Below are 144,179 nucleotides of genomic sequence, written 5' to 3'. Positions count from 1 at the left end.
TAAATTATTAGTATTTATTATATAAAACTATAAAAATCAAACTAATTGTGCAATCTTGTTATATGTATCAATCAAAATATTTCAGATTGATGATCTTGTCTGTAAAAATATTACTGAACGAATCTCACTCCATAAACAAGACAAAATCCGTGAGTGTTGATTTCAACTTTAATTTTTTTTATTATTTTCGTACTGAGGGAATATATTGTGACGACCAAATCAAATTACAAAACAAGGGTAAAATGAGTTAATTATGTTATAATAATATCTGTTAACTGTTATATATTACACTAGCAATGCAATTCGAGATATAGGGTGATGAATCAAATTTAAATTGAAGAACCCGGTTAAAACTGCTCTGTTCGTCCAAGATTTTGTCTAAAACTCGAATTTAATTTTTTTTTAAAATATATTAATGCAATCATGTTAGAATTATTTAGTTTAATCTTTCTGCAAATCTTGAATCTTCAATTTTATATAACGAATTCGAATTTACTGAGTCAAAGTTGTTTTCAAAAAGTTAAAGGTTTTGTTCTTGGCAAAATTAAAGATCATATTGATGTTTCAAGTTAAAGTAATGATCCAGAAAGTTTCTAATAATGTTTTATTACCTATTTCATGTGATGTTATGCGAGGTGTATATAAAATAGCTATTAAATTTTACAAGAAATACTATTAAATACGATACAATTTTACACAAGATATTTATTTATTTAGAGAATGGATATACTTAAACCTTGCTACAACACTTATAGGCAGTGTACCTAATCGTACAGTAGTGTAGTTTTTAGTAAGTCCGGTTCGTTCCACAGGGAAAATCTTTAAACAAAGCTTAACGCTATATTAGTTTACTTTTGTAAAAATACAAATATATATATAAGTAATATTATTATTATAAAGGGGGGTTTTTACCGTTTAATGACCGGTTTGTCGATTTTAAAACTTTAGTAGAAGTTAAAACCAAATGTAAAATAATAAATACAAGACTTAATTTAAAGCGTAAAGTAAATAACGATAATGAAATTGCGATTAATAAAAATGCGATAAAATAAACTTGCGATAATTAAAAAGTACGATAATTAAAAGTGCAATTAAATATAATAACAATAAATAAAAGTGCTATAATTAGAAGTGCAATTAAATATAAAATAAAGGAAATTAAATATGAAATAAAAGAATTATGCTTATTTAAACTTCCGTAATCATGATGTTTGACGTGTTGATTTTTAGTTTATTCCCATGGGTTAATTGTCCTTTGTCCTGGATTATTTAATATGTCTGTCTGGTTTTTGTCCATAACAGTCCATCAGTCATAAATATAAAGTGCGAGTGTCCTCGTCAGATTATCCTTATACCCGAAGTTAAATATTCCAACTAATTGGGGACTTAAACTGTAACAAGATTTTAATACTTTGTTTAATAATTACACCAGGATGTCGACTGAGTGTAACCCAAGGTTTTAATATTTTGTTATCAATTATACCAAGTGTCCTTGTACATAATTTCACCCCTGTTTTAATTATTCTAGTGGCTATTAATCCATTCCCGTGTCCGGTTAAATGAACGATTATTCGTACATATAAATACCCCGCCCATCGTGTCCGATCGAGTGTATATGGTAATTTATAGGGACGCCCAATTGTAAATCTTTATATTAACATTAACAAACTATCATTTAGTTAAACAAATATAAAGCCCATTAATAGCCCATAGTCTAATTTCGACAAGTGTCGTTCTTTTGTCCAAACCCCAATTATGGTACAAAGCCCAATTACCCAATTTTAGTAATTAGCCCAACATCATGATTAATTCGGATTAAATAAGCATAATAATAACTTAGCTACGAGACATTAAATTAAAAAGGTTGAACATAACTTACAATGATTAAAAATAGCGTAGCGTTACACGGACAGAATTTCGACTTACACCCTTACAACATTTGCTAACATACCCTTATAATTAGGATTAAAATTAAAATTAAAATTAAAATTAAAATTAAAATATAAATATAAATATTTACGTATAGATATAGAGAGGATGGATATATGTTGGTTTTTTGCGATCAGAATTCGTTTGCTTTTATAGGGAGTTTCAGAATTTGGGGCTCCGCGACTCGCGGCCCTTTTTGCCTTCAAATTCCGCGAGTCGCGGAGTTTGTAAATACAGCTCACTCCATTTTGGCTCTTTGTTTACCGACGGTTTATTATATAAATATAATATATATATAATTTATATAATTAATTATATATTATATTATATTTATATACATAGTTAACTTTTAATTTTTAGTCCGTTGCGTCGAGCGTTGAGAGTTGACTCTGGTCCCGGTTCCGGATTTTCGAACGTCCTTGCGTACAATTTAATATCTTGTACTTTGCGTTTTGAATCTTGTACTCTTGTAATTTCGAGACGTTTCTTATCAATAATTGGAACCTCTTTGATTGTCTTTTGTACTTTTGAGCTTTTTGGTCGTTTACGTCTTCAATTCGTCGAATCTGTCTTTTGTCTTCACCTTTTATTATTTAAACGAATATCACTTGTAAATAGAACAATTGCAACTAAAAGCTTGTCTTTCTTGAGGAATAATGCTATGAAATATATGTTCATTTTTAGCATTATCAAATATTCCCACACTTAAGCGTTGCTTGTCCTCAAGCAATATCGTCTTGAAATACTAGAATCACTTCTTTATTCTTCACACTTTGTACATCAGTGATTTCTATACGGCGGTATAAACAATGGTAGTAACGATATGGTTTACAGTCCCACATGACTACAAAAATTTAGATCCATTAAGGAAATTGGATCTTTATGAAAACATTTGATCTTTTGAAAATTAAATCTAGTTTTTACCCTAGATAAGTTTTTCGGAATAACCCTTCACCGGTGTTTGCAAATTCTTTTTGTGGGTTTGGTGGATTTAAGATTTGAAAATTTTAGCTCAAAACTTATGGTTTTGTGTCACCCACTCGCTAACCTTGTATTTGGAAAGCAACACGTCCAGTTTACTTGTCCCGTATATTACCTTTCGGTAAACTACCGTCCGGTTATAAAGGAAAGCGTTGAACAAGCAACTGTTAAGGCAATGTCCCCTGACATGCTTTTAATTATGGTCTATAACGTGTCGGACGCAATTACTATCCTTGGTAGGAGCAATAGTAAAGCTCACCCTTATATTTTTCCGGTCTGGCACAAGGTCCTGTCTTCGACCATGCTATGCAACCACCGTTCTTACGGTTGACACCTGATTTGGTTCAGGTGACCTAATGAATTCCAGGTGAATTCCTAGGATTTTACGTTCAATGGTAATGAACGCATTGAAAATGGGTTTTCAGAAAACAAATCGGTTTATAATTTGATCAAAATATTTTCTCGTTCAAGCTCGAGTTTAGATATCATTGAATTCCATGAGTTTGAATTCTCAATCTTTAAGGTCAATCTCTAGGATTGAGTAATATCAGGCTTAAAAGCTGATTTTTGATCTTTTAAGGAGATTATCCTTTCTGGGGATCTGATTCATTAGTCTTATCCAGCTAATTTGCATGGTGCCCCCCATTGTACGAGATAAATCCTTCTCATGGTTAGGATAAATCTGACCACTTGGCGACCCTGTTTAATGCTGAGGTCCGTGGATTTCCTGCTGATTTTAGTGATGACTTTTCTAGATTTTTCGTCAACCTACAGCTGGTCTGGACGACAACTTCCTGACTTAAATCAAGAAGCGCGTTTCTTTTTCGGAAGACTTTACTTCCTTTTAATGATGGAATTGATTCATCGTGTAGATCCATCTCTTCTTTTCTTTCATCGGGTAAAACAGTTTAGTTTAGTCCAAAGCAAAAGTATTTTCAGTTATTTGTTACAGATATATGTGACATATGTTTAAGATAACTTGGTAAATTTTCCCACACTTGGCTTTTATTTTCCTTTTTATCGTCCTCTATTCCATTTTAAATGAATTTTAACATTTTGGTTTGTTTCTCAATTTATGTCCTTTCCGAGGTAACAATAATTTCGGTGTTAACACCTAGTTTTATTGTTCATAAATATGCATAAACATGATTTTGAGTTCATTTAGTTGAAAATTTTGAAAAATTTTACTAGAATTGGGTAGTCAGTATATAAGACTAGGGCTGTTCTTTATTATCAGAGAGCACTAGATTCTAATACAACTACTACTTTACTAGTATTTCTAATGGTAACCAAGTGTATAAAGTAAAAATTTTTTAAATCCGAAAGAATTTAACCCCTTCCCACACTTAAGATCTTGCAATGCCCTCATTTGCAAGAAATCAGTAACAATTTAAATTATTGAGGGTGATTTGTGTGAAAATGATTAAATTTTACCAAAGTTTCCAAACATATTTGTGTTTGCTTGCTGAATGATATATGGTGCACATCATTTGTTCATTCCGTCTTGTTGTTATTTCACATATATTTTGCATCTTGTCATCAAAATTAGTTGCTTTTGCTGAACTTAATGCCAGTATTTGAAAATGCATTATTTTACCCTGTTTTGTACATAAGATAAACTGCAAACATATATACATATTTTTGAAGTTTGGTATATTACCCCACATTCAAAAATTATTAAAATCTAAGAATAAAAGTTAGAAAATTATAACAACTATTACAATATTAAATAAGTATTAAACGTATCAATATTACAAATTACAAAATAAATAAAACTAAGTAGACTAGGGATGATACTGATACCAATAGGGGTTCCATGCATAACCATAGGTGCTATAAAATGCTTCGGCAGGGTTATACGTAGGATACGGTGGTTGCATCTCTATAGACCAGGGAGGGAATATGGGTTTTGGAGTAGGAATATAGTTTCTACCTATATGTTGGCAATGAGCTATGATTTGATTTTGATGAACTTGCCAATCTTCAAATGCTCTCTGTCTAGCATTTTCGTACTCCTGTGAAGCTATAAACCTTTGCATTTCTTGCATTTCATTTCCCCTCCTACATTACCTTGCTGTTGGTTTCTCTCAACCTGTGGATGTCTACCATGGTATTGTACTGCGGCGTTATTTCGCCTCTTCAAAACTTTCGCACCATGGTATACATTTAAACCTATTGTATCGCGGGGTTCTGGTTCTTCGACTAATAATCCCCCCCGACTTATATCCACACCGATATATTCAGCAATCAAAGTAATAAAAATACCACCTCCTATTATGCTATGCGGTCTCATCCCCCTAACCATAGTTGATAAATAATAACCCACACAATAAGGTATACTTACAGCGCTTTGTGGGTCTCGAATACACATATGGTAAAACAAATCCTGTTCATTTACCTTTTCCTTGTTCTTACCTCTTTGTGTAATTGAATTAGCTAAAAACCTATGAATCACTCTTAATTCAGCTCTATCTATATCCAAATAAGAGTAATTTTCCCCTTTGAATCGGGGATGGCTTGTCATTTGACTCCATACACCATGTGTATCAAAATTTTCATCTATCTTTCTACCATTTAGTATCAACCCTCTACAATCGGCAGATGCTAACTCCTCAGGCGTATATATACGTAAAGCCTGAGCCATGTCTAGTAAAGACATGTGGCGCATCGAACCTCCTAACAAAAATCTAATAAAAGATCGATCGGTTAAACTAGCTACCCGATCATTTAATTCTATACTACACAACAATTCTTCACACCATACTTTATATACAAGTCTACGCATGGTGAATAAACGTACCCAGTCGTTAAAAGTAGAATTACCATACCTCTGTGCAAGTAATTCCCTAATTGGCCCGGCCAATTCTACAGCTTCTAATGGTCCCCATTCTATGACCCTAGGTACCTCAACAACTTTAGAATGAAGAGTATGCAAACCCCTTTGGTATTTTGGATAATCTATCCAAAGTCTGTCAAATCTCAGGTTCGGGTGCAAATCTTCCAAGTGCATATCAGAAAATGTCATGACTGGATGAGGTATATCTTGCTTGTAGTAGTTATCCACCTCCTGTTGTTCCGCATTCTCAACAGGAGCATTGCGAGTTTGGGATGAAGATTCACCCCTTTCAGTCTGCAAAACACATCAAACACAATTTTTGTGCATCCAAATATGCATTAGTGTTAGCAAAATCATCAATCAAAATAATTACAATGACATGATCAATTTATATCAAACTTAAGCTCATTTTCATATTTTCATCAAATCTACACTTTTTCAAATAAGCATATACGAAAATGTTCGCCAAGTTCATAAGCATTCAACTCAAATAACATGTCAAAATAATCATTACTAGCAATTAAACAAGTTTCAAATGGCATTATCTCTCAAAAATCAAGTTCATGAATTTTTAGACTTGAAAAAGTCCACTTTAATTCTCAAAATCATGTTTAGGCTCAAAGTTTGGATCATTTAACTACCTAAACATGTTACACTACTTAATTTAGCAACAATTCATGACAAAAATCAGCCATAACCTGTTTATATCAAAAAGCCCCAAATTTGCTCAAGAACACAAACCCTAGATTACTCAAAATTTGAAGTTTAACGCTTCTAATCATGTTAAATAGCATCAATCTAGGTTATACAAGCATAATACATAAACAATTTAAGCATAATTACACTAAAAAGCATCAAAATCAAATTGAGGAAAAAATTGCTCAAGAACACTAATTTTCGGATTAAATGGTGTTTAGGTGTAGAAATTTACCGTTTTTCTTGAGTAATTCCTTGATAGCATCCTTCTCAACATGATTTTAGTAAAAGATTTGATGATTAACGGTTAAAAATTGTGATTTTGGGGGTGTTTTTTCGAGTTTTTGCGGCTTTATTTTCGCAGTTTTTTTTCTGTGTTGTGGGTTGGGACTGATCAGTTCGATCAGTATATATTTTTTTCTGGATTTTTCATCCTCCGCGAGTCGCGGTGGATTTCCCTTTCAAACTCCGCGACTCGCGGAGTTTGTATTTTTTTTTTTTTTTATATATCTTATATCTTATACTAATTAAAACAATTAAGTAATTAATTTTAAAATTTTGTTTCCCTTGTTATTTAGGACGAGGTCGTTTTGGATCGATGTCCTAGTCCGTCCTTCGACAAAATTTTAAAATTTGTCTTTTTGTAGCGATTGTTTTAAAAGCTAAGATTTTTGGGTTTTTTAATGTTTTTGGCATACTTTAATTCAATAAGATTAAAAATAATGATAATAAAAGTTCTCGTCCCTCCCTTGGGTAAAGCAATTTCGGTTTAAAGACCTAGTCTTCAACTTACGATGAATTTTAAAAATCATATTTTTAACTTAATGAGATAAAGTAAATTTTTGTTTTTAAATTCACACAACTTAAATATAAAATTCAAAATTTAAAAATTCACACCAAACTTAAAATTTGAAATGCATAAAATTAAAAATTCATATTTTAAAAATTAAAAATTCACACCAAACTTAATTTAAAAATTCATATTATAAATTCACACCAAACTTATATTAATTTTCCAAATATTTACAATTTTAAATATATTGATTTTACAAAGTTTATAATTTTAATTTAAGATTTAAATATTAATTTTAAAAACATGGTAAAAATAAAATTAAAAATCTTTTTGGCTTTTTTATCCCACTTTAATCAATCGAATATTATCAAAAATATGCGCCCCTCTTTTCGGTAAAGTAATTTCGGTTCCAAGACCTAATTTAACTCATGACGAATTTTTGAAATATTTTGGGTTGATTGATTAAAGATATTTATACCTTAAGAATAAACGTTAAATTTCGCAGTGATGTAATAAATTTTTGAATGATATCAATAATTTCGGTCGCCAAACCTAATTTTATTCAATACCAATTTAATACTTTATAGCGAACAAATTAGCGTTTATTATCAAAAGGTTAAAAATAAAAATAAAAATAAATAAAAAAAACTGTACAAACATACCTGTGAAATAGATTTCTTAGTTATATGATCTATCCCATTCATAAGATAGTCGGTTTAATTGGTTTTCCATGGCTACATAGGCGTAACCTCGAGCATTCAGTGTCTTTTCTTCTAAACATATGAACGGTCCATCTCTGCATAAAGTAACAAATTCGGTATTTGAATAGGTTTGATTATTTGAACATTTACCTCCATGTGACCATTTTCCGCATTTGTGACATCTTTCTAGGTGTCGTGCTCTTCTTTTCGCTGCGGATTTTGATTTTCCTTTACCAAATTGTAACTTATTATCTTCGCATCTGGATTCTTTTCTAACTCCGTCCAATCTTTCTCTGATTACTGATACTATTTCACTCGGTAGTGTGTCATTATTACGTTTAGTGATCAAAGCGTGTAGCATTAGACTATGGTTTAGTTCACAGGCAGTCTTCATTTTGTAAAAACCTAAAAAAAATAAAAATTCAGAATGGGGGGAGAAGACTAGTTCTTTAGGGTCTGCTAGGGAAAGATCATTCGGGTTCCATTTTCGAGAACTACACGAAAACAGACAATCTAACTCTAACAGAAATACATATTATCCTTTAAAGACTTGATTCTCCCCACACTTAGTTAGCTGTGGTGTCGAAATTGTGATTAACTTCGTTGTCGACTTCCATCGGACTATCTATGTAGTGTTTAACTCTGTGACCATTAACTTTAAATTCAATCCCATTTGAATTTATTAATTCTATCATTCCGTATGGGAAAACTCTTTTGACTATGAATGGTCCAGACCATCTTGATTTCAATTTTCCGGGAAATAGCTTGAATCGTGAATTGAAAAGAAGAACTCTGTCTCCTTCCTTAAATTCTTTTGAACTTCTGATTCTTTTATCATGCCATTTCTTCGTTCTTTCTTTATAGATTAACGAATTATAGTATGCTTCATGTCTTAATTCTTCTAATTCGTTTAGTTGACTTAACCGTAGACGTCCGGCTTCATGTAAATCAAGATTACATGTCTTCAAAGCCCAAAATACTTTGTGTTCAATTTCTACTGGAAGATGACATGCTTTTCCATAAACAAGTCTAAAAGGTGTGGTTCCAATTGGAGTTTTGTAGGCTGTTCTAAAAGCCCAGAGTGCATCCTCCAATTTAATGGACCATTCCTTCGGATTTGATCCTACGGTTTTCTCTAGAATACGTTTTAAAGCTCGGTTGGTATTTTCAACTTGTCCACTTGTTTGTGGATGATATGCGGTGGAGATTTTATGAGTTACTCCATATCTTTTAAGAACTTTCTCAAGTTGATTATTACAAAAATGAGTACCCCGATCACTTATTAAAGCTTTCGGTGTTCAAACCTTGCAAAAAGACGTTTTAAAAAGTTGACTACAACTCGTGCATCGTTAGTTGGGAGAGCTTGTGCTTCCACCCATTTAGATACATAATCAATGGCTACGAGAATATAGAGATTATTATGAGATTTTGGAAATGGACCCATAAAGTCAATACCCCAAATGTCAAATACTTCACATACTTGGATGACATTTTGTGGCATTTCATTACGTTGACTTATTTTTCCGGCCCTTTGACAAGCATCACAGGATTTGCAAAGAAGGTGTGCGTCTTTTTAAATTGTAGGCCAATAGAATCCAGCATCATAAACTTTTCTTGCTGTTAGTTGAGGCCCATAATGCCCTCCTGTTGGTCCTGTGTGACAATGGTTTAATATTTTACTAGCTTCATCTCCAAATACACATCGGCGTATTATTCCATCGGGACAACTTTTAAACAGATGTGGATCTTCCCAAAAATAGTGTTTTATATCACTGAAGAATTTCTTTCGTCTTTGGTACGATAATCCTTTTTCAAGGAATCTATATACTAAATAGTTTGCATAGTCTGCAAACCATGGAATTTCTTTATAATCTATCTTCAATAGATATTCATCAGGAAAGTTGTCTTGTATGGCCGATTCATTTAGAACTTCTAATTCGGGATTTTCAAGACGAGAAAGATGATCAGCGGCGAGATTTTTTGCTCCTCTTTTATCTCGAATTTCAATATCAAACTCTTGTAAGAGTAAGATCCAACGGATTAATCTTGGTTTAGCATCTTGTTTCGAAAATAGGTATCTAAGAGCAGAATGGTCGGTATAGACCACCATTTTTGCTAGAACGAGATATGATCGAAATTTGTCAAAAGCAAAGACAATAGCAAGGAGTTCTTTTTCAGTAGTTGTATAGTTCGTTTGTGCTCCTTGTAACGTCTTACTAGCATAATATATAGGTTGAAATCGTTTTTCAATCCTTTGTCCTAAAACGGCTCCCATTGCAAAATCACTTGCATCGCTCATTAGTTCAAATGGTAGATTCCAATTTGGTGTTATCATGATCGGCCCATTAGTGAGTTTCTCTTTAAGAATATTAAAATATTTGATACACTCATCTGAAAAGATGAATGGAGCATCCTTTTCTAGGAGTTTATTCATAGGAGTGGCAATTTTAGAAAAATCTTTTATGAAACGTCGGTAAAAACCGGCATGCCCTAGAAAACTCCTAACTCCTCTAACATTGGTGGGATGTGGAAGTTTAGCAATTACATCTACTTTAGCTCTATCCACTTCAATTCCTTCTTTTGAAATTTTATGACCAAGAACGATGCCTTCTTTAACCATAAAATGGCATTTCTCCCAATTAAGTACTAGATTTGATTGTTCGCATCTAATGAGCATTCGTTCAAGATTAGCTAGACATGTTTCAAATGTATCACCGAAGACTGAAAAGTCATCCATGAAAACTTCCATGCATTCTTCTATCATGTCATGAAAAATCGCCATCATACACCTTTGAAAGGTTGCAGGGGTGTTACAAAGTCCAAATGGCATTCGTTTGTAAGCAAAAGTACCATAAGGGCACGTGAATGTGGTTTTATCTTGGTCCTCGGGTGCTATTGGAATTTGAAAATATCCGGAAAATCCATCTAGAAAACAATAGTAACTATTTCCGGCTAATCTTTTCAACATTTGATCTATGAAAGGTAAGGGAAAGTGATCTTTTCTGGTGGCGTCATTTAATTTTCTATAATCAATACACACATGCCATCCTGTTACGGTTCTAGTAGGAATAAGCTCATTTTTTTCATTTGTAATGACAGTCATGCCACCCTTCTTAGGCACGCATTGAACTGGGCTTACCCATGGACTATCAGAGATTGGATAAATTAGACCTGCATCTAGCAGTTTAATAATATCTTTCTTAACTACATCTTGCATATTAGGATTTAGTCTTCGTTGGCGTTGCACATACGTTTTATGACCTTCTTCCATAAGGATTTTATGTGTGCAATACGAAGGACTTATTCCTTTAATATCATGAATCTTCCATGCAATGGCTGGTTTATGGGCTTTCAACACAGAAATGAGTTGTGATTTCTCATTTTTAGTAAGAGAAGACGATATTATTACAGGTAATTCAGATTCACCATGTAAATAAGCGTATTCCAAATGGTTTGGAAGTGGCTTTAACTCTAATTTCGGTGGTTCTTCTATCGATGATTTGTATCGATATCTGTCTTCTTCTTTTAGCATTTGAATTTCTTCTGCTGTTGGTTCATATCCATTAGCTATAAGTGTAGCTAACATTTCAGCTTCATCAATTGGTTCATTACCTTCTCCTAAAGAACATTCTCCCGTTCCTTGTAATTCTGGAAATTCTTCTAATAATTCTGCATGTGCATCTATAGTTTGAATATAATAACATGTATCATCTGCAGATTGCGGTTGTTGCATTGCTCTATCAACTGAAAAGGTAACACTCTCATCCTCTATACTTAGGGTCAATTTCTTACCGAACACGTCTATCATTGCTTTAGCCGTGTTTAAGAATGGTCTTCCTAATATGAGAGGAACTTGAGAATCCTCTTCCATGTCCAGAACAACAAAATCTACTGGAAATACTAAAGTACCAACTTTAACTAGCATGTTCTCCATTATCCCTCTAGGATATTTTATTGATCTATCGGCTAGTTGTATGCTTATTCTGGTTGGTTTCAATTCTCCAAGGTCTAGTTTAGCGTATAGTGAATACGGCATTAGATTTATACTAGCACCTAAGTCTGCCAATGCTTCTATTGAACTAAGACTACCCAGAAAACATGAAATTGTGAAACTTCCTGGATCAGATAGTTTTTCTGGTATCTTATTCAACAGCACTGCTGAACAATTAGCATTCATGGTAACAGCCGAGAGTTCTTCCATTTTCTTTCTATTTGAGATTAGATCTTTCAAAAATTTAGCATATCTAGGCATTCCTGAAATCACATCAATGAAAGGAAGATTTACATTTATCTATTTAAACATATCCAAGAATTTGGATTGCTCGGCTTCAAGTTTCTATTTCTTCATTTTACTCGGGTAAGGAAGTGGTGGTTGGTATGGTTTAACATAAGGTTTATCCTTAGCTGTGTTATCTTCATTAGCCTTTTCAACTACCGATTCTTTTTCCTTATCTTGATCAAGTTGTGGTTCTTGTGGAGTAGGAATAGCTTCATCAGAAGTTACAGGTATTTCAGGTGGTTTAAGTGTTGTACCACTTCTTGTGGTAATGGCTTTAGCTGTTTCATTCCGGGGGTTAGCATTTGTATCACTAGGTAGACTTCCCGATTTTCTTTCACCTATTAACCTTGCTAGGTTACTTACTCTAACGACCCGTCCTAATCCACAAGGACGAATACATTACATTTGGTTACATTGCGAGGTACTAGACCTCTATATGATACATTTTACAAACATTGCATTCGTTTTTGAAAAGACAATCTTTCATTACATCGAAAGTTGACGGCATGCATACCATTTTATAATATATCTAACTATAATTGACTTAATAATAATCTTGATGAACTCAAAGACTCGAATGCAACGTCTTTTGAAATATGTCCTGAATGACTCCAAGTAATGTCTCTAAAATGAGCAAGTGCACAGCGGAAGATTTCTTTCATACCTGAGAATAAACATGCTTTAAAGTGTCAACCAAAAGGTTGGTGAGTTCATTAGTTTAACATAAATAATCCTTTCATAATTTTAATAGACCACAAGATTTCATACTTCCATTTCTCATAATCATACGTCCCATGCATAGAGACAAAAATATCATTCATATGGATTGAACACCTGGTAACCGACATTCACAATATGTATATAAGAATATCCCCATCATTCCGGGATCCTCCTTCGGACATGATATAAATTTCGAAGTACTAAAGCATCCGGTACTTTGGATGGGGCTCGTTGGGCCCGATAGATCTATCTTAAGAGTTCGCGTCAATTAGGTTGTCTGTTCCCTAATTCTTAGATTACCAGACTTAATAAAAAGGGGCATATTCGATTTCGAAAATTCAACCATAGAACGTAATTTCGATTACTCGTGTCTATTTCGTAAAACAGTTATAAAAGTTGCGCATGTATTCTCAGCCCAAAAATAAAAAGGGTAAAAAGGTAAATGAAAACTCAAAATAATGTATTTTGTAGTATAAATACATATGACGACATTGAACAATGCAGGGTTGGCCTCGGATTCACGAACCTATATCAAGTATTAACACATTATAGTATAAATCAATTAAGTTTATATATTTGTTATGTATTAATTATTCTTATAATATATTATGATACTTATTTGATATTTAATTAATGTTATATCAATAATATTAGTTGAAACATAATTTTTATGTAATATTAGTATATTTTATGTTATAATATATTTACATATATATCTTTTGTTTTGCAAAATTAATAATCGTAGAAATACCTGACTAAGGGTAATAATAATAATACTAATAGTATGATACTAGTAATAATAATGATAATAATGATTATCATACTTATATGGTGATAATAATATTTATAATACTAATAATAACAATCATAATAACAATACTATTAAATGATCATAAATTCTTATTTTAGTAATAATAATAGTAATAATTATATTACTACTAATAATAACAATAATAATAATAATATTAATTTTAGAAATGAGAACTACCTTCAAAGAGCTTTTCTAAAAAAAAACTGTCCCAAACAGGGCTCGAACTCGAGACCTCTCGCCCACCCGCAAACACCCTTAACCATTCTGCCATCCATGTTTTTCTGACTTATAAGGCAACCCAAACATATATATCTAGTATTTCTTTCATCTTAGTTCATCATCTTCTTCACCAAGTTTAAAATCAAACGGGGGGCAAAAACTCAACAACAATCGAACGGGTTTTCATTTATGACTTGTAAACAACATGAAACAAAAAAAAATGTGTTCATGATATAAAAAAAATGAGAAAAAAAAACACAAAAAATTCTACTGCTTGCTCGTAGCTAGAAAAAAAAAATTTTGTTTTCAATTTTGAGTTCGTTTTGGACAATCTTTACAACATTAAACATGTTTCAAATCATTCCTAAAATCTATCAAAATCATCAATTTAACTTAAAACATCAAAACAAGCTCTAATTTCTCCAAGAACAAAACAGTTGACTTTTGACAATTTAACTTTGACTCGCAAATTCGAATTCGTTATTAAGAATTGGAACTTGAGATTTTGCAGGAAGTTTAAGTAAATGATTCCTAACAACTCTGCATTTTTAGTTTTTGAAATTTGTTTCAAATTTACGTTAGTGTATATTACTGTGAAGAACTCAAGAACTCAAAAATTGATTTTTAGATTAAGAGTGTTATAGGTTATAATTACAACATGAATTGTGTTGCAAATCATTCCTATAAACTTTATGGATCATCAAATTAACTGGAGATATCAAAACAAACTCGAATTTGATTCAAGAACACTTAGTTGACTTTGAAAACCAAAACTTTGACTCTCAAATTAGAAATTGATAGAAAGAATTGAAGATTGAAAACTTACAGATAGTTTAGATAGATGATTCCTAACAAGACTGCATTATTACATTTTGGAAATTCATTCGAAATCAAAATATGGTGAAAAAGATGAATGTACAGAGTGTCGAGCTTATTTTTAGTTTTCTAACTTTCTCAAATGCATATATCTATATAAGGAATAAATTTTATTCTGTAATGTACCTTGAAATTGACAGATAACAAATTGTAGACAAGAAACAAAAATTGATAAAAGTTGAGAGTGATCTGCAACTGATTTTGGAAACTGTCTGTGTACTATCCAGTTTTTATATATCATTAATATTAATATTAATAATTAATAAATATAAATATATATTAATAATAATAACTCTTTTAATATTATTAATACAAATAATAATAGTATTATAAATAACAAGAATGATGATATTTATTAATCATAATGTTTATAATAATAATACTAATATTAATAATAACATTAATGATAATAATAATACTAATAATACTAATATTAATATTAGTATTGAAAATAACAATAATATTACTAATACAACTAATTCTTAACTTGTAATTACATTTAATATACTAACCTTGCATATTATTAATTATGTAATACTTATTTTATATAATAACACATTTGAAAATTTAATATATATATATATTTACATATTTATTTACACACAATCGTTCGTGAATCATCGGACATAGTCGAAGGGTAAATGTTATCCATGTAAATAGTTCAAAAATTCTGATACTCACATTACAGACTTTGCTTATCGTGTCGAAATCATATAAAGATTAAGTTTAAATTTAGTCGGAAATTCCCGGGTCATCACAGTACCTACCCGTTAAAGAAATTTCGTCCCGAAATTTGAGTGAGGTGGTCATGGCTAACAATAAAAATGTTTTCATGACCAATATGAGTGGATAATTAGAGGTTTATCATCATTGAATAATAAGGATAAAATAATTCGATTATTCTAAGGATACGAATGAAGCTATCGCAAAAGAGTGAATTGAAGAAAAATAAGATTTTCCTTAGCTTTTGACGTAAACAGGGCTAAATTTAGAAAATAAGGTGCGCCTTAACTTTTGACGTAGTCAAGGTTGAATTCCGAAATTCAAGGGATTTAAAGAAAATCTTCGAAATCTAAAAGATTTGCTTCTTCAGCTAGTAAGGAAATTAAGATCTCTATAATTAAATACGGTGATCTGCCTCGATTACTCTGTATGATATTTCCACTATAAATTAAGCTCTTACGTTCCATTATCCTCACCATTCCTATACTTTCTTTCTTAGTTCATACATCCAAAAGATTGTGAAAATGCTTAATCCAGTTCTGATCCTTATCCTTATCATGACTATCACCACAATCATTCTCCTTTTCCAACTTTCACCGGAGGAATCTGTTTTCTTCTACTTCGCCCTTGGGGTTATAGTGTTTTTGATTCTCCCGTGTCTTTATGTGGCGATAAACATTGATATACACGGTTTGTAATTCCTATGTTTGTGATCGGCTTTATATTTTCCTTTATTTTTCAGAGCTCCATGCTCTTGTTTTCTCTTCCCGACTCCAAGTCAAACGAATAATGGTCCAGAATTTGTAGATATAGAGTTTTGAATGATTATAATGTTCTAAGCAGGGTGGAACGTGATAGAACGATTTGCTTTTCAAATTTATCAAAAATACAGACGATAGAACTATAAAGAATATATTCTTCTTGATATGTTTGGAGGTTATGTAGAATGAAAGAGTTATGTAACATGACACATGATGATGGTATAATCTACTATGAACCGTCATCACGTTTCATTAGAAACTCAGCATGACTTACTGTAATATAATCACGTTGATCAAGTGTCATTATATTATACTAACTCATGCATCAGTTCCCAACACTACTTCAAAAACATTCATATTTTAAGCTCGAAGGTTTACAGAATATAGAAACTAACAGTTTCTATATGATGTAACATTGATAGCACGAATAGATTATTGATTTCAGATAAGAATAATTATGAAAATATCTTCATAAATATGGAGGATATTTATAATGAAAGATACGATGTTATCTTGGAATTTCTAACATCGATGGATGATGAAGAAGATTTATCCGTAAGGGTTTAGATTCGGAAGCAAGGTATTCGCTAAAGATTTCATCAGAAACAGAATCATTTGGATTCTTTGAAGTCAAACTTATTCTTTGTGATTTATCCACGGCTTTCTTCATAGTTTCACATAATCTGCTTTTCGGTACTATATTTTCTATTGAATGTTTCCAATATATTGATACACAGGAAGCACGAAGAGGTATATAATTTCGGACGAGAATATTTATGAAAATATCCTCAGAAATATCAAAGATATTGATGATGATATTTTGGAATTTCTAAGTTCGACGGTTGATGGAGAAAGATTTTCCGCAAGATTTTAACATGACTTCGGAGCAAGATATTCTCTAAAGATTTTAACGGATTCAGAATTACCTGTATCATTTGAATATAGGGTTTGGTCCTTGTATTTGTCCTTGGTCTCCTTCATGGGTAGCTCAATTTGTGTTTCAATACCCAATTTTCTATCGAGCGTTCCTAACACTCCTTTCTTTATCATCAACCTTTTGGCCGTTTAGACCATCTATCATTTTTATGTTTCCTCTGCATTTAATGCTATGATATCTGAATCATCGGTTATTAATCCGAGGTGGTTTCAGGAGAATTGTGTTTTTAGGTGATTAAACGCTGATGGTATTATGGTGGAATATGAAAGGTTCCCTGGTAACAATAAAAGAGCACGCGTATATATCAACGTTATAATAAGGTTGTTTCGTACAAAAAGTCGAAGTTGTCTTGCTGGAGCTGTGACAAAATTGGCTATTTTGAAAGGAATTGTAAAGTTATTTTCGGTAATAATAACGTCAAAGGAGCTAGCACAGATATGTGTTAAATGTTTGCTCAGGTTTCGAGTGTTTTCAGGTGCATAACTATATGTATCAATCTTTTCTTCCATAGATGCAGTGCGGTTGGTTCATCGTCTCGATTGAGGTATTTTCAAGAATCATGAAAGGTTTGAACGTAGAATGTAATCGTGAAGATACAAATGATGTTTAAGACGAATTCAAGTGGCAACTTGAAGAATTGTTTAGTTTCATATGTTATAATCAATATTTTAATTCATTTTAATTGTCCAATGTTATTAGTCCACAGTCGATAGTCCACAGTTAACAGTCCAATAATTTATATATAGTTTAATATATAATATTCGAATTAATTAATATGTATCGTGACCCGTGTACATGTCTCAGACTCGATCACAACTCAAAGTATATATATTATTGTAGAATCAACCTCAACCCTGTATAGAGAACTCGATCATTACTGCATATAGAGTGTCTATGGTGATTCCAAATAATATATATAGATGCGTCGATATGATATGTCAAAACCTTGTATACGTGTCCCGATATTTAAAGTGTGTAAAAATAAATACAGATTTTAAATGATGATAAATAAAATTGCGAGAATGTAAATTGCGATAAATAAAGTGTAATCAGTTAGCTGGGAACAATTAGCTAGGAACAGTTAGCGTGGATTCTTAACAAAATTTCTCATAGTTAATTTGTTTGTTTCTACAAATTTTATTTTGTTCAATGTTTTCTTCATTATGCCACTTGTCGGATTCTGATAGGTCAAAATCCAAATATGAAATTGAATGAAAATGGTTATTCTGTGATGAACAGATTCGTATAGCTGTGGTTGTAAGTAGGATAGTAAATGACTGTTGAATCAGATTCGAAGAATGTACAGTGTAACTTATTAATGCGAAATCTAAATATTCTTCGGGTATTACCTACCCGTTAAAATACTTTCACCATTAACAGTTTGTACAATAAAAATTTTAATTACAATCTTTATGAAAACATATATACATATATATTTTCTTCAGACGTAATTATGGATTTAATGAGTCAATATGATATTAAACTCATCAGATTTACGGCTAGAACTAGAGTACATAATCTCTAAAATATTAGAGATTACATAATCACCATGAAGGACGAAGATAGTTTATGTAGAACGATTCGTAAAACGATTCGTAGAACGATGATTATGCTTGAGGTATATATTGCGAGGTTGAGACGTGTGATGATGTTGTTGTTGTTGTTGGTACTCCTTGGTATCCATGGTGCGTATGACGTTGATGTTCGAGGTATAGATTAAGATGTTAAGGTGTGGGATGCGGATGTTGATGTTGGTGGTGGTGATGGTACTGTTGGCATTGATGGTGGTACTGGTTATGCTGCTGGTGCTGCTGCTGGTGTTTGTAACCTTCGCACCATATTCTCTAAAGCCACTACCCGAGCGCGAAGCTCGTTGACTTCTTCTATTACACCGGAGTGATTTTCGGTTCGGACTAGCGGATAAATATAATCTAGAATTTGGTATAGTATATAATCGTGGCGAGATACTCTGGAAATGAGAGAAAAAATGGTGTTTCGAACAGGTTCACCGGTAAGTGCTTCAGATTCTTCGCCAATAGGGCAATGTGGCGGATGGAAAGGATCACCTTCTTCTTGTCTCCAATGATTGAGGAGGCTACGAACCCATCTCCAATTCACCCAGAATAGATGATGACTGATTGGTTGATCCATTCCGGTCACACTGCTTTCGGAGCTTGAGTGGGATTCCATTTCGGAATCCGAGTGACTTGAACTAATGACGAATTCCATTTCATACGATTGAATAAAGAATTTTTAGATATGAAATGATTTTCTGGCTAACGGATGGTATTCTTAATTACATAGAATATCCATATATATAGAACAAAATGTTTCGTAGATTACGAAGGAATTTACGGAATACGCCAGGTAAGGTTTACAGTAACAGATACGCTAAGATATAAACCTTGTCTATACACTATTCATGCAATCATTGCAGTAAGATGTGTCTAGACTAAGAATGATAAGCAGGTAAATTCCTAAGGATGATAAATAGATGATTTTCGACAAAAAATGATAAGCAAAACTTTTGACATGCAGACACGGTCGAAGTCCAGACTCACTAATGCATCCTAACGACTATCAGTTAGACTCACTAATGCAAGACCTGGTTCGCTAAGACCACCGCTCTGATACCAACTCTAACGACCCGTCCTAATCCACAAGGACGAATACATTACATTTGGTTACATTGCGAGGTACTAGACCTCTATATGATACATTTTACAAACATTGCATTCGTTTTTGAAAAGACAATCTTTCATTACATCGAAAGTTGACGGCATGCATACCATTTTATAATATATCTAACTATAATTGACTTAATAATAATCTTGATGAACTCAACGACTCGAATGCAACGTCTTTTGAAATATGTCCTGAATGACTCCAAGTAATGTCTCTAAAATGAGCAAGTGCACAGCGGAAGATTTCTTTCATACCTGAGAATAAACATGCTTTAAAGTGTCAACCAAAAGGTTGGTGAGTTCATTAGTTTAACATAAATAATCCTTTCATAATTTTAATAGACCACAAGATTTCATACTTCCATTTCTCATAATCATACGTCCCATGCATAGAGACAAAAATATCATTCATATGGATTGAACACCTGGTAACCGACATTCACAATATGTATATAAGAATATCCCCATCATTCCGGGATCCTCCTTCGGACATGATATAAATTTCGAAGTACTAAAGCATCCGGTACTTTGGATGGGGCTCGTTGGGCCCGATAGATCTATCTTTAGAGTTCGCGTCAATTAGGTTGTCTGTTCCCTAATTCTTAGATTACCAGACTTAATAAAAAGGGGCATATTCGATTTCGATAATTCAACCATAGAACGTAATTTCGATTACTCGTGTCTATTTCGTAAAACAGTTATAAAAGTTGCGCATGTATTCTCAGCCCAAAAATAAAAAGGGTAAAAAGGTAAATGAAAACTCACAATAATGTATTTTGTAGTAAAAATACATATGACGACATTGAACAATGCAGGGTTGGCCTCGGATTCACGAACCTATATCAAGTATTAACACATTATAGTATAAATCAATTAAGTTTATATATTTGTTATGTATTAATTATTCTTATAATATATTATGATACTTATTTGATATTTAATTAATGTTATATCAATAATATTAGTTGAAACATAATTTTTATGTAATATTAGTATATTTTATGTTATAATATATTTACATATATATCTTTTGTTTTGCAAAATTAATAATCGTAGAAATACCTGACTAAGGGTAATAATAATAATACTAATAGTATGATACTAGTAATAATAATGATAATAATGATTATCATACTTATATGGTGATAATAATATTTATAATACTAATAATAACAATCATAATAACAATACTATTAAATGATCATAAATTCTTATTTTAGTAATAATAATAGTAATAATTATATTACTACTAATAATAACAATAATAATAATAATATTAATTTTAGAAATGAGAACTACCTTCAAAGAGCTTTTCTAAAAAAAAACTGTCCCAAACAGGGCTCGAACTCGAGACCTCTCGCCCACCCGCAAACACCCTTAACCATTCTGCCATCCATGTTTTTCTGACTTATAAGGCAACCCAAACATATATATCTAGTATTTCTTTCATCTTAGTTCATCATCTTCTTCACCAAGTTTAAAATCAAACAGGGGGCAAAAACTCAACAACAATCGAACGGGTTTTCATTTATGACTTGTAAACAACATGAAACAAAAAAAAAAATGTGTTCATGATATAAAAAAATGAGAAAAAAAAACACAAAAAATTCTACTGCTTGCTCGTAGCTAGAAAAAAAAAATTTTGTTTTCAATTTTGAGTTCGTTTTGGACAATCTTTACAACATGAAACATGTTTCAAATCATTCCTAAAATCTATCAAAATCATCAATTTAACTTAAAACATCAAAACAAGCTCTAATTTCTCCAAGAACAAAACAGTTGACTTTTGACAATTTAACTTTGACTCGCAAATTCGAATTCGTTATTAAGAATTGGAACTTGAGATTTTGCAGGAAGTTTAAGTAAATGATTCCTAACAACTCTGCATTTTTAGTTTTTGAAATTTGTTTGAAATTTACGTTAGTGTATATTACTGTGAAGAACTCAAGAACTCAAAAATTGATTTTTAGATTAAGAGTGTTATAGGTTATAATTACAACATGAATTGTGTTGCAAATCATTCCTATAAACTTTATGGATCATCAAATTAACTGGAGATATCAAAACAAACTCGAATTTGATTCAAGAACACTTAGTTGACTTTGAAAACCAAAACTTTGACTCTCAAATTAGAAATTGATAGAAAGAATTGAAGATTGAAAACTTACAGATAGTTTAGATAGATGATTCCTAACAAGACTGCATTATTACATTTTGGAAATTCATTCGAAATCAAAATATGGTGAAAAAGATGAATGTACAGAGTGTCGAGCTTATTTTTAGTTTTCTAACTTTCTCAAATGCATATATCTATATAAGGAATAAATTTTATTCTGTAATGTACCTTGAAATTGACAGATAACAAATTGTAGACAAGAAACAAAAATTGATAAAAGTTGAGAGTGATCTGCAACTGATTTTGGAAACTGTCTGTGTACTATCCAGTTTTTATATATCATTAATATTAATATTAATAATTAATAAATATAAATATATATTAATAATAATAACTCTTTTAATATTATTAATACAAATAATAATAGTATTATAAATAACAAGAATGATGATATTTATTAATCATAATGTTTATAATAATAATACTAATATTAATAATAACATTAATGATAATAATAATACTAATAATACTAATATTAATATTAGTATTGAAAATAACAATAATATTACTAATACAACTAATTCTTAACTTGTAATTACATTTAATATACTAACCTTGCATATTATTAATTATGTAATACTTATTTTATATAATAACACATTTGAAAATTTAATATATATATATATATATTTACATATTTATTTACACACAATCGTTCGTGAATCATCGGACATAGTCGAAGGGTAAATGTTATCCATGTAAATAGTTCAAAAATTCTGATACTCACATTACAGACTTTGCTTATCGTGTCGAAATCATATAAAGATTAAGTTTAAATTTAGTCGGAAATTCCCGGGTCATCACACTTACTTCTTGTTCCAGATTTTGAATAGAAGCTTGTTGATTTCTAAATGCTTGAGCATTTTGTTCATTAGTTTGTTTCTGAGATGTGAAAAACTGCGTTTGAGTTTCAACTAGCTTCGTCATCATATCTTCTAAATTCAGCTTTTTATCATCGGTTTGTTGTGGTGGTTTGTTTTGAAAATTAGGTCTTTGCTGATTGTAAGTATTACTGGATACTTGTTGATTGCTAGGACCTTGTTGGTTGTTGTATGGAATATTTTGGTTATAATTCTGGTTTTGATTGTAAATCTGTCTTGGCGGTTGATAATTATTCTGATAATTATTTCCAGGCCTTTGGTTTATGTATGAAATATTCTCTCTTTGTTCTATTGTTAATTCAATACTGAGACAATCTTTTGTCAAATGTGGTCCTCCACACTGCTCACAACTAATTCGTATTGAGTGAATATCTTTAGTCATCTTTTCCATTCGTCTCTCGACAGCATCTATCTTTGCGGAAATGGAATCTAAGTCATGGCTAGAATCGGCTCTAGCTGCTTTAGATGATCTAACGATATCTTTTTCTTGGTGCCACTCATGTGAGTGGGAAGCAGTGTTATCAATAATTTTGTAAGCATCAGTTTCGGTTTTCTTCATAATAGAACCACCAGTTGCTATATCTATGTCTTTCCTTGTAGTGATGTCGCATCCTTGGTAGAATATTTGTACTATTTGACAGGTGTCTAAACCATGTTGCGGACATCCTCTTAACAACTTTCCAAATCTAGTCCATGCCTCATATAGAGTTTCATTCGGCTTCTGTGTGAACGTAACAATTTCTCCTTGAAGTCTTACGGCTTTAGATGCCGGAAAGAATTGTTTAAGAAATTTTTCAACTAAAACGTCCCATGTATCAATCGCCCCTTCAGGTAACGATTCCAACCAATCTTTGGCTTCTCCCTTTAAAGTCCAGGGAAATAACATGAGATATATTTGTTCATCCTCCACTTCTCGAATTTTAAATAGTGTGCAGATCTTATTAAAGGTACGTAGATGTTCATTTGGATCTTCCTTCGGCGCACCACTAAATTGGCATTGATTAGTCACCATGTATAGAATTTGTCCTTTGATTTCATAATCTGGCGCATTAATGTCTGGATGAGTAATTGCGTAACCTTGGCCAGTGCGTTTAGCTCTCATTCGGTCTTCCATACTTAAAGGTTCCAGATTCTCCATAATTGAATTTGTTGAATCGGAATCACTAGAGGATTCTGATTTTATGGTTCATTCCTCAACAATCTCTGTTTGAATGATTGGTGGTTCCGGAGGAAAATTTAATGGTTCAGGATCTACGAATCATTCCTGAATATTCTCCGGATTCTCAATTGTGAGGTCGGGTTCAAAAAATGGATTATCGGGAATTTGAACTGGAGTACTTGGTCGACTGGATGACGATTCTAAAGAAAAATCAACGGTGGTAATATTTGCTAAATGTCTTGATCTAGTTACAGGTGGTGAACGTACAAAAGGTGGTGAACGTCTTGCTCGGTGCATTCACTGAATATCCTATTAGTTTTTAAAAGGAAAAAAAAATTATAATAAGTTATCCAATCACTAGACTTTTCTGATTTTGCCCATGTTTCGAATAGCCAAAAGATGCAGCAGAGGGGTAGGATTCGTTTGGTCTCAATATAATTGAGGACTGTTTGGCTCCAATAACCCGGTCCACGTACAAATCCAACTATTACTACGAACCAGAAAATTTTGATGTCTATTAATTTAACCACTTAAAATAAATTTTCGTAATTTTAAGAAATTTAGATAAGAAGTAGAATAAAAATCTATGTCCTAAAACTAGAATAGCGAGAAATAAGAAAGAAAAAGAGCGTGTCGAAAAAGGTCGAAAAAGAAAAATGGTTGAAAAATAAAAGGTGACGGAAAAATAAAAGAAACTTATAAAACTTAAAAACACTTGACTAACCTAACCTTATTACTACAACTAACTTAAAATTATAATCGCAAATTGAGATTACTAATTGGAATGATAATTGATACATAGGTAAAAGTCGTCTAAAAATATTAAAGCTTACAGGAAAAACTAAATCCCAAATGGAAATAACTTAAAAAGGCGTCGCAAAATTCTAAAGCACCTAAATCTTAGTCTAAAGAAAAAGCACTTAAGGAATTCTACGGCAAAGCCTAAAAATCTAGAAGTAAAAATAACTATGGCAAAAACTAAGTTTAAAACTAAATATGAGCGAAAAATACAAATATTACGCTAAAACAATTAAAAAGGGACAAAATATAAAAATATATAAAAAGTTGTAAAAAGTACAAATTTTATAAAAATATTATTTTTATATTATTTATTTATTAAAACTATTAATTTTACAATTTAATAAAACTAATTTAACTAAATAAAACAAATTAAATAAAAAGAAACTTTAAAATAAAACTAATTATAATAATAATAATTATTTAGGGTTAATAATAATAATAATTAATAATTACTCCGTAATTAAATGCAGATTAGGGTTTCTGTCGGTGTCAGGGTAGCTCCGCGAGTTGCGGTACCCGAAGCAGAAAACTCCGCGAGTCGCGGGGTTCCAGAATTCAACTCAGGTACAGTTTTTAATTCGACGTTTTTTTTTTATTTTTATGTTTTAAATAAAAACAAAATACTTAAATAAAACTTATATAAAAATAAAGAAACTTTATAAAACTTAAATATTTAACAAAATCTTAAAAATACTTATATTTTTGTTTTTCTTTTTATATTTTCGAATATTTAAAACGTATTTTTATAAAAACGAATTTTAATAAAAGTAAACTAAAAATATATTTTTTTTATATTAGCGTTGCTTCCGGCTTTTAAGCTAGATTGTTCCCCGGCAGCAGCGCCAAAAATAACTTGATGTTATGCGAGGTGTATATAAAATAGCTATTAAATTTTACAAGAAATACTATTAAATACGATACAATTTTATACAAGATATTTATTTATTTAGAGAATGGATATACTTAAACCTTGCTACAACACTTATAGGCAGTGTACCTAATCGTACAGTAGTGTAGTTTTTAGTAAGTCCGGTTCGTTCCACAGGGAAAATCTTTAAACAAAGCTTAACGCTATATTAGTTTACTTTTGTAAAAATACAAATATATATATATAAATAATATTATTATTATAAAGGGGGGTTTTTACCGTTTAATGACCGGTTTGTCGATTTTAAAACTTTAGTCGCAGTTAAAACCAAATGTAAAATAATAAATACAAGACTTAATTTAAAGCGTAAAGTAAATAACGATAATGAAATTGCGATTAATAAAAATGCGATAAAATAAACTTGCGATAATTAAAAAGTACGATAATTAAAAGTGCAATTAAATATAATAACAATAAATAAAAGTGCTATAATTAGAAGTGCAATTAAATATAAAATAAAGGAAATTAAATATGAAATAAAAGAATTATGCTTATTTAAACTTCCGTAATCATGATGTTTGACGTGTTGATTTTTAGTTTATTCCCATGGGTTAATTGTCCTTTGTCCTGGATTATTTAATATGTCTGTCTGGTTTTTGTCCATAACAGTCCATCAGTCATAAATATAAAGTGCGAGTGTCCTCGTTAGATTATCCTTATACCCGAAGTTAAATATTCCAACTAATTGGGGACTTAAACTGTAACAAGATTTTAATACTTTGTTTAATAATTACACCAGGATGTCGACTGAGTGTAACCCAAGGTTTTAATATTTTGTTATCAATTATACCAAGTGTCCTTGTACATAATTTCACCCCTGTTTTAATTATTCTAGTGGCTATTAATCCATTCCCGTGTCCGGTTAAATGAACGATTATTCGTACATATAAATACCCCGCCCATCGTGTCCGATCGAGTGTATATGGTAATTTATAGGGACGCCCAATTGTAAATCTTTATATTAACATTAACAAACTATCATTTACTTAAACAAATATAAAGCCCATTAATAGCCCATAGTCTAATTTCGACAAGTGTCGTTCTTTTGTCCAAACCCCAATTATGGTACAAAGCCCAATTACCCAATTTTAGTAATTAGCCCAACATCATGATTACTTCGGATTAAATAAGCATAATAATAACTTATTAAATTAAAAAGGTTGAACATAACTTACAATGATTAAAAATAGCGTAGCGTTACACGGACAGAATTTTGACTTACACCCTTACAACATTTGCTAACATACCCTTATTATTAGGGTTAAAATTAAAATTAAAATTAAAATTAAAATATAAATATAAATATTTACGTATAGATATAGAGAGGATGGATATATGTTGGTTTTTTGCGATCAGAATTCGTTTGCTTTTATAGGGAGTTTCAGAATTTGGGGCTCCGCGACTCGCGGCCCTTTTTTCCTTCAAACTCCGCGAGTCGCGGAGTTTGTAAATACAGCTCACTCTATTTTGGCTCTTTGTTTACCGACGGTTTATTATATAAATATAATATATATATAATTTATATAATTAATTATATATTATATTATATTTATATACATAGTTAACTTTTAATTTTTAGTCCGTTGCGTCGAGCGTTGATAGTTGACTCTGGTCCCGGTTCCGGATTTTCGAACGTCCTTGCGTACAATTTAATATCTTGTACTTTGCGTTTTGAATCTTGTACTCTTGTAATTTCGAGACGTTTCTTATCAATAATTGGAACCTCTTTGATTGTCTTTTCTACTTTTGAGGTTTTTGGTCGTTTGCGTCTTCAATTCGTCGAATCTGTCTTTTGTCTTCACCTTTTATTATTTAAACGAATATCACTTGTAAATTGAACAATTGCAACTAAAAGCTTGTCTTTCTTGAGGAATAATGCTATGAAATATATGTTCGTTTTTAGCATTATCATCATGTTATGAATTTGTGCTAAAATGATCTAGAATTTGAAGTTTGATTTTGGGTTAATCGTGTTCTTCATGGATCAGGTTCAGTTTCTTTTTCTTTGATTCTTTTGTTGTAATTAATTCCAGTCGATCACTAAACAATTTTGTATACACTTGGAATCATAAAATTTATTTAGAAGATCATTGTTACATGAATTTGAGTTTGGTCGAATTAATTCATGAAGAAGAAGGAGAATCAAAGTAATCAGGATAAATAAAATTGGTTTCTGATATAATCAGAGAATCAGAAACAGACGAGTGGTTAAGTAATGGTGTCGGGTATTGAGAGGTCTCGGGTTCGAGCCTCTCCATGGGTAATTCTTTTTAGGAAAGCATTTCTAGATGGTATATATTTTATTTCCTTTCCATTATCATTATAAATATTATTATTATGATTATTGTTATTATAATTATTATTGTTATTGTTATTATTATTGTTATTACTATTATTATTATTGTTAGGGTTATTAATATTATATTAGATAATAACATTTTAATTATCATTATAATTAAAATTATTATTTGAATTACTACTATTATCATCGTTATTATTATTAACAAGTATTATTATTATTATCATTATAATTACTAATATAAGTATTAATATTATTATTATTGTTAATATTATTGAAATTACAAGGGTTATTAATATCATTATGATTATTAACATGTAACATTTTTATTCATTTTTATTTGTATTATCATTATTATTAGTATTATCATTTCTTAAAATTATTATTTTTAACAAAGGTATTTTATTAAAATTATCGTTTTCATTACTATTATAAGTATTATTATCATCAAAACTATTATTATTATTATTATCAATATTTCTATTAATATTATTATAATTTTATAAGTGTTAAAGATATTATCATTAACATAAGTACTATTAATAAGGAATATCATTATTAGTATTAACATTAAAAAATTATTATAATTATAATCAAATACAACTTTTATTCACTATTATTAATATTATATATTATCATGTATATAAAATATACGTAAAAGCAACATTACATATAAGTATGAATTAATGATATTAAAAATCTTTATATAGATATCCATATATAACAAATTAAGTATTTTTAGCTCTATAAATAATAACCATTTTTAAATATATACAAATCAAATATCTAGTATATAAATGTTATAATATATGAAATTGTTCGATTACGAATATATGTATTAATGAATATACAAATGATATAGGTTCATGAATCCGAGGCCAACCCTGCATTGTTCACTTGTTTAATGTCGTCATATGTATTTTTACTACAAAATACAGTATGGTGAGTTTCATTACTCCCTTTTTAAATGCTTTTGCAATATATATTTTTGGGACTGAGAATACATGCGCTGCTTTTATAAATGTTTTACGAAATAGACACAATTAATTGAAACTACATTATATGGGTGAATGATCGAAGCCAAATATGCCCCTTTTGCTTGGTAACCTAAGAATTAGTAAACCAATCTACTAATTGACGCGAATCCTAAAGAAAGATCTATTGGGCCTAACGAACCCCATCCAAAGTACCAGATGTTTTAGTACTTCGAATTCGTTTTTATCATGTCCGAAGGATTTCCCAGAATGATAGGGGATATTCTTATATGCATTTTGTTAATGTCGGTTACCATGTGTTCAATCCATATGAATGATTTTTGTCTCTATGCCTGGGACGTATGTTATGAGAAATGAAAATATGAAATCTTGTGGTCTATTAAAATTATGAAATGATTATTTATGATAAACTAATGAACTCACCAACCTTTTGGTTGACACTTTAAAGCATGTTTATTCTCAGGTATGAAAGAAATCTTCCGCTGTGTATTTGCTCATTTTAGATATATTACTTGGAGTCGCTCATGACATATTTCAAAAGACGTTGCATTCGAGTCATTGAGTTCATCAAGATTATTATTAAGTCAATTATAGTTAGATATATTATGAAATGGTATGCATACCATCAACTTTTGATGTAATGAAAGATTGTCTTTTCAAAAACTAATGCAATGTTTGTAAAATGTATCATATAGAGGTCAAGTACCTCGCGATGTAATCAATTGTTGTGTATCGTTTATAATCGATATAGACTTCGTCCGGATGGATTAGGACGGGTCTCTACAGTTGGTATCAGAGCGGTGGTCTTAGCGAACCAGGTCTTGCATTAGTGTGTCTAACTGGTAGGTATTAAGATGCATTAATGAGTCTGGACTTCGACCGTGTCTGCATGTCAAAAGTTTTGCTTATCATTTCTAGTCAGAAATCATCTGCTTATCATTCTTAGTCTAGACACTTTACTGCATTGACTGCATGAATAGTGTATAGACAAAATTCATATCTTAACGTATCTGCTAATTCATATCTTAGCGTATCTGTTACTGTTACCTTTGCCTGACAGATTCCGTAGATTCCTCCGTAACTTATGGGATTTTAGTATTATATATGCATATGTAAATTATATATTGCAGGGTACTAATCTACATCCTAAAATCTATTTCTTATCGAAAATACTTCATCTGATCGTACGGGATGAATCCCTCAACCAGTTCGAGTCCTCAGATTTCGATAGCTATTCCGATATGGAGTTGCACTCGAGCTCCGAAAGCAGCGTCACTAGAATGAATCAACCAACCAGCCATCATCAATTCATCTGATGGGTTCGTAGTCGACTTAATCAATGGAGATGCGAAGAAGGAGATCCTTTCCATTCACCACATTGCCCTCTTGGTGAAAAACCCGAAACACTTACCGGCGAACCTATTCGAAACACCATTTTCAGCCTCATTTCCAGAATAGCTCGACACGATTATATTCTATCCACAATTCTAAACCTTATTCATCAGCTCGTCCCGACCGACAATCATCCCGGAATAATAGATGAAGTCAACGAACTTCGCGCTCGAGTAATCAATTTGGAGAATATGGTGCAAAATTTACCAGCTTCAGCAACATCACCGGCACCAACAGTACCATCAGTAACAACACAGTACCATCAACAATCCATGCCTCAACATCTCATTCTGTACCTCGAGTATAATTATCGTTCTACGAATTGTTCTATATCATTTATCTTCATTCTACATGACGATTACGTAATCTCTGATGTTTTAGAGATTATGTACTCTAGTTCTAACTATATACCAAATGAGTTTAATATCACATTAACTCATTAAATCCATGATTACATCTGAAGAAAATATATACGTATAAATGTTTTCATAAAGATTGTAATTAAAAATTCTTTTGTACAAACTGTTAATGGTGAAAATATTTTAACGGGTAGGTAATACCCGAGGAATATTTAGATTTCACATTAATAAGTTACACTGTACATTCTTCGAATCTGATTCAACGGTCATTTACTATTCTACTTACATCCAACGATATACGTATCCGTTCACCACAGAATAACCATTTTCATTCAATTTCATATTTGGATTTTGACCTATCAGAATCCGACAAGTGGCATAATGAAGAAAACGTTGGACAAAATAAAATTTGTTAGAAACAAACATCTTAACTATGAAAAATTGTGTTAAGAATCCATGCTAACAAAATCCTAGCTAACTGTTCCTATTTAACTGTTAATTCCCTATTACATTATCGCAATTTAATTCTCGCAATTTTATTTATTGTCATTTAATTTCTGTTATTTACTTTACGCACTTTATTTATCGTCATTTAATTTCTGTTATTTATTTTACGCACTTTAAATATCGGGACACGTATACAAGGTTTTGACATATCATATCGACGCATCTATATATATTATTTGGAATAACCATAGACACTCTATATGCAGTAATGCTGGAGTTAGCTATACAGGGTTGAGGTTGATTCTACAATAATATATATAGTTTGAGTTGTGATCGAGTCTGAGACATGTACACGGGTCACGATACGTATTAATTAATTCGAATATTATATATTGCTAACTGTGGACTATCAACTGAGGATTACCAATATTGGACAATTAAAATAAATTAAAATATTGATTATAACATATGAAACTAAAATATTTCTTCAAGTTTGCCACTTGATTTCATCTTAAACCTCATTTGTATCTTCATGAATACATTCTGCTTTCAAACCTTTCATGATTTTGAAAACACCTCAATCGAGAGGAGGAACCAACCGCACTTCATCTACGGAAGAAAAGATTGATGCATATAGTTATGCACCTGAAAACTCTCGGAAACTGAGTAAACGTTTAACACATAGATGTGTTAATTCCTTTGGTGTTATTATTACACAAAATAACTTTGCAATCCCTTTCCAAATTAGTCAATTTTGTCACAGCTCCAACAAGTTAATTTCGACTTTTCACTCAGATTAGCTTATTATAACTCTGATATATAAGTTACCATTCATCATCGATACCGAAGAACCATTTATATCTCACCACATTAGCAGTAAATTTACCAACAACTTCGCTGTAACGACCCAACCCGTTATCCTTCCAAAAACGTGCCAAAAAAAAAATTCCTGGGACAGTTCATCTGGACGGCGTCCAGTTATCTGGACGGCATCCAGTTGTGAAGACCAGGATGGCGTCCAGCCATCTGGGACGGCATCCAAATATACTAAAATATTCTGATAAGTTTTTCTTATACGCGCGGGCGAAAAACCCGCTTCCCGACACTTTTAAACCAAAACACTTTCACAATATGTTATAATAATTAAAACTAAGGGTTTTCCATAATAAAACCGAGTTTTACAACCTCGGGCCCACATCGACCCAAATTACAACCAAGTGACCATTTCGACCCATTTAGTTAAATTCAAAACATAGACCGAGCATGGGATTGGGGATACACTACCCAATCCTAATCAAATCCAAAAACAAATCTTCTAAAGCGACTACGCAAGTCCACTAGTTCCCGCGCTTACCCGAGCCACCGCATCCATGCAATCTATAAAAAATGTCAACAACGATGTAACAACCCAACCCGTTAACCAACCAATAACGCGGGAATTTTTTTTTTTTGCTGGAACAGCATATGGCGCGGCGCGCCAAACTGGCCTGTCCAAAAAGTCATGAAATGCGAAAATGTTTGACCACTTCCCGACGTATTTGGACAAAACGCTTTTAACCATACATTAATATATGTAGAACTAACACGTTCCATTAATAAAATTAGTTTTACGAAGACCGGGCCCACATCGGCTGTTTTACAACTTTCGTACGAAAATACAAGTTTTCAACCACATGATTTGTAATACAAAATAAAGCCGAGCATGACGATTGGGGATACGCTACCGAATCCTAATCAATCCAAAAGCAAGCCTTCTAAAGCAACTACGCGAGTCCACTAGTCCCACGCTTACCCGAGCCACCGTATCCATGCAAATCTATAAAAAAGTAAACAACGAGAGGGTAAGCTAACGCTTAGTGAGTGATAACATACTACATACATATATATGCATAAAATGGACACACCACACAAAACCAAATACCGCATACCGGAGCATCCAAGCATAAAGGCAAGCTAGTCTAAGCATACCGTAAGATCACTAAGCAACGAGCTAAACATACATCAACAAAATATAAGTTCACCAACAACGATGTGAACAATGGCAATAAGCTACACCCGGAGGGTTAGCTACATCACGACAATACAACATTATATGTATATATATATATATATATATATATATATATATATATATATATATATATATATATATATATATATATATATATATATATATATATATCTCGAATAACATAATTTGCTTACGCTTACAACACAATAACCATGGTTAACCAATCGCACAAGGGAATGGCGCTCGTGAAAACGCCATCGGTGTTCATAACATCCGTTAGGGTACTTAACACCTCGTATCACTAACCCCTAGGGTGGCACCTTAACACCTCGGCACTTCACCCTGAGTGGCATCTTAACACCTCGATGCTTCACTCATTATTTTACGGAGTGGTGTCTTAACACCTCGACACTACACCCCTAGGTGGCATCTTAACACCTCGATGCTTCACCCCGAGTGGCATCTTAACACCTCGATGCTTCACTCATCACGTGAAACGTGGTGTCTTAGCACCTCGACACTACACATTTCACGCTACAACAAATAGATACATTATATACCTACACATATAATTATTCCACTCCCTATATTAACCCTTCGTCATTGGGGTTATATAAGTCCACATCACACGCTCATGTGATAACTTATATAAGTCCACATCACACGCTCATGTGATAACGTACACACAAAGTGTGTACCTCGCCAACGTGGTCAACCGTGCCAATTGGACCTATACATAAGTCAAACAATTCCATCTATACGAGAAGCGAGCTCTACAAGCGAGAACCCCTTCTCCTGACCCGCACCCATCTTACACATACATATGCATATAGGATATTAACACTCACCTTGTCGCCTTGAATAATGCTACCGAATAATCCGCAATCGCCGATGGAATGTACCTAATCCATTTATCACATAACAAGTAACACAATTACGATGGATATACAAATCAACCCAAATTGACAACTAGTGCAATTTCGACCCAAATGCACTTCCAAGCACAAACCGCGCCCAAACTAACCAATAATCACTAACACAAGTGAGAATGGTCCTAATATGCCAATCAAACCCAATCATAGGTGTTAAACACCTATCTTGTCCAAAATGACACTTAAACCCTAATTTGACCCATAAGAAGTCAATATCAAGCCATTAGCAAGTTTTGACACAAAACATATTTAACTCGGTTCTATGCTTCAACTTAATCCATTTTAAGTTTATAAACCTTATTAAATCGGCAATTAAATCATAATCATCAACAAACCCTAATTTTAACTCTAGTCAAAGTTAGTCAACCATAAGAACCCTAATGGTTTCTAAAACACCAATAATCACTAACACTAGTGATTATACACCATTTACAAGTCTTAAACATGGTTAAATCATTAACCAACCCAAAACCCGCCAAATATCAAAATAGCAAGTTTCCATAAACCCTCTTCATCAACCAAATGAGTTTTACAACTAACAATCTCAAACCCTAACTTGAATATCAAATCTAACAAATGAAATTCGGAGTTAGAACTTACCAATACTACCAAAACATACCTAGGAGCGAGATGAACAACTTTAAAACCCGAGCTTTGGTGAGAATCCAACTCCTTCTTCTCCAATTCAAGCTCTCTCACTCTAGAACCCTTCCTCTCTCTCTAGATATGGATGAGAGTGTTTGTGTGGGTGAGAAATAAGCTCAAATGGAGTTCTAGATCAGTTTTGGTGACCCTAAACCGACCGTAAATGAAAAGACCAAAGTACCCCTCATTTAAACCTTTTAAAAAGGCTGAAAATTGCATCAGACGGGATCGGCGCGCCACGCCAAAAGGTGGAGCGCCGCTCCAACCTACAAGTCAGTTTTCATAAACTTGTTTTGGCCATAACTTTTTGACCGTAGCTCCGTTTTCGATGAATCAAATATCGTTAGAAACGTAATAAGATTTTCTTTCCAATGGTAAGGCTTTGAAACATCAACACAAACTTTATTTGGGGTTGAAAAGATATGTACACCCCTTGTCACCTCAGACACATCCTGGTTCCCTCGACGTTCGATCAAGCAACACGTACATGCGTCGTACACTTCATACACGCATCGTACACCATAAATACATTATGTACAATAAATATTTGGGTCTTACAACTCTCCCCCACTTAAACTCGATCACGTCCTCGTGATCTTCTCCACTTAACCAATCCGGAACTACTCGACGGCCCTCAATCATAAGTTCCAATCCGAACTTTCCTAGACAATTCTTCCCAATGAATCACCTTTAACAACTAAAATCATCACCCGCGATATCAAAACCACCATCCGAGCACTAAAACCTGCTCAATTCTCCATATCTGGAAAAACTCAACCAATCTCGTACCGAGATATCAATTCCTTAGCGTACCTTTACCAAGGACAACGCTAAAAGCGACCAAGACTCAACCTAAAGTCAACAATCCGAACGTTGAAGATCGAACCGCACGAATCCTTACGGATTACACTTACTACTAAACATCCTTTGTAGTGCGCAATATAACCAATATGCCACTATCCTAACATCATAAGCAATGACTAAAAACAAAAACGCCCAAAATGACTATGGCAACGCTAATCCTAAGGTGTACAAAATTGACTATTGTCACACCTGTAAAAACATGTGAGCGAAACACGGCTATCGCATCACTAATCACACAACATGGTCCTCACTATCCCACCATCGGTGTATAAAATAGCCGATAGATCACACCACACGGTCCTTACGACCCCACCATCGGTGTATAAAATAACTGATAGATCCCTCAACACCGGATGAAGTCAGCGGACCCAGTCAACGGTCATGCTTCACCGATATAACACTACACCCATGATGAAGTCAGCGGACCCCGAAGGTCATGCTTCACTAATCAACGATCTCATGATGAAGTCAGCGGACCCCGAAGGTCATGCTCCACCAATTAACGATCCCATGATGAAGTCAGCGGACCCTGAAGGTCATGCTTCATCAATCACCAATACCATGATGAAGTCAGCGGACCCCGAAGGTCATACTTCATCAATCAACGCCCTTTTGGCCTCGAACGACGAGTAGCGTAACATCGCGCTCTGCTACGCCATAGTGAATCCTAACGGATACCACTAACCATTCACACAATCGAGCAAGAACCACCTATATCAAACATAGGCACAAAACATTAATTCTCTAAAAGAGGATCCGATACGCACATCCCTTAACTGAGGGATTTCACCTTACTCGCAATACCCGTCCATTATCTCTCAACGAGATTTACCACATTACCACCTTGGTGATAATTCAAATCCAAAATCATAGGTACAATTTAACCGAAATTGTACTCTACCACAAATCGACCAAAACTAGGTCTCGACCAAATTTTCGGATCTACCAAAAGCATCATCCGAAAAATCACACCAAAACCTCCTCGTGCGGGAGTGTAACTCCCCCACTTGGAACTACGTCCCATAACCGCATCTCGTACAACCGTACAATGCTACCGAAGGTAGACTTTACCAACAATTGGGTTCACACGACCCATCACCACATCTTGTTCCAACCTTGAGCATACGAAGGATTTCAACCAATCCTTAAACACTTCGAATGAAAAGTGTACCACAAATTACACGAACTATACACTCGCAATCATCCAATTTCTTTAGTTTGCCGAATTTCACCCGATCACTCTTGTACCTAAGGGTTTCACTTCGGTACCCTAAGTACAATGTAACCGCAACACAATCGGAGTCGAACACCACGCTAGTAGGTATAAAAAGGCACCTAATGTCGCGTCACGTAGACTCCTTTACCAACATACATCGATATCAACACTCGATTTCAAGAGTTTCAATCCACCCGACGAACCTCATGGTTCATCAACTTCAACACGAAAGCGAACACGCGCTTAACGACCAAACACCAAAACCCATTTCCATGGTTTGGTAGAAACATTTCCCAAATACTAAGGAATGCTTGGTTGCACCAAGTCTTACGCCCTTCGCCCGACAATCCAAAGTCACCATAAGGTACTTCCATTAGGAACGTCACCCATATCAATAATATGCACAACACAATTGAGACCCTAAGGGTCTCACTAGAATGAGCTTAACGACCCGATACCAACCAAAATGCCTAAGCACCCAAGGATTCGCATCATAGGATCAAGGCACAACACACCACTTATACACTCTACTGAGAGTAAACCGGAACCATAAACGTAAACCGCCCGCTTGCTACGAATTATCTCCAACGGAGAATAAAGTTTAGCTAAGACTTACGCACATACCGCATGTTATAACAAACGAACAACATATAATTTCGTACTAAAAGTACGTGATGTAGAACTGTTGGGCTTCCGTGCTCCACTTCCCATCATGTATTCGCGCTCTAACCTCCTAACCCGATCGTCATGCAATTCGGAACACTCTGACTTTCAGTGTCCCTCCATTCGGCAAATGAAACACCTGATTGAGCCTAAAGGCACCACCATACAATCTTGTGCCAAATGACCCCGTTCCCCACACTTAAAGCACGTGAGCTTGTAACCCTTCTTACTCTTCTTCTTCACATTCCCGATGCCTTCAGGCGTACTTCGTGCCCCCTTACCATGAGCACCATGTAATCCTAACCTTGCAAGTACATCTTCATCATCACTACCTCGAGGTTTGGGAAACCTCTTTTCAAACTCTTCCTTTACAACTTTAGTCACTTGGTCTCGGACCATTTCCGTCATTTGTCCTTCGACCAACTCCTTGGTTACTTCCCTAACTTTGCATTTGAAAACCGAGACATAATGTTTAAACACGGCCTCAATCTTTAACGTTAACTCATCCTTCCCTTCGTGAATAGGCTCACTCATTCCGCATCCGTCTTCCGTTTTCATTCTAAGGGATGCAAACGATTAGATCACGAACGTATAGACCACACGCACAATACCGTCCCATATTGCTAAACACTTGTCGTACATCACTTGTTAGACATGATTTGCACCCATAATAAGGTTTGCAAGTCCTTATTACGCACACACACCGTATCAACTCATTAGTACAACAACCGCCTCGCTCGATGATATAAACAAACACAAACAAAATTCTACGCGATATGCACATACGCGAGAATTATTATCACAACACAATTAATATATTAATAATATCCGCATTACTAATATAAACGTTAGTCCACCTACAAACAAGGCACTAATTATAACCTATTTCGACCGTAATCCTACAAGTCCCGCAACAAATAAGTACACACAACAGTCTAAGTCTAGGCACCTATATCAAGTCACCTAAATCCCTTAGACCATGCTCTGATACCACTTGTAACAACCCAACCCGTTAACCAACCAATAACGCGGAATAATTTTTTTTTTGCTGGAACAGCATATGGCGCAGCGCGCCATATGGCTGCACGGCGCGCCATATGGCTGCGTGGCGCACCAAACTGGCCTGTCCAAAAAGTCATGAAATGCGAAAATGTTTGACCACTTCCCGACGTATTTAGACAAAACGCTTTTAACCATACATTAATATATGTAGAACTAACACGTTCCATTAATAAAATTAGTTTTACGAAGACCGGGCCCACATTTGCCGTTTTACGACTTTGGTACGAAAATACAAGTTTTCAACCACATGATTTGTAATACAAAATAAAGCCTAGCATGGCGATTGGGGATACGCTACCCAATCCTAATCAATCCAAAAGCAAGCCTTCTAAAGCAACTACGCGAGTCCACTAGTCCCTCGCTTACCCGAGCCACCGCATCCATGAAAATCTATAAAAAGATAAACAACGAGAGGGTAAGCTAACGCTTAGTGAGTGATAACATACTACATACATATATATGCATAAAATGGACACGCCACACAAAACCAAATACCACATACCGGAGCATCCGAGCATAAAGGCAAGCTAGTCTAAGCATACCGTAAGATCACTAAGCAACGAGCTAAAGATACATCAACAAAATATAAGTTCACCAATAACGATGTGAACAATGCCAATAAGCTACACCTGGAGGGTTAGCTACATCACGACAATACAACATTATATGTATACAATATATTTATATATATATATATTTATATATATATATATATATATATATATATATATATATATATATATATATATATATATATATATATATATATATATATATATATATATTTTGAATAACATAATTTGCTTACGCTTACAACACAATAACCATGGTTAACCAATCACACAAGGGAATGGCGCTCGCGAAAACGCCATCGGTGTTCATAACATCCATTAGGGTACTTAACACCTCGTATCACTAACCCCTAGGGTGGCACCTTAACACCTTGGCACTTCACACCGAGTGGCATCTTAACACCTCGATGCTTCACTCATTAATTTACGGAGTGGTGTCTTAACACCTCGACACTACACCCCTAGGTGGCATCTTAACACCTCGATGCATCACCCCCCGAGTGGCATCTTAACATCTCGATGCTTCACTCATCACGTGAAACGTGGTGTCTTAGCACCTTGACACTACACATTTCACGCTACAACAAATAGATACATTATATATCTACACATATAATTATTCCACTCACTATATTAACCCTTCGTCATTGGAGTTATATAAGTCCACATCACACGCCCATGTGATAACATACACACAAAGTGTGCACCTCGCCAACGTGGTCAAAAAAAACGCACAACCATGCCAATTGGACCTATACACAAGTCCAACAATTCCACCTATACGAGAAGCGAGCTCTACAAGCGAGAACCCCTTCTCCCGACCCGCACCCATCCTACACATACATATGCATATAGGATATTAACACTCACCTTGTCGCCTTGAAGAATGCTACCGAATAATCCGCAATCGCCGATGGAATGTACCTAATCCATTTATCACATAACAAGTAACACAATTAGGGTGGATATACAAATCAACCCAAATTGACAACTAGTGCAATTTCGACCCAAATGCACTTCCATGCACAAACCGCGCACAAACTAACCAATAATCACTAACACAAGTGAGAATGGTCCTAATATGCCAATCAAACCCAATCATAGGTGTTAAACACCTATCTTTCCCAAAATGACACTTAAACCCTAATTTGACCCATAAGAAGTCAATATCACGCCATTAGCAAGTTTTGACACCATAACATATTTAACTCGGTTCTATGCTTCAACTTAATCCATTTTAAGTTTATAAACCTTATTAAATCGGCAATTGAGTCATAATCATCAACAAACCCTAATTTTGAATCTAGTCAAAGTTAGTCAACCATAAGAACCCTAATGGTTTCCAAAACACCAATAATCACTAACACTAGTGATTATACACCATTTACAAGTCTTAAACATGGTTAAATCATTAACCAACCCAAAACCTGCCAAATATCAAAATAGCAAGTTTCCATAAACCCTCTTCATCAACCAAATGGGTTTTACAACTAACAAAATCAAACCCTAACTTGAATATCAAATCTAACAAATGAAATTCGGAGTTAGAACTTACCAATAATACTACCAAAACATAGCTAGGAACGAGATGAACAACTTTAAAACCCGAGCTTTGGTGAGAATCCAACTCCTTCTTCTCCAATTCAAGCTCTCTCACTCTAGAACCCTTCCTCTATCTCTCTCTCTAGATATGGATGAGAGTGTTTGTGTGGGTGAGAAATGAGCTCCAATGGAGTTCTAGATCAGTTTTGGTGACCCTAAACCGACCCTAAATGAAAAGACCAAAGTACCCCTCATTTAAACCATTTAAAAAGGCTGAAAATTGCATCAGACGGGATCGGCGCGTCGCGCCAAAAGGTGGAGCGCCGCTCCAACCTACAGGTCAGTTTTCAGAAACTTGTTTTGGCCATAACTTTTTGACCGTTGCTCCGTTTTTGATGAATCAAATATCGTTAGAAATGTAATAAGATGTCCTTTCCAATGGTAAGGCTTTGAAACATCAACACAAACTTTATTTGGGGTTGAAAAGATACGTACACCCCTTGTCACCTCAGACACGTCCAGTTTCCCTCGACGTTCGATCAAGCAACACGTACATGCGTCGTACACTTCATACACGCATCGTACACCATAAATACATTATGTACAATAAATATTTGGGTCTTACAAACGAGAGGGTAAGCTAACACTTAGTGAGTGAAAATATACTACATACATATATATGCATAAAATGGACACGCCACAATTAAACAAATACCGCATACCGGAGCATCCAAATGTAAGGGCAAGCTAAGCTAAGCATACCGTACGATCACTAAGGGACAAGCTAATAACATCAACAAATATAAGTTCACCAACGACGATGTGAACAACACCAAAGAGCTACACCCGGAGGGTTAGCCACATCACAACAATGCATTAATATATAACAATATATAAACGCCCAAAGTTAACCCCTTAACCCAATACCGAAAACCAATTACCACAATGAAGATTGGCCCAACTACACGAGCCTTAGTAAATCCGCATACATACGAGACTACTATCATCAACAACGCAACATCGAGGTTGGCCGAACTACACGAGCCTTATTAATCCGAAACCACACGAGATTACTACCTCAATAAGATGACTGAACTACACGCGTCACCGTGAATCCGAACTACACGAGACTCACTTTCTCAATAAGATGACCGAAACTACACGCGTCATCGTGAATCCGAATCCACACGTGAATCACTTCTCAAATACCAAAACGCACGGTCACGGGATTATAAAATCCACCACATCGGGGTTATCCACATCCCAACAATATCAACCCTTCACCATTGGGGTTATATAATTAACATCACACACGCGTGTGATAACGTACACACAAAATGTGCACCTCGCCAAAGGTGGTCAACCAAAATGCACAACCGTGCCAATAGGACCTATACACAAGTCCATCATAATCCACCTATATGTGAAGTGAGCTCTATAACCGAGAACCACTTCACCCGACCCGCACCCATCCTACACATACATATGCACATAGGATATTAACACTCACCTTGTCGCCTTGATGAATGCAATCGAGAAATCCAAAATTGCCAATGGAAAGTACATATTCCATTTATCACATAACAACAACACAATTAGGTTGGATATACAAATCAACCCAAATTGACAACTAGTGCACTTTCTACCCAAAAGCACTTCCAAACACAAACCGCGCCCAAACTAACCAATATTCACTAACACAAGTGAAAATGGTCCTAACAAACCGATTAAACCCGAACACAAGTGTTAAACACGTGTCTTACCCATTTAGACACCGAAACCCTAATTTTGACCCATTTCAAAATTAGTCAACCAAACACACCCAAAAGTGTTCCTACACTTCCATAATCACTAAACCTAGTGATTAGACTCAAGATCAGAGCCTAATCAAGGCCAAATCGTCAACCAACCCAAAACCCGCCAAGTGACAAGAATAACTAGTCACCATAAACCCATTTCATCATCTAAGAGGGTTTCACAACAAATCAAGCTCAAACCCTAACTTGAATATCAAATCTAACAAATGAAATTTGGAGTTTGAACTTACCAATACTACCACAACGTAGCTAGGAGCGATATGAACAACTTTAGAACCCGAGCTTTGGTGGGAATCCGACTCCTTCTTCTCCAAATCAAGTCCTCTCTCTCTAGATATGGATGAGAGTGTTTGTGAGGATGAAATGTGATCCACAAATGGCCAATGGATCAGTTTTGAGGGGTTCAAACCGACACCCAAGTGAAATTACCAATTTACCCCTTTTTAAAATCTAAAATATCACAGCTGGCCCGACAGACCAACTGGACGGCGTCCAACATTCTGGACGGCGTCCAGTCCTTCACTACTGGACGGCGTCCCACATATCTGGATGGCGTCCCACATAACTGAAAAGGCAGAAACAGAAACAGGGTGTTACAACTCTCCCCCACTTAGACATGATCGCGTCCTCGCGATCTGCGCCACTTGACCGAACGGCCACACTCAACGGTCCTCAACATATGTCCCAATCCGACTTTCTTAGGCAACACTTCCCAACGAATCACCCTTAACAACTATATCGTCACTCGCGATTTATCAAATCACCATTTGAGCACTAAAACCTTACTCATTCCCTCACATCGGGAAAAACTCAACCAATCTCGAACCGAGATATCAACCCTCTAGGGTACCATTACCGAGTACAATGCTAAAGCATACACATACCAAAATAAGGTCAACCATCTAAATCGAATGAAGACCAAACGAAAGTGAATCCTCACGGATAATATTTACCACTTAACATCCCTTGTAGTGCGCAACACAACCAATACGCAACTACCGTAACATCATAATCCAACGGCTAAAACCGATTGCGCCCAACGACCATGGCAACACAAATCCCAAGGTGTACAAAATCGACTATCGTCACACCCGTAACATCATGTGAGTGAAACACGGCTATCGCATCAATAATCAAACAACATGGTCCTTACGACCCCACCATCGGTGTATAAAACAACCGATAGATCAAACAACATGGTCCTTACGACCCCACCATCGGTGTATAAAACAACTGATAGCTCAAACAACATGGTCCTTACGACCCCACCGTCGGTGTATAAAACAACCGATAGATCACACATCTAACAACATGAAGGCTGGCAGAAAACTACACGTGCCTTACACATATGGAGGATGGTCGAAACAACCCGAACCTTAGTGAATTCGCAACAACCCGAGATTCACCAGCCCAAAATCTCAACAGAGGAATGGTACTCCCATTCCCCATCGGTACTCGCATTTCCCGATAACGTTATACCATACCGATATAACACTACTCCAATACAAATATCCGTTAGTGTACAAAGACATATATCACTAACCCTTGGACAACACATATCCGTTCATAATTCGTTAGAGTACAACACATATATCACTAAATCGGACAACACATATCCATACATAAAACCGCTAGTGTACAACAACATATATTACTAACTCGGACAACGTATATCCGTTCACAATTCGTTAGAGTACAACACATATATCACTAAATTGGACAACACATATCCATACATAAAACCGTTAGTGTACAACAACATATATCACTAACTCGGAAAACGCATATCCATTCATAATTCGTTAGAGTACAACACATATATCACTAACTCGGACAACACATATCCATACATAAAACCGTTAGTGTACAACAACATATATCACTAACTCGGACAACGCATATCCATTCACAATTCGTTAGAGTACAACACATATATAACTAACTCGGATAACACATATCCATACATAAAACCGTTAGTGTACAACAACATATATCACTAACTCGAACAACGCATATCCGTTCACAATTCACAATTCGTTAGAGTACAACACATATATCACTAACTCGGACAACACATATCCATACATAAAACCGTTAGTGTACAACAACTTATATCACTAACTCGGACAATGCATATTCGTTCACAATTCGTTAGAGTACAACACATATATCACTAACTCGGACAACACATATCCATACAAAAAACCGTTAGTGTACAACAACATATATCACTAACTCGGACAACGCATATCCGTTCACAATTCGTTAGAGTACAACACATATATCACTAACTCGGACAACACATATCCATACATAAAACCGTTAGTGTACAACAACATATATCACTAACTCGGACAACGCATATCCATTCCTACAAATAAATACATTATGTACATTCATGTACACTTATTCCACTCACCTGGAAATCCTTGCACACGCATCACACGTACGTGTACACATCGCCACCACAATCGAGCAAGAACCACCTATATCGCACATAGCCACAAACAATAATTCTCTAAAAGAGAATCCGACACGTACATCACTTAACCGAGGGGTTTCACCTTGCTCGTCAAACACGTCCATTATCTCTCAACGAGATTTACCTCATTACCACCTCGGTGGTAATTCAAATCCAAATCATAAGTACAATTTAACCGAAATTGTACTCTACCACAATTCGACCAAATCTAGGTCCCGTCACAAATTCTGGATCTACCAGAAGCATCATCCGAAATCTCACACCAAAACCTCCTCGTGCGGGAGTGTAACTCCCCCACTTGGAACTACTTTTCATAACCGCATCTTGTACAACCGTACAATGCTACCAAAGGTAGACTTTACTAATAATTGGGTTCACACGACCCATCACTACATTTGCTCCAATCTTGAGCACACAAAGGATTTCAACCCATCCTTAAAACACTTCGAACGAAGGGTTCACCACAAATTACACAAACTTTACTCTCGCAATCATCCAATTGCTATAGCTTGTCAACTTCCACCCGGTCAATCATGTACCTAAGGGTTTCTCTCCGGTACCCTAAGTACAATGTAACCGCAACACCATCGGAGTCGAACACCACGCTAGTAGGTATAAAAGAGGCACCTAATGTCGCGTCACGTAGACTCCTTTACCAACATACATCGATATCAACACTCAATTTCAAGGATTTCATCCACCCGACGAACCTCAAGGTTCATCAATTTTAACACGAGAGCGAACACGCTCTTACATCCGAACACCAAAGCCCACACCCATGGCTTGGTAGAAACATTTCTCCACACTAAGGAATGCTTGGTTGCACCAAGTCTTACGCCCTTCGCCCGACAATCATAACGTCACCAATAACAATAACATGCACATCACAATGCATTTAACAAACCCAAACTCAAACGGCGTAATTCCATCAAATCGGCCCCAGTCCGGAACTCCTCGAAGAATTCCTCCTTAAAATCGTCCCACGATAACGCCATGAACGGTTCACCACCGACAAGATCAATCTTACCATCCAACCAATCCATCACCCTACCACACAACAAGCTAATCGCGAGTCTTGTCCTCTTCTCGGGAGGGCATTCAATAGTGCGTAAACACCCTTCGACATCTGAGATCCATGTGGTGCTTACCAAAGGATCCGGTTTCCCGTCATACATTGGGGGTTTAGTCCTCATGAAGCTCTTAAGACAACGCTCCATTTCACCACTACATTGAAGTTCGGAATACTTCCTATCCATTTCTTCTCGAAACGTACTCATTTGCTCTACAACAGCGGCCGCAACTCTAGCGTTAACTTCGCGTCGTTCGTCTCGATCCCATTTCCCGTCGCCATTCAAAGGAATGCAAAATGATTAGATCACAAACGTATAAAACCACACATAACACCGCCCCATCTTGCAAATCACTCGTTGTACATCACTTGCTAGACACGATTTGCACCCGTAATAAGGTTTGCAAGTCCTTATTACGCACACACGCCGTATCAACTCGTTAGTACAACGACCGCCTCGCTCGATGATATAAACAAACACAAACAAAATTCTACGCGATATAAGCACACGCAAGAATTATTATCACAACACAATAATATATTAATAATATCCGCATTACTAATATAAACGTTAGTCCACCTACAAACAAGGTACTAACTATAACCCATTCCGACCCGTAATCCTACAAGTCCCGCAACAAATAAGCACACACAAAAGTCTAAGTCTAGGCACCTATCTCAAGTCACCTAAATCCCTTAGACTATGCTCTGATATCACTTGTAACAACCCAACCCGTTATCCTTCTAAAAACGTGCCAAAAAAAAATTCCTGGGACAGTTCATCTGAACGGCATCCAGCTATCTGGACGACGTCTAGTTGTGAAGACCAGGACGGTGTCCAGCCATCTGGGACGGCATCCAAATGTACTAAAATATTCTGATCAGTTTTTCTTATACGCGAGGGCAAAAAACCCGCTTCCCGACACTTTTAAACCAAAACACTTTCACAATATGTTATAATAATTAAAACAAAGGGTTTTCCTTAATAAAACAGAGTTTTACAACCCCGAGCCCACATCGACCCAAATTACAACCAAGTGACCATTTCGACTCATTTATTTAAATTCAAAACATAGACCGAGCATGGGATTGGGGATACGCTACCCAATCCTAATCAAATCCAAAAGCAAGTCTTCTAAAGCGACTACGCAAGTCCACTAGTTCCCGCGCTTACCCGAGCTACCGCATCCATGCAATCTATAAAAAATGTCAACAACGAGAGGGTAAGCTAACGCTTAGTGAGTGAAAATAAACTACATACATATATAAGCATAAAATGGAAACGCCACAATTAAACAAATACCGCATACCGGAGCATCCAAATGTAAGGGCAAGCTAAGCTAAGCATACCGTACGATCACTAAGCAACAAGCTAATAACATCAACAAATATAAGTTCACCAACAACGATGTGAACAACGCCAATGAGCTACACCCGGAGGGTTAGCTACATCACAACAATGCATTAATATATAACAATATATAAACGCCCAAGGTTAACCCCTTAACACAATACCGAAAACCAATTACCACAATGAAGATTGGCCGAACTACACGAGCCTTAGTAAATCAGCATACACACGAGACTACTATCTTCAACAACGCAACATCGAGGTTGGCCGAACTACACGAGCCTTAGTAATCCGAAACCACATGAGATTACTACCTCAATAAGATGACCGAACTACACGCGTCACCGTGAATCCGAACTACACGATACTCACTTTTTCAATAAGATGACCGAAACTACATGCGTCATTATGAATCCGCATCCACACGTGACTCACTTCTCAAATACCAAAACCCACGGTCATGGGATTATAAAATCCACCACATCGGGGTTATCCACATCCCAACAATATCAACCCTTCACCATTGGGGTTATATAATCAACATCACATACGCGTGTGATAACGTACACACAAAATGTGCACCTCGCCAAAGGTGGTCAACCAAAATGCACAACCGTGCCAATTGGACCTATACACAAGTCCATCATAATCCACATATATGTGAAGTGAGCTCTATAACCGAGAACTACTTCACCCGACACGCACCCATCCTACACATACATATGCACATAGGATATTAACACTCACCTTGTCGCCTTGATGAATGCAAACGAGAAATCCGAAATTGCCAATGGAAAGTACCTATTCCATTTATCACATAATAACAACACAATTAGGGTGGATATACAAATCAACCCAAATTGACAACTAGTGCACTTTCGACCCAAAAGCACTTCCAAGCACAAACCGCGCCCAAACTAACCAATATTCACTAACACGAGTGAAAATGGTCCTAACAAACCGATTAAACCCGAACACAAGTGTTAAACACGTGTCTTACCCATTTAGACACCGAAACCCTAATTTTGACCCATTTCAAAAGTAGTCAACCAAACACACCCAAAAGTGTTCCCACACTTCCATAATCACTAAACCTAGTGATTAGACTCAAGATCAAAGCCTAATCAAGGCCAAATCGTCAACCAACCCAAAACCCGCCAAGTGACAAGAATAACTAGTCACCATAAACCCATTTCATCATCTAAGAGGGTTTCACAACAAATCAAGCTCAAACCCTAACTTGAATATCAAATCTAACAAATGAAATTCGGAGTTTGAACTTACCAATACTACCACAACGTAGCTAGGAGCGAGATGAACAACTTTAGAACCCGAGCTTTGGTGAGAATCTGACTCCTTCTTCTCCAAATCAAGTCCTCTCTCTCTAAAACTCTCCTCTCTCTCTAGATATGGATGAGAGTGTTTGTGAGGATGAAATGTGATCCACAAATGGCCAATGGATCAGTTTTGAGGGCTCCAAACTGATACCCAAGTGAAATTACCAATTTGCCCCTTTTTAAAATCTAAAATATCACAGCTGGCCCGACAGACCAACTGGACGGCGTCCAACATTCTGGACGGCGTCCAGTCCTTTACTACTGGACGGCGTCCCACATATCTGGACGGCATCCCACATAACTGAAAAGGCAGAAACAGAAACAGGGTGTTACATTCGCTGATCCTTGACTTTTCGAAAGATCATTATATTTATCGAAACCCTATCTGCATTTGATAACGAGAATTTCCGTACCCAATACCGAGAATCAGCAATCAGTATTTTGAAATCTCACAGCATGTCTACATCAACAGTTATATGTATACGTATAATATTTATCCCTTAGAAGTACGATCTTCAATTCTGAAATTTTGAAAAGCACCCAGCCTACGAATCAATACACTGAACTTTGAAAAAGCTGAAAGAAGTAGCAGAAACTGTAGACAACCGTAAATGACCTTAATAGTCAAAATTTTGATGAAAAGCTCAGAAAAGTTGGAACTGGAAAACGGATTGAGGTAACCACGAAGGAGACCAAGAACAAATACAAGGACCATACCCTATATTCAAAGAATCCAAGTAATTCTGGATCCGTTGAAATCTTTAGAGAATATCTTGCTCCGAAGTCATGTTAAAATCTTGCGAAAAATCTTTCTTCATCAACCATCGAACTTAGAAATTCTAAAATATCATCATAAATATCTTCGATATTTTTGAGGATATTTTCATAAATATTCTCGTCCGAAATTATTTATTTCTTCGTGTTATCTGTATAATATCATAAACGAAACTATTTTAGTTTCTAAATTCTTAAACCTTCGAATTTAAAATATGAACGTTTTTGAAGTAGTGTTGGGAACTGATGTATGAGTTAGTATAATATAATGACACTTGATCAAGGTGATTATATTACAGTAAGTCATGCTGAGTTTCTAAACAAAACGTGATGATTCACAAATCATAACGTCATTATGTGCCATGTTACACGACTCTTACGTCCTGTCTAATCTATAAATATATCAAGAACATATTTTTTTTGATAGTCTTGTCTTTTTCCTTGAATTTTGGTAATTTGACAAGTCAAATTGTGCTAAAACCGTTTCTTTCTTAAAACATTAACAATGTTCATTCTGAAACTTATATCGGCGAATTCTGGACCATTACAAGAGATGCCCAATCGCAAGAAGAAGAAACGAAGAGACAAAGCTCCGAAATAGAAATTGGAGTATAAATCGCAGCAAATAGGAGGGAGTATTAACTGTAGATGACAGTGATTATTGGAGACAGGAATAGGGACATTGAAATATAAAGGAAAATATAAATCCCGATAACAACACATAAATTACAAACCGTGTATATCAATATTTATCACAACATAAAGACACGGGAGAAATATAAGTACTATAACCCCAAGGGCAAAGTAGAAGTAAGTAGATTTCTCTGGTGAAAGTTGGAAAAGGAGAATAACTGTTATGATAGTAAGGATAAGGACAAGGATTAGAACTGGATTAAGTATTTTCATAATCTTTTGAATTTGGGAATTGAGTATAGGAATGGTAAAAGTAACGGAATGGAAGAAGTTAATTTATAATGAAATATTTGATTGTAAAATCAAGATAGATCTCCGCATTTAATTAGAAAGATTCTAATATCCTTATTCGCCGAAGAAACAAATCTTTTAGATTTCGAAAATTTTCTTCAAATCCCTTGAATTCCGGAATTCAACCAAGACAATGTCAAAAGTTAAGACGCACCTTATTTTCTAAATTCATCCAAGACTAGTGAAAAGTTATGATAAAACTTGTCTATCTCATTTCACTATTTAATGATAGCATCACTCGTACTCTTCGAGTAGTCGAATTATCTTATCCATGTTACTCAACAGTAATATAACTTTATTTATCAACTTGTATTCATCATGAAAACATTTTTATTGTTAGCCACGACCACCTCACTCAAATTTCGGGACGAAATTTCTTTAACGGGTAGGTATTGTGATGACCCGGAAATTTCCAACCAAATTTAAACTTAATCTTTATATAATTTCGACACGATGAGCAAAGTCTATAATGTTGAGTCTCATAAATTTTGAACTGTTTACATGGATTCATTCAACCCGTGACCAATTCCAACGATTCACGAACCAATAAATAATAAATAGAGATAACTATACATGTAAATGTAAAATATATATATATATATATATATATATATATATATATATATATATATATATATATATATATATATATATATATATATATAATTTGAAGTTATAAAATATAATTTAAATATTAGAATTAAAAATGTAAAAATATGATATAAAATAATTAAGTGTAATTTAAAATGAATCTATATATAAATAAATATGATTCTAGGTATAATTATTATTAAATGTATAGTGTAATACTTATAAAATTTATAAATGCCAAATATTCAATAAAAGATATTATGTATTATATGTAATTACAAATTAAAGTATAAATGTTATATTAATAGTATGATCATTATTTTCATAGTAACATTAATAGTTGTATTATTAATAATATGTCAAAAATAAAGTAGATATATATTTATATATATGAAAGTTGTAATGTATAGGTTGATATATTATTAAAATTATTAATATTATTATTATTATCATTAATATTATTATAAGTAGTATCATTATTAGTATTATTAAAAGTATTAATGTTATCATTTTATTGTTATTAGAAAAATTATTAAAATTATCAATCTTATGATTTTTTGTATTACTACTATTTATTATTATTATTAATACAATTATTGATATTATTATCAGTATTACTATTTCTATTATTATTATTATTAGTTCATTCTATTGGTATTTAATATTAGAAATTTATACAATCTATTATCAGTATCAATATAATTGTTATAATTATTAGTATTATTATAAATTAATATCACTAATATAATTATTATTATGGATTTATAAATTATTAGTATTTATTATATAAAACTATAAAAATCAAACTAATTGTACAATCTTGTTATATGTATCAATCAAACTATTCCAGATTGATGATCTTGTCTGTAAAAATATTACTGAACTAATCTCACTCCATAAACAAGACAAAATCCGTGAGTGTTGATTTCAACTTTAAATTTTTTTATTATTTTCGTACTGAGGGAATATATTGTGACGACGAAATCAAACTACAAAACAAGGGTAAAATGAGTTAATTATGTTATAATAATATCTGTTAACTGTTATATATTACACTAGCAATGCAATTCGAGATATAGAGTGTTGAATCAAATTTAAATTGAAGAACCCGGTTAAAACTGCTCTGTTCATCCAAGATTTTGTCTAAAACTCGAATTCAAATTTTTTTCAAAATGTTTTAATGCAATCATGTTAGAATTATTTAGTTTAATCTTTCTGCAAATCCTGAATCTTCAATTTTATATAACGAATTCAAATTTGCTGAGTCAAAGTTGTTTTCAAAAAGTCAAAGGTTTTGTTCTTGGCAAAATTAAAGATCATATTGATGTTTCAAGTTAAAGTAATGATCCAGAAAGTTTCTAATAGTGTTTTATTACCTATTTCATGTTATGAATTTGTGCTAAAACGATCTAGAATTTGAAGTTTGATTTTGGGTTAATCGTGTTCTTCATGGATCAGGTTCAGTTTCTTTTTCTTTGATTCTTTTGTTGTAATTAATTCCAGTCGATCACTAAATGATTTTGTATACACTTGGAATCATAAAATTTATTTAGAAGATCATTGTTACATGAATTTGAATTTGGTCGAATTAATTCATGAAGAAGAAGGAGAAGCAAAGTAATCAGGATAAATAAAACTGGTTTCTGATATAATCAGAGAATCAGAAACAGACGAGTGGTTAAGTAATGGTGTCGGGTATTGAGAGGTCTCGGGTTCGAGCCTCTCCATGGGCAATTCTTTTTAGGAAAGCATTTCTAGATGGTATATATTTTATTTCCTTTCCATTATCATTATAATTATTATTATTATTATGATTATTGTTATTATAATTATTATTGTTATTATTATTATTATTGTTATTACTATTATTATTATTATTATTATTATTATTATTAGGGTTATTAATATTATATTAGATAATAACATTTTAATTATCATTATAATTAAAATTATTATTTGAATTACTACTAATATCATCGTTATTATTATTAACAAGTATTATTATTATTATTATCATTATAATTACTAATATAAGTATTAATATTATTATTATTGTTAATATTATTGACTTTACAAGAATATTAATATCATTATGATTATTAACATGTAACATTTTTATTCATTTTTATTTGTATTATCATTATTATTAGTATTATCATATCTTAAAATTATTATTTTTAACAAAGGTATTTTATTAAAATTATCATTTTCATTACTATTATAAGTATTATTATCATCAAAACTATTATTATTATTATTATTATTATCAATATTTCTATTAATATTATTATAATTTTATAAGTGTTAAAGATATAATCATTAACATAAGTACTATTAATAAGGAATATCATTATTAGTATTAACATTAAAAAATTATTATAATTATAATCAAATACAACTTTTATTCACTATTATTAATATTATATATTATCATGTATATAAAATATACTTAAAAGTAACATTACATATAAGTATGAATTAATGATATTAACAATCTTTATATAGATATCCATATATAACAAATTAAGTATTTATAGCTATATAAATAATAACCATTTTTAAATATATACAAATCAAATATCTAGTATATAAATGTTATAGTATATGAAATTGTTCGATTACGAATATATGTATTAATGAATATACAAATGATATAGGTTCGTGAATCTGAGGCCAACCCTGCATTGTTCACTTGTTAAATGTCGTCATATGTATTTTTACTACAAAATATAGTATGGTGAGTTTCATTACTCCCTTTTTAAATGCTTTTGAAATATATATTTTTGGGACTGAGAATACATGCACTGCTTTTATAAATGTTTTACGAATATGCCCCTTTTATACAAGTAATTGAAACTACATTATATGGGTGAATGATTGAAGCCGAATATGCCCCTTTTGCTTGGTAACCTAAGAATTAGTAAACCGATCTACTAATTGACGCGAATCCTAAAGATAGATCTATTGGGCCTAACGAACCCCATCCAAAGTACCAGATGCTTTAGTACTTCGAATTCGTTTTTATCATGTTCGAAGGATTTTCTGGAATGATAGGGGATATTCTTATATGCATCTTGTTAATGTCGGTTACCAGGTGTTCAATCCATTTGAATGATTTTTGTCTCTATGCATGGGACGTATGTTATGAGAAATGGAAATATGAAATCTTGTGGTCTATTAAATTTATGAAATGATTATTTATGATAAACTAATGAACTCACCAACCTTTTGGTTGAAACTTTAAAGCATGTTTATTCTCAGGTATGAAAGAAATCTTCAGCTGTGCATTTGCTCATTTTAGAAATATTACTTGGAGCCGTTCATGACATGTTTCAAAAAAAGTTGCATTCGAGTCGTTGAGTTCATCTAGATTATTATTAAGTCAATTATAGTTAGATATATTATGAAATGGTATGCATACTGTCAACTTTCAATGTAATGAAAGATTGTCTTTTCAAAAACGAATGCAATGTTTGTAAAATGTATCATATAGAGGTCAAGTACCTCGCGATGTAATCAACTGTTGTGAATTGTTTATAATCGATATGGACTTTGTCCAGATGGATTAGGACGGGTCTCTACAATATACGACCACCATTTACTCTATACGACCCCAACCAAGCCTATCAGCACACCTATAACCAACCGTGGAACTCGACTGACGACATGAACTGGAACCCCTATCCAGATTGATACAGTTCCCGTTGGTGATTTTTATCTTTTATTATTTTTATTTACTTATGTTTAAAACATATAATATTGTGATACTTTTATGTAATTTTTAACATTTTTTTTATTTTGTTACTAATATTTCGTATTTATAATTTGAAAGTGGGATGTTAAGTCCCATTTCAAATTACCATGCATGTTATTATTTGTATGTATGTATATTGTCAATTGTACACAACAGGGTAAAACAGCAAACTTTCAAAGACTGTCATTAAGTTCAGCAAAAGCTACTAATTTTGACGACAAAACAAAAAACAAATATGATGTAACAACAAGACGGAATGAACAAATGATGTGCACCATTTATTATTCAATAAACAAACGCCAATATGTTTGGAAATTTTGGTAAAATTTAATCATTTTTCTACGCTAATCACCCTCAATAATTTAAATTGTACTGATTTCTTGCAAATGAGGGCATTGCAAGATCTTAAGTGTGGGAAGAGGTTAAATTCTTTCGGATTTTTAAAATTTTAAATTTAAACACTTGGTTACCATTAAAAATACTAGTAACGCAGTAGTTGTATTAGAATCTAGTGCTCTCTGATAATAAAGAACAACCCTAGTCTTATATACTGACTACCCAATTCTAGTAAAATATTTCAAAATTTTCAACTAAATGAACTCAAAATTATGTTTATACATATTTATGAACGATAAAACTAGGTGTTAACACCGAAGTTATTGTTACCTCGGAAAGGACATAAATTGATAAACCACTCAAAACGCTTGAATTCATTTAAAATGGAATAGAGTAGAATAAAAAGGCAAAGAAAGGAAAATAAAAGCCAAGTGTGGGAAAAATTTACCAAGTTATATAGAACATATATCACATATTTTTGTACAAATAATATAAAATACTTTTGTTTTGGACGATATTAATCAGTTTTACCCAGTTTATTGTAATATAAATGGAATTTAAAAGAAAGTAAAGTCTTCCGAGAAAAAGACACACGCTTCTTGATTTAGGTCAGGAAGTTGTCGTCCAGACCAGTTATAGAGTCTACGAAAAACCTTGAAAAGTTTTCTCGAAAATTAGCTGGAAATCCACGGACCTCAGCATCAAACAGGGTCGCCAAGTGGTCAGACTTATCCTAACCATGAGATGATCTATCTCGTACAATGGGGGCACCGTGCAAATTAGCTTATAAGACTAATGAATCAGACCCCCAGAAAAGGATAATCTCCTTAAAGATCAAAAATCAGCTTTTAAGCCTGATATTACTTGAAAGGACCCGTTCATATACATTATAAACGATTCACAATAGTTGATTACATCGCGAGGTATTTGACCTCTATATGATACATTTTATAAACATTGCATTCGTTTTTAAAAGACAAACTTTCTTTACAATGAAAGTTGACGGCATGCACACCATTTCATAATACATCCAACTATAATTGACATAATAATAATCTTGATGAACTCAATGACTCGAATGCAACGTCTTTTAAAATATGCCATGAATGACTCCAAGTAATATCCTTAAAATGAGCTTAAAGTGTCAACTAAAAGGTTGGTGAGTTCATAGGTTTATCATAAAAATCATTTCAATATATTAATAGACTACAAGATTTCCGTTTATAAATATATGTACACTCGCAAGTGTATAAAAGTATTCTATAAGTTATAGGCACCCGGTAACAAGCCTTAACGTTCATGTTTTACCCTCTGAAGTACACCAGATCAGGTGTGTTTAAAATAACCTCGAAGTACTAAAGCATCCCATAGTCAGGATGGGGTTTGTCAGGCCCAATAGATCTATCTTTAGGATTCGCACCTACCGTACATAGAAAAGTAGTTTAATGTTACCAAGCTAAGGGTATATTTCTGGTTTAAACCCACGTAGAATTAGTTTTAGTACTTGTGCCTATTTCGTAAAACATTTATAAAAACAGCGCATATATTCTCAGTCCCAAAAATATATATAAAAGGGAGCAAATGAAACTCACAATACTGTATTTTGTAGTAAAAATACATATGACGTCATTGAACAAGTGCAATGTTGGCCTTGGATTCACGAACGTATCAATATTGAGATTCAATATTGCAGAAAAAGTACGTAGACGCAACGGAGATGATAAACACTAGTTTGACTCACGAGCAATACTCCCGAACCATACCCATAACCTCCATAGCTTTAACCCATAATTTCCTTAGCTCTATCCCGCTCGAAAAACAATTTCGAAATCACTCGGACAGCACTCCGTCGTAATATTTTATGTATACTGATAATTTCTTGAAATAATACGGAGTAAATATATATATGTAAATCGATTGAGAGAGTTTAGAGAAAATATTTTCAAGTTTCTATCAAATAATGAAACCTATTGAATTCTATTTATAATAGATTTTTGAATTATTAAAGTGAATTATTAAAGTATGAATTATTAAAGTGAATTATTAAAGTATAAATTATTAAAGTAAATTATTAAAGTATGAATTATTAAAATGAATTATTAAAGTATGAATTATTAAAGTGAATTATTAAAGTATGAATTATTAAAGTGAATTATTAAAGTATGAATTATTAAAGTGAATTATTAAAGTATGAATTATTAAAGTGAATTATTAAAGTATGAATTATTAAAGTATGAATTATTAAAGTGAATTATTTAAGTATGAATTATTAAAGTGAATTATTAAAGTATGAATTATTAAAGTGAATTATTAAAGTGAATTATTAAAGTATGAATTATTAAAGTGAATTATTAAAGTATGAATTATTAAAGTGAATTATTAAAGTATGAATTATTAAAGTATAAATTATTAAAGTGAATTATTAAAGTATGAATTATTAAAGTGTGAATTATTAAAGTAAATTATTAAAGTATGAATTATTAAAGTATGAATTATTAAAGTGAATTATTAAAGTAAAGGTAAAGTAAAAATAAAGTAAATGTAAAGTTAAAGTATAGTAAAAGTATAAAAACTATGTATGTATAATACGCGTATAAATATATATAATATTAATTTAAATCGTTATATATATTTAATGAAACAAAATATAAATATCGTTATATTTATTATACTGGTTAAGTAATGAGTTGTCAAAAGTGATTCTAGATATTTATAAGAGTTATATATGTTTTAATAATAAAGTTCTTTTTAAACTGAAAACGTTTTTGTACGTTTAAAAATAGATTAATAGAATATTATGGAAACCAATTCTCCACTAGCTTTTGTCTAACTTTCGTAAATGACACTTTTTATTTTTATTTATAAATAGCTTTACAAATTATTCCGAATATCGTTAAGATGAATAGATTTTCTCAAATCATAGTGGACCTCTCAACAGAGACTTGTAATCATAATTCAATGTTTCTAATAATTCAATCATTTAATATATTTTTTTTAATTTCGTCAATAATCATATTGAAACAAATACGTTCATATAAAGCATTATACATTTAAATACTTTGTTGACATTTTCAATTTATAACATATACACATATACATACATATTCATATATGTTTATTTAATGGTTCGTGAATCATTGGAATTTGGTCGAGGTTTAAATGAATGTACAAACATAGTTTAAAATCCTTGAGATTTAACTTAACAAACATTGCTTATCGTGTGAGAATAATATAAAGATAAAGTTTAAATTTAGTCGGAAATTTCCGGGTCGTCACAGTACCTACCCGTTAAAGAAATTTCGTCCCTGAAATTTGATAGAGGTCGTTATGGCTAACAATGAGAATGTTATTATGACGATTATGAAGTTTTATCATGTCTAAGAAGTATGGATAAAATAATTCGATTACTCAAAGCGTATGAGGGAAGTTATCGTAAATGAAGAAAATAAGATTATAGTAATTCGTCATATCTTTTGACGTCATCACAATTGATCTCCGAATTTAAAGAAAATCTTTGTAATCTATGTTGGATTTGATGCTTCGGTGATTAAGGAGATTATGATTCTCTTCGAATTAATACGATAATCCATCTTAATTTCTCTGTCGGGTATTTCACTATAAATCCACCTCCTTCTTTTCCTTACAACTCACACCTTCTATTCTTTCTCCCTCAACTCATATTTTAAAGTATTTGTCAATATGCTTCATCCAGTACTGATTCTCGATATACTCCTCACTTTCATATCTGTCGTTCTTCTTTTTCATCTGCCTCCGGAAAAATCTATTTACTTCTACTATACTCTCGGTTTTATAGTGTTTTTAGTTCTTCCGTGTCTTTATATTGCTATATGCATTGATATATACGGTTTATAATTTTTGGTTGGTTGTTGGGTTTTATATCTTCCCTTATATTTCAAAGCCCCTGCTTTTGTCTTCTATAACCATTGACATCCACAGTTAATGCTCCCTTCTATTTGCTGCGATTTATACTCCAATTTCTATTTTGAAGTTTTGTCCTTTCGTTTCTTCTTCTTGCGATTAAGCAACGTTTGTAATGGTCCAGTATTCGCAGATATGAATTTAAGAATGAACATAGTTAATGTTCTAAGAAGGAAATGGTAATGGCACGATCTTGATTTGTTAATTTACCAGAATACTCTGAAAAGACCGAATCATCAAGAAAATATATTCTTGATATTTTTAGAGATTAAATAGAATACAAGATTCGTGTAACATGGAACATGATGACAGCATGGTCTGTGAATCGTCATGTCCCATTAGAAACTCAGCATGACTTACTGTAATATAATCACGTTGATCAAGTGTCATTATATTATACTAACTCATGCTTTAGTTCCCAACACTACTTCAAAACATTCATAATTTAAACTCGAAAGTTTATAGAATATAGAAAATAATAGTTTCTTATATGCTGTAACACTGATAGCGCAAAGAGATAAATGACTTCAGATAAGATTAGTTGTGAAAATATCTTCAGAAATATCGCGGATATTTATAATGAAAGATATGATAATAACTTAGAATTTCTAATATTGATGGATGATGATGAAGATTTGTCTGTAAAGGTTTAGAATAAAGAGTAAGGTATTCGTTAATGACTTTAGCAGGCACTGAATCATTTGGATTCTTTGAAGGCAGATTTCGTCTTTGTGATTTGTCCACAGCCTCCTTCATAGTCTGTTCAATCCGTTTTCCAGTTCCAAACCTTCTCTTTTTCTCAGCTTTACCACCTTACTATTCTTTGTCATCAAACTTTTTACTGTTAAGATCGTTTATAGTTTTTGATGCTTCGTCAGCATTTCAAGAACTAGTTTGCAGTTCAAAATATTTTTCAGAACTTCACATTCAAAGTATGTAAGTCCAGGAGATAGACGTTTTACGTACACATATAACTGTTGGCGTAGACATGCTGCGAGATTTCAAAATACTGGTTACTGTTTTTCGATGATTCGTATGACAATTCTCGTTACAAGATGCGAATGAGTAAATGATGTGATTTCAATAAATATAATGATTTTTCGAAAAGTCAAAGATAATTGAAGTTGTTGGTAAGTTTATTGCTAAGGTGGCGAGATATAAAAGGTCCCCAGTAATGATGACAAAAGGGTAACGTATGTATCGAGGTTATAATAAGACTAGTCCGACTGAAAAGTCGAAGTTGACTTGCTGGAGCTGTGACAAAACTGTCTACTTTGAAAAGGAATTGAAAAGTCATTTTAGCTAATAAATGCCAAAGGGTCTGACACAGATATGCGTCGAACTATGACTTTGGCTTCGAGAGCTTTTTAGGTACATAAATGTGGGTAATATGTGGTTGGATCATCATCTCAATTGTTCATTGTTTGAAGTGTCTTCAAAAACTTCGGAGAGTTTGAACACTGTTTGTAATCGTTAATATACATATGATGTTCTAACACAGTTTTGAAGTCAAAGTATAGCTTTGAAAGATGTAGGAATCTAAGAGTGATGTCTTCTGTTAAATCATGACTTGGATTTTGATTTGTCAAAATCAGAATGCGTAATCAAATTTGGGTGAGAATGGTTGTTTTGATTTCTATACAAGAATGTATATTGTTGTGAGATTTTGGGAGTATAGTTGATGATTTGCTTAATCAGATTCGAAAAATGTAACATATTAATTGTGAATTTATATATCTCTCGAGTATTACTACCCGTTAAAAAAATTTCACAATTAATATTTTGTACAACAGAATTTTATTACAGTCTTTATGAAAATATATATGTGCATATTTTCTTCAGATGTAACATAGATTTAATGAGTTAATATTAAATTAAACTCATTTGATTTACGGTTGAAACTAAAACTGAATAATCCCTAAAGACTTTAGAAATTACATAACTTTTACGGAGTATTTATTCAATAAAATTGAAATTATGAATTAATACTTCGTTATTTGTTGGTGTTTGTGGAATTCTTGTGAATTTCGCAAGGTACGAATAATGTTATTTGAAAAGTTTCGAGTACATCGACGATGAAAGTGAAAAATCAAACTTATATTTGAATAATTCATTTGATTTATTATGAATTGGGATTTATTGAATTGAGGCAGAGATTGTAGTTAATGATGGTTAAGTTGTGGACGAAGGACGTACATTATTGCATATTAGTAACATGAATTAACCGAGTAGTTAAGATTCACACATAATAGCTTAGTACGGAAATATTTATTATGGTCTAAAAATTTATATATATATATATATATATATATATATATATATATATATATATATATATATATATATATATATATATATATATATATATATATATATATATATAAGATATACATATAAATCCTTCAGTGGAAATGAGTTAATACTTCATAACTCATTGATATGACATACTTGTTGATTTATAATGATGTCCACGGTGATTCTTGAACTGACGGAGTTTGTGATGTTATAGGTGCTGCTGATTCTGACAACGCTGATGGCACTGACTGTACTGGTGATGTTCATGGTACTGTTGGTGTTGCTGATGGTGGTACTGGTTATGCTGCTGGTGCTGCTGTTGGTGTTTGTAACCCTTGCACCATATTCTCTAAAGCCACTACTCGGGCGCGAAGCTCGTTGACTTCTTCTATTACACCGGGGTGATTGTCGGTTCGGACGAGCGGATAAATAAAATCTAGAATTTGATGTAGTATATAATCGTGACGAGATACTCTGGAAATGAGAGAGAAAATGGTGTTTCGGACCGGTTCGCCGGTAAGTGCTTCAGGTTCATCGCCAAGAGGGCAATGTGGTGGATGGAAGGGATCACCTTCTTCTTGTCTCCAGTTATTGAGGAGTCTACGAACCTATCCCCAATTCATCCAGAATAGATGATGGCTAATTGGTTGATCCATTCCGGTCACACTGCTTTTGGAGCTTGAGTGGGATTCCATATCGGAATTCGAGGGACTTGAACTAATGACGAATTCCATTTCGTTCGATTGAATAAAGGATTTTTCGATATGAAATGATTTTTCGGCTATCGGGTGGTATTCTAATTACATAGAATATCTATATATATAGCGCAAAAGATTTCGTAGATTACGAAGGAATTTACGGGATATGTCAGGCAAAGTTTACAGTAACAGATACGCTAAGATATGAATTAGCAGATACACTAAGATATGAATTTTGTCTATACACTATTCATGCAATCAATGCAGTAAGACGTGTCTAGACTAAGAATGATAAGCAGGCAATTTCCGACAAAAATGATAAGCAAAACTTTTGACATGCAGACACGGTCGAAGTCCAGGCTTACTAATGCATCCTAGCGACTATCAGTTAGACACACTAATGCAGACCAGGTTCGCTAAGACCACCTCTCTGATACCAACTGAAAGGACCCGTTCATATACATTATAAACGATTCACAATAGTTGATTACATCGCGAGGTATTTGACCTCTATATGATACATTTTATAAACATTGCATTCGTTTTTAAAAGACAAACTTTCTTTACAATGAAAGTTGACGGCATGCACACCATTTCATAATACATCCAACTATAATTGACATAATAATAATCTTGATGAACTCAATGACTCGAATGCAACGTCTTTCAAAATATGCCATGAATGACTCCAAGTAATATCCTTAAAATGAGCTAATGCACAGCGAAAGATTTCTTTAATACCTGAGAATAAACATACTTTAAAGTGTCAACCAAAAGGTTGGTGAGTTCATAGGTTTATCATAACAATCATTTCAATATATTAATAGACCACAAGATTTCCGTTTATAAATATATGTACACTCGCAAGTGTATAAAAGTATTCTATAAGTTGTAGGCACCCGGTAACAAGCCTTAACGTTCATGTTTTACCCTCTGAAGTACACCAGATCAGGTGTGTTTAAAATAACCTCGAAGTACTAAAGCATCCCATAGTCAGGATGGGGTTTGTCAGGCCCAATATATCTATCTTTAGGATTCGCGCCTACCGTACATAGACAAGTAGTTTAATGTTACCAAGCTAAGGGTATATTTCTGGTTTAAACCCACGTAGAATTAGTTTTAGTACTTGTGCCTATTTCGTAAAACATTTATAAAAACAGCGCATGTATTCTCAGTCCCAAAAATATATATAAAAGGGAGCAAATGAAACTCACAATACTGTATTTTGTAGTAAAAATACATATGACGTCATTGAACAAGTGCAATGTTGGCCTTGGATTCACGAACGTATCAATATTGAGATTCAATATTGCAGAAAAAGTACGTAGACGCAACGGAGATGATAAACACTAGTTTGACTCACGAGCAATACTCACGAACCATACCCATAACCTCCATAGCTTTAACCCATAATTTCCTTAGCTCTATCCCGCTCAAAAAACAATTTCGAAATCACTCGGACAGCACTCCGTCGTAATATTTTATGTATACTGATAATTTCTTGAAATAATACGGAGTAAATATATATATGTAAATCGATTGAGAGAGTTTAGAGAAAATATTTTCAAGTTTCTATCAAATAATGAAACCTATTGAATTCTATTTATAATAGATTTTTGAATTATTAAAGTGAATTATTAAAGTATGAATTATTAAAGTGAATTATTAAAGTATGAATTATTAAAGTGAATTATTAAAGTATGAATTATTAAAGTGAATTATTAAAGTATGAATTATTAAAGTGAATTATTAAAGTATGAATTATTAAAGTGAATTATTAAAGTATGAATTATTAAAGTGAATTATTAAAGTATAAATTATTAAAGTGAATTATTAAAGTATGAATTATTAAAGTGAATTATTAAAGTATGAATTATTAAAGTGAATTATTAAAGTATGAATTATTAAAGTATGAATTATTAAAGTGAATTATTAAAGTATGAATTATTAAAGTGTGAATTATTAAAGTGAATTATTAAAGTATGAATTATTAAAGTGAATTATTAAAGTAAAGGTAAAGTAAAAATAAAGTAAAGGTAAAGTTAAAGTATAGTAAAAGTATAAAAACTATGTATGTATAATACGCGTATAAATATATATAATATTAATTTAAATCGTTATATATATTTAATGAAATAAAATATAAATATCGTTATATTTATTATACTGGTTAAGTAATGAGTTGTCAAAAGTGATTCTAGATATTTATAAAAGTTATATACGTTTTAATAATAAAGTTCTTTTTAAACTGAAAACGTTTTTGTACGTTTGAAAATAGATTAATAGAATATTATGGAAACCAATTCTCCACTAGCTTTTGTCTAACTTTCGTAAATGACACTTTTTATTTTTATTTATAAATAGCTTTACAAATTATTCCGAATATCGTTAAGATGAATAGATTTTCTCAAATCATAGTGGACCTCTCAATAGAGACTTGTAATCATAATTCAATGTTTCTGATAATTCAATCATTTAATATATTTTTTTTAATTTCGTCGATAATCATATTGAAACAAATACGTTCATATAAAGCATTATACGTTTAAATACTTTGTTGACATTTTCAATTTATAACATATACACATATACATACATATTCATATATGTTCATTTAATGGTTCGTGAATCATTGGAATTTGGTCGAGGTTTAAATGAATGTATAAACATAGTTTAAAATCCTTGAGATTTAACTTAACAAACATTGCTTATCGTGTCAGAATATTATAAAGATAAAGTTTAAATTTAGTCGGAAATTTTCGGGTCGTCACATTACTCAATCCTTGAGATTGACCTTAAAGATTGAGAATTCAAACTCATGGAATTCGATGATATCTAAACTCGAGCTTGAACGAGAAAATATTTTGATCAAATTAAAACCGATTTGTTTTCTGAAAACCCTATTTTCAATGCGTTCATTACCATTGAACATAAAATCCTAGGAATTCACCCGGAATTCATTAGGTCACCTGAACCAAATCGGGTGTCAACCGTAAGAACGGTGGTTGCATAGCATGGTCGAAGACAGGACCTTGTGCCAGACCAAAAAACTATAGGGTGATCTTTACTATTGCTCCTACAAAGGATAGTAATTGCATCCGACACGATATACACCATAATCAAAAGCATGTCACGGGACATTGCCTTAACAGTTGCTTGTTTAACGCTTTCCTTTACAATCGGAAGGTAGTTTACCTAAAGGTAATATACGGAGCAAGTAAACTGGACGTGTTGCTTTCCTAATACAAGGTTAGCAACTGGGTGACACAAAAACACAAGTTTTGAGCTAAAATTTTCAAATTTGAAACCCACAAAACCCACAAAAACATTTTGCAAACACCGGTGAAGGGTTATTCTAGAAAACTTATCTAGGGTAAAAGCTAGATTGAATTTTCAAAAGATCAAAAGTTTTCATAAAGATCCAATTTCTTAAAGGATCTAAATTTTTATAGTCATATGGTACTGTAAACCACAACGTTACTATCATTGTTCATACCGCCGTATTAAAATCACTGATGTACAAAGTGTGAAGAATAAAGAAGTGATTCTAGTAAAGTTATATTCAAGTTCTATATTGCTTAAGGACAAGCAACACTCAAGTGTGGGAATATTTGATAATGCTAAAAATGAACATATATTTCATAGCATTATCCCTCAAGAAAGACAAGCTTTTAGTTGCAATTGTTCTATTTACAAGTGATATTCGTTTAAATAATAAAAGGTGAAGACAAAAGACAGATTCTAACCATGAGAAGATGCAAACGACTAAAAAGCTAAAAAGTACAAAGTACAATCAAAGTGGTTCAATTTATTGATGAGAAACGTCTAAAAGTTACAAGAGTACAAGCCGCAAAATGCAAAGTACAAGATATTAAATAGTACGCAAGGACGTTCGAAAATCCGGAACCGGGACATGAACCAACTATCAACGCGCGACGCAAAGGAGCTAAAATGACAAGTCAACTATGCATATAAATATAATATAATATATATATAATTATATAAAATTATATATATTATATATATATATATATTTAATAAGTGTCGGCAAGCTTGCAAACAAAAGTACCTGAGCTGTAAAAGAAGTCCATGCGATCGCATGGCCAGGAAGACCAAAATCCATGTGATCGCATGGAGTCCTGTAGCTGCCCACATTCTATAAAATGCACGAGTTCTGGTCGAATTTATTACACAATATATCAATCTCTCTCACTCTCAATATATATATATATATATATATATATATATATATATATATATATATATATATATATATATATATATATATATATATATTTATTTATATTTATAATTTTAATTTTAATTTAAAGTTAATAATAATAAGGTTATAGTGGTGATTGTTTTAAGTTTGTAAGTCGAAATTCTGTCCGTGTAACACTACGTGATTAATACTCATTGTAAGTTATGTTCAACCTTTTTAAATTAATGTCTCGTTGCTAAGTTATTATTATGCTTATTTAAGCCGAAGTAATTGTGATGTTGGGCTAAATATTAAAGACGGGGTAATTGGGTTTTGGACCATAATTGGGGTTTGGACAAAAGAACGACACTTGTGGAAAGTAGACTATATATATATATATATATATATATATATATATATATATATATATATATATATATATATATATATATATATATATATATATATATATATATATATATATATATATATATACAAATATAGTTTTAAAAATATAGCGTTAAACTTGGCTAGTGAAATGTCCCGTTCTTATTGACTAAAAACGTTCCATATTAATTGATTTCGTTGCGAGGTTTTGACCTCTATATGAGACGTTTTTCAAAGACTGCATTCATTTTTAAAACAAACCATAACCTTTATTTCATAGATAAAGGTTTTAAAAAGCTTTACGTAGATTATCAAATAATGATAATCTAAAATATCCTGTTTACACACGACCATTACATAATGGTTTACAATACAAATATGTTACAACAAAATAAGTTTCTTGAATGCAGTTTTTACACAATATCATACAAGCATGGACTCCAAATCTCGTCCTTATTTAAGTATGCGACAGCGGAAGCTCTTAATAATCACCTGAGAATAAACATGCTTAAAACGTCAACAAAAATGTTGGTGAGTTATAGGTTTAACCTATATATATCAAATCATAATAATAGACCACAAGATTTCATATTTCAATACACATCCCATACATAGAGATAAAAATCATTCATATGGTGAACACCTGGTAACCGACATTAACAAGATGCATATATAAGAATATCCCCATCATTCCGGGACACCCTTCGGATATGATATAAATTTTGAAGTACTAAAGCATCTAGTACTTTGGATGGGGTTTGTTAGGCCCAATAGATCTATCTTTAGGATTCGCGTCAATTAGGGTGTCTGTTCCCTAATTCATAGATTACCAGACTTAATAAAAAGGGGCATATTCGATTTCGATAATTCAACCATAGAATGTAGTTTCACGTACTTGTGTCTATTTTGTAAATCATTTATAAAACCTGCATGTATTCTCATCCCAAAAATATTAAATTTTAAAAGTGGGACTATAACTCACTTTCACAGATTTTTACTTCGTCGGGAAGTAAGACTTGGCCACTGGTTGATTCACGAACCTATAACAATATATACATATATATCAAAGTATGTTCAAAATATATTTACAACACTTTTAATATATTTTGATGTTTTAAGTTTATTAAGTCAGCTGTCCTCGTTAGTAACCTACAACTAGTTGTCCACAGTTAGATGTACAGAAATAAATCGATAAATATTATCTTGAATCAATCCACGACCCAGTGTATACGTATCTCAGTATTGATCACAACTCAAACTATATATATTTTGGAATCAACCTCAACCCTGTATAGCTAACTCCAACATTCACATATAGAGTGTCTATGGTTGTTCCGAAATATATATAGATGTGTCGACATGATAGGTCGAAACATTGTATACGTGTCTATGGTATCTCAAGATTACATAATATACAATACAAGTTGATTAAGTTATGGTTGGAATAGATTTGTTACCAATTTTCACGTAGCTAAAATGAGAAAAATTATCCAATCTTGTTTTACCCATAACTTCTTCATTTTAAATCCGTTTTGAGTGAATCAAATTGCTATGGTTTCATATTGAACTCTATTTTATGAATCTAAACAGAAAAGTATAGGTTTATAGTCGGAAAAATAAGTTACAAGTCGTTTTTGTAAAGGTAGTCATTTCAGTCGAAAGAACGACGTCTAGATGACCATTTTAGAAAACATACTTCCACTTTGAGTTTAACCATAATTTTTGGATATAGTTTCATGTTCATAATAAAAATCATTTTCCCAGAATAACAACTTTTAAATCAAAGTTTATCATAGTTTTTAATTAACTAACCCAAAACAGCCCGCAGTGTTACTACAACGGCGTAAATCCGGTTTTACGGTGTTTTTCGTGTTTCCAGGTTTTAAATCATTAAGTTAGCATATCATATAGATATAGAACATGTGTTTAGTTGATTTTAAATGTCAAGTTAGAAGGATTAACTTTTATTTGCGAACAAGTTTAGAATTAACTAAACTATGTTCTAGTGATTACAAGTTTAAACCTTCGAATAAGATAGCTTTATATGTATGAATCGAATGATGTTATGAACATAATTACTACCTTAAGTTCCTTGGATAAACCTACTAGAAAAGAGAAAAGTGGATCTAGCTTCAATGGATCCTTGGATGGCTCGAAGTTCTTGAAGCAGAATCATGACACGAAAACAAGTTCAAGTAAGATCATCACTTGAAATAAGATTGTTATAGTTATAGAAATTGAACCAAAGTTTGAATATGATTATTACCTTGTATTAGAATGATAACCTACTGTAAGAAACAAAGATTTCTTGAGGTTGGATGATCACCTTACAAGATTGGAAGTGAGCTAGCAAACTTGAAAGTATTCTTGATTTTATGAAACTAGAACTTTTGGAATTTATGAAGAACACTTAGACCGTGAAGATAGAACTTGAGAGAGATCAATTAGATGAAGAAAATTGAAGAATGAAAGTGTTTGTAGGTGTTTTTGGTCGTTGGTGTATGGATTAGATATAAAGGATATGTAATTTTGTTTTCATGTAAATAAGTCATGAATGATTACTCATATTTTTGTAATTTTATGAGATATTTCATGCTAGTTGCCAAATGATGGTTCCCACATGTGTTAGGTGACTCACATGGGCTGCTAAGAGCTGATCATTGGAGTGTATATACCAATAGTACATACATCTAAAAGCTGTGTATTGTACGAGTACGAATACGGGTGCATACGAGTAGAATTGTTGATGAAACTGAACGAGGATGTAATGGTAAGCATTTTTGTTAAGTAGAAGTATTTTGATAAGTGTCTTGAAGTCTTTCAAAAGTGTATGAATACATATTAAAACACTACATGTATATACATTTTAACTGAGTCGTTAAGTCATCGTTAGTCGTTACATGTAAATGTTGTTTTGAAACCTTTAGGTTAACGATCTTGTTGAATGTTGTTAACCCATTGTTTATTATAACAAATGAGATATTAAATTGTTATATTATCATGATATTATGATATATAATATATCTCAGTATGATGTATATACAGTTAAATGTCGTTACAACGATAATCGTTACATATATGTCTCGTTTCGAAATCATTAAGTTAGTAGTCTTATTTTTACATATGTATTTCATTGTTAATACACTTAATAATATATTTACTTATCATTTAACATAATTAACCAAGTGTATCAATATCTTAATATGATTCATATGTACCTAGTAAGACGTTGTTATAACGATAATCGTTATATATATCGTTTTCGAGTTTCTTAAATTAATAGTCTCATTTTTATGTATATAACTCATTGTTAAAATACCTAATGAGATACATACTTATAATAAAAACATGTTAACTATATATATAACCATATATATGTCATCGTATAGTTTTTACAAGTTTTAACGTTCGTGAATCACCGGTCAACTTGGGTGGTCAATTGTCTATATGAAACATATTTCAATTAATCAAGTCTTAACAAGTTTGATTGCTTAACATGTTGGAAACATTTAATCATGTAAATATCAATCTCAATTAATATATATAAACATGGAAAAGTTCGGGTCACTACAGTACCTACCCGTTAAATAAATTTCGTCCCGAAATTTTAAGCTGTTGAAGGTGTTGACGAATCTTCTGGAAATAGATGCGGGTATTTCTTCTTCATCTGATCTTCATGCTCCCAGGTGAACTCGGGTCCTCTACGAGCATTCCATCGAACCTTAACAATTGGTATCTTGTTTTGCTTAAGTCTTTTAACCTCACGATCCATTATTTCGACGGGTTCTTCGATGAATTGAAGTTTTTTGTTGATTTGGATTTCATCTAACGGAATAGTGAGATCTTCTTTAGCAAAACATTTCTTCAAATTCGAGACGTGGAAAGTGTTATGTACAGCCGCGAGTTGTTGAGGTAACTCAAGTCTGTAAGCTACTGGTCCGACACGATCAATAATCTTGAATGGTCCAATATACCTTGGATTTAATTTCCCTCGTTTACCAAATCGAACAACGCCTTTCCAAGGTGCAACTTTAAGCATGACCATCTCTCCAATTTCAAATTCTATATCTTTTCTTTTAATGTCAGCGTAGCTCTTTTGTCGACTTTGGGCGGTTTTCAACCGTTGTTGAATTTGGATGATCTTCTCGGTAGTTTCTTGTATAATCTCCGGACCCGTAATCTGTCTATCCCCCACTTCACTCCAACAAATTGGAGACCTGCACTTTCTACCATAAAGTGCTTCAAACGGCGCCATCTCAATGCTTGAATGGTAGCTGTTGTTGTAGGAAAATTCTGCTAACGGTAGATGTCGATCCCAACTGTTTCCGAAATCAATAACACATGCTCGTAGCATGTCTTCAAGCGTTTGTATCATCCTTTCGCTCTGCCCATCAGTTTGTGGATGATAGGCAGTACTCATGTCTAGACGAGTTCCTAATGCTTGCTGTAATGTCTGCCAGAATCTTGAAATAAATCTGCCATCCCTATCAGAGATAATAGAGATTGGTATTCCATGTCTGGAGACGACTTCCTTCAAATACAGTCGTGCTAACTTCTCCATCTTGTCATCTTCTCTTATTGGCAGGAAGTGTGCTGATTTGGTGAGACGATCAACTATTACCCAAATAGTATCAAAACCACTTGCAGTCCTTGGCAATTTAGCGATGAAATCCATGGTAATGTTTTCCCATTTCCATTCCGGGATTTCGTGTTGTTGAAGTAGACCCGATGGTTTCTGATGCTCAGCTTTGACCTTAGAACACGTCAAACATTCTCCTACGTATTTAGCAACATCGGCTTTCATACCCGGCCACCAAAAATGTTTCTTGAGATCCTTGTACATCTTCCCCGTTCCAGGATGTATTGAGTATCTGGTTTTATGAGCTTCTCTAAGTACCATTTCTCTCATATCTCCAAATTTTGGTACCCAAATCCTTTCAGCCCTATACCGGGTTCCGTCTTCCCGAATATTAAGATGCTTCTCCGATCCTTTGGGTATTTCATCCTTTAAATTTCCCTCTTTTAAAACTCCTTACTGTGCCTCCTTTATTTGAGTAGTAAGGTTATTATGAATCATTATATTCATAGATTTTACTCGAATGGGTTCTCTGTCCTTCCTGCTCAAGGCATCGGCTACCACATTTGCCTTCCCCGGGTGGTAACGAATCTCAAAGTCGTAATCATTCAATAATTCAATCCACCTACGCTGCCTCATATTCAGTTGTTTCTGATTAAATATGTGTTGAAGACTTTTGTGGTCGGTATATATAATACTTTTGACCCCATATAAGTAGTGCCTCCAAGTCTTTAATGCAAAAACAACCGCGCCTAATTCCAAATCATGCGTCGTATAATTTTGTTCGTGAATCTTCAATTGTCTAGACGCATAAGCAATCACCTTCGTTCGTTGCATTAATACACAACCGAGACCTTGCTTTGATGCATCACAATAAATCACAAAATCATCATTCCCTTCAGGCAATGACAATATAGGTGCCGTAGTTAGCTTTTTCTTCAATAACTGAAACGCTTTCTCTTGTTCATCATTCCATTCAAATTTCTTCCCTTTATGCGTTAATGCAGTCAAGGGTTTTGCTATTCTGGAAAAGTCTTGGATGAACCTTCTGTAGTAACCAGCTAGTCCTAAAAACTGGCGTATGTGTTTCTGAGTTTTTGGGGTTTCCCACTTTTCAACAGTTTCTATCTTTGCCGGATCCACCTTAATACCTTCTTTGTTCACTATGTGACCGAGGAATTGAACTTCTTCCAACCAAAATGCACACTTTGAAAACTTAGCGTACAATTCTTCCTTCCTCAATACTTCTAACACCTTTCTCAAATGTTCACCGTGTTCTTGGTCATTCTTTGAGTAAATAAGTATGTCATCAATGAAAACAATGACAAACTTGTCAAGGTATGGTCCACACACTCGGTTCATAAGGTCCATGAACACAGCTGGTGCATTAGTTAAACCAAACGGCATGACCATAAACTCGTAATGACCGTAACGTGTTCTGAAAGCAGTCTTTGGAATATCATCTTCTTTCACCCGCATTTGATGATACCCGGAACGTAAGTCAATCTTTGAATAAACAGACGAGCCTTGTAGTTGATCAAATAAGTCATCGATTCTCGGTAGTGGGTAGCGGTTCTTGATGGTAAGTTTGTTCAACTCTCGGTAGTCGATACACAACCTGAATGTACCATCTTTCTTCTTGACAAACAAAACAGGAGCTCCCCACGGTGATGTGCTTGGTCGAATGAAACCACGCTCTAAAATTTCTTGTAATTGGCTTTGTAGTTCTTTCATCTCGCTGGGTGCGAGTCTGTAAGGAGCACGAGCTATTGGTGCAGCTCCTGGTACAAGATCTATTTGAAATTCAACGGATCGATGTGGGGGTAATCCCGGTAATTCTTTCGGAAATACATCAGGAAATTCTTTTGCGACGGGAACATCATTGATGCTCTTTTCTTCAGTTTGTACTTTCTCGACGTGTGCTAGAACAGCATAGCAACCTTTTCTTATTAGTTTTTGTGCTTTCAAATTACTAATAAGATGTAGCTTCGTGTTGCCCTTTTCTCCGTACACCATTAAGGGTTTTCCTTTTTCTCGTATAATGCGAATTGCATTTTTGTAACAAACGATCTCTGCTTTCACTTCTTTCAACTAGTCCATACCGATTATCACATCAAAACTCCCTAACTCTACTGGTATCAAATCAATCTTAAATGTTTCGCTAACCAGTTTAATTTCTCGATTCCGACATATATTATTTGCTGAAATTAATTTACCATTTGCTAATTCGAGTAAAAATTTACTATCCAAAGGCGTCAATGGACAACTTAATTTAGCACAAAAATCTCTACTCATATAACTTCTATCCGCACCCGAATCAAATAAAACGTAAGCAGATTTATTGTCAATAAGAAACGTACCCGTAACAAGCTCCGGGTCTTCCTGTGCCTCTGCCGCATTAATATTGAAAACTCTTCCACGGCCTTGTCCATTCGTGTTCTCCTAGTTCGGGCAATTTCTAATAATGTGGCCCGGTTTTCCACATTTATAACAAACTACATTGGCATAACTTGCTCCGACACTAATTGCTCCGCCATTACTCGTTCCGACACCATTTGTTCCTTTCGTTCTATTAACCCCTGGTCCATAGACCTCACACTTCGCCGCGCTATGACCATTTCTTTTACACTTGTTGCAAAATTTGGTGCAGAACCCCGAGTGATTCTTTTCACACCTTTGGCATAGCTGCTTCTGATTGTTGTTGTTGTTGCGGTTATTATTGTTGTTGGGATGATTGTTGTAGTTGCTGTTGTTGTTGTTGTTGTTGTTGGGCCGTTTGTTGTAGTTGCGATTGATGTTGCGATTGTTGGGATAATTGTTGCGATTATTGTTGTAATTGCTGTTGTTGTTGTATTGGTGATTCTTATCACCGTTTTCCTCCCACTTTCTTTTGACTTGCTTCACATTGGCCTCTTCAGCAGTCTGTTCTTTAATTCTTTCTTCAATTTGGTTCACGAGTTTGTGAGCCATTCTACATGCCTGTTGTATGGAGGCGGGCTCGTGTGAACTTATATCTTCTTGGATTCTTTCTGGTAATCCTTTCACAAACGCGTCGATCTTCTCTTCCTCATCTTCGAATGCTCCCGGAAACAATAGGCACAATTCTGTGAATCGTCTTTCGTACGTGGTAATATCAAATCCTTGGGTTCGTAACCCTCTAAGTTCTGTCTTGAGCTTATTGACCTCGGTTCTGGGACGGTACTTCTCGTTCATCAAGTGCTTGAATGCTGACCACGGTAGTGCGTACGCATCGTCTTGTCCCACTTTCTCTAGATAGGTATTCCACCATGTTAACGCAGAACCTGTGAAGGTATGCGTAGCGTACTTTACTTTGTCCTCTTCGATACACTTACTTATGGCAAACACCGATTCAACCTTCTCAGTCCACCGTTTCAATCCGATCGGTCCTTCGGTTCCATCAAATTCCAAAGGTTTGCAGGCAGTGAATTCTTTGTAGGTGCATCCTACACGATTTCCTGTACTGCTAGATCCAAGGTTATTGTTGGTATGTAGCGCAGCCTGTACTGCGGCTATGTTTGAAGCTAGAAAAGTACGGAATTCCTCTTCATTCCTATTCACGGTGTGTCGAGTAGTCGGTGCCATTTCCTTCAAAATAGTTAAATGGAACAAGTTAATCATACAGAATATTAAGAGTAGTTAATAGTATTTCGTAGCATAATATGAACTCATTTATAAAAGCTTTTTCTTCATATTAGCGTTTTATAAGTTTAAATTCGGGTAGTACCTACCCGTTAAGTTCATACTTAGTAGCTAATATACAATTCAACTACTACAATTCTATATGAAAAACTGATTATAATAATATTTCGCGTTCAAACTTTTATACAATATTTTACAAACTTACAATACCGCTTATTTTACATAAAGCATGAAATATAGCACACAATAACTTTGATACAAGATAGTTGTGAAGATAATTCTAGCTAGTACACAAGTCGTTCAGCAAAGGCAATAAAGACACGTAATTCATACGTCCAGAAACAAGTCATGCATTCTGGTTTTACTAGGACTACTTCCCATCCTTGGTCTTGAACAACATAACCGTTATGGCCGTTGATAAGACAGCGTGTTGTAGCGTCGTCAAAGGGACGAGGGTTACGTAATGTCCAACAGTCCCGTAATAATCTAAAAACCTCATTTCTTACCCCAATTACTGACTCCGTCACTTGTGGAAACGTTTTGTTTAATAGTTGTAGCCCGATGTTCTTGTTCTCACTTTGGTGAGAAGCGAACATTACTAATCCGTAAGCATAACATGCTTCTTTATGTTGCATGTTAGCCGCTTTTTCTAAATCACGAAGTCCAATATTCGGATATATTGAGTCAAAATAATTTCTTAACCCGTTGCGTAAAATAGCATTTGGGTTCCCCGCAATATATGCGTCAAAGTAAACACATCGTAACTTATGGGTTTCCCAATGTGATATCCCCCATCTTTCAAACGAAAGTCTCTTATAAACCAAGACATTCTTGGAACGTTCTTCGAATGTCTTACAAACTGATCTCGCCTTAAATAGTTGTGCCGAGGAATTCTGGCCGACTCTAGACAAGATTTCATCAATCATGTCTCCGGGTAGGTCTCTTAAAATATTGGGTTGTCTATCCATTTTGTGTTTTTAAACTGTAAAATAGACAAGAGTTAGATTCATAAAAAAATACTTATTAATACAAGCAATTTTTACATATATCATAAAGCATACGAACACTATATTACATATATTACACCACACGAATACAACTATCTTATTCCGACTCGCTCGTTTCTTCTTCTTTGGTTTTGGTTCGTTTTGCCAAGTTTCTAGGGATATATGATGTTCCCCTAATACGAGCCATCGTGATCCACATTGGTTTAGAAAAACCTGGTGGTTTAGAGGTTCCCGGGTCATTGTTACAACTTAAGGACTTCGGGGGTTGACGATACATATAAAGTTCATCGGGGTTGGAATTAGATTTCTCTATTTTTATGCCCTTTCCCTTATTATTTTCTTTTGCCTTTTTAAATTCAGTTGGGGTAATTTCTATAACATCATCGGAATTTTCGTCGGAATCCGATTCATCGGAGAATTGGTAATCCTCCCAATATTTTGCTTCCTTGGCGGAAACACCATTGACCATAATTAACCTTGGTCGGTTGGTTGAGGATTTTCTTTTACTTAACCGTTTTATTATTTCCCTCACCGGTTCTATTTCTTCATCCGGTTCCGATTCTTCTTCCGGTTCCGATTCTTCTTCCGGTTCCGACTCTTCTTCCGGTTCCTCTTCGGGAACTTGTGAATCAGTCCACAAATCATTCCAATTTACATTTGACTCTTCATTATTATTAGGTGAGTCAATGGGACTTGTTCTAGAGGTAGACATCTATCACATAATATCAAACGCGTTAAGAGATTAATATATCACATAATATTCACATGTTAAAAATATATAGTTTCCAACAAAATTTATTAAGCAATCATTTTTCAAGTAAACACGGTCGAAGTCCAGACTCACTAATGCATCCTAACAAACTCGATAAGACACACTAATGCAAAATTCTGGTTCTCTAAGACCAACGCTCGGATACCAACTGAAATGTCCCGTTCTTATTGACTAAAAACGTTCCATATTAATTGATTTCGTTGCGAGGTTTTGACCTCTATATGAGACGTTTTTCAAAGACTGCATTCATTTTTAAAACAAACCATAACCTTTATTTCATAGATAAAGGTTTTAAAAAGCTTTACGTAGATTATCAAATAATGATAATCTAAAATATCCTGTTTACACACGACCATTACATAATGGTTTACAATACAAATATACAAAATAAGTTTCTTGAATGCAGTTTTTACACAATATCATACAAGCATGGACTCCAAATCTCGTCCTTATTTAAGTATGCGACAGCGGAAGCTCTTAATAATCACCTGAGAATAAACATGCTTAAAACGTCAACAAAAATGTTGGTGAGTTATAGGTTTAACCTATATATATCAAATCATAATAATAGACCACAAGATTTCATATTTCAATACACATCCCATACATAGAGATAAAAATCATTCATATGGTGAACACCTGGTAACCGACATTAACAAGATGCATATATAAGAATATCCCCATCATTCCGGGACACCCTTCGGATATGATATAAATTTCCAAGTACTAAAGCATCCAGTACTTTGGATGGGGTTTGTTAATCCCAATAGATCTATCTTTAGGATTCGCGTCAATTAGGGTGTCTGTTCCCTAATTCATAGATTACCAGACTTAATAAAAAGGGGCATATTCGATTTCGATAATTCAACCATAGAATGTAGTTTCACGTACTTGTGTCTATTTTGTAAATCATTTATAAAACCTGCATGTATTCTCATCCCAAAAATATTAGATTTTAAAAGTGGGACTATAACTCACTTTCACAGATTTTTACTTCGTCGGGAAGTAAGACTTGGCCACTGGTTGATTCACGAACCTATAACAATATATACATATATATCAAAGTATGTTCAAAATATATTTACAACACTTTTAATATATTTTGATGTTTTAAGTTTATTAAGTCAGCTGTCCTCGTTAGTAACCTACAACTAGTTGTCCACAGTTAGATGTACAGAAATAAATCGATAAATATTATCTTGAATCAATCCACGACCCAGTGTATACGTATCTCAGTATTGATCACAACTCAAACTATATATATTTTGGAATCAACCTCAACCCTGTATAGCTAACTCCAACATTCACATATAGAGTGTCTATGGTTGTTCCGAAATATATATAGATGTGTCGACATGATAGGTCGAAACATTGTATACGTGTCTATGGTATCTCAAGATTACATAATATACAATACAAGTTGATTAAGTTATGGTTGGAATAGATTTGTTACCAATTTTCACGTAGCTAAAATGAGAAAAATTATCCAATCTTGTTTTACCCATAACTTCTTCATTTTAAATCCGTTTTGAGTGAATCAAATTGCTATGGTTTCATATTGAACTCTATTTTATGAATCTAAACAGAAAAGTATAGGTTTATAGTCGGAAAAATAAGTTACAAGTCGTTTTTGTAAAGGTAGTCATTTCAGTCGAAAGAACGACGTCTAGATGACCATTTTAGAAAACATACTTCCACTTTGAGTTTAACCATAATTTTTGGATATAGTTTCATGTTCATAATAAAAATCATTTTCCCAGAATAACAACTTTTAAATCAAAGTTTATCATAGTTTTTAATTAACTAACCCAAAACAGCCCGCAGTGTTACTACAACGGCGTAAATCCGGTTTTACGGTGTTTTTCGTGTTTCCAGGTTTTAAATCATTAAGTTAGCATATCATATAGATATAGAACATGTGTTTAGTTGATTTTAAAAGTCAAGTTAGAAGGATTAACTTTTATTTGCGAACAAGTTTAGAATTAACTAAACTATGTTCTAGTGATTACAAGTTTAAACCTTCGAATAAGATAGCTTTATATGTATGAATCGAATGATGTTATGAACATCATTACTACCTTAAGTTCCTTGGATAAACCTACTGGAAAAGAGAAAAGTGGATCTAGCTTCAATGGATCCTTGGATGGCTCGAAGTTCTTGAAGCAGAATCATGACACGAAAACAAGTTCAAGTAAGATCATCACTTGAAATAAGATTGTTATAGTTATAGAAATTGAACCAAAGTTTGAATATGATTATTACCTTGTATTAGAATGATAAGCTACTGTAAGAAACAAAGATTTCTTGAGGTTGGATGATCACCTTACAAGATTGGAAGTGAGCTAGCAAACTTGAAAGTATTCTTGATTTTATGAAACTAGAACTTTTGGAATTTACGAAGAACACTTAGAACTTGAAGATAGAACTTGAGAGAGATCAATTAGATGAAGAAAATTGAAGAATGAAAGTGTTTGTAGGTGTTTTTGGTCGTTGGTGTATGGATTAGATATAAAGGATATGTAATTTTGTTTTCATGTAAATAAGTCATGAATGATTACTCATATTTTTGTAATTTTATGAGATATTTCATGCTAGTTGACAAATGATGGTTCCCACATGTGTTGGGTGACTCACATGGGCTGCTAAGAGCTGATCATTGGAGTGTATATACCAATAGTACATACATCTAAAAGCTGTGTATTGTACGAGTACGAATACGGGTGCATACGAGTAGAATTGTTGATGAAACTGAACGAGGATGTAATGGTAAGCATTTTTGTTAAGTAGAAGTATTTTGATAAGTGTCTTGAAGTCTTTCAAAAGTGTATGAATACATATTAAAACACTACATGTATATACATTTTAACTGAGTCGTTAAGTCATCGTTAGTCGTTACATGTAAATGTTGTTTTGAAACCTTTAGGTTAACGATCTTGTTGAATGTTGTTAACCCATTGTTTATTATAACAAATGAGATATTAAATTGTTATATTATCATGATATTATGATATATAATATATCTCAGTATGATGTATATACAGTTAAATGTCGTTACAACGATAATCGTTACATATATGTCTCGTTTCGAAATCATTAAGTTAGTAGTCTTATTTTTACATATGTATTTCATTGTTAATACACTTAATAATATATTTACTTATCATTTAACATAATTAACCAAGTGTATCAATATCTTAATATGATTCATATGTACCTAGTAAGACGTTGTTATAACGATAATCGTTATATATATCGTTTTCGAGTTTCTTAAATTAATAGTCTCATTTTTATGTATATAACTCATTGTTAAAATACCTAATGAGATACATACTTATAATAAAAACATGTTAACTATATATATAACCATATATATGTCATCGTATAGTTTTTACAAGTTTTAACGTTCGTGAATCACCGGTCAACTTGGGTGGTCAATTGTCTATATGAAACATATTTCAATTAATCAAGTCTTAACAAGTTTGATTGCTTAACATGTTGGAAACATTTAATCATGTAAATATCAATCTCAATTAATATATATAAACATGGAAAAGTTCGGGTCACTACAGCTAGCTCCCTGCGGAACAAACCGGACTTACTAAAAACTACACTACTGTACGATTAGGTACACTGCCTATAGTGTTGTAGCAAGTTTTAGGTATATCCACTCTAATAATAAATAAATAACTTGTGTAAAATTGTAACGTATTTAATAGTATTTCGCAATAAAAATATAACTATTTCGTATACACCTCGCATAACATCAATTATCAAATTAGTTTAAATTACAAATCAAATCATGAGCTTGTTTCATAAATCACAATGAACATTAGTTACCATTCAACCTTTATGCACCGAGGTTCCTTCACCTTCACAATGAATCATCGAGTTGCGTGATTTTTCCTTCAAAACATGCCTTTGCTTGTACTCCTTGACACCAAATCGTGTCATTGGAAGTTTCTCAAACCCACTTAAGTCAATCCTTAAGTACTTGGTAATGTGAGTTACATAGTGACCACCAACACTTGGGAGCTTAGATTTATCTCCAGTTGCATCAAAGAGGTAGCTTGCAATGAGGTTAGGAACATGAACATGCTTCCGCTTGTGAATCTTATGAATCAACCAAATATCGAACAATGTCATCGTATCCTTATCCTCCATGCGGTGAAAAACCGTATTTGCAAAGAACCCTTGAACACATCTAAGCATAGGACTTGAAAGTGCTTGAGGCACTTGGTTGGAGGGTGTGAACTCGACTTTACTAATCTTATGCCACACCTTCTTTGGATCAAACTCATTTGGATTGATAGTTAAACAATCGTCCAAGTACATGAAAGTGCTATTAGGGGAGGCATCATCATAAAGATTTGCGCCATACTTAATTGCCATTCTTCACCATTCTAACCTAAACGTGAGGTAGTCTTCTAGCCATGGTGAACGGACTCTGAAGTGAACACTCAAGGTTGTTAGAAATTCTTAAGTTAACAAGGGGTAGATATCCTTACGGATATCAAGCAAGGGTCCCCATGGATTCATGCTTTGGCGGTATTTCTCAACCTTAAATGCATCCCGAATTTCACTAACCATCCCCGCGTGCTCTAGTGGAGCCCAATCAATGTACTTAGTCGGGCACACCGGCATTTGAATTCTATTAAGCATTCAAGACTTTAGAGCCTCATTTTGAAGAACCTCTTGTAACCATTCATCGGCGTTGGATGCTTACTTCTTTCCTTTCCCTTTGTAAATCACCTAGAACACAAACACAAAATCACAACAAACACATCCACAACTTCATAGCATTAGCAAACAACAAATTTCTCACAATTAAACAACAATGGGGCCATAAGCCCCCTACATTTAATCCATTAGCAAAAGCTTCACAATTGTTATGTTTAGGCTAAAATGATCAATATGCAACGATGGTACAATGGTCAACTCGGGTCAAACTAGATAAGTGCTATTCTAGAAAACCTAAATAACCTTGCAAGCATACCAAAAGCACATATTAAAATCACAAGCCAGAGTGTTTCATGCTTTAAATCTCAATTTTGATGCCCAAAAAGTCAATATCGGTCAAACCCTAAAGTCATTAACCCTAATCTCAATTTTATAATGAAAGAAACACTAAATTCAAGGCTACATGACAATATCATGCTGGTTAACTAGCAAATAAAATTAGACAACATCCAATTTCATCCCTTACATCCAAACTTAAAAAGTCCCAATTTTGAAGAACCCTAGAATCACAAAGTTGAAATTTTTGCAATTAAACATGGCAAACATGTAAATAAACAACATTGCACCCTAGAATCAACAATAATATCATCATAATCAACTTAGATCTAGCATAATTAAGTGAAATAAGTGCAAGATCATACTTGAAACATGTTTAATGTTGACAAATTAGCAAGATCCTTGAAGAAAATTGATGAATTTGATGAAAGAAATCAGGTTTTTAAGTGTGTAAGTCGGAGGTAAGAAAATTATATGAGTGAGAAAAAGTGATTTAAATAAACCCCCAAAACACATTCAAAACAGGACCTGGAACGTCGTTCGAGATTACCAGAAACAGGAACGTAGTTCCTTAAACAATAACATCGTTCTTCAAAAATTAGGAATGTCGTTCCATATGTGACAAACGTCGTTCCTCAAACGGCCTAAAAAGTGTCTCTATTCAAAATTACCCCCAAGAACGTCGTTCCACATATCAGGAACATCGTTCCTCTACAAAAATCAGTTTTGTCAGCATTTTAACTCAAACAAGCACAATCCTTTTCAAATCACAAACTATTTTTGGTCTTTGCAGATTTTCCAAATGCATAAAATTCAACTACATGCCAATACAAGCTAACAAAAAAGCAAAAGCAAACAATTCTACATGAAATGCAAACTATCATGAACAAATATACACAAGTGTGATCATTTTTGGTCTAGGGTCTATTACTTGACCCGTTTAAGCATAATGGTGTTACTTTGGGTAGAGCTTGATGTCATAAAGATCGAAAGCCTTGACTTCATCAAAATAAGGTCTCAATCGGTGCCCATTTACCTTAAAAATATTGTTATCCCCATACAACTCAACATAGCCCATTGGGTAAGCTCTTTTGACTATGTAAGGACCCGTCCATCTAGATTTTAGCTTACCGAGCGAAAACTTAAATCAGGAGTTGAACACTAGAACTTTTTCGTTTGGGTAAAATTCCTTAGGTCCCTTAAGTCGGGCGTCATGCCATCGTTTAATTTTCTCTTTGTATGACAAAGAGTTTTCGTGTGCCTCCAACCTAAGTTCCTCTAATTCATGTATTTGCATGACCCATTTTTCGTTGGCTTTGCTTAAGTCTAGGTTCACTTCCTTCAATGCCCAAGGAGGTGACATGCTTTCCCATAGACTAAACGAAATGGTGTGGTACCTATTGTTGTCTTAAACGTGGTCCTAAATGCCCATAAAGAATCGTCAAGTTTGGTTGACCATACTTTAGGGTTGTTTTTGACCGTCTATTCCAAAATTCTTTTCAACGCATGATTAGTATTCTCGACTTGAGCACGCGTTTGGGGGTTGTAAGGGGTCGAGAAATGATGCGTTACACCATACTTTTCCATCACTTTTTCCATAAGATGGTTCGCAAAGTGCGTGCCTCGATCCGAGATCAACGCCTTTGGAACTCCAAACCTATCAAACAAACTTTTCAAAAACTTTATCACAACCCTAGCGTCATTGGTTGGCAAGGCTTTAGCTTCTGCCCATTTCAAAACATAATCAATCGCGACCAAAATGTAGATACACTTATTCAAGTTTGGAAAAGGGCCCATAAAATCTAGGCCCCACACATCAAATATCTTACATATTTGGATCCCTGTTTGGGACATTTTGTACCTCTTTGAAATGGATCCAGACCTTTGGCAAGAATCACACCGTTTCACTAACTCGTGGGCATCTTTAAATATAATGGGCCAATAAAAGCCGGGATCAAACACCTTTTTGGCAGTGTGATTCGGTCCGAAATGACCTCATGTGGGCCCAATATGACAACTTTTCAAAATCTCTTGGGCCTCTTGCCTGTATACACACCTCCTGATTACTTGATCTGCCCTGATGCGGAACAAGTCCGGGTCTTCCCAAAAATAGTACCTTAGGTCATTGAAAAACTTTTTCTTTTGTTGGTACGAGAATCCTTTTTGTAAAACATTCGAGGCCAAATAGCTCGCAAAATTGTCAAACCATCAAACTTCATCGACTAGATTGATGTGCGTAGAGGTGTATATGAAATAGCTTATATTTTACTAGGAAAAACTATTAAATACGATACAATTTTACACAAGATATTTATTTATTTATAGAATGGATATACCTAAACCTTGCTACAACACTTATAGGCAGTGTACCTAATCGTACAGTAGTGTAGTTTTTAGTAAGTCCGGTTCATTCCACAGGGATACACTTAAACAAGCTTAACGCTATATTAGTTTTAATTTATAAAAATACAAATATATATATAAGTAATATTATTATTATAAAAAGGGGGTTTTTACCGTTTAATGACCGGTTTTGTCGATTTTTAAAACTTTAGTCGCAGTTAAAACCTAATGTAAAATATTAAATAAATAAAAGACTTAATTTAAAGCGTAAAGTAAATAACGATAATGAAATTGCGATAAATAAAAGTGCGATAAAATTACGATAATTAAAGAGTACGAAAATTAAAAGTGCAATTAAATACAATGACAATAAATAAAAGTGCAATTAAATACAATAACAATAAATAAAAGTGCAATAATTAGAAGTGCAATTAAATATGAAAATAAAGGAATTATGCTTATTTAAACTACCGTAATCATGATGTTTGACGTGTTGATTTTAATTTATTCACATGGGTTAATTGTTCTTTGTTCTGGATTATTCAATATGTCCGTCTGGTTTTTGTCCATAACAGTCCATCAGTCATAAATATAAAGTGCGAGTGTCCTCGTCAAATTATCCTTATATCCGAAGTTAAATATTCCAACTAATTGGGGACTTAAACTGTAACGAGGTTTTAATACTTTGTTTAATAATTACAACAGGATATCGACTGCGTGTAACCCAAGGTTTTAATACTTTGTTATCAATTATGCCAAGTGTCCTTGTACATAATTTTACCCATGTTTTAATAATTCCATAGACTATTAATCCATTCCCGTGTCCGGTTAAATGAACGATTATTCATACATATAAATATCCCGCCCATCATGTCCGATCGAGTGTATATGGTTATTTATAGGTACGTCCAATTGTAAACCTTTATATTAAAATTAACAAACTATCATTTAGTTAAACAAATATAAAGCCCATTAATAGCCCATAGTCTAATTTCCACAAGTATCATTCTTTTGTCCAAACCCCAATTATGGTACAAAGCCCAATTACCCAATTTTAGTAATTAGCCCAACATCATGATTACTTTGTTTTAAATAAGCATAATAATAACTTAGCTACGAGACATTAAATTAAAAAGGTTGAACATAACTTACAATGATTAAAAATAGCGTAGCGTTACACGGACAGAATTTCGACTTACACCCTTACAACATTCGCTAACATACCCTTATTATTAGAAATTAAAATTAAAATATAATATATATATATATATATATATATATATATATATATATATATATATATATATATATATATATATATATATATATATATCGTATGATAGAGAGAAAGAAAAAGATGTGTTTGATGTTCACCAAAAACGCGATTTTTATAGGCATGTCAGCTGCTACAGGGGCTCATGCGATCGCATGAGCTTTGCTCCTCTAGGCCATGCGATCGCATGGCCAGCTGGAGAGGCTCACATGTCTTTATTTTTTCTGCCGACGGTTTTTATAATATAATATAATATAATATATATATTAATTTTAAGAATTAATTATATATTATATTATATTCATGTGCATAGTTGACTTGTAATTTTTAGTCCGTTGCGTCGAGCGTTGAGAGTTGACTCTGGTCCCGGTTCCGGATTTTTGAACGTCCTTTCGTACAATTTAATATCTTGTACTTTGTGTTTCGTGTCTTGTACTCTTGTAATTTTGAAACGTTTCTTATCAATAATTGGAACCTCTTTGATTGTACTTTGTACTTTTGAGCTTTTTGGTCGTTTGCGTCTTTAATTCGTCAAATCTGTCTTTTGTCTTCACCTTTTATTATTTAAATGAATATCACTCGTAAATAGAACAATTGCAACTAAAAGCTTGTCTTTCTTGAGGGATAATGCTATGAAATATACGTTCGCTTTTAGCATTATCAAATATTCCCACACTTGAGCGTTGCTTGTCCTCAAGCAATATAGTCTTGAAATATACTAGAATCACTTCTTTATTCTTCACACTTTGTACATCAATGATTTCTATAAGGCGGTATGAACAATGGTAGTAACATTGTGGTTTACAGTCCCACATGACTATAAAAATTTAGATCCTTTAAGGAAATTGGATCTTTATGAAAACATTTGATCTTTTTGAAAATTCAATCTAGCTTTTACCCTAGATAAGTTTTCCGGAATAACCCTTCACCGGTGTTTGCAAATTCTTTTTATGGGTTTGGTGGGTTTCATATTTGAAATTTTTAGCTCAGAACTTAAGGTTTTGTGTCACCCACTTGCTATCCTTGTATTAGGAAAGCAACACGTCCAGTATACTTGCTCCGTATATTACCTTTCTGTAAACTACCGTCCGGTTGTAAAGGAAAACTTTGAACAAGCAACTGTTAAGGCAATGTCCCCTGACATGCTTTTAATTATGGTCTATAACGTATCGGATGCAATTACTATCCTTTGTAGGAACAATAGTAAAGCTCACCCTTATAATTTTCCGGTCTGGCACAAGGTCCTGTCTTTGACCATGCTATGCAACCACCGTTCTTACGGTTGAGACCCGATTTGATTTAGGTGACCTAATGAATTCCAGGTGAATTCCTAGGATTTTACGTTCAATGTTAATGAACGCATTGAAAATGGGTTTTCAGAAAAAAAAATCGGTTTGTAATTTTGATCAAAATATTTTCTCGTTCAAGCTCGAGTTTAGATATCATCGAATTCCATGAGTTTGTAATTCTCAATCTTTAAGGTCAATCTCTAGGATTGAGTAATATCAGGCTTAAAAGCTGATTTTTGATCTTTAAGGAGATTATCCTTTTCTGGGGATCTGATTCATTAGTCTTATCCAGCTAATTTGCACGGCGTCCTCCCTATTTTACGAGACAGATCATCTCATGGTTAGGATAAGTCTGACCACTTGGCGACCTTGTTTTATGCTGAGGTCCGTGGATTTCCTGCTGATTTTAGTGATGACTTTTCTAGATTTTTCGTCAACCTACAGCTGGTATGGACGACAACTTCATGACCTAAATCAAGAAGCGCGTTTCTTTTTCGGAAGACTTTACTTCCTTTTAATGATGGAATTGATTCATCGTGCAGATCCATCTTTCTTTCAAATATATTACAGTAAATCGGGTAAAACTGTTTAGTTTAGTCCAAAGCAAAAGTATCTTCATTTATTTGTTGCAAAAATATGTGACTTATGTTTTAACTAACTTGGTAAGTTTTCCCACACTTGGCTTTTATTTTCTTTTATTTGCCTTTTTATTGTCCTCTATTCCATTTTAAATGAATTCTAACATTTTAGTTTGTTTCTCAATTTATGTCCTTTCCGAGGTAACAATAATTTCGGTGTTAACACCTAGTTTTATCGTTCATAAATATGTATAAACATGATTTTGAATTCATTTAATTGAAAATTTTGAAAAATTTTACTAGAATTGGGTAGTCAGTATATAAGACTAGGGATGTTCTTTATTATCAGAGAGCACTAGATTCTAATACAACTACTGCGTTACTAGTATTTCTAATGGTAACCAAGTGTATAAGTTAAAAATTTTAAAAATCTGAAAGAATTTAACCCCTTCCCACACTTAAGATCTTGCAATGCCCTCATTTGCAAGAAATCAGTAACAATTTAAATTATTGAGGGTGATTAGCGTAGAAAAATAATTAAATTTTACCAAAGTTTCCAAACATATTGGCGTTTGTTTGCTGAATGATAAATGGTGCACATCATTTGTTCATTCCGTCTTGTTGTTACATCACATTTATTTTTCATCTTATCGTCAAAATTAGTAGTTTTTACTGAACTTAATGCCAATCTTTGAAAATGCGCTGTTTTACCCTGTTTTGTACAATTGAAAATATATATACAATACAAATATAAACATGCATGACAATTTGAAATGGGACTTAATATCTCACTTTCAAATCCTAAATGTGAAATATTAGTACACAATAATAATAAAAATGATAAAAATTACATAAATATATCCAATAACATAAGTTTAAACATGAATAAATAAAAAGATAAAAACATAAAAATCATAAAAATAACCAATGGAACCAAATCACTCTGGATAAGGGTTCCAGTTCATCTCATCAGGTGGGTTCCATTGTTGGTTATAGGTGTTCTGATAGGCTTGGTTATAGTCATACCGGTTAAAGGGTGGTCGGATATCGGGGTTGTGTGGCGGAAAATGAGCAGGTCGAGTAGGCACGTAATTATTTGGTACCTGATATGATAGCTGGCTCATGATTTGGTGCTGATGAACTAACCAGCTATCATGTTGGCGTCGCCTATAATCCTCGTATACTCGCTCAGAGTTCCACTGCTCGTACATACTATGTCTGGCCGCGTTCGTCATTGCTACCTCATCTATATGAACGTGGACGTCAAGAATAGCATCTCGAAAGACATCCCTAATGTCTTCCACTTCCTCCATTTCCTCGTCTGAACCTCTCTCTACCTGAGGATGATTACCTTCATAGGGAACTGCCTGGTTGCGTCTACTCTTCAATACCTTAGCACCCGCATAAACCCTCAATCCTATGGTCTCATCCTGTTCTCTACAAACCTGTAATGGACCCCCTTGGTTCCTATCAACACCTAAATACTCTCCAATGAGAGTAACAAAAATACCTCCTCCTATTATACTCCCGTCCTGCATTCCTTCTACCATTTTAGATAAATAAAAACCAACACAGTAAGGGATATTAACAAAGCTTCTCAGGTCTCAAATACACTTTAGGTAAAATGAATCATGTAAGGTCATTTTCTCCTTATTGTGACCTCTCTGTGTAATCGAGTTAGCCAAAAATCTATGAATTACACGAAGCTCAGCTTTGTTAATATGTAAGTAGGAGTGTTTTCCTCCCAGTGTAAAAACATTATAGTTTGACATACGCCTCCAAATGGCGTTCACGTCAAAGTTCCTATCTACCCTTTCACCACGATAAATCAAACTCATACAATCGGGTAGTAGCAATTCACTAGGAGTGTAAATCTGTAATGCCCTGGCCATGTCCATCATGGACATCCTGTACATCCTGTACATCCTACTTCCAAGGATAAATCTAAGAAAACTTCTATCATCTAACCTATCTACATCTACATTTAATGCTATATTACTCATCAGCTCAACACACCATTCCTTATATACAGGTCTACGAATGGTGAAAAGACGTTCTCAATCTGTAAAATAAGAACTGCCATACCTTTGAATCAAATGCTGTCTAACACGGTCAGCTAGATGGACCGTTTCCAAAGGATTCCAATCAATTACCCTCGGCACCTCTACCTCTTTTGTTACCAATTTAAATTTATTATTTTGATATGCCAGGTAATCTCTCCATCGTCCATCAAATCTCAGATTAGGATGTAACGTGTGTTCTGGAATTGTTGGGTATTCTACAGGCGGATGCATCGGAAATACTATGAATTCATTAGGTAACTGTAGCGGGTCATAATAGGGTACATGTTGATCAGGTTGTTGTTGTGGTTCCTGTTGTGGTAGTTGTTCAGGTTCATATTGCATTTCTGGTTCTAGTTCTGGAGCTGGAGCAGGTCGTCTAGATGATGACGATGATGAACCTCCAGTATCGGCTTTCTGCAAAACACATTAAACACAAAGTTTGTGCATCCAAATATGCATTAGTGTTAGCAAAATAACAACTTAAAACAATCACAATAACATGTTAAATCAAAATTAAACTTATACACATTTTCACATTTTTTACAATTCTATACTTTTTCAAATAAGCATATATGAAAATGTATACAAAGTTCATAAGCATTTAACTCAAATAACATGTCAAAATAGTCATTACTAATAATTAAACAAGTCTCAAATGGCAATTATATCAAATTAATCAAGTTCATGAATTTTAGACTTAAAAAGTCTACTTTCATCTTCAAAAATCATGTTTAGGATCAATGTTTGGATCATTTAACTACCTAAACATGTTACACTACTTAATTTAGCAACAATTCATGACAAAAATCGGCCATAACCTGTTTATATCCAAAAGCCCCAAATTGCTCAAGAACACAAACCCTATATTTCTAAAATTTTTGAAGTTTTTTGCTTCAAATCATGTTAAATAGCATCAATCTAGGTTATACATACATAAAATACTAACAATTTAACACTAATTACAGTAGAAATTAACAAAATTGCATTAGGTAAAATATTGGTAATTTTCACAAAAACTAGCAAATTTATGAGTTTAGGGGTGTAATTTTTACCTTTTTGCTGAAGAATGCGAATCTAGGCATGATTAGAGCAAGTATTTTGACGAATTACGGTGAAAATTTGGTGAAATTTGGTGAAGTTTGAAGAGAGTTTTGTGTATGTGTGTGTGTTGTGGTTGAAGAACAGCTCGCTGGTTCTTTTTCTATCTGGCCTGATTTTTAGCTCCATGCGATCGCATGGAGTTGAAGTGTAAACCCCATGCGATCGCATGGGGGTCCGGGTACAGTGAAAATTGTTTTTTTTTTATAAAAACCTTATACTTTAATAAAACATAGAATTAATTAAAAATTAAAATTTGTTTCTTTTTAGGAGTGAGGGCGTTTCGGATCGATGTCCAAGTCCGTCCCTCGATAAAATTTTAAAATTTGTCAATTTAAATTGCGGTTTTAAAAGTAAAGATTTTTTTTTTTTGGGTTTTTTAATGTTTTTGGCATACTTTAATTCAATAAGATTAAAAATAATGATAATAAAAGTTCTCGTCCCTCCCTCGGGTAAAGCAATTTCGGTTTAACGACCTAGTCTTCAACTCACGACGAATTTTAAAAATCAAATTTTTAACTTAACGAAATAAAGTAAATTTTTGTTTTTAAATTCACACCAAACTTAAATTTAAGATGCATATTAAAAATTCATATTAAAAATTCACACCAAACTTAAATTATATTTTTGTTTTTATACATACAAACTTATATTAAAAATATTAATTTTTCAAATATTTACAATTTTAAAGAAGTTTACAATATTAATTTAATATTTATATATTAATTTTAAAAACAAAGTAAAAATAAAATTAAAAATCTTTTTGGTCTTTTATCCCACTTTAATCAATCAAATATTATCAAAAATATACGCCCATCTTTTCGGTAAAGTAATTTCGGTTCCATGACCTAGTTTAACTCATGACGAATTTTTGAAATATTTTGGGTTGATTGATTAAAGATATTTATACCTTACGAATAAACGGTAAATTTCTCAGTGATGTAGTAAATTTTTGTATGATATCAATAATTTTGGTCGCAAGACCTAATTTTATTGAATACCAATTTAATACTTTATAGTGAACGATTTAGCGTTTATTATCAAAAGGTTAAAAATAAAAATAAAAATAAAAACTGAAAACTGTACAAACTTACCTGTGAAAAAGATTTCTTAGTGATATGCTCTAGCCCACTCATAAGATAGTCGGACTAATTGGTTTTCCATGGCTACATAGGCGTAACCTCGAGCATTCAACGTTTTTTCTTCTAAACATATGAACGGTCCATATCTGCATAAAGTAACAAATTCGGTATTTGAATAGGTTTGATTATTTGAACATTTACCTTCGTGTGACCATTTTCCGCATTTGTGACATCTTTCAAGGTGTCGTGCTCTTCTTTTCGCTATGGATTTTGATTCTCCTTTACCAAATTGTAACTTATTATTTTCGCATCTGGATTCTTTTCTTACTCCGTCCAATTTGCCTCTGATTAATGATACTATTTCACTTGAAAGTGTGTCATTATTACGTTTAGTGATCAAAGCATGTAGCATTAGACCATGGTTCAATTCACAGGAAGTCTTCATCTCGTAAAACCTAAAAAAATAAAAATTTAGAATGGGGGGAGAAGACTCGTTCTTTAGGGTCTGCTAGGGAAAGACCATTCGGGTTCCATTCTCAAGAACTGTACGAAAACAGAACATCTAACTCTAAAAGAAATACATATTATCCTTAAAAGACTTGATTCTCCCCATACTTAGTTAGCTGTGGTATCGAAATTGTGATTAACTTCGTTGTCTACTTCCATTGGACTATTTATGTAATGTTTAACTCTGTAACCATTAACCTTAAATTCAATCCCATTTGAATTTATTAATTCTACAGTTCCGTATGGGAAAACTCTTTTGACTATGAATGGTCCAGACCATCTTGATTTCAGTTTTTCAGGAAATAGCTTGAATCGTGAATTGAAAAGAAGAACTCTGTCTCCTTCTTTGAATTCTTTTGAACTTCTGATTTTTTTATCATGCCATTTCTTCGTTCTTTCTTTATAGATTAATGAATTATCGTATGCTTCATGTCTCAATTCTTCTAATTCATTTAATTGACTTAACCATAGACGTCCAGCTTCATGTAAATCAAGATTACATGTCTTCAAAGCCCAAAATGCGTTGTGTTCAATTTCTACTGGAAGATGACATGTTTTTCCATAAACGAGTTTAAAAGGTGTGGTTCCAATTGGAGTTTTGTAGGCTGTTCTAAAAGCCCAGAGTGCATCCTCCAATTTAATGGACCATTCCTTCGGATTTGATCCTACGGTTTTCTCTAGAATACATTTCAAAGCTCGGTTGGTATTTTCAACTTGTCCACTTGTTTGAGGATGATAAGCAGTGGAGATTTTATGAGTTACTCCATATCTTTTAAGAACTTTCTCAAGTTGATTATTACAAAAATGAGTTCCCCGATCACTTATTATAGCTTTCGGCATTCCAAACCTTGCAAAAAGACATTTTAAAAAGTTGACTACAACTCGTGCATCGTTAGTCGGGAGAGCTTGCGCTTCCGCCCATTTAGATACATAATCAATGGTTACGAGAATATATAGATTATTATGAGATTTTGGAAATGGACCCATAAAGTCAATACCCCAAATGTCAAATACTTCACATACTTGAATGACATTTTGTGGCATTTCATCACGTTGACTTATTTTTCCGGCCCTTTGACAAGCATCACAGGATTTGCAAAGAAGGTGTGCGTCTTTGAAAATTATAGGCCAATAGAATCCAGCATCGTAAACTTTTCTTGCTGTTAGTTGAGGCCCATAATGCCCTCCTGTTGGTCCTGTGTGACAATGGTTTAAGATTTTACTAGCTTCATCTCCGAATACACATCGGCGTATTATTCCATCGGGACAACTTTTAAACAAATGTGGGTCTTCCCAGAAATAGTGTTTTATATCACTAAAGAATTCCTTTCGTTTTTGGTACGATAATCTTTTTTCAAGGAATCCACATACTAAGTAGTTTGCATAGTCTGCAAACCATGGAATTTCATTATAATCTATCTTTAATATATATTCATCAGAAAAGTTGTCTTGTATGGCTGATTCATTTAGAACTTCTAATTCAGAATTTTCAAGACGAGAAAGATGATCAGCGGCGAGATTTTCTGCTCCTCTTTTATCTCGGATTTCAACATCGAACTCTTGTAAGAGTAAGATCCAACGGATTAATCTTGGTTTGGCATCTTCTTTCGAAAATAGGTATCTAAGAGCAGAATGGTCGGTATAGACCACCGTTTTAGCTAGAACGAGATATGAACGAAATTTGTTAAAAGCAAAGACAATAGCAAGGAGTTATTTTTCAGTAGTTGTGTAATTTTTTTGTGGTCCTTGTAACGTCTTACTAGCATAATATATAGGTTGAAATCGTTTTTCAATCCTTTGTCCTAAAACGGCTCCCATTGCAAAATCACTTGCATCGCACATTAGTTCGAATGGTAGATTCTAATTTGGTGTTATCATGATCGGCGCATTAGTGAGTTTCTCTTTAAGAATTTTAAAAGATTTGATGCATTCATCTGAAAATATGAATGGAGCATCCTTTTCTAGGAGTTTATTCATAGGAGTGGCAATTTTAGAAAAATCTTTTATGAAACGTCGGTAAAAACCGGCATGCCCTAGAAAACTCCTAACTCCTCTAACATTGGTGGGATGTGGAAGTTTAGCAATTACATCTACTTTAGCTCTATCCACTTCAATTCCTTCCTTTGAAATTTTATGACCAAGAACGATGCCTTCTTTAACCATGAAATGGCATTTTTCCCAATTAAGAACTAGATTTGATTGTTTGCACCTAATAATCATTCGTTCAAGATTAACTAGACATGATTCAAAAGTATCACCGAAGACTAAAAAGTCATCCATGAAAACTTCCGTGCATTCTTCTATCATGTCATGAAAAATCGCCATCATGCACCTTTGAAAGGTTGCAGGGGCGTTGCAAAGTCCAAATGGCATGCATTTGTAAGCAAAAGTACCATAAGGGCACGTGAACGTTGAAATGTCCCGTTCTTATTGATTAAAAACGTTCCATATTAATTGATTTTGTTGCGAGGTTTTGACCTCTATATGAGACGTTTTTCAAAGACTGAATTCATTTTTAAAACAAACCATAACCTTTATTTCATAAATAAAGGTTTAAAAAGCTTTACGTAGATTATCAAATAATGATAATCTAAAATATCCTGTTTACACACGACCATTACATAATGGTTTACAATACAAATATGTTAAGTCGAAATCAGTTTCTTGAATGCAGTTTTTACACAATATCATACAAACATGGACTCCAAATCTTGTCCTTATTTTAGTATGCAACAGCGGAAGCTCTTAGTATTCACCTGAGAATAAACATGCTTTAAACGTCAACAAAAATGTTGGTGAGTTATAGGTTTACCCTATATATATCAAATCGTAACAATAGACCACAAGATTTCATATTTCAATACACATCCCATACATAGAGATAAAACTCATTCATATGGTGAACACCTGGTAACCGACATTAACAAGATGCATATATAATAATATCCCCATCATTCCGGGACACCCTTCGGATATGATATAAATTTCGAAGTACTAAAGCATCCGGTAATTTGGATGGGGTTTGTTAGGCCCAATAGATCTATCTTTAGGATTCGCGTCAATTAGGGTGTCTGTTCCCTAATTCTTAGATTACCAGACTTAATAAAAAGGGGCATATTCGATTTGGATAATTCAACCATAGAATGTAGTTTCACGTACTTGTGTCTATTTTGTAAATCATTTATAAAACCTGCATGTATTCTCATCCCAAAAATATTAGATTTTAAAAGTGGGACTATAACTCACTTTCACATATTTTTACTTCATCGGGAAGTAAGACTTGGCCACTGGTTGATTCACGAACCTATAACAATATATACATATATATCAAAGTATGTTCAAAATATATTTACAATACTTTTAATACATTTTGATGTTTTAAGTTTATTAAGTCAGCTGTCCTCGTTAGTAACCTACAACTAGTTGTCCACAGTTAGATGTATAGAAATAAATCGATAAATATTATCTTGAATCAATCCATGACCCAGTGTATACGTATCTCAGTATTGATCACAACTCAAACTATATATATATTTTGGAATCAACCTCAACCCTGTATAGCTAACTCCAACATTCACATATAGAGTGTCTATGGTTGTTCCGCAATATATATATAGATGGGTCGACATGATAGGTTGAAACATTGTATACGTGTCTATGGTATCTCAAGATTACATAATATACAATATAAGTTGATTAGGTTATGGTTGGAATAGATTTATTACTAACTTTCACGTAGGTAAAATGAGTAGTTTTTATCAATCTTGTTTTACTCGCCATTTCTTCGTTTCTAATCCGTTTTGAGTGATTCCAGTGGCCACAGTTTCGTATTGAACTTAACTTTATGAATCTAAATAGAAAAAGTATAAGTTTATAGTCGGAAATACAAGTTACAAGTCATTTTTGAAAGAGGTAGTCATTTCCGTCGAAAGAACGACATCTTGACGACCATTTTGAAAAACATACTTTCACTTTGAGTTTAACCATGATTTTTAGATATAGTTTCATGTTCATAAGATAAATCATTTTTCCAGAAGTATAGCTTTTAAATCAAAGTTCTTCTTAGCTTTTAATAATCCAAACCAAAACAGCCCCCGGTTTTACTACGACGGCGTATATCCAGTTTTATGGTGTTTATCGTGTTTCTGGATTTTAAATCATTAAGTTAGCATATCATATAGATATAGAACATGTGTTTAGTTGATTTTAAAAGTCTAGTTAGAAGGATTAACTTTATTTGCAAACAAGTTTAGAATTAAATAAACTATGTTCTAGTGATTACAAGTTTAAACCTTCGAATAAGATAGCTTTATATGTATGAATCGAATGATGTTATGAACATCATTACTACCTCAAGTTCCTTGGATAAACCTACTGGAAATGAGAAAAATAGATCTAGCTTCAAAGGATCCTTGGATGGCTTGAAAGTCCTTGAAGCAGAATCATGACACGAAAACAATTTCAAGTAAGATTTCCACTCGAAATAAGATTGTTATAGTTATAGAAATTGAATTAAAGTTTGAATATGATTATTACCATGTATTAGAAAGATAACCTACTATAAGTAACAAAGGTTTCTTGATCTTGGATGATTACTTGAAATGGATTTAGAAAACTTGGAAGTAAACTTGCAATCTTGGAAGTATTCTTGATTTTATGAAACTAGAACTTTTGGAATTTATGAAGAACACTTAGAACTTGAAGATAGAACTTGAGAGAGATCAATTAGATGAAGAAAATTGAAGAATGAAAGTGTTTGTATGTGTTTTTGGTCGTTGGTGTATGGATTAGATATAAAGGATATGTAATTTTGTTTTCATGTAAATAAGTCATGAATGATTACTCATATTTTTGTAATTTTATGAGATATTTCATGCTAGTTGCAAAATGATGGTTCCCACATGTTTTAGGTGACTCACATGGGCTGCTAAGAGCTGATCATTGGAGTGTATATACCAATAGTACATACATCTAAAAGCTGTGTATTGTACGAGTACAAATACGGGTGCATACGAGTAGAATTGTTGATGAAACTGAACGAGGATGTAATTGTAAGCATTTTTGTTAAGTAGAAGTATTTTGATAAGTGTCTTGAAGTCTTTCAAAAGTGTATGAATACATATTAAAACACTACATGTATATACATTTTAACTGAGTCGTTAAGTCATCGTTAGTCGTTACATGTAAATGTTGTTTTGAAACCTTTAGGTTAACGATCTTGTTGAATGTTGTTAACCCATTGTTTATTAAAACAAATGAGATGTTAAATTGTTATATTATCATGATATTATGATATATAATATATCTTAGTATGATATATATACAGTTAAATGTCGTTACAACGATAATCGTTACATATATGTCTCGTTTCGAAATCATTAAGTTAGTAGTCTTATTTTTACATATGTATTTAATTGTTAATACACTTAATAATATATTTACTTATCATTTAACATAATTAACCAAGTGTATCAATATCTTAATATGATTCATATGTACCTAGTAAGACGTTGTTATAACGATAATCGTTATATATATCGTTTTCGAGTTTCTTAAATTAATAGTCTCATTTTTATGTATATAACTCATTGTTAAAATACCTAATGAGATACATACTTATAATAAAATCATGTTAACTATATATATAACCATATATATGTCATCGTATAGTTTTTACAAGTTTTAACGTTCGTGAATCACCGGTCAACTTGGGTGGTTAATTGTCTATATGAAACCTATTTCAATTAATCAAGTCTTAACAAGTTTGATTGCTTAACATGTTGGAAACACTTAATCATGTAAATAAAAATTTCATTTAATATATATATATATAAACATGGAAAAGTTCGGGTCACTACAAACGTGGTTTTTTCTTGGTCCTCGGGTACTATTGGAATTTGAAAATATCCGGAAAAACCATCAAGAAAACAATAGTAACTGTTTCCGGCTAATCTTTCCAACATTTGATCAATGAAAGGTAAGGGAAAGTGATCTTTTCTGGTGGCGTCATTTAATTTTCTATAATCAATACAAACACGCCATCCTGTTACAGTCCTAGTAGGAATAAGCTCATTTTTCTCATTTTTAATGACAGTCATGCCACCCTTCTTAGGCACGCATTGAACTGGGCTTACCCATGGACTATCAGAAATTGGATAAATTAAACCTGCATCTAGGAGTTTAATAATTTCTTTCTTAATAACATCTTGCATATTAGGATTTAGTCTTCATTGGCGTTGCACATACGTTTTATGACCTTCTTCCATAAGGATTTTATTTGTGCAATATGAAGGACTTATTCCTTTAATATCATGAATTTTCCATGCAATGGCTGGTTTATGAGCTTTTAGCACAGAAATGAGTTGAGATTTTTCATTTTCAGTAAGAGAAGACGGTATTATTACAGGTAATTCAGATTCATCATGTAAATAAGCGTATTCCAAATGGTTTGGAAGTGGCTTTAACTCTAATGTCGGTGGTTCTTCTATCGATGATTTATATCGATATTTGTCTTCTTCTTTTAGCATTTGAATTTCTTCTGTTGTTGGTTCATATCCATTAGCCATAAGCGTAGCTAACATTTCAGTTTCATCAATTGATTCAGTCTAAAGAACATTCTCCTGTTCCTTGTAATTCTGGAAATTCTTCTAACAATTCTGCATGTGATTCTATAGTTTGAATATAATAACATGTATCATTTGAAGATTGCGGTTGTTGCATGGCTCTATCAACTGAAAAAGTAACACTCTCGTCCTCTATACTTAGGGTCAGTTTCTTACCGAACACGTCTATTATTGCTTTAGCCGTGTTTAAGAATGGTCTTCCTAATATGAGAGGAACTCGAGAATCTTCTTCTATATCCAGAATAACAAAATCTACTGGAAATACTAAAGTACCAACTTTAACTAGCATGTTCTCCATTATCCCTCTAGGATATTTTACTGATCTATCGGCTAGTTGTATGCTTATTCGTGTTGGTTTCAATTCTCCAAGGTCTAGTTTAGTGTATAGTGAATACGTCATTAGATTTATACTAGCACCTAAGTCTGCCAATGCTTCTATTGAACTAAGACTACCCAGAAAATATGAAATTGTGAAACTTCCTGGATCTGATAGTTTTTCTAGTATCTTATTCAACAGCACTGCTGAACAATTAGCATTCATAGTAACAGCAGAGAGTTCTTCCATTTTCTTTCTATTTGTGATTAGATCTTTCAGAAATTTAGCATATCTAGGCATTCCTGAAATCACATCAATGAAAGGAAGATTTACATTTATCTGTTTAAACATATCTAAGAATTTGGATTGCTCGGCTTCAAGTCTCTCTTTTCTCATTTTACTCGGGTAAGGAAGTGGTGGTTGGTATGGTTTAACATAAGGTTTAGCCTTAACTGTGTTATCTTCATTAACCTTTTCAACTACCGGTTCTTTTTCCTTATCTTGATCAGATTGTGGTTCTTGTGGAGTAGGAATAGCTTTATCAGAAATTACAGGTATTTCAGGTGGTTTAAGTGTAATACCACTTCTCGTGGTAATGGCTTTAGCTGTTTCATTCCGGGAGTTAGCATTTGTATCACTAGGTAGACTTCCCGGTTTTCTTTCACCTATTAACCTTGCTAGGTTACTTACTTCTTGTTCCGGATTTTGAATAGAAGCTTGTTGATTTCTAAATGCTTGAGCATTTTGTTCATTGGTTTGTTTCTGAGATGTGAAAAACTGAGTTTGAGATTCAACTAACTTCGTCATCATATCTTCTATATTCGACTTTTTATCATCGGTTTGTGGTGGTTTGTTTTGAAAATTAGGTCTTTGCTAATTGTAAGTATTATTGGGTACTTGTTGATTACTAGGACCTTGTTGATTGTTGTATGGAACATTTTGATTATAATTTTGGTTTTGATTGTAAATTGGTCTTGGCGGTTGATAATTATTTTGATAATTATTTCCAGGCCTTTGGTTTAGATATGAAACATTCTCCCTTTGTTCCATTGTTAGTTCAATACTAAGACAATCTTTTGTCAAATGTGGTCCTCCACACTGCTCACAACTAATTCGTATTAAGTGAATATCCTTAGTCATCTTTTCCATTCGTCTCTCGACAGCATCTATCTTTGTGGAAATGAAATCTAAGTCCTGGCTAGAATCGGCTCTAGCTGCTTTAGATGATTTAACGATATCTTTTTCTTGGTGCCACTCATGTGAGTGGGAAGCAGTGTTATCAATAATTTTGTAAGCATCAGTTGCTGTTTTCTTTATAATGGAACCACCAGCTGCTATATCGATGTCTTTTCTTGTAGTGATGTCGCATCCTTGGTAGAATATTTGTACTATTTGACATGTGTCTAAACCATGTTGCGGACATCCTCTTAATAACTTTCCAAATCTTGTCCATGCCTCATATAGAGTTTCATTTAGCTTTTGTGTGAACGTAACAATTTTCCTTGAAGTCTCACGGCTTTAGATGCCGGAAAGAATTGTTTAAGAAATTTTTCAACTAAAATGTCCCATGTATCAATCGCCCCTTCAGGTAACGATTCCAACCAATCTTTGGCTTCTCCCGTTAAAGTCCAGGGAAATAACATGAGATATATCTTTTCATCCTCCACTTCTCGGATTTTAAATAGAGTGCAGATCCTATTAAAGGTACGAAGATGTTCATTTGGATCTTCCTTCGGCGCACCACTAAATTGGCATTGATTAGTTACCATGTGTAGAATTTGTCCTTTGATTTCATAATCTGGCGCATTTATGTCAGGTTGAGTAATTGCGTGACCTTGGCCAGTGCGTTTAGCTCTCATTCGGTCTTCCATACTTAGAGGTTCCAGATTCTCCATCTTTGAATTTGTTGAATCTGAATCACTAGAGGATTCTGATTTAATGGTTCGTTCCTCAACAATCTCTGTTTGAATGATTGGTGGTTCCGGAGGAAAGATTAGTGGTTCAGGATCTACGAATTGCCCCTGAATATTCTCCGGATTCTCAATTGTGAGGTCGGGTTCAAAAAATGGATTATCGGAAATTTGAATTGGAGTACTTGGTCGACTGGATGACGATTCTAAAGAAAAATCAACGGCAACGACGTTTGCTAGATGTCTTGATCGAGTTACATGTGGTGAACGTACAAAATGTGGTGAACGTTTTGCTCGGTGCATTCACTGAATATCCTATTAGTTTTTAAAAAGAAAGAAAAATTATATAAGTTATCAAATTAATAGACTTTTCTGATTTTGCCCACATTTCGAATAGCCAAAAGATGCAACAGAGGGGCAGGATTCGTTTGGTCTCAATATAATTGAGTACTGTTTGGCTCCAATAACCGGGTCCACGTACAAATCCAACTATTACTACGAACCAGAAAATTTTGATGTCTATCAATTTAACCACTTAAAATAAATTTTCGTAATTTAAAGAAATTTAGAGAAGAAGTAGAAAATTCTATGTCCTAAAAACTAGAATGGCGAGAAATAAGAAAGAAAAAGAGCGCGTCGAAAAACGTCAAAAAATAAAAGATTGAAAAATAATAGGCGTCGAAAAATAAAAATAAGAAAGTAGCGCGTCGAAACTTAAAAAGGAACTAAAAACTAAGAATTAAAAGTTGCGTCTAAAAATATTAAAGCTTAAAAGAAAAACTATATCCCTAATGGCAATAACTTAAAAAGGGACTAAAATATATAAATGGCGTCGCAAAATTCTAAAGCACCTAAATCTTAGTCTAAAGAAAAAGCACTTAAGGGATTTTACGAAAAATCTTAAAAATCTAGAAGTAAAAATAACTATGGTAAAAACTATATCTTAAAACTAAATACGAGCGAAAAATACAAAAATTAAGCTAAAACGATAAAAAGGGGTACAAAATATAAAAATATACTTAAAGTTGTTAAAAAATACAATTTTTATAAAAATATTATTTTTATATTATTTATTTTATAAAACTATTAATTTTGTAATTTATTAAAACTAATTAAACTAAATATATAAATTAATTAATAAAAACTTAAACTAAATATTAATATTAAAAAACAACCCTAATTAGGGTTTAGATAATAATAATAATAATATATACTCCGTAATTAATGCAGAATAGGGTTTCCTGTTGGCGTGTCAGACACACTCATGCGATCGCATGAGAAATTGCCTTCGGGCTCATGCGATCGCATGAGCCAGGGTTTTGGGCCAGGTTACGTGAAAGGACCCGTCCTAATCCATCCGGACAAAGTCCATATCGATTATAAACGATTCACAACAGTTGATTACATCGCGAGGTACTTGACCTCTATATGATACATTTTACAAACATTGCATCCGTTTTTGAAAAGACAATCTTTCATTACATTGAAAGTTGACGGCATGCATACCATTTCATAATATATCTAACTATAATTAACTTAATAATAATCTTGATGAACTCGACAACTCGAATGCAACGTCTTTTGAAATATGTCATGAATGACTCCAAGTAATATCTTTAAAATGAGCAAATGCACAGCGGAAGATTTCTTTCGTATCTGAGAATAAACATGCTTTCAAGTGTCAACCAAAAGGTTGGTGAGTTCATTAGTGAAATGTCCCGTTCTTATTGATTAAAAATGTTCCATATTAATTGATTTCGTTGCGAGGTTTTGACCTCTATATGAGACGTTTTTCAAAGACTGCATTCATTTTTAAAACAAACCATAACCTTTATTTCATAAATAAAGGTTTAAAAAGCTTTACGTAGATTATCAAATAATGATAATCTAAAATATCCTGTTTACACACGACCATTACATAATGGTTTACAATACAAATATGTTACATCGAAATCAGTTTCTTGAATGCAGTTTTTACACAATATCATACAAACATGGACTCCAAATCTTGTCCTTATTTTAGTATGCAACAGCGGAAGCTCTTAATATTCACCTGAGAATAAACATGCTTTAAACGTCAACAAAAATGTTGGTGAGTTATAGGTTTAACCTATATATATCAAATCGTAACAATAGACCACAAGATTTCATATTTCAATACACATCCAATACATAGAGATAAAAATCATTCATATGGTGAACACCTGGTAACCGACATTAACAAGATGCATATATATAAGAATATCCCCATCATTTTGGGACACCCTTCGGATATGATATAAATTTCGAAGTACTAAAGCATCCGGTACTTTGGATGGGGTTTGTTAGGCCCAATAGATCTATCTTTAGGATTCGCGTCAATTAGGGTGTCTGTTCCCTAATTCTTAGATTACCAGACTTAATAAAAAGGGGCATATTCGATTTCGATAATTCAACCATAGAATGTAGTTTCAAGTACTTGTGTCTATTTTGTAAATCATTTATAAAACCTGCATGTATTCTCATCCCAAAAAAATTAGATTTTAAAAGTGGGACTATAACTCACTTTCACAGATTTTTACTTCGTCGGGAAGTAAGACTTGGCCACTGGTTAATTCACGAACCTATAACAATATATACATATATATCAAAGTATGTTTAAAATATATTTACAACACTTTTAATATATTTTGATGTTTTAAGTTTATTAAGTCAGCTGTCCTCGTTAGTAACCTACAACTAGTTGTCCACAGTTAGATGTACAGAAATAAATCGATAAATATTATCTTGAATCAATCCACGACCCAGTGTATACGTATCTCAGTATTGATCACAACTCAAACTATATATATTTTGGAATCAACCTCAACCCTGTATAGCTAACTCCAACATTCACATATAGAGTGTCTATGGTTGTTCCGAAATATATATAGATGTGTCGACATGATAGGTCGAAACATTGTATACGTGTCTATGGTATCTCAAGATTACATAATATACAATACAAGTTGATTAAGTTATGGTTGGAATAGATTTGTTACCAATTTTCACGTAGCTAAAATGAGAAAAATTATCCAATCTTGTTTTACCCATAACTTCTTCATTTTAAATCCGTTTTGAGTGAATCAAATTGCTATGGTTTCATATTGAACTATATTTTATGAATCTAAACAGAAAAAGTATAGGTTTATAGTCGTAAAAATAAGTTACAAGTCGTTTTTGTAAAGGTAGTCATTTCAGTCGAAAGAACGACGTCTAGATGACCATTTTAGAAAACATACTTCCACTTTGAGTTTAACTATAATTTTTGGATATAGTTTCATGTTCATAATAAAAATCATTTTCTCAGAATAACAACTTTTAAATCAAAGTTTATCATAGTTTTTAATTAAATAACCCAGAACAGCCCGCGGTGTTACTACGACGGCGTAAATTCGGTTTTACGGTGTTTTTCGTGTTTCCAGGTTTTAAATCATTAAGTTAGCATATCATATAGATATAGAACATGTGTTTAGTTGATTTTAAAAGTCAAGTTAGAAGGATTAACTTTTGTTTGCGAACAAGTTTAGAATTAACTAAACTATGTTCTAGTGATTACAAGTTTAAACCTTCGAATAAGATAACTTTATATGTATGAATCGAATGATGTTATGAACATCATTACTACCTTAAGTTCCTTGGATAAACCTACTGGAAAAGAGAAAAATGGATCTAGCTTCAACGGATCCTTGGATGGCTCAAAGTTCTTGAAGCAGAATAATGACACGAAAACAAGTTCAAGTAAGATCATCACTTGAAATAAGATTGTTATAGTTATAGAAATTGAACCAAAGTTTGAATATGATTATTACCTTGTATTAGAATGATAACCTACTGTAATAAACAAAGATTTCTTGAGGTTGAATGATCACCTTACAAGATTGGAAGTGAGCTAGCAAACTTGAAAGTATTCTTGATTTTATGTAACTAGAACTTGTAGAATATATGAAGAACACTTAGAACTTGAAGATAGAACTTGAGATAGATCAATTAGATGAAGAAAATTGAAGAATGAAAGTGTTTGTAGGTGTTTTTGGTCGTTGGTGTATGGATTAGATATAAAGGATATGTAATTTTTTTTTCATGTAAATAAGTCATGAATGATTACTCATATTTTTGTAATTTTATGAGATATTTCATGCTAGTTGCCAAATGATGGTTCCCACATGTGTTAGGTGACTCACATACATCTAAAAGCTGTGTATTGTACGAGTACGAATACGGGTGCATACGAGTAGAATTGTTGATGAAACTGAACGAGGATGTAATTGTAAGCATTTTTGTTAAGTAGAAGTATTTTGATAAGTGTATTGAAGTCTTTCAAAAGTGTATAAATACATATTAAAACACTACATGTATATACATTTTAACTGAGTCGTTAAGTCATCGTTAGTCGTTACATGTAAGTGTTGTTTTGAAACCTTTAGGTTAACGATCTTGTTAAATGTTGTTAACCCAATGTTTATAATATCAAATGAGATTTTAAATTATTATATTATCATGATATTATCATGTATGAATATCTCTTAATATGATATATATTTACATTAAATGTCTTTACAACGATGATCGTTACATATATGTCTCGTTTAAAAATCATTAAGTTAGTAGTCTTGTTTTTACATATGTAGTTCATTGTTAATATACTTAATGATATGTTTACTTATCATAGTATCATGTTAACTATATATATATATATATCCATATATATGTCATCATATAGTTTTTACAAGTTTTAACTTTCGTGAATCACCGGTCAACTTGGGTGGCCAATTGTCTATATGAAGCATATTTCAATTAATCAAGTCTTAACAAGTTTGATTACTTAACATGTTGGAAACATTTAATCATGTAAATATCAATCTCAATTAATATATATAAACATGGAAAAGTTCGGGTCACTACAGTACCTACCCGTTAAATAAATTTCGTCCCGAAATTTTAAGCTGTTGAAGGTGTTGACGAATCTTCTGGAAATAGATGCGGGTATTTCTTCTTCATCTGATCTTCACTCTCCCAGGTGAACTCGGGTCCTCTACGAGCATTCCATCGAACCTTAACAATTGTATCTTGTTTTGCTTAAGTCTTTTAACCTCACGATCCATTATTTCGACGGGTTCTTCGATGAATTGGAGTTTTTCATTGATTTGGATTTTATCTAACGGAATAGTGAGATCTTCTTTAGCAAAACATTTCTTCAAATTCGAGGCGTGGAAAGTGTTATGTACAGCCGCGAGTTGTTGAGGTAACTCAAGTCGGTAAGCTACTGGTCTGACACGATCAATAATCTTGAATGGTCCAATATACCTTGGATTTAATTTCCCTCATTTACCAAATCGAACAACGCCTTTCCAAGGTGCAACTTTAAGCATGACCATCTCTCCAATTTCAAATTCTATATCTTTTCTTTTAATGTCAGCGTAGCTCTTTTGTCGACTTTGGGCGGTTTTCAACCGTTGTTGAATTTGGATGATCTTCTCGGTAGTTTCTTGTATAATCTCCGGACCCGTAATCTGTCTATCCCCCACTTCACTCCAAAAAATCGGAGACATGCACTTTCTACCATAAAGTGCTTTAAACGGCGCCATCTCAATGCTTGAATGGTAGCTGTTGTTGTAGGAAAATTCTGCTAACGGTAGATGTCGATCCCAACTATTTCCGAAATCAATAACACATGCTCGTAGCATGTCTTCAAGCATTTGTATCGTCCTTTCGCTCTGCCCATCAGTTTATGGATGATAGGCAGTACTCATGTCTAGACGAGTTCCTAATGTTTGCTGTAATGTCTGCCAGAATCTTGAAATAAATCTGCCATCCCTATCAGAGATAATAGAGATTGGTATTCCATGTCTGGAGACGACTTCCTTCAAATACAGTCGTGCTAACTTCTCCATCTTGTCATCATCTCTTATTGGCAGGAAGTGTACTGATTTGGTGAGACGATGAACTATTACCCAAATAGTATCAAAACCACTTGCAGTCCTTGGCAATTTAGTGATGAAATCCATGGTAATGTTTTCCCATTTCCATTTTGGGATTTCGGGTTGTTGAAGTAGACCTGATGGTTTCTGATGCTCAGCTTTGACCTTAGAACACGTCAAACATTCTCCTATGTATTTAGCAACATCGGCTTTCATACCCGGCCACCAAAAATGTTTCTTGAGATCCTTGTACATCTTTCCCGTTCCAGGATGTATTGAGTATCTGGTTTTATGAGCTTCTCTAAGTACAATTTCTCTAATATCTCCAAATTTTGGTACCCAAATCCTTTCAGCCCTATACCGGGTTCCGTCTTCCCGAATATTAAGATGCTTCTCCGATCCTTTGGGTATTTCATCCTTTAAATTTCCCTCTTTTAAAACTCCTTGTTGCGCCTCCTTTATTTGAGTAGTAAGGTTATTATGAATCATTATATTCATAGATTTTACTCGAATGGGTTCTCTGTCCTTCCTGCTCAAGGCATCGGCTACCACATTTGCCTTCCCCGGGTGGTAACGAATCTCAAAGTCGTAATCATTCAATAATTCAATCCACCTACGCTGCCTCATATTCAGTTGTTTCTGATTAAATATGTGTTGAAGACTTTTGTGGTCGGTATATATAATACTTTTGACCCCATATAAGTAGTGCCTCCAAGTCTTTAATGCAAAAACAACCGCTCCTAATTCCAAATCATGCGTCGTATAATTTTGTTCGTGAATCTTCAATTGTCTAGACGCATAAGCAATCACCTTCGTTCGTTGCATTAATACACAACCGAGACCTTGCTTTGATGCGTCACAATAAATCACAAAATCATCATTCCCTTCAGGCAATGACAATATAGGTGCCGTAGTTAGCTTTTTCTTCAATAACTGAAACGCTTTCTCTTGTTCATCATTCCATTCAAATTTCTTCCCTTTATGCGTTAATGCAGTCAAGGGTTTTGCTATTCTGGAAAAGTCTTGGATGAACCTTCTGTAGTAACCAGCTAGTCCTAAAAACTGGCGTATGTGTTTCTGAGTTTTTGGGGTTTCCCACTTTTCAACAGTTTCTATCTTTGCCGGATCCACCTTAATACCTTCTTTGTTCACTATGTGACCGAGGAATTGAACTTCTTCCAACCAAAATGCACACTTTGAAAACTTAGCGTACAATTCTTCCTTCCTCAATACTTCTAACACCTTTCTCAAATGTTCACCGTGTTCTTGGTCATTCTTTGAGTAAATAAGTATGTCATCAATGAAAACAATGACAAACTTGTCAAGGTATGGTCCACACACTCGGTTCATAAGGTCCATGAACACAGCTGGTGCATTAGTTAAACCAAACGGCATGACCATAAACTCGTAATGACCGTAACGTGTTCTGAAAGCAGTCTTTGGAATATCATCTTCTTTCACCCGCATTTGATGATACCCGGAACGTAAGTCAATCTTTGAATAAACAGACGAGCCTTGTAGTTGATCAAATAAGTCATCGATTCTCGGTAGTGGGTAGCGGTTCTTGATGGTAAGTTTGTTCAACTCTCGGTAGTCGATACACAACCTGAATGTACCATCTTTCTTCTTGACAAACAAAACAGGAGCTCCCCACGGTGATGTGCTTGGTCGAATGAAACCACGCTCTAAAATTTCTTGTAATTGGCTTTGCAGTTCTTTCATCTCGCTGGGTGCGAGTCTGTAAGGAGCACGAGCTATTGGTGTAGCTCCTGGTACAAGATCTATTTGAAATTCAACGGATCGATGTGGGGGTAATCCCGGTAATTCTTTCGGAAATACATCAGGAAATTCTTTTGCGACGGGAACATCATTGATGCTCTTTTCTTCAGTTTGTACTTTCTCGACGTGTGCTAGAACAGCATAGCAACCTTTTCTTATTAGTTTTTGTGCTTTCAAATTACTAATAAGATGTAGCTTCGTGTTGCCCTTTTCTCCGTACACCATTAAGGGTTTTCCTTTTTCTCGTATAATGCGAATTGCATTTTTGTAACAAACGATCTCTGCTTTCACTTCTTTCAACCAGTCCATACCGATTATCACATCAAAACTCCCTAACTCTACTGGTATCAAATCAATCTTAAATGTTTCGCTAACCAGTTTAATTTCTCGATTCCGACATATATTATCTGCTGAAATTAAATTACCATTTGCTAATTCGAGTAAAAATTTACTATCCAAAGGTGTCAATGGACAACTTAATTTAGCACAAAAATCTCTACTCATATAGCTTCTATCCGCACCCGAATCAAATAAAACGTAAGCAGATTTATTGTCAATAAGAAAGGTACCCGTAACAAGCTCCGGGTCTTCCTGTGTCTCTGCCGCATTAATATTGAAAACTCTTCCGCGGCCTTGTCCATTCGTGTTCTCCTAGTTCGGGCAATTTCTAATAATGTGGCCCGGTTTTCCACATTTATAACAAGCTACATTGGCATAACTTGCTCCGACACTACTTGCTCCGCCATTACTCGTTCCGACACCATTTGTTACTTTCGTTCTATTAACCCCTGGTCCGTAGACCTCACACTTCGCCGCGCTATGACCATTTCTTTTACACTTGTTGCAAAATTTGGTGCAGAACCCCGAGTGATACTTTTCACACCTTTGGCATAGCTGCTTCTGATTGTTGTTGTTGTTGTTGTTGCGGTTATTATTGTTGTTGGGATGATTGTTGTAGTTGTAGTTGTTGTTGTTGTTGTTGTTGTTGGGCCATTTGTTGTAGTTGCGATTGATGTTGCGATGGTTGGGATAATTGTTGCGATTATTGTTGTAATTGCTGTTGTTGTTGTATTGGTGATTCTTATCACCGTTTTCCTCCCACTTTCTTTTGACTTGCTTCACATTGGCCTCTTCACCAGTCTATTCTTTAATTCTTTCTTCAATCTGGTTCACTAGTTTGTGAGCCATTCTACATGCCTGTTGTATGGAGGCGGGCTCGTGTGAACTTATATCTTCTTGGATTCTTTCCGGTAATCCTTTCACAAACGCGTCGATCTTCTCTTCCTCATCTTCGAATGCTCCCGGACACAATAGGCACAATTCTGTGAATCGTCTTTCGTACGTGGTAATATCAAATCCTTGGGTTCGTAACCCTCTAAGTTCTGTCTTGAGCTTATTGACCTCGGTTCTGGGACGGTACTTCTCGTTCATCAAGTGCTTGAATGCTGACCACGGTAGTGCGTACGCATCGTCTTGTCCCACTTGCTCTAGATAGGTATTCCACCATGTTAATGCAGAACCTGTGAAGGTATGCGTAGCGTACTTTACTTTGTCCTCTTCAGTACACTTACTTATGGCAAACACCGATTCGACCTTCTCGGTCCACCGTTTCAATCCGATCGGTCCTTCGGTTCCATCAAATTCCAAAGGTTTGCAGGTAGTGAATTCTTTGTAGGTGCATCCTACACGATTTCCTGTACTGCTAGATCCAAGGTTATTGTTGGTATGTAGCGCAGCCTGTACTGCGGCTATGTTTGAAGCTAGAAAAGTACGGAATTCCTCTTCATTCATATTCAAGGTGTGTCGAGTAGTCGGTGCCATTTCCTTCAAAATAGTCAAATGGAACAAGTTAATCATACAGAATATTAAGAGTAGTTAATAGTATTTCATAGCATAATATGAACTCATTTATAAAAGCTTTTTCTTCATATTAGCGTTTTATAAGTTTAAATTCGGGTAGTACCTACCCGTTAAGTTCATACTTAGTAGCTAATATACAATTCAACTACTACAATTCTATATGAAAAACTGATTATAATAATATTTCGCGTTCAAACTTTTATACAATATTATACAAACTTACAATACCGCTTATTTTACATAAAGCATGAAATATAGCACACAATAACTTTGATACAAGATAGTTGTGAAGATAATTCTAGCTAGTACACAAGTCGTTCAGCAAAGGCAATAAAGACACGTAATTCATACGTCCAGAAACAAGTCATGCATTCTGGTTTTACTAGGATTACTTCCCATCCTTGGTCTTGTGGAACATAACCGTTATGGCCATTGATAAGACAGCGTGTTGTAACGTCGTCAAAGGGACGAGGGTTACGTAATGTCCAACGGTCCCGTAACAATCTAAAAACCTCATTTCTTACCCCAATTACCGACTCCGTCACTTGTGGGAACGTTTTTTTTAATATTTGTAGCCCGATGTTCTTGTTCTCACTTTGGTGAGAAGCGAACATTACTAATCCGTAAGCATAACATGCTTCTTTATGTTGCATGTTAGCCGCTTTTTCTAAATCACGAAGTCCTATATTCGGATATACTGAGTCAAAATAATTTCTTAACCCGTTGCGTAAAATAGCATTTGGGTTCCCCGCAATATATGCGTCAAAGTAAACACATCGTAACTTATGGATTTCCCAATGTGATATCCCCCATCTTTCAAACGAAAGCCTTTTATAAACCAAGGCATTCTTGGAACGTTCTTCGAATGTCTTACAAACTGATCTCGCCTTAAATAGTTGTGCCGAAGAATTCTGACCGACTCTAGACAAGATTTCATCAATCATGTCTCAGGGTAGGTCTCTTAAAATATTGGGTTGTCTATCCATTTTTTTTTTATACTGTAAAATAGACAAGAGTTAGATTCATAAAAAAAATACTTATTAATACAAGTAATTTTTACATATATCATAAAGCATAAGCACACTATATTACATATATTACACCACACGAATACAACTATCTTACTCCGACTCGCTTGTTTCTTCTTCTTCGATTTTGGTTCGTTTTGCCAAGTTTCTAGGGATATATGATGTTCCCCTAATACGAGCCGTCGTTTTCCACATTGGTTTAGAAAAACCTGGTGGTTTAGAGGTTCCCGGGTCATTGTTATAACTTAAGGACTTCGGGGGTTGACGATACATATAAAGTTCATCGGGGTTGGAATTAGATTTCTCTATTTTTATGCCCTTTCCCTTATTATTTTCTTTTGCCTTTTTAAATTCAGTTGGGGTAATTTCTATAACATCATCGGAATTCTCGTCAGAATCCGATTCATCGGAGAATTGGTAATCCTCCCAATATTTTGCTTCCTTAGCGGAAACACCATTGACCATAATTAACCTTGGTCGGTTGGTTGAGGATTTTCTTTTACTTAACCGTTTTATTATTTCCCCCACCGGTTCTATTTCTTCATCCGGTTCCGATTCTTCTTCCGGTTCCGATTCTTCTTCTGGTTCCGACTCTTCTTCCGGTTCCTCTTCGGGAACTTGTGAATCAGTCCACGAATCATTCCAATTTACATTTAACTCTTCATTATTATTAGGTGAGTCAATGGGACTTGTTCTAGAGGTAGACATCTATCACATAATATCAAACGCGTTAAGAGATTAATATATCACATAATATTCACATGTTAAAAATATATAGTTTCCAACAAAATTTGTTAAGCAATCATTTTTCAAGTAAACACGGTCGAAGTCCAGACTCACTAATGCATCCTAACAAACTCGATAAGACACACTAATGCAAAATTCTGGTTCTCTAAGACCAACGCTCGGATACCAACTGAAATGTCCCGTTCTTATTGATTAAAAACGTTCCATATTAATTGATTTCGTTGCGAGGTTTTGACCTCTATATGAGATGTTTTTCAAAGACTGCATTCATTTTTAAAACAAACCATAACCTTTATTTCATAAATAAAGGTTTAAAAAGCTTTACGTAGATTATCAAATAATGATAATCTAAAATATCCTGTTTACACACGACCATTACATAATGGTTTACAATACAAATATGTTACATCGAAATCAGTTTCTTGAATGCAGTTTTTACACAATATCATACAAACATGGACTCCAAATCTTGTCCTTATTTTAGTATGCAACAGCGGAAGCTCTTAATATTCACCTGAGAATAAACATGCTTTAAACGTCAACAAAAATGTTGGTGAGTTATAGGTTTAACCTATATATATCAAATAGTAACAATAGACCACAAGATTTCATATTTCAATACACATCCCATACATAGAGATAAAAATCATTCATATGGTGAACACCTGGTAACCGACATTAACAAGATGCATATATATAAGAATATCCCCATCATTCCGGGACACCCTTCGGATATGATATAAATTTCGAAGTACTAAAGCATCTGGTACTTTGGATGGGGTTTATTAGGCCCAATAGATCTATCTTTAGGATTCACTTCAATTAGGGTGTCTGTTCCCTAATTCTTAGATTACTAGACTTAATAAAAAGGGGCATATTCGATTTCGATAATTCAACCATAGAATGTAGTTTCACGTACTTGTGTCTATTTTGTAAATCATTTATAAAACCTGCATGTATTCTCATCCCAAAAATATTAGATTTTAAAAGTGGGACTATAACTCACTTTCACAGATTTTTACTTCGTCGGGAAGTAAGACTTGGCCACTGGTTGATTCACGAACCTATAACAATATATACATATATATCAAAGTATGTTTAAAATATATTTACAACACTTTTAATATATTTTGATGTTTTAAGTTTATTAAGTCAGCTGTCCTCGTTAGTAACCTACAACTAGTTGTCCACAGTTAGATGTACAGAAATAAATCGATAAATATTATCTTGAATCAATCCACGACCCAGTGTATACGTATCTCAGTATTGATCACAACTCAAACTATATATATTTTGGAATCAACCTCAACCCTGTATAGCTAACTCCAACATTCACATATAGAGTGTCTATGGTTGTTCCGAAATATATATAGATGTATCGACATGATAGGTCGAAACATTGTATACGTGTCTATGGTATCTCAAGATTACATAATATACAATACAAGTTGATTAAGTTATGGTTGGAATAGATTTGTTACCAATTTTCACGTAGCTAAAATGAGAAAAATTATCCAATCTTGTTTTACCCATAACTTCTTCATTTTAAATCCGTTTTGAGTGAATCAAATTGCTATGGTTTCATATTGAACTCTATTTTATGAATCTAAACAGAAAATGTATAGGTTTATAGTTGGAAAAATAAGTTACAAGTCGTTTTTGTAAAGGTAGTCATTTCAGTCGAAAGAACGACGTCTAGATGACCATTTTAGAAAACATACTTCCACTTTGAGTTTAACCATAATTTTTGGATATAGTTTCATGTTCATAATAAAAATCATTTTCTCATAATAACAACTTTTAAATCAAAGTTTATCATAGTTTTTAATTAACTAACCCAAAACAGCCCGCGGTGTTACTACGACGGCGTAAATCCGGTTTTACGGTGTTTTTCATGTTTCCAGGTTTTAAATCATTAAGTTAGCATATCATATAGATATAGAACATGTGTTTAGTTGATTTTAAAAGTCAAGTTAGAAGGATTAACTTTTGTTTGCGAACAAGTTTAGAATTAACTAAACTATGTTCTAGTGATTACAAGTTTAAACCTTCGAATAAGATAACTTTATATGTATGAATCGAATGATGTTATGAACATCATTACTACCTTAAGTTCCTTGGATAAAACTACTGGAAAATAGAAAAATGGATCTAGCTTCAACGGATCCTTGGATGGCTCGAAGTTCTTGAAGCAGAATCATGACACGAAAACAAGTTCAAGTAAGATCATCACTTGAAATAAGATTGTTATAGTTATAGAAATTGAACCAAAGTTTGAATATGATTATTACCTTGTATTAGAATGATAACCTACTGTAAGAAACAAAGATTTCTTGAGGTTGAATGATCACCTTACAAGATTGGAAGTGAGCTAGCAAACTTGAAAGTATTCTTGATTTTATGTAACTAGAACTTGTAGAATATATGAAGAACACTTAGAACTTGAAGATAGAACTTAAGAGAGATCAATTAGATGAATAAAATTGAAGAATGAAAGTGTTTGTAGGTGTTTTTGGTCATTGGTGTATGGATTAGATATAAAGGATATGTAATTTTGTTTTCATGTAAATAAGTCATGAATGATTACTCATATTTTTGTAATTTTATGAGATATTTTATGCTAGTTGCCAAATGATGGTTCCCACATGTGTTAGGTGACTCACATGGGCTGCTAAGAGCTGATCATTGGAGTGTATATACCAATAGTACATACATCTAAAAGCTGTGTATTGTACGAGTACGAATACGGGTGCATACGAGTAGAATTGTTGATGAAACTGAACGAGGATGTAATTGTAAGCATTTTTGTTAAGTAGAAGTATTTTGATAAGTGTATTGAAGTCTTTCAAAAGTGTATAAATACATATTAAAACACTACATGTATATACATTTTAACTGAGTCGTTAAGTCATCGTTAGTCGTTACATGTAAGTGTTGTTTTGAAACCTTTAGGTTAACGATCTTGTTAAATGTTGTTAACCCAATGTTTATAATATCAAATGAGATTTTAAATTATTATATTATCATGATATTATCATGTATGAATATCTCTTAATATGATATATATATATATACATTAAATGTCTTTACAACGATGATCGTTACATATATGTCTCGTTTAAAAATCATTAAGTTAGTAGTCTTGTTTTTACATATGTAGTTCATTGTTAATATACTTAATGATATGTTTACTTATCATAGTATCATTTTAACTATATATATATCCATATATATGTCATCATATAGTTTTTACAAGTTTTAACGTTCGTGAATCACCGGTCAACTTGGGTGGTCAATTGTCTATATGAAACATATTTCAATTAATCAAGTCTTAACAAGTTTGATTACTTAACATGTTGGAAACATTTAATCATGTAAATATCAATCTCAATTAATATATATAAACATGGAAAAGTTCGGGTCACTACAATTAGTTTAACATAAATAATCATTTCATAATTCTAATAGACCACAAGATTTCATATTTCCATTTCTCATAAACATACGTCCCATGCATAGAGACAAAATATCAATTGAACACCTGGTAACCGACATTCACAGTATGTATATAAGAATATCCCCATCATTCCGGGATCCTCCTTCGGACATGATATAAATTTCGAATTACTAAAGCATCCGGTACTTTGGATGGGGCTTGTTGGGCCCGATAGATCTATCTTTAGAGTTCGTGTCAATTAGGGTGTCTATTCCCTAATTCTTAGATTACCAGACTTAATAAAAAGGGCATATTCGATTAGATAATCCAACCATATAATGTAGTTTCGATTACTTGTGTCTATATCGTAAAATATTTATAAAAGCAGCGCATGTATTCTCAGTCCCAAAAATATATATAAAAAGGGAGTAATGAAAACTCACGCATATAAATATTGTAAAACAGTTAATAAAGCATTTTCATGTATTCTCAGCCCAAAAATATATATAAAAGGGGAATAATGAAACTCACAATACTGTATTTTGTAGTAAAAATATATATGACGACATTGAACAATGCAGGGTTGGCCTCGGATTCACGAACCTATATCATTTGTATATATATTAAAATGTATAATCGTAATTGAACAAGTTTATATATTATATCTTAATTTATATAATGTATATATAATTTGTGTATATATTCAAAATGTTTAATATTAATATAGTCTTAATACTATTGATAATTATAATATTACTTATATTAATGTTAATAATGTTCTTAATATTCATGTTAGTAGTAACAATAATTAACATAACCATAATTTTACTCATAGTACATAGTAATAATAATAATAATACAATAATAATAATACTAATAGTAGTAATAATGTTAATACTAATAATATTAGAAATGTTAATAATATAAACTATTTTAATCATAATAATTTTTATGACCATGTTATTAATAATAAAGATAATAATACTAGTAATAATAATAATGTAAATATCATAAGTTATATTATTAATCATTTTGTTAATAATAGTATCTATCATAATAACAATAATAATAATTAATAACAATAATCGTATTAATAATAATAATAACAATAATAGTAATAATCAAAATCAAAATCAAAATAATAATAATAATAATAATAATAATAATAATAATAATAATAATAATAATAATAATAATAATAATAATAATAATAATAATAATAATAATAATAATAATAATAATAATAATAATAGAATTAAACTCAAGAAGGTATACCCTTTCAAGCTCTTTAGAAAAAAAATTCGCCCCAGACTGGGTTTGAACCCTCGATCACTCGCTTAACCCCAAAACACCTCAAACCATCCGTCTATTACTGCTTTTCTGATAATATTCATATCCTAAATGAATTTAACCCGTACTAGTGTCTGTTCCCTTTTCATCTCTTCCTTTCCAACACGAAATTCGACCAGGGACAAATTCATTATTAAAAATAATGAATTAAGGTTTTAATCACGATTGAAATTTAATTATAATCGATTGATATAGGAGGTATTTGTTCAACAAATGAATAAAAAATATATATATGCAAATACCTTCTGTTCGCGACAAATATATAAACTCCACATTTGATTTTCGGTTTTAAGGATGTTTTAGACAAAAGTTACAACACGAATTATGTTTAAAATCACACCTAGAAACTTTATCAACCATCAATTTAACAGAAAATACCAAAACGAGTTCGAATTTCCTCAAGAACACACTGTTTGACTTTTTGATATAAAAGTTTGACTCTAAAATTCAAGATCGATAGAAAGAATTGAAAGCTATAAATTTGCAGTTATTTCAAGTAACCAATTCCTAACAATACTGCATTTGTAAATTTTGAAATTTCTTTCATATTCGAGTTTTTGATTTTGGGTGTTTAAAACAGAGATACGAGCTGTAAGTTTTTTTAAAAAAAAATTCTTTAACATCCTTTAACAAATTGCAGACGGTTACAATTTATATTGGATATGAAGAATTAATTAGTTCAATCCACAAGTATGAGATAATCATTGGTTTTATAAAGAAGAGGGTATCGACAGCCCTTTAATCAGACAAAGAGAAGAAACAAATAATAAAAGTAAAAAGCAGATAAAAAATTAACAGAATCGTACTACAGAATAAGATATAAAGTAAATTTAAAGACAGAACAAAATTAGATTACAGTTTGAAAGTGATATCACATTGATTTTTGGATTCCTTCTTTATTTAAATCCGCAAGGAAATTTATATAATTAATTGGTTATATTATTAATAATATTAATTAATAATAATAAAAATACAATATTAATAATAATAGAAATAATAAAATTAACAATAATATCACTGATATTAATAGTAATAATTATATCATAATACTAATATTAATAATAATTGTCTTAATAATAATAATTTTTAGAATAATAACACTAATAGTTATAATAATGTTCTTAAATGATATTATTAATAATAATATTAATACTTCGTATTACTGATATATAATAATAATAGTATAAATAATAATAATATCAAGACAATACAGATTATAATAAAAGTAACAATAATAATATCATGATAATAATTACAATTTATAATTTTACTACTAATTATAATGTTAATAATCATAACAATAATATTTTTAATTATGATACAAATAATGATTATTAATGATAAGGGTAGTGATAATATCTAATAATAATACAAATAATATTTAAGATATACAATTTATATATAACAAATTTCATATCTACATAATGTCTATAATATATCTAGTACTGTTATTAGTTATTAATTTTAGTAGTCATAATAATGAAGTAATAATTTTTACTATAATTATTATAATTTATAATTAACCTTATTTTATTATATATCAATATTACATATTATTAAATATATGATATATAATATCATACATTGAATATTCAATAATCAAACATTATAATATATGAATCATATTTTTAGTAACAACTTAATAATTTTTGTATTAAATTAAATAAATAAATTCAAATGATTAAATTGTATTTTATTATCTCAAATTATTATATATACTATTACTTATATATATATATATATATATATATATATATATATATATATATATATATATATATATATATATATATATATATATATATATATATATATATATACACATATTTATTTACAACAATTATTTGTGAATCGTCGGGAGTAGTCAAAGGTCAAATGCATTCATGAAAAATTGTTCAAACATTTTGAGACTTGGTTTAATAACCTTTGCTATTGTGTCGGAATCATATAAGATTAAGTTTAAATTTGGTCGGAAATTCCCGGGTCATCACATTACGGGCTGCTACAGTACGGGCCTCGAGTTTTAATATTTTTTTTTTATAAAATTAGCGTTGCGCTTTCGACGTTTAAGCAAGAATGTTCCCCGGCAGCGGCGCCAAAAATACTTGATGTGCGTAGAGGTGTATATGAAATAGCTTATATTTTACTAGGAAAAACTATTAAATACGATACAATTTTACACAAGATATTTATTTATTTATAGAATGGATATACCTAAACCTTGCTACAACACTTATAGGCAGTGTACCTAATCGTACAGTAGTGTAGTTTTTAGTAAGTCCGGTTCGTTCCACAGGGATACACTTAAACAAGCTTAACGCTATATTAGTTTAAATTTATAAAAATACAAATATATATATAAGTAATATTATTATTATAAAAAGGGGTTTTTTACCGTTTAATGACCGGTTTTGTCAATTTTTAAAACTTTAGTCGCAGTTAAAACCTAATGTAAAATATTAAATAAATAAAAGACTTAATTTAAAGCGTAAAGTAAATAACGATAATGAAATTGCGATAAATAAAAGTGCGATAAAATTACGATAATTAAAGAGTACAAAAATTAAAAGTGCAATTAATTACAATGACAATAAATAAAAGTGCAATTAAATACAATAACAATAAATAAAAGTGCAATAATTAGAAGTGCAATTAAATATGAAAATAAAGGAATTATGCTTATTTAAACTTCCGTAATCATGATGTTTGACGTGTTGATTTTAGTTTATTCTCATGAGTTAATTGTTCTTTGTCCTGGATTATTCAATATGTCCGTCTGGTTTTTGTCCATAACAGTCCATCAGTCATAAATATAAAGTGCGAGTGTCCTCGTCAAATTATCCTTATATCCGAAGTTAAATATTCCAACTAATTGGGGACTTAAACTGTAACGAGGTTTTAATACTTTGTTTAATAATTACACCAGGATATCGACTGCGTGTAACCCAAGGTTTTAATACTTTGTTATCAATTATGCCAAGTGTCCTTGTACATAATTTTACCCCTGTTTTAATAATTCCATAGACTATTAATCTATTCCCGTGTCCGGTTAAATGAACGATTATTCGTACATATAAATATCCCGCCCATCGTGTCCGATCGAGTGTATATGGTTATTTATAGGTACGTCCAATTGTAAACCTTTATATTAAAATTAATAAACTATCATTTAGTTAAACAAATATAAAGCCCATTAATAGCCCATAGTCTAATTTCCACAAGTGTCGTTCTTTTGTCCAAACCCCAATTATGGTACAAAGCCCAATTACCCAATTTTAGTAATTAGCCCAACATCATGATTACTTTGTTTTAAATAAGCATAATAATAACTTAGCTACGAGACATTAAATTAAAAAGGTTAAACATAACTTACAATGATTAAAAATAGTGTAGCGTTACACGAACAGAATTTCGACTTACACCCTTACAACATTCGCTAACATACCCTTATTATTAGAAATTAAAATTAAAATTAAAATTAAAATATAATATATATATATATATATATATATATATATATATATATATATATATATATATATATATATATATATATATATATATATATATATCGTATGATAGAGAGAAAGAAAAAGATGTGTTTGATGTTCACCAAAAATGCGATTTTTATAGGCATGTCAGCTGCTACAGGGGCTCATGCGATCGCATGAGCTTTGCCCCTCTAGGCCATGCGATCGCATGGCCAGCTAGAGAGGCTCACATGTTTTTGTTTTTTCTGCCAACGGTTTTTATAATATAATATAATATATATATTAATTTTAAGAATTAATTATATATTATATTATATTCATGTGCATAGTTGACTTGTAATTTTTAGTCCGTTGCGTCGAGCGTTGAGAGTTGACTCTGGTCCCGGTTCCGGATTTTTGAACGTCCTTGCGTACAATTTAATATCTTGTACTTTGTGTTTCGTGTCTTGTACTCTTGTAATTTTGAGACGTTTCTTATCAATAATTGGAACCTCTTTGATTGTACTTTGTACTTTTGAGCTTTTTGGTCATTTGTGTCTTCAATTCGTCGAATCTGTCTTTTGTCTTCACCTTTTATTATTTAAACGAATATCACTCGTAAATAGAACAATTGCAACTAAAAGCTTGTCTTTCTTGAGGGATAATGCTATGAAATATATGTTCGTTTTTAGCATTATCATAGATCAACCCTCATTAGGTGTTCATCCGGGAAAGTGTCCCAGATTTTGGATTCATCCAAAGGTTGCAACTTAGGGTTATCTAGTCTTGACAAGTGATCGGGGCCACATTTTTGGCCCCCTTTTATCTTTTATCTCTATGTCAAACTCTTGTAAGAAGAGGACTCACAAGATCAAATGATGCTTTGCATCTTGCTTTTGAAAGAGATATTTTAGCGCAGAGTGATCCGTATATACAATTGTTTTGGAGAGTACAAGATAAGACTGAAACTTGTCGAAGGCAAACACGACCGCGAGAAGTTCTTTCTCGGTGGTAGTATAATTCATTTGAGCCCCGTTTAATGTTTTCTTGCATAGCAAATGGGTCTAAAATGTTGGTCAACCCTTTAACCAAGTACCGCGCCTAAAGCAAAGTCACTCGCATCGCACATCAACTCAAAATCTTTATCCCAATTGAGATAGATAAGAATTGGTGGATTAGTGAGCTTTTCTTTCGACAAGTTAAATGCCTCGGTGCAGCCATCATCAAATAAGAATGGTTGGTACTTCTCTAACAATTTGGTCATGGGGTGTGCAATTTTTTAAAAATCCTTTATGAATCGAAGGTAAAAGCCCGCATGCCCAAGAAAACTCCGTATTGCTTTAACATCGGATGGTTTAGGAAGGTCTTTTATCACACTAATCTTAGCTTTATCCACCTCAATTCCCATCTTGAAATTTTATGACCCAAAACTACCCCCTCGTTGACCATAAAGTGACATTATTTCCAATTCAAAACTAAATTTTCATTTTTACAATGGGTCAACATTTTGTCTAGGTTTTTAAGACAATGGTCAAACGATTCCTCAAACACTGAAAAATCATCCATGAACAACTCCATCGTGTCCTCTACCATATCCGAGAAGATTGCAAGCATGCATCTTTGGAATGTCCCCGGGGAATTACACAACCCAAAGGGAATTCGTCGGTAAGCAAAGGTACCATAGGGACACGTGCATGTGGTTTTTTCTTGATCCTCGATTTTCTTGATCCTCGGGATCTATTGGGATTCGGAAGTATCCCGAGAATCCGTCAAGAAAACAATAAAACTCTTTTCCACTTAAACATTCAATCATTTGGTCAATATACGGGAGAGGGAAATGGTCCTTTCTTGTGGCATCCCGTGATGGTTCGGGTCAGGAAAAGTTTGTTTTGGTCGTTTAAGATCACTGTGGTCCCACCCTCTTTGGGCACCACTTGGACGGGACTATACCTGGCAAACCACACCCAAAGTGCTCAATTTGGGTCTAAGGATCTTGCATATGGGTCAAATGGGTCGAGTTGTAAAGTTTTCAGTTTTTGAGATTCAAATCCCTAAAAATTGGTTCAATGAGTGTTTTTAAAAAAATATTGGGTCTTAAACAAAAAAAAAATAAGAAATGGGTCGATCGGGTTCAAATCCACCAAGTCCAACAAATAGAGACGGGTCTAACGGGTCTTATATATGGGTTCAACAGGTCAAGCTGTAAAATTTTGAATTTTAGTTGCACGATGTAATTTTTCAAAATATAATAAAAAGTAATAAAATAATAAATAATAAATATGATAAAAAAATATTCAAAACTAAAATTATTGAATGAAATGGTTCTCGACCCGACCCAACCCTTTGGGTCTTGACCCACTCAGACCCAACCCAACCTGGGTCCGAATCCAATCCAGGTACGGACCCAACCGTTTGATTCATTTAAATTCTGACCCGTTTCGACCCATGACCCGTTTTGACCCAAACCCATTTGGGTCTTGACCCAACTCGACCCGTTTGCCAGGCATAGACGGGACTTACCCATGGTGAGTCCAAGATTTGGTAGATAAGGCCCGCGTCTAGAAATTTAATAACCTCATTTTTCACTACCTCTTTCTTATTCGAGTTAAGTCTTTGTTGTCTTTGGACAACCAGTTTGAAGTTCTCCTCCATGAGGATCTTGTGTGTGCAATATGATGGATTAATTCCCGGGATGTCCGTGGTTTTTCATGCAAGCACTTTATGGTGAGACTTGAGAAGTGAAACAAGCTTTGGCTTTTGGTCCATGGTGAGTCTAGAGAGATTATCACCGGAAGTTGGCTTGATTCCATGAGATAGGCATACTCAAGATGCTCGGGAAGCTCTTTTAGCTCAAAAGTAGGAGGTTCTTCCCATGAAGATTTGATTCTAAATCTATCTTCATTAGGAATAGCCTCAAATGACTCTTCCCGAGTTGTTTCACTATCAAGCTCACATTCATCAATATTAACATTCATTAAATCTCTAAAGTCGGCCTCTAAGTCCATAATTTCATTTTCACAAAATTGGTTGAACCCCGTGGTATCAACCTCCTAAAGCTTTTCAAGATCTTCATCAACATAATGGTCAATATGGTCAAAAGCATAACACTCATCATCATCGGTATTACTCGGTTTCTTTATAGCTTCCCGGATGTTTATGGTCACACGCTCGTTACCAACTCTAATGTTGAGTTGATTGTGTTGTACCAGGATGATGGTGTCGACAGTTGCAAGAAATGGTCTTCCTAAGGTGAAGGGGACTTGAAGGTCCTCATTCATCTCCATGATCACAAAATCAACGGAACACCAAGGAGTCAATGCTAACCAAGATGTCCTTGACGATGCCAATGGCAATGCCAAATGAATAGTTGGCCAATCTAATTCAAATTCAAGACAGTTTAAGAGGTCCAAGGCCAAGTCTCTTGTATAGTGAATGGGGCATACGGTTAATGCTTGCTCCCAAATCGGCAAGTGCATTGAACAATTCCGAGTCACCAAACTTGCATGGGTAAACAAATTTTCTCGGATCTCCTAACTTTTGAGGGATCCTTGGCCTTGATGCAAGGATCTTATTACACTCCTCTTCAATAAAGAAAGATGTTTCATCATGATACTTACCCCTTTGAGAGATCAACTCTTTGATGAAGCGTCCTTAATTGGGCATTCCTTTGAGCACATCGGTAATTGGAAAGTTGACCATCACGTTTTTCATCATATCTTGAAAATTTTTGTATTAAGCTGCCAACTTGACCTTCCTTAAATCTTTTGGGTATAGAATCTGTCTCGTAGCCTTCAAAGGCTCATCACTCTTTTCCTTACCCTTTTCATCATTACCTTTAAGCCCGGTTGAGTCGACCTTTTCTTTACCCTTTTCCGTGTTAACCCTGATTTCCTCCTCGATAAACCTTAGTAGTGGTTCGTAGATGATAAAGGTTTGTGGGTTGAGATCTTCATTTCCTTCATTCAAGGTTAGACCGCTTCGAGTGGTTATGGCATTGACATTTTCGTTTCGGTTTGGGTAGCTAGGGTTTTGGTCGGGATTGGTGTTGCTTTCAATAGGAATGACCCTTGTGTTTACGGCATATGTCAGGCAAGTCTACGGTAACAGATGCGCTAAGATATGAATTATCAGATACGCTAAGATATGAATTTTGTGTATACACTATTCATGCAGTCAATGCAGTAAAACGTGTCTAGACTAAGAATGATAAGCAGGTAATTTCCTAAGGATGATAAGCAGGTAATTTTCTACACGAAATGATAAGCAAAACTTTTAACATGCAGACACAGTCGAAGTCCAGACCCACTAATGCATCTAAACAACTATTAGTTAGACACACTAATGCAAGACCTGGTTCGCTAAGACCACCACTCTGATACCACATGAAGTGACCCGACCTAATCCATCTGGACGAATACATTACATTTGGTTACATCGTGAGGTACTTGACCCCTATATGATACATTTTACAAACATTGCATTCATTTTTAAAAGACAAACTTTCATTACATCGAAAGTTGACGGCATGCATACCATTTCATAATATATCCAACTATAATTGACTTAATAATAATCTTGATGAACTCAATGACTCGAATGCAACGTCTTTTGAAATATGTCATGAATGACTCCAAGTAATATCTCTAATATGAGCAAATGCACAGCGGAATATTTCTTTCATACCTGAGAATAAACATGCTTTCAAGTGTCAACTAAAAGGTTGGTGAGTTCATAGGTTTATCATAATCATTCATTTCCATAATTTTAATAGACCACAAGATTTCATTTTTTCAAAAATATACATCTCATATCAGGCATTTCGCAAACTGCATAGAGATAAAAATCATTCATATGGTGAACACCTGGTAACCGACCTTAACAAGATGCATATAGAATATCCTCATCATTCTGGGACACCCATCGAACATGACAAAATCGAAGTACTAAAGCATTCCAAATTCCAGAATGGGGGTTGTTAGTTCCCCTCGATCTACCTTTAGGATTCGCGTCAATTAGGGGCCAGTTCCCTAATTCTTAGGCTACCAAGCTAAAAGGGGCATATTCGATTTCGATCATTCAACCATAGAATGTAGTTTCAATTACTTGTGTCTATTTTGTAAAACATTTATAAAACAGCGCATGTATTCTCAGTCCCAAAAATATATATTGCAAAAGTATTTAAAAAGGGAGCAAATGAAACTCACAATACGATATTTTGTAGTATAAATATGCATACGACGGCACTGAACAAGTGCAGGGTTGATTTCAGATTCACGAACCTATATCAGTTGCACATATCCCATTTAATCAACTAAGTTTACTTATATTTTATAATTTATTAAAATTAGTATTTTTAAACATAATTATTCTTATAATAAGTATATGATATATAATTTAATTAAAGTTTTATCAATATAATTGGTAATATATTAGTTAAAAAACATATTAGTATCTAATATTAGTTGACTTGTAATATATTTTTATATAGATAACATTTGTTTAAAAAAAATTATAATTATAATAATACTAAATATAATAATAGTAATGATAATAATATAAATGAAAATACTTTTAATAATAATGATAATACTAATAATAAAATGATAAAAATATTAGTAATAATAATAATAATAATAATAATAATAATGTTAGTAATGATAATAAAAAAAATATAATAGTACTTATAATGATAATGAAAATGATAATTTTAATAAAATTACTTTTGTTAATAATAATAATTTCAAAAATGATAATTTTAAGGATAATACTAATAATATTAATAATAATAATAATAATAATAATAATAATAATAATAATAATAATAATAATAATAATAATAATAATAATAATAATAATAATAATAATAATAAGTCCACTATTTGTTTTCGAGCTTTTTTATACTACTTGGAGTCTTGGGTGGTGATCATTCTTTTCTTGCGTTAAAACAGCTGGTGAACTTCACGTAATATGGTGTCGAAGGTAGTGATATGATGAGGGTGGTGGTGAGGTTGTGGTTTTCATGATGAAGGTGATGGCCGATGGTGGTAGTTTGTGAATGAAGGTGGTTAAATGGTGATGGTGACGGTCGACCATGGTTGAGGTGGTGATGGTTTTCTAATATCTCGAAGATAGAGAGTGATATATGAGAAAGAGGGTGTGGCGGTTTTTGATGGTTGTACATGGTGGTTGCTCCGGTGGGATGTGGTGGCCGGTGGATCATGGTTTCAAGTGATGGACGATGAAGAAATTTTATGATGGAGTTTGATAAATGTTCAAGTAATTTGTCTGTGTATGAGTGATATATATATATATATATATATATATATATATATATATATATATATATATATATATATATATATATACATAATTATATACTCATAATTTGCAAGTTGTAAATGAAAAGGAACCAGAATAATAGGTAGCACAGTAATTCCCAAATAGTGAAGCCGCTTCTTATTTAGATTTATGTACCGACACTTTTAACGGATTGGCTATATCGTGTCCATTGCTAAATAGTTAACGTATAAAAGTGTTCCTAAAAATCCCAGATTTTTAAATTAAATAGCTTTATTTATTTTGGTCATTATGGTATAAAATTCGGTCATTAACCATTAAATAAAAATTACATTAATTATTCACTCCCATCCCTCAAGTAAAATATAAAAAAAAATTTAAAATTCAACAACTAGTTCCTAAATATATTTTTAATAAGCCTATAGTTTATAAAACTCATTTTCGGCTAACCGTTCATTTTAAAATCACATAGGTTTCTTTTTAACTCGTTTACTATCAATCAAATGACAATTGAGCATTACTTATGTTCACTAAATAACTTTGAAACCCTATTTATATATTCTATATACTTTATTTATATATATATAGATATGTTTTAAATAATAATTATTGTAATATCCTATTTTTATTTTATTAATTTTTAATAACAACAACATATAATACTTCATATTATATTTTGAATTATTATTTATATATACATACACACATATCTATTTACAATTAATTGTTCGTGAATCGTCGAGAGCAGTCGAAGGTCAAATGATTTCATAACATAGTTCAAAGATTTTGAAATTCAATTTAGTAGACTTTGCTTATCATGTCGAAACCATATAGAGATTAAGTTTAAATTTGGTCAGAAATTTTCGGGTCGTCACAGTACCTACCCGTTAAAGAAATTTCATCCCCGAAATTTGATAGAGATCATCATAGTTGATAATAAGTATGTTTTCATGACGAATATGAGTTGATAAATAGAGTTTTATCATCCTTGAGTAATATGAATGAAACAATTCGATTACTCGAAATGTACGACTGAAGCTATCACAAAAGAGTGAAATGGGGAAAATAAGATTCGTCTTGACTTTAAGTAAAGCGATTAAGACATCTCGAATTTGTAAGTTATATCTTCAAATTTTGAATGATCATGGTTATCGTTCTAATAAAGAACTGGTAATAGCATGATCTGACTTGTTAAAATATCAGAAGTTACGAGAAAAGATAGAATTATCAGGAAAACATGTTCCCGATATGTTTGTAGATCAAGTAGAATGTAAGAGTCGTGTAACATGGCACATGGTGACGTTATGGTCTGTGAATCATCACGTTTCATTAGAAACTCAGCATGACTTACTGTAATATAATCAAGTTGATCAAGTATCATTATATTATACTAAATCATGCATCAATTTCCAACACTACTTCAAAACATTCATAATTGCAACTCGAAGGTTTACAGAATATAGAAACTAAACAGTTTCCTTATATGATGTAACACTGATAGCGCGAAGAGATAAATGATTTCAGATAAGATTAGTTATGAAAATATCTTCAGAAATATCGAGGATATTTATAATGAAAGATACAATGATATCTTAGAATTTCTCATATCGAAGGATGATGCAGAAGATTTATCCGTAAAGGTTTAGAGTCAGGAGCAAGTTGTTGGTTAATGACTTCAGCAGATACTAAATCATTTGGATTCTTTGAAGGCAGATTTAGTCGTTGTGATTTGTCCACAGCCTCCTTCATGGTTTGCTCAATCCGTTTTCCAGTTCCAACTTTTCTGAGCTTTGCCAACATACTATTCTTTATCAACAAACTTTCAACTGTTAAAGTCGTTTACAGATTTTGTTGCTTCTTTCAGCCTTTTCAACATTCAGAGTATTGATTCGTAGACTGGGTGCTTTTCAGAATTTCAGAATTAAAGATCATAATTCTAAGAGATAAATGTTATATGTATACATATAACTGTTGTTGTAGAATTATTGCGAGATTCAAAATACTGATTGCTAATTCCCGGTAATTGGTATGGTAATACTCATTACAAGATGCAGATGAGTATATGATAGGGTTTCAATAAATATAATGATTTTTCAGAAAATCAAAATCAATTGAGTTGCTGGTACATCTGCTGATAATGTTGTGGAATATAAAAGGTTCCCCTGGTAACAATAAAAGAACACGCAGATATAACAAGGTTATAATAAGGCTAATCCAAATGAAAGTCGAAGTTAATTTGCTGGAGCTGGGACAAAACTAGCTAATTTGAAAAAAAAATTGCAATGTTATTTTTGGTAATAACAACGCCAAAGGAGTTAGCATAGATACGTGTTAAACGTTTACCCAGGTTCCGAGTGTTTTCAGGTGCATAACTATCTGCATTAATCTTTTCTTCCGTAGATGAAGTGTGGTTGGTTCATCCTCTCGATTGAGGTGTTTTCAAGAATCATGAAAAGTTTGAACGCAGATTGGAATCGTCAAGATACAAATGAGATTTAAGATGAAATCAAGTGGTAAACTTGAAAAGTTGTTTAGTTTCATATATTATAATCAATATTTTAAATCATTTTAATCGTCCAATATTGACAGTCCACAGTTAGCAGTCCACATTTTGTAGTTCAACAATTCATATATAGTTTAATATATAATATTCGAATTAATTAATACATGTCGTGACCCATTATATACATGTCTCAGACTCGATCACAACTCAAAGTATATATATTATTGTAGAATCAACCTCAACTCTGTATAGCTAACTCCAGCATTACTGCATATAGAGTGTCTAGGGTTATTCCAAATAATATATATAGATGCGTCGATATGATATGTCAAAATATTGTATACGTGTCCCGATATTTAAAGTGCGTAAAATAAATAACAAAAATTAAATGACGATAAATAAAATTGCGAGAATTTAAATTGCGATAAATAAATTGCGATAATTAAATTGCGATAAATAAATTGTGATAAATAAATTGTGATAAATAAAATGTAATACAGAATTAACAGTTAGCTAGGAACAGTTAGCTAGGACTTTGTTAGCGTGGATTCTTAACAGAATTTCTCATAGTTAATTTGTTTGTTTCTAACAAATTTTATTTTTGTCCAATATTTTCTTTATTATGCCACTTGTTAGATTCTGATAAATCAAAATCCAAATATGAAATTGGATGAAAATGGTTATTCTGTGGTGACCGGATACGTATATCTGTGGATGTAAGTAGGATAGTAAATGAATGTTGAATCAGATTCGAAGAATATACAGTGTAACTTATTAATGTGAAAGCTAAATATTTCTCGGGTATTACCTACCCGTTAAAATATTTTCACCATTAACAGTTTGTACGAAAGAATTTTTAATTACAATCTTTATGAAAACATATATACATATATATTTTCTTCAGATGTAATCATGGATTTAATGAGTTCATATAATATTAATCTCATTTGATTTACCGTTAGAACTAGAATACATAATCTCTAAAACATTAGAGATTACATAATCGCCATGAAGAACGAAGATAATTGATGTAGAACGATATGTAGTATGATGATTATAATCGAGGTACAGAATTAGATGTTGAGGCGTGTGTTGTTGATGGTACGGGTGTTGTTACTGATGGTACTGTTGGTGCCGGTGATGTTGCTGATGCTGGTATGTTTTGCACTATATTTTCCAAGGCTACAACTCGGGCGCGAAGCTCGTTGACTTCTTCCATTATTCCGGGATGATTGTCGGTCAGAACGAGCGGATGAATAAATTTTAGAATTGTGGATAGAATATAATCGTGTCGAGCTACTCTAGAAATGAGGCTGAAAATGGTGTTTCAGATAGGTTCGGCGGTAAGTGCTTCAGGTTCATCGTCAAAAGGGCAATATGGTGGATGAAAGGGATCGCCTTCTTCTTGTCTCCAATGACTACGTAGGCCACAAACCCAGCCCCAATTCATCCAGAATAGATGATGGCTAATTGGTTGATGTGATGACCCGAAAAATTTCGACTTATTTAAACCAATTCTCTATACGATTTATTATTTTGACACGTTAAACAAAGTCTGTTAGATTGAGTCTCAAAATTTTAGAACTATTTCATATATTCAATTACATTTGACTACTCTCGACGATTCATGAATAATTATATGTATGTATATATATATTATAAGATGTACAAGTAAAAAAACGACTTTTCTACAGTAAAAACGACTTTGCTACAGTAAAACACTATTTGCTACAGTGAAACCGACTTTGCTACAGTGCTACAGTGAAAACGACTTTGCTACCGTGAAACGCTCTTTGCTACAGTAAAAGACTATTTGATGTCGACGAACTAGCAAACAAAAGCGGATCAGGCGGCCATGCGAGCGCATGGCAAAAACACTGAAAACTCATGCGATCGCATGAGCTACAATAAATGGAAAAGTACTATAAATACGCCAGTTTGCTCAACGAGTTCTTTACACCTTCTTTCTTTATTTTCTTCTGAATCTATATTTATAATTTATAATTTATAATTTATAATTTAAGTTTAATAATAATAAAGTATATTTGAGGGTGTTTTAATTCGGGTTTCAAACCGTTTTAAGCCAAGAAAATATTGGGTATTGTTCGGGGTATTGTTCTTGAATCCAAGGCCAACCATACAGTCGTCTACCATCATTACGTCTACGCAATTTGCCTACAATATTGAGTCTCAATAATGAACAGTGAGTTTATAGTCTCCCTTTTTAAATACTTTAAATATTTTTGGGTTGAGAATACATGCAATTTATTTTAAACGCAATAAGACACAAGTACATACTAAATTCTACACTGAGTTAAATCAAAAATCCCTTAGCTTTGGTAACTAGTAGCTGCCAGTACATAGGATATGGACTGGTGGGCGCGAATAATTGTATATGGATCCATAGGGCTTGACATCCCCGTCCGAGCTAGAGCGCTCGCCTTTTAACGGACGTATGTTATTTGAGTTTATGACACATTGGTTTGCGTGTATTAATACGAATGGGGTAATTTTCATTATAGCGTTAAGTTTAGTTACCAGGGTGCTCTGTTACATAGAATCTATTGATAAACTTTTGATGAAATCTTGTGGTCTATCTTTATAAATATTTATGACTTGAGCAATTAAACCTATAACTCACCAACATTCGTGTTGACCTTTTTATCATGTTTTATTCTCAGGTCCTTAGACTGCTTCCGTTGTGATGTGCGTGTTGCCTGCATGGAGTCTCTCATGCTTTGTATAAAGTTTGTTGCATTCGAAATAAAACTGCGTTGTGTAATAAATAATTTGACTGTGATGTCAAACTGTATGATAAAAACTTATGTATTTTGGGGATTTGCTTATACCTAAGCACTCATCCACATGTTTATAACTTTCTATGTTTAGAAAGTCACTTATTTTAATGAATGCAATATTTTATCAAAATGTATCATATAGAGGTCAAAACCTCACTGTGGAATCAATGATTAACGTGCCGCGTCAATAGCGATTTTGACGGGTCGTTACAATTGGTATCCAAGCTTGAGGTTATAGGGAACCAGAATTTGCATTAATGTGTTTAACTGATAATTGTTAGTATGCATTAGTGAGTCTGGACTATGACCATATCTGTTTTTACCGATTTTTGCTTATCATTTTGTCAAAAACACTATATATGATATATTTATATGCTAACATAATTGTTGTTTCAATTATGTGATAGATGACTTCTTCTAATCCTATCATTTTGTACGACTCAAAATCGGACACTGAATCTATTCTATCCACAACTAAAAAGGACGTTCCAATACCTATTAAAGAAGAAATAGTGTTAGTCGGGGAATCTCAACTCCCGGTAAACCCATAGGAGGTTCCAGCTCCACCCAACTCTAGTTTTTCGGCGCCACAGTATCGTTGGCATGAATCCATGATCCCTGGAATAAACTAGGATCGTCCATTTCTAAACGAACATGGATATTGGGCTAGCTACACCGCCGACGGGCGGGTTGTGAAGATTACGCCTGGCAGATTTTGGTTCATGACCACCGGTACATATTCTCGTACATATGATTCAGATAGTTCGTCATCATATGCTCCAACACATGACTCAGACAGTTCGTCATCAGACGAGATCAGTGAGGAGGAGGATTTCGCTAATGAAATAAAAGAAGTCACTAAGGAGAACTTTCAACTTGCTATAGATAATAAAAACAACCACAATAATAAAAAGTCCTTAATTATTAAAAAGGAACAGGACCATTCGATTCGTCACCACCCTTACCATAGTAAACCCACTGAGGCACCGGGCACCTCAAAACCCCAACCAAAAATTAAATGCACTGCTAGAATGTCTGTCGGACCATGCACACACAAACAATTGGCAGAGATAACCAAATGGGAAGAAGTTTCTGATAGTTCTGAATAAATGACCTCGCAGCCATAAATCTTCCATACACTATTCTATTGCTTATGTGTGCTACTCTATCTTGTTATGTAGAATAAGCATATGTAAAATATCGGTATTGTATGGTATTGTATTATTTTGGTTTATTAATAATAAATGCATGGAATGATTATTTGTATTATTACTACTTATTATTATTATTATTACATAATAACGTAGTAACTCGCTATAATTTTTCATAGTGAAATATTATTAGGATTTTAGTAGTTAATTCCTTGTACTAGCTATTATGTATGAACTTAACGGGTAGGTAATACCCTAGAAATAATTATAAAATGCTAATAAGAAGAAAAGGCTTTTATAATAATTGGTTCATATTATTAATATGCTACGATTAACTATTGACAACTCATTTTACCTATAATATTCTATATGATTAAATTATCTCTGTTGTGTTTATTGAAGAAACATGTCTCAAATGTCGGATTCTGAGTTTGAGGAACTAGTCGAGAAACGTGTGAATGAAAGAATTGTTGCAGCCGATGCAGCAAAAACAGCAGTCGAAGCAGCAGCCAAGGCAGCAGCTGTGAACACAAACTCACGAAACGGATGCTCATACAAAACTTTTCAAGGATGCAAACCACAGACGTTTCGTGGGACCGAGGGACCAGTCGTCTAACCCGATGGTTTGAAAAGATGGAGTCTGTTTTCAAAATCAGTAATTGTGCGAACGGAGACAAGTCAAAGTATGCTTCGTGCACGTTGTAAGACGGTGCACTTACTTGGTGGAACAATTATGCTAAAGCAGAAGGAATAGATACGGCATATGATATCTCTTGGGAAGAACTGAAAAAGATGCTAATTGAGGAGTACTGTCCTCGAAACGAGATCAGAAAAATGGAATATGAGTTACGTAATCTGAAGGTTATCGGCACGAATCTCAATAAATATGAAAAGCATTTCATGGAACTAGCCTTGTTGTGTCCCGAATTGGTGCCAAACGAGAAACGAAAGATAGAAATGTATATTGACGGTTTATCGATCAATATCAAAGGAAATGTTACATCGTCCAAACCGAATACGATGCAGGAAGCCATGACAATGGCATACCAACTCATGAACATGATCACGGAGAGTTCGATTAAGGCACCAATTACCGAAGTCAAGACAACTGAAGGAAAGAGGAAATGGGAAGACTATAAGGGAAAAAGTTCTCACCTGAAGAAGCAAGAAACTTTTAAAGGTAAACAAGATGGGGCAACTGCTAGTCCAAACTATAAGGGACCCTATCCGTTCTTCAAAATATGTTACACACATCATGCAGGTTATTGCCAAGTGGTCTGTGATAAGTGCAACAAGAAAGGATATGTGGCGAAAGATTGTTATGCCACCTTTTCTGAAGTAAAGACAAAATCGACCGATGTCAAGAAATTTTTTCGATGCGGGAAGCCTGGTCACTTTATAAATTAATGCCCTGATAAGGAGAAGAACAAAGAACCCACACGTGGGAGGGCATTTAATGTTAGTGCCAGTGAAGCACGTGAGAATCCTAATCTTGTCACGGGTATGTTTACCGTTAATAATCAACTAGCTTCTATTATGTTTGATACGGGTGCTGATAGAAGTTATATGTGTAAAGACTTTAGTTCTAAACTAAAATATGCATCATTGCCTCTAGACGATAAATATACTATTGAATTAGCTAATGGTAAACTGATAAAAGCCGATAAAATTTGCCATGGTTGCGAAATAAATCTCGCTGGTGAAACCTTCAAAATCGATTTGATACCCGTAGAATTAGGAAGTTTTGACGTAATCGTTGGCATGGACTGGATGTCCAAAACAAGAGCGGAAGTTGTTTGCGCTGAGAAAGCGATCCGCATCCCTCGAAAGGATGAAACATCATTAATGATTTATGGGGAGAAGAGCAACTCGAAGCTGAACCTTATCAGCTGTATGAAGACCCAGAAACTTATAAGAAAAGGTTGTTATGCTATTCTGGCACACGTAAAGAAGATCGATACTGAAGAAAGAAGCATTGATGACATGCCGATTGTAAGAGAATATCTCGGAGTATTTCCAGAAGAATTACCGAGGCTACCTCCACACAGATGTGTAGAATTCCAGATTGATCTCGTACCAGGAGCCGCACCTGTAGCCCGATCCCCATATAGACTTGCACATTCAGAAATGAAAGAATTACAAAATCAGTTGCAAGAATTATCGGACCGTGGATTTATTCGTCCCAGCTTTTCACCTTGGGGTGCTCCTATTCTGTTCGTCAAGAAGAAGGATGGATCTATGAGAATGTGTATAGATTACCGAGAATTAAAAATATTAACGATCAAGAATCGGTACCCATTACCGAGGATAATGATTTGTTTGATCAATTGCAAGGATCAAGTGTTTATTCTAAGATTGATCTACGCTCCGGATATCATCAGCTGAGAGTGAAGGAAGAAGATGTTCCTAAAACCGCGTTCAGAACCCGTTACAGTCACTATGAGTTTCTAGTCATGCCTTTTGGATTGACTAATGCTCCAGCAGTATTCATGGATCTAATGAATCGCATTTGTAGACCGTATTTAGACAAATTTGTCATTGTTTTTATCGACGACATATTGATTTACTCGAAGAACAAGGAAGAACATGAGCAACACTTAAGACTGGTACTAGAGGTACTCAAGAAAGAAGAACTGTACGAAAAATTTTCGAAATGTGATTTCTGGTTACAAGAAGTACAGTTTTTGGGCCATGTTGTCAGTAAACATGGAATTAAAGTTGACCCTGCCAAGATCGAAGCCATTAGTAAATGGGAAACACCGAAGACTCCAACACAAATCCGCCAATTCTTAGGTCTTGCTGGTTACTACCGAAGATTCATTCAAGATTTCTCTAGAATCGCCAAACCCTTAACTGCATTGACTCAAAAGGGAAAGAAGTATGATTGGTCCACGGAACAGGAATCCTCATTCCAGTTATTAAAGAAAAAGTTAACGTCTGCACCCATTTTGTCATTACCAGAAGGAAATGATGATTTCGTGATCTATTGTGACGCTTCGTGCCAAGGTTTAAGATGTGTATTAATGCAACGATTCATGAAAAGAACTATACGACGCACGATTTAGAACTTGGAGCAGTAGTTTTTGCACTCAAAATATGGAGACACTATCTATATGGCACCAAGTGTACAGTGTACACCGACCATACGAGTCTTCAGCATATTTTTGATCAAAAACAACTCAATATGAGACAACGTCGCTGGGTAGGGTTGTTAAACGATTATGATTGTGAAATCCGTTACCACCCCAGAAAGGCTAATATTGTAGCTGATGCCCTAAGTCGGAAAGAAAGAGTAAAACCTCTTAGGGTCCGAGCTTTGAACATTACAATTCGTACCGATCTCACAAAGCAAATTCAAGCAGCACAGTTAGAAGCTTTAAAAGAAGAAAATGAAAAAGGCAAAATGAGCAAAGGATTAGAAAAACAGCTTGAAGTAAAAGCCGATGGAACCCTGTATTTTGCTGGTAGGATATGGGTACCAAAACATGGTAACCTAAGGCAACTAGTACTGGATGAAGCACATAAAACGAGGTACTCAATTCACCCAAGAAACGGGAAAATGTACCACGATCTCAAGAAGTTCTATTGGTGGCCTAATATGAAGATAGAAATTGCTACTTATTTAAGCAAATGTTTGACATGTGCGAAGGTCAAAGCTGAGCACCAAAAGCCATCAGGATTACTGCAACAACCAGAAATTCCGCAGTGGAAATGGGAAAGAATAACCATGGATTTCATTATGAAATTGCCAAGGACTGCAAGTAGTCATGATACAATTTGGGTGATAGTTGATCGTCTAACTAAATCAGCTCACTTCCTACCAATAAAGGAGACAGACAGCATGGAGAAATTAGCACGCCTATATTTAAAGGAAGTAGTTTCCAGGCATGGTGTACCTATCTCCATCATATCTGATCGCGACACCCGATTCACATCACGTTTCTGGCAGTCATTAAAAAAAGCATTGGGAACTCGATTAGATATGAGCACCGCTTATCACCCACATACAGATGGTCAAAGTGAAAGGACAATACAAACATTGGAAGACATGTTACGGGCATGCGTGAATGACTTTGGAACCACTTGGGATCGACACTTACCGTTGGCAGAATTTTCATACAATAACAGCTATCATACGAGCATCAACGCAGCGCCATTTGAAGCACTTTACAGTAGAAAGTGCAGATCTCCTATTTGTTGGAGTGAAGTAGGAGAAAGACAACTTACTGGACCAGAAATTATTCACGAAACCACCGAAAAGATCATTCAAATACAACAACGATTGAAAACGGCCATGAGTCGCCAAAAGAGTTATGCTGATGTAAGAAGAAAACCGCTAGAATTTCAAGTGGGCGACAAAGTCATGTTGAAAGTATCACCCTGGAAAGGCGTTGTACGATTCGGTAAACGAGAAAATTTAAGTCCTAGGTACGTAGGACCTTTTAAAATCACCGAAAGAATTGGAGCAGTTGCTTATCGATTAAAGCTACCGCAAGAACTTAGTAGTGTTCATGACACATTTCACGTGTCAAATTTAAAGAAATGTTTAGCTGAAGAGGATGTCGTAATTCCTCTTAACGAAATACGAATCAATGATAAACTCCATTTTATCGAAGAACCGGTTGAAATCATGGACCGTGAGGTCAAACAATTAAAACAAAGCAAAATACCTATAGTTAGGGTTCGTTGGAACGCTAGACGAGGACCCGAGTTTACTTGGGAACGTGAGGATCAAATGAAGCAAAAGTATCCACATTTGTTCACTGATATCGCTCATAAAACAGGTACTACACAAAATTTCGGGAAGAAATTTTCTTTAATGGGGAGGTACTGTGATGACCCAAAAAATTTCAACTTATTTAAACCAATTCTCTATACGATTTATTATTTTGACACGTTAAACAAAGTATGTTAGATTGAGTCTCAAAATTTTAGAACTGTTTCATGTATTCAATTACCTTTGACTACTCTCGACGATTCATGAACAATTATATGTATGTATATATATATTATTAGATGTACAAGTAAAAAAATGACTTTCCTACAGTAAAACACTATTTGCTACAGTAAACACTATTTGCTATAGTAAAACACTATTTGCTACAGTGAAACCTATGAAGACCCGTCCTAATCCATCCGGACGAAGTCCATATCGATTGTAAATGATTCACAATAGTTGATTACATCGCGAGGTACTTGACCTCTATCTAATACATTTTACAAACATTGCATTCGTTTTTGAAAAGACAATCTTTCATTACATCGAAAGTTGACGGCATGCATACCATTTTATAATATATCTAACTATAATTGACTTAATAATAATCTTAGTGAATTCAACGACTGTGAAGACCCGTCCTAATCCATCCGGACTAAGTCCATATCGATTATAAATGATTCACAACAGTTGATTACATCGTGAGGTACTTGACCTCTATATGATACATATTACAAACATTGCATTCGTTTTTGAAAAGATAATCTTTCATTACATCGAAAGTTAACGGCATGCATACCATTTCATAATACATCTAACTATAATTGACCTAATCCGTCATTTACTTAATAATAATCTCTAATGAACTTCAACGACTCGAATGCAACGTCTTTTGAAATATGCAATGAATGACTCCAAGTAATGCCTCTAATATGAGCTAATGCACAGCGGAAGATTTCTTTCATACCTGAGAATAAACATGCTTTCAAGTGTCAACCAAAAGGTTGGTGAGTTCATTAGTTTATAGTAAATATTTCATTTTCATCAATTTAATAGACCACAAGATTTCATTTATTATAAAACGTGCAGAAGTCCCATTCCAACTGCACGAAAAATATCTTTCATATAAAGAACACCTGGTGAGGATTCAAAATATAATAGTAACCATCTGTGCCGGTCTTTCACCCCACGGCTGAATACATGTACCTTCAAAATATAGAACCTCTGTGCCGGTCTTTACACCCCATGGCTGAATACATGTATATAAAATGTAGGCCAACCGGAGCCAAAATGTTATAGATAATAAACCATTCACCCAGCTCGGGAGTTTATACGCTCTAACGGAAACCGGGGGCTAATGCGTGTCATAATAATCAACCCCAATCCCAGATAATTCTATCATAGAATGCAGTTACGGTACTTGTGTCTATTGCGTCAAACATTTATAAAAGCGCATGTATTCTCAGCCCAAAAAAGTAAAGAGTAAAAAGGGAGCAAATGAAACTCACATATTGTATTTTGTAGTAAAAATACATATGACGATATTGAACAATGCAAGGTTGGCCTCAGATTCACGAACCTAAATTAATTATATATATTAAAACACGTAATCTTAATCGAATATATTTATATATTATTATTAGTAATGTAATTTATATATATAGTAAATTAATAAGTTTTATTTATATATATTTTCATTTTAAATATAGGGATATCAATATAGTTTAAGTTATGTGTTTTAAGTATGTATTTATATACATAATCTTTATTTTCATGTTTATATATTTAACAACCTCATTAAAACTTTTTATTTTCATAGTCGTAATTATTTTAATAATAATAATGATATTAACGACAATAATACCTATAATACCTAATGCTAATACTTATTAATGATAATAATAATGAACATATAACTACAATACTTAATAATAATAACAATAATAATAATAAAAATAATAATAGTTTTAGTAGTAATAATAATAATAACAATGAGAGTAATAATAATACTACCTCACAAGAAAAAGCTCCAAAAAGAATTAACTGCTCCTGCCCAGGCTCGAACCCGCAACCTCTCGCTTAAACCCAACACTCCTTAACCATCGATCTATTTTTGTTTTTCTGAGTTATATCCTAAACTCAATCCATATAACCCGTTTCTTTCTGTTTTTCTACTTCTTCCTCTTCTACAAACATCATCACTACCATAAACCTTTACCATTATCTTCATAGCATCATTTACTGTAAATATCATCATCATAATTATCGATATCATCTATATCATATATCACATACACTTCCTCATTTAGTCATAACTATATTCAACATAAAATCATAATTTTCATCATCTTTATCACTTTCAAATATCATAAAAATCATCCTTATCCTTGATCCTAATTATCTTCGTCATTCATCATTTTCGTTTTTTTTAACACTAACATTATCATCTAAACTGGATCGTCATCATCATATCACCACATCATCCTCATTCGTTAGTTTTCACCTCACCTGTCATCATCATTAACTTCCTACACAAAACCACATGCATACCATATATGTTCAAATGAAGCCCAACAACTTATCTAATCTACGGCCCAAGTAAAAATCATAATAGCCCATCCAAATCCAAGTCTAGTAGATGTGATCTATAATAATTCAAATGATGATTAAATGAATCGGCCAGTAGGTAACAAATACGGAAGTATTCAACTTCCCTTTTTCTTTTAATAATCATTTGGGACAAGTGGGAATATAAATATACTAGTTGTCTGCCAACATGAATTGTTTTTATCACCTTTTCTAATTGCTATCAATACTTAATGCCTTTATCGTGGCCTTTAACATCGATATATAGGAGAATCAAACAGATTAAAAAAACAGGAGGAAGATCCGCAGCTACACCTTTGGTTTGAGTTGTGATAAATGGGTTTCCTTGGTGGTGTTAAGGTGAAGGGTGAAGTTGTGGTGGTTATTAGTTTACGAAGAAAATAGAAACAGTAGTTGGGTGTTCGATCATGAGTTGATGAACGAAGAAAGGTTCGGAACAAAGGTGCGTTTGATATTGATTATTGTAATCATTGATGCTTAAGTGTAGCATCTTTTAATACACAGAACAAGTGAACATTAGAGATAGGATCGAGTAATAGTTCATGAGTGGGTTTTCATGATGGACGTGGTATGTTGGGTTATGGTGAGGGTGGCGAACGTGATAGATTTGTTCATAACATGAGCCCGAAATGAAAGTTGAAGGTGGTTGATCATATGTGGTGGCGGATATGGGTTTAGTGATATGATTAAGTGTAAGTACGTATATGTACCCTAATTATATTTATATATCACTCTATGAATCATAGCGGTTGGTAATTTGTATTGATATTGTTGTTGGCTTTACCATTATTGTCCTCGACTTACAGAGATTATAAATTGTTTTATAGTTGTATGGAGGGTTGACAGAATAATTCAATCAGACGGGGACAAGAAGAAGCGAATAAAGAGATTAAAAGTGATGTGGATTGCTAACAGATTGTACGAATGATTATGAGTTGATTTTGGCTTGTAATGAAAATGGAATCAACTCTGTTAAATCAGCAGACATGCATCAATTACTAGCAGTAGAAGAAGGAATAAAGTAGATAAAAATATATCAATCTGAAGTTGATCTCTAACAGAATTTGGGATTTATCATTTGACTTCTAACTGTGGAATATTTGATATTTTCTAAGTCTCTGAATGTGTGTAAATGTGTATAAAGATATTTAAATATAATAATACTTTTAATTCTATTAGTGGAAATAATAATAATAATATTAATATTTATAATGGTAACTAAAGTTATAATTTTACTACAAATGTAGATAACAATATTACTAGTAATTAAATATATCAAATTTTATACTTATACATATATATACATATATATATAGTAATAATAATAACACTGATGTTAATATTTATAAACTTTATTATAATATACATAACATAATACTTATAGGAATCATATATATAGATTCATTTTAAATTACAAATAATTATTTTTTTATTTTAGTTTATATATTTTAATTATGTGTTAAAAAAATTTCAAGTTATTATATATTCCTAAATTCATACATATATATATATATATATATATATATATATATATATATATATATATATATATATATATATATATATATATATATATATATATATATATATGTATATATATATATATATATATATATATATATATATATATATATTTATTTACATATTTATTTACAAATAAATTGTTCGTGAATCTTCGAGCACATTCAAAGGGTAATTGTTTGTATGAACATAGATTTCAAAACTTTCGAGACTCAACATTACAGATTTTTGCTTATCGTATCGGAAACATATAAAGATTAAAGTTTAAATTTGGTCGGAAATTCCCGGGTCATCACAGTACCTACCCGTTAAAGAAATTTCATCCCGAAATTTGAGTGAGGTCGTCATGGCTAAATATAAGAATATTTTCATGAAAATATGAGTTGATAAATAGGGTTTTATCATCATTGAGTAATGTGGATAGAACAATTCGATTATTCGAAGAATACGAATGAAACTATCACAAAAGAGTGAAATGAATAAATGAAGTTTCGTTTTAACTTTTGACGTTTCCTTGATTGAATTCCGGAATTCAAGGGATTTAAAAGAAAATCTTGGAAATCTATAAGATCTGATTATTCGGCGAATAAGGAAATTAAGATCTCTCTAATTAAATACGGTGATCTTCTTCGATTACTCTGTCTGATATTTCCATTATAAATTTAAACCCTTCCATCCCATTATTCTCAGCATTCCTATACTTTCTTTCTTAGTTCATACATCTAAAAGATTGTGAAAATGTTTAATCCAGTTCTAATCCCTAAAATTTTTCTAATTATCATTTCTGTCATCCTTCTTTTCAATCTTCCACCAGAAAAATTTGTTTACTTATACTATTGCCTTGGGGTGATACTATTCTTAATTATACCGTGTCTTTATATTGCTATTCGTATTAATACCCACGGTTTGTAACTTCCGTGTGGTTATTGGGCTTTATATTTTCTCTTATATTTTGGGGTTCTTTGCCTTTTTATTATTATCCTCCCGGCCTCTAGTAAAGCGAGTAACGGTCCAGAATTCATAAGTACGGAGTTTCGAATGAACTTAATGTTCTAACCAAGAAAGAACAAAATCGTACGATTCGATTTGTCAAATTATTAGAATCATTGAGAATAGAACTATCAAAAATATACTTTCTTGATAGGTTCAGAAGTTAAGCACAATGAAAGAGTCATGTAACATGGCACATGATAATAGTATAATCTACTGTGAACCATCATCACGTTTCATTAGAACTCAGCATGACTTACTGCAATATAATCACGTTGATCAAGTGTCATTATATTATACTAACTTATGCATCAGTTCCCAACATTACTTCAATAACATTCATACTTTAAGCTCGAAAGTTTAGAGAATATAGAAACTAACAGTTTCTATATGATGTAACACTGATAGCACGAAGAGATTAATGATTTCAGATAAGAATATTTATAAAAATATCTCCAGAAATATGGAGGATATTTATAATGAAAGATACAATAATATCTCAGAATATCTAAGATCAGCGGATGATAGAAACTATTGTCTGCAAGAGTTTAGAGTAAGGAGCAAGATATTCACTAAAGACCTTAGTAGACATTGAATCATTTGGATTCTTTGAAGTCAAACTTATTCTTTGTGATTTGTCCACGGCTTTCTTCCTAGTTTCGCATAATCTGCTTTTCGGTACTAAACTTTCTATTGAATGTTTCCAATATAATGATACACAGGAAGCACGAGGAGGTATATAATTTCGGACGAGAATATTTATGCAAATATCCTCAGAAATATCGAAGATATTGATGATGATATTTTGGAATCTCTAAGTTCGATGGTTGATGGAGAAAGATTTTCCGCAAGATTTTAACATGACTTCGGAGCAAGATATTCTCTAAAGATTTCATCGGATCCAGAATTACCTGGATTCTTTATACTTCATTCCATGTTAATTGTATTTGTCAATTTGTCTATGTTCTTCA

The sequence above is a fragment of the Rutidosis leptorrhynchoides genome, chromosome 11 (genome assembly GCF_046630445.1).
Source record: "Rutidosis leptorrhynchoides isolate AG116_Rl617_1_P2 chromosome 11, CSIRO_AGI_Rlap_v1, whole genome shotgun sequence".
NCBI classification, from domain to species: domain Eukaryota; kingdom Viridiplantae; phylum Streptophyta; class Magnoliopsida; order Asterales; family Asteraceae; genus Rutidosis; species Rutidosis leptorrhynchoides.
This window is presented reverse-complemented; position numbering follows the sequence as displayed.